Raw genomic sequence first — 116,435 nt, forward strand, 5'->3', positions numbered from 1 at the left:
TTGTAATAGTGCAGTTGTACAGCTATTCACACAGGTATAAATCCTACTGATCTCAGCAAGTCTTATTTCTTAGTAGAATTGCGTCACATTACAAGTCCCACCAAATGAAGTTAGATGGATTTCTAGTTGAACTACACAAAATCAAACATCCTAGTTAGATATTTCCACAGCCAAGAGAAACTGCAAGCCAGAGAGAGAGAGAGAGAGAGATCTTGAGGAAAGAAGTATAGAAAGTAACATGTCCATTCTGCTTAATATAATTTTAAACATACACCTTTTGAGTAGAACTCCACCTATTTAGTGATATCATAATACCACCAGATAGCCTCCTATAGCACTTCAGAATTTGTGGCCTCTGACTGCCAAAATTGTCTACCTGGTTATTGTTTATTTTATTCTACTTTCCTAGTATAAACAGAAGGTGGATAAAGGATCTCTTCCCTTCTCCAGGGCCCAGTCCAATTTATTTATTTTTTTGCAAATTAAAAAAGAATGAGAAATCCCCAAGCACAGTTTTAAAACATGCCATGTTTTTTGAGGTTCAAGTACAAATATATGTTTTTCCACATTGCTAGTTACAACTGTACCAGTAAGAATTACTTCAATAGTTGAGAAAAAATTTCCTGTGGCTCTGATTTTTTTTAAAGTACTTTCCTCCATAAATACTGGTAGTGCTTTTACATAAATGCAAGAAATGTGTTTCCAAGCTTCAATTTATAAATGCTATTAACTTTCTTTGGGTTATCCTTGTAAATTTCAGGAAGGCACAGTGATGGTGACCCCAGCACACAATACGTCAGCTGACTTCAATATCACCACCTCAGAGCTGAAAAATCTAATGCAATTTCGAAAGAAAGAAGCTGTGAACAAAATAAAAGAATTATACGGCGACATCTTTGAAATCTGTAAATATCTGAAAACATCTCCTACAAATGGAATATCTTCATCGGAAGTAGAGCTTAGGAAATCTGTGTTTGGACAGAACTTTATACCCCCTAAAAAGCCCCTAACATTTCTTGAACTGATATGGGAAGCACTGCAGGATATGACATTATGTATCTTGGAAGTTGCAGCCCTGGTATCATTGGGACTTTCATTTTATCATCCTTCAGGGGTAAATCTTGCAGTATGTCGTTTGGAAGAATTTGAAGGAGGAGAAGAAGAAGAAGGAAGCACCGAGTGGATTGAAGGTTCCGCTATTCTTCTATCAGTTGTTTGTGTGGTGCTTGTAACAGCTTTCAATGACTGGAGCAAGGAAAAACAGTTCAGAGGGCTGCAGAATCGCATTGACAAGGAGCAAAAAATTACTGTCATCAGGAGTGGGAATGTAACACAGATCCCAGTAGCTGACTTAGTGGTTGGGGATATCGTGCAAATCAGATACGGGGATCTTCTACCAGCTGATGGTCTGCTTCTCCAAGGCTATGATTTGAAACTAGATGAAAGCTCCCTTACAGGGGAATCTGATCAAGTCAAGAAGACTTTAAGACAGGACCCTATGCTGCTGTCAGGTACCCACGTGATGGAAGGCTCTGGAAAAATGGTTGTTACAGCTGTTGGCATTAACTCACAAACTGGCATTATCCTCACTTTACTTGGAGTTGGAGAACACGAGCAACCAAAAGAGACCAACAAGAATGGTTCCCCTAAGAACAAAGAAGGGAAGAAAGTTGAAGAGAAGAAAACAGAGGAAACTGAGGAAAGCCACCCAAAATCTACTGGGCACAAAAAAGAAAAATCTGTCCTCCAGGGAAAACTGACCAGATTAGCCGTGCAAATTGGCAAAGCTGGGCTGGCAATGTCTATAATCACCGTCACTGTTCTTATAGCCTCTTTTCTCATTCGAACATTTGTGGTTGAGAAGCGCATTTGGACTGTTGAATGTACGCCTGTGTATATACAATATATGGTGAAATTCTTTATCATTGGCGTGACGATTTTGGTTGTAGCCGTGCCTGAGGGCCTCCCACTTGCAGTAACCATCTCCCTCGCCTATTCTGTGAAGCAAATGATGAGAGATAATAATTTGGTCCGGCATCTGGATGCCTGTGAAACTATGGGCAACGCAACAGCCATTTGCTCAGATAAAACCGGGACTTTAACAATGAACAGAATGACAGTGGTTCAGATTTTTATTGGGGGTAAACATTATAAAATTGTCCCTGCCCCTGTTTTAATTCATCCAGCTTTGTTGGCTTATCTGCTGAAAGGTGTTTCTGTTAACTGTGCTTATACGTCCAAGATCCTGAATCCTGAAGTAGAAGGAGGACTGCCCCGTCATATTGGCAATAAAACTGAATGTGCCTTACTGGGCTTACTTATAGAATTAAATCTGGATTATGAGCTCATGAGGACTAAGATCCCAGAAGAAACATTGTATAAAGTGTATACCTTCAATTCTGACAGGAAATCTATGAGTACAGTTTTGAAAAATGCTGGTGGTGGTTATCAGCTCTTCAGCAAAGGTGCTTCTGAAATACTTCTTCAAAAATGCACCAAAATATTGAACTCTGCTGCAGAGCGTGAACCTTTTTCCAGAAAGGATAGGGAAAATGTGATTAAAAATGTGATTGCCCCGATGGCTTCTGAGGGACTCCGAACCATCTGTATTGCTTTCAAAGATTTTCCGGGTGGCCCTGATTCAGAAGAGCCAGTATGGGACGATGAGGACAATGTTATTAAGGATTTAACTTGCATTGCAATTGTGGGCATTGAAGATCCAGTAAGACCCGAAGTTCCAGACGCAATCAGGAAGTGTCAGAACGCTGGCATCGTTGTCCGTATGGTCACTGGCGACAATATTAACACAGCACGGGCAATCGCAGCCAAGTGTGGGATTCTGCACCCCGGGGAGACCTTTCTGTGTTTAGAGGGGATTGAGTTTAATCGATTAATTCGTAATCAGAATGGGGAGATCAAACAAGAATTGATAGACAGGATCTGGCCTACCCTAGCCGTGCTTGCAAGATCCTCCCCAGCTGATAAATATAACTTGGTGGAAGGGATCATTAACAGCAATATCACAGAGCAAAGACAAGTAGTAGCAGTCACTGGGGATGGTACTAATGACGGGCCAGCATTAAAAAAGGCTGATGTTGGCTTTGCCATGGGAATTGCTGGAACAGATGTAGCTAAGGAAGCTTCGGATATTATTCTTACCGATGACAATTTTTCGAGTATTGTAAAAGCAGTGATGTGGGGTAGAAACGTGTATGATAGCATTTCCAAATTTCTTCAGTTTCAACTTACAGTCAATGTAGTAGCTGTGATAGTTGCTTTTACGGGTGCTTGCATCACCCAGAATTCCCCTCTGAAGGCAGTTCAGATGCTGTGGGTTAATCTCATTATGGATACCTTTGCTTCACTTGCTTTAGCCACAGAAAAGCCAACTGAATCACTGCTGAAACGGAAGCCTTACGGTAGAAACAAACCACTCATCTCCCGTATAATGATGAAAAATATTTTCTTGCATGCCCTTTATCAGCTTGTAGTGGTCTTCTCACTATTGTTTGTAGGGGAACAATTATTTGATATTGAAAATGGACGAACCTCAACCCTGCAGTCCCCACCCACCCAACACTACACCATTATATTTAACACATTTGTAATGATGCAAATTTGTAATGAAATCAATGCGCGAAAAATTCACGGAGAACGGAATGTTTTTTCGGGAATATTCAGAAACAGCATTTTTTGCGGTGTCACTCTAGGAACCTTGATTGCACAAATTCTAATTGTTGAGTTTGGAGGGAAGCCCTTTAGTTGCACGGCGCTCACCCTAGAGCAGTGGCTGTGGTCCCTCTTTTTTGGCCTGGGGTCCTTGGTATGGGGACAAGTCATCATTAGTGTTCCTACCAGATATTTGTGGTTCCTGAAAGAAATTGGAGAGCAGCCGCTCAAAGAGGAGGAGATAACAGGACAAGAAGTAACTGAAGTGATTGACTTTGGCGAACAGGAACTGCGTCACAGCCAAATTTTGTGGTGCAGGGGCTTAAGCAGAATACAGGCTCAGTGCAGAGTAGTGAATGCCTTTCGCTATCCTGCATATAAAAGCCCACACTCAGCAATGAGCAGTAAAACTATCTGACCAGACACTAAAACAGATTCTGAAATGGTGGTTTTAATTCTTGGTGAATGTTGATTTCGAAGAGTAATGCGCACATTAGCTCCAGTAAGAAAGGGATGGGGAATGGGGCTTCACAGCAGTCGGTGAAGGAGACACGTTTTTGAAGCTATCTAGCAAAATAGAAGTTTCTGGTCTGAACTTAATTTCCAAGTCGATGGGAGAAAGCATAGGAAATCAATACAGCAATACAATTAACACTTTCTTCATGTAGGGGTCTAATCATTATGTTAGCAGACTTGTCCTGGATTTTGAGACATTAATTTCTTTTTGCAGAAAAGATGCCTTCAGAGAAAAGAGGAGTGATGAAGCCAAAAATCCATGTCTTTAATTTTTTTATATTTATATATTTATTAATTGAAAGGTGATATTCTTATGAATGATAGATGTTAAACAGTGCATATAACAGCATTTATCTTTGCTCCTGTTTATACCTATAAATTTGTATCAATTGACTGAGTCGCCCAAGGCCCTTAATCTGAGCCACTTTCCCAAGTACTTTCCTTCTTTCCTAAGGCCGCAGGCTGTGAATCTAAGGAAGCAGGATAAGATGTGGCTACAAGCAGGCTGAATGTACTTTTATTTTGTTGTTGGCAGTTTCTTATGAGCAAAAAGTATATGAACAATAATAAAAATGCTTCAAACTATTTTTTGCTTCGGTTGGTTAATTAACAGAATCAAAAAAAACCAAAATAGTCATTTATTGCAAGGAGAGTCCTATAATCTAGTGATGTAATCATCTTTGCGAACCTATGTATTATGGATAATTTTTCCTCTTATATCTTCCAGAAATATATAGATCAGAGGTGTCAAACTCAAGGCCCGAGGTGCCTCTGCCAGCAAAAACTGAGGTGGGGGGGGGCGCATGTGGCCTTCTGTTTTCACTCTGTTTTCACTGGCAGAGTGCTGCAGGAGGCCATTGTCGCCAAAAACGGGGCCCAGGGGAGCCGTGTGTTGCTATTTTCAATGGCATTCATTGGAAGCTATGACATCACAAATATCAAAACCTCGTCTTGTAGATGATACAATTATTAAAGGTAAAGGTTCCCCTTGCCACATACATGCTAGTTGTTTCCGGCTCTAGGGGGTGGTGCTCATCTCCGGTCCAAAGCTGAAGAGGCAGCGCTGTCCGAAGACGTCTCCGTGGTCATATGGCCGGCATGACTAAACGCCGAAGGTGCACAGAATGCTGTTACCTTCCCACCAAAGTAGTCCCTAGTTTTCTACCGTGTTTCTCCAACAATACGGCCTCCCCCAATAGGAAGTCCCAGCATGTTTTATAGGCATAAAATCAAATTAAGCCCCTCCCCCCAAATTAAGGCCTATATTAAACATGCAAAATGGTGGGGGGGGCTTGCCGTTAGGAAGTACTTTTGTTGCATATCCGGATATGGTGCTGCCTGTGTTGACTTCGGCGTTGGTGGGGCACTTTATATCGGGAGACCTTCCGCCACTGTTGCTTTCCCTTCTCCCCGTGCTGCCGCGGCGTTTAGAGCAATGCCATGGCGTTTGGCGCAGCCAGGGCTCCTCCCTGCAACCGGAGCCCGGCGGAGACACTCAGCTTCAGGCGCTCCTGTCGCCACCTTCCCTTTGCCTTTGAAGGCAAAGCCAATTCTTTTAAAAACGACGCATTGCTCTAAAAATGATGCGTTGCTCTAAACACCGTGGCAGCACGTGGAGAAGAGAAAGCAATGGTGGCGGAAGGTCTCCCAATACGAAGTGCCCCACCAACGTCGAGGTCAACATCCAAGCCGTCGCCGCCCACCCGTCCGAGGATGCAAGGGGGGGAATTAAGTCACCCCCGAAAAGACGACCTCATTGTTTTGGGGGGGGAGTCAAAAAAAAATAAGGCCCAGCCTTATTTTGTGAGAAACACGGTACTTGCCTTTTTACATGCTTTCGAACTGCTAGGTTAATTAGCATTGGTCATATCATGACACAAATGACAATTAGGAAATCGCACATATTTTGCACAATGACATCTTGATGCATATGATGGCATTCTTGTCCCCATAGACCCCACTGCTTGTTCAGAACATATATTATTCTGGCTTCTTCCCTAAGAATTGCAATGCATTGGTGTTGCACCCCAATGAACAAACCCAAAGACCATTCACTGCTTTCTCTCAATATTGTTTAAATGCTATTTCCTAAACTATGTCCTGTTTTAAACAACCCTACTAGGCCACCTGTCTCTGTAACCCCCATTTTGTCTATGGTAAATCAAGAAAGCAGTTGTCAAAATTGGAACAGTTTCCAATCTAAAAGAAAAGAAAAGAGTGACTAACTCAAAAAAAAATTCAATTAAGGCATCTTGGGAAGCAGGAGGGGGGAAAAGAGATGATTTAAAGATGCTTTTCAAATTTGGCAACAGTCAGAATATGGATTTAAGAAGCCAAGAGTATTTATTTATCTCCCTCATAGGGTGACGTGGTTAAAAAAAAACATCTAGATGGTAGCCATGATGCATTTTGATGTGTGGATGTGGAAGCCAAGAACTGGCTGGGGCATTCTGGGAGTTGAAGTCCACACATCTTAAAGTCACCAACTTTGAAAACTCCACTTTAATACAGACCTCAGCATCATCTTTATTTCCAAAGTATAAAATCTAGGAGTTTGCTTTGATGTGGGTACATCCGTTGCAAAAAGGAATCAAGAAAAGCTGGAATTTAGGGAAGATCATTCCCATCAATCAGAACAAAGTAAAGTTGTGTGAACAGTCAGGCATTTTATAGTAGTAATTTTGTTTATATAGAGAGACAGAGATCATTTTTATAAACCTTTTATCAAAATATAAAACACAAGTGAAAATAAAGATAGCGAGAAAGTAGGGGAGGGGAGAAAGGGAAAGCAAGAAGTATAGGGTAAAGCGGGGAAAAGGGAAAAAAAAAAAAAGCATTTGTTCCCAACTCTTTTCAGTATAGCGAAATAAAGGTAATAACATTACAGCCTCAATTTTTAAAATTTTGTACTAGCCCTGTCTACAAAAGCGTATTTAATCAGCAAATCCCAACATCAGAAATTCATTTTTTAAAACGTTTTCAAGTACAAAATTTTTGAGAAATCTCCCTGCAATTTTGACAAAGACCTCTTGATGGCACTGTGACACTGAATAATAACGGGCTTTTAAAATCCACCTCATTTCTGTCATACATTACCGGAAGAACACAATATGTAATGATCTCAATTATCATTTTATATCAAGTCCTTATACATCTTTAAAATTAATAGAATTACATGTTGATATAAGTGTTCTACTTGAAAGAAATAATAAAAATCGACAGGGAATTTTTTTAATTGTCTCCAAGCACAGCAGGGAGTTTAGTTTTACTTAAATGTAAAGTTTGTAGGTCGTGTAATGGTCACAAAATGTACTTTAGAACTTGTATTTGACTGATATTTTCCAAATTTAGAAGCTCAGCAAGATCAGATGTGGTTACTTTATCTCTAGCATTTTAAATCAGGGTTGTGTAATTATGGCAACTTTACGACCAGTGGACTTCAACTCCCAGAATTCTTGAACCAGCCATGTTGGCTCAGGAATTCTGGGAGTTGAAGTCCACAGGTCGTAAAGTTCTCCAAAGTTGCCCACCCTGTTCTAAATGGTGCAAGCTAAATGAGAAGGCAAAAAGGAGGCAGGGAGGCCATAATAAGCCTTCTTCTAGGGTTGGGACTTTGCATAATGTGTCCAAAGTACGATAGTTTGAGCTGGTCATTTGTGCCTCAAGTGACAACTCTGGGGATTGATTTGTTTGATTGATCCATAGGTTTTCTTGGCTGTCCATGGTATTTTTAGGAGTCTTCTCCAACATCAACGTTCAAAAATGTCAGTATTCTAACTTCAAAATCCAACTTTTATTTCATAGATGTCACAGGTAATACCATGGTTTAGAACAGTGGTTCCCAAAGTGGGCGGTACTGCCCCCTGGGGGGAGTGCTTTAGGGGGGCACTGAGAGGCAAGGGGGCCGGCAGGGGGGCGCTAAGAGGCAGCAGGGGGGGCACTGGAGGTGAGCGGCAGGGCACAATTCAGGGGTGAGAAAAAATGCCGCTGCCACCGCATTCAAGACAAGGCCCCGCAGGATCATCCCATTGACTTGCACACTCTGGTGCAAGGAGCTCCTCCCGAATGCAGCATTGGGAGTAGGAGAGCAAAGCCAGAGTGGTTTTGTTCTCCTTTTCAAATATCCTGCCACCGCTGTGTTCCACCCCATTGAGCCCCTTGAGGCACCTGCCCAAGTAAGTCCGAACGGAGCTGTGCATGAAGTCAATGGGGTGAGCCTGAGAGAGGGAAAGAGAGAGGAACGAGAGAGAGAGAGAGAAAGAGGGAAGGAAGAAGAGAAAGAGAAAAGGGAAAGAAAGAAAAAGGGAGAAAGAAAGGGGGATGGAAGGAAGGGACAGAAAGAAAAAGAAAGAAAGAAAAAGGGACAAGGAAAGAGGAGGGGATGGAAGGAAGGGACAAGAAAGAAAAAGAAACAGAAAGAAAAGAAAGAAGGAGGGAGGAGGGAGGGAGGAGAAAGATAAAGAGATATCTATTCTAGTCCAATCACCTGCTCCAGCAGGGTTAGAAGGGAGTGTGTGTGTGTGTGTGTGTTTTCAGTGTAATTTACCAGTACATTTTGATTTTGCCTTCTTCAGAATTGGCACTGTAATACATTGGGGAAAAGTAATTTTTTAGGGTGGAGATCTGGTCCAACTGATCCTGTTTAAAGCCTCAACAAAATGTGAGAGCTTCCTGATAGTCTTGGCCATGTTTCGTCCACAAAACCTTTGATTAATAGAAGCCAAAGATGTTTCAATGTGCTGGCAAAGATGTTTTGATGTGGAAAAGGGCCTCTAAACTAGGCCTCATTTCAATCTGATGCATCAGGTCTCTCTCTCTCCCTCTCTCTCTCCTCCCCCCTCCATCCCTCCATGTCCCCCCTTCTTTGTCCCTTTTTCTTTCTTTCCCTTTTCTCTTTCTTTTTTCCTTCTCTCTTTTATCTCTCTCTTTCCCTCTCCCAGGCTCACCCCATTGATTTGGTGCACCGCTCTGCTCGGACTTGTTTGGGCAGGTCCCTCCAGTGCACCGAGCTCAATGGGGTGGACCTGCAGGGCTGGCACCTCGAAAGCAGCAGTGCTGGCACGTTTGAAAAGTAGAGCAAAGGCAGAGGTCGGTAATTTTTGCTGCAAAGAATCACAAAAGCTTCTGGGTTGTGCACAAGAAGGGACACACATGTCAATGCAATTCAGCAACATAAAATAAAGAAATACAAATAAAACAAATCAACAAGAATCGGCAAAGCAGCTCCAGCAGGGTTGGAAGGGAGTATGTGTATATGTGTGTGCATGGCTGTCAAAACTCCAAAAACAGGTCAAGTAGTTCTGGGGAGGCCAGTCATAAATTAGAACACTTGCTAAGCAACCGGCCATTAAGTGAGGACCACTTGTATTTGGTTTGCCAGACAACAAACCACACTCACCCGGTCACGTGACCAGCAAGCCACGCCCACCCAGTCATGTGACCAGCAAGCCACACCACCAGTCACGTGACCAGAAAACCACACCCTCAAATTAGGCCATGCCCACAGAAATTTGAATCCCGCCCCTGGGTGGGGGGCATTGAGGATGAGTTTGTAGCACCAAGGGGGCGGTGGACTGAAAAAGGTTTGGGAACCACTGGTTTAGAAGATCACCCAATTAGATCCTACACAACTTCTGACAGATAGCAGTCCAGTCTCTTCTTGAAAGCTTCCAGTGATGAATCTCCACTGTCCTATACCATTCCAAGTAAGTGACTGTCCAGTCTCTTCTTAAAAACATCCAGTGTTGGAGCACCCACAATTTCTGAAGGCAAGCTGAATTGAAATTAAATTAAATATTGACTTTAAAAATCCCGTTTTACTACTGTACCTGATAGGGGAGGGGAGGGGACACCTTTTTTGTTGTTGTTATGAAACAGCCTGGAGGCAGACACACACACCAAAGACAGAAAAACCATGTCTTAATACCTCTGTTACATAATGCTTCTTAAATTTAGGTTCTTAGTAATATGGATAGAATTTATAGGTACTATTTTAGTGATCTCTGGCACTGTCCTTTTGGGGTGTATACTTTCCGCAAATGAAAAGGATTTAATTTAGTAAAGTGCAAGTGCTGTATATAAAGCCATCTCAGGTATATCCCAACACATTCCACAGTTACTCCAAAAGAACAGGATATGGGACTGATCTGAAGTAAGATTTAAGTACAAATACATGTTACAAAATCAACTTTAACTATGTTAAAAATTAACAGAAGACTCAGGATGTATAAATTAAACCTGAAAAGTTAGGAAGTCAGGGAAACATATACTACTAAACATCCAGCTCCAATGTATTCAAGTGTTTTTCAACACTTGGCAACTTTAAGAAATGTGTGGACTTCAACTCCCAGAATTCCCCAGCCTCAGTTTGTCTTTTGAGCAAAACAAGCATTATACGGGGGTCTTCAAACTTGACAGCTTTAAGACTTGTGGACTTCAACTCCCAGAATTCCTCCTCCAGTCATGTTAGCTCAGGAATTCCGGGAGTTGAAGTCCAAAGTCTTAAACTTGGGGCGTGCATAAGCGCACCAACGTGCCTACCGTCCCTGTCCTATTGTTTCTCTTATTCTTTTATTTTTCTTATATGTACCCATTTCATATATTCACAACTATGTATACACTTGTACTTATTATCTTGTAAACAATTGACAAATCAAATAAATAAATAAAAAAATAAATAAAAATAAATAAGTTTGAAGACCCTTCAGCTGGAATATACTCCCAGAGGCCGAAGTCCATTCCTTGATCCACCCCGCACTGTGCTGAGACCGCGACGGTGTTTTCCGGGTGGTGAGAAGACGCCGGACTCCCGATCCAGGCTGGAAAGAGAGTCCACACCAGGTTTTTCATCTGCGCCCAGAAACGCCGCTTGAACGGCAGCGGGATTCATTCATTCATTCATTCATTCATTCGTTCGTCCTGGCTACCTTCGCCGGTGTCGTCAGGGGCTGCCTTTAAGTCGACACACGCGTGACCTGCTCTCCGAACCAACCCCTTTCCTGGCTTCCCACACAATGCGAGCAATCCTAACTGAACCAAGTCGCCTACACTGCCCACGCGCAAATCTGTGGCCCCCTCGGAGACCACTTGCGTCCTGGATGGACGAGAATCTCCATTGACATGTTGAGACTGGAGTTTAGCACGCGCCAATCCCAAGCCGTGACTGGTTTTTTGTTTTTTGTTTTTTTTTTAAAAAAAACATGAACAGAGTTGGAAGGGACTTTGTAGGTCATCTAGTCCAACCCCCGCCCAAGCAGGAGACCCTACACCAGAGTTGTCCAAACTGGGCAAGTTTAAGACTTGTGGACTTCCACTCCCAGAATTCCTCCTCCACTCTTGTTAGTTCAGGAATTCTGGGAGTGGAAGTCCACAAGTCTTTAAAGTTGCCACGTCCAGCCTCTTTTTGAAAGCCTCCAGTGATGAAGCTCCCACAACTTCTGAAGGCAACTTCTGTCCCGTTGGTTGATCTCACTGTCAGAAAATTTCTCCTTATTGAATCTCCCCAGTTTCAGTTCAGTTTCCACCCATTCTTCCTTGTCTGGCCTTCGGGTGCCTTGGAAGATTTGACCCAGGTCGCCTTTTGGGGTCAAGACAGAGCATGGCTGGCTGCAGCTAAGATCTGGCCCTCTTGGGATGGGGGGGAAGGCTGTTGGGAAAGAAGCGAAACAGAAAGCGTCGCCTCAGGAGCGGGTGCATTTCGGGGGGGCTGTTTTCTTTACACACCCAGAGATATAACAGTCCTGCTTTTTGTTTTGTTTTTTGTTTTGTTTTTCCCCGAGGAACAATTCTGAGTGCAGAAGGAAGGAGGTGTTCCCTTTCTCAAGATAAAGGAATATTTAAGAATGCCCCATCTAGGACTGCCGTCTGTCAGAAATGGTGTTTGGGGGAGAGCGGGTTGGACTAGATGACCTACAAGGTCCCTTCCAACTCTGTTAATTCTGCAAATCAATTAATGATCTATTGCTTGCCTTCGTGTAATGCCTACTCCCACAGACACCTGCCTTCCAAGAGGCGGTTCGTCCACGGAAGAAGAAGGAGCGATTCTGCAGGGGAGGGGGGAACAAAACAAAAGGCGATGGCGGTAGGCGCAGGTTTCTAGGAAACCGCGTAGGTTGCGCGCACCTCCCTTTTTTAAAAAAAAACTTTAAATGCCGGCGCACAAGGGCAACGAAAGGAACGCTTGGAGCCGGAGCCGAGCGAAACGTTTGACTATTAAATGTATTTGGAATTTAGGGTGAATTGAAAACAAAAAGAAGCCCGCATACCGCAGCGAGCAGGGTTCGAACCTGCGCGGGGAGACCCCATTGGATTTCAAGTCCAACGCCTTAACCACTCGGCCATCGCTGCTGCACGGGAGCAGTTTCCTAGCAAAAGCATTTAGCGAGACCGGAAACAATATCCAATTTTTTTTTCTTTTTATCCGTCAATCATACCAGAACTGGCCAATCAAAAAAGCAGGTTGCCTCCGCCTGGCCAATCGAAACCCAAAGCAGGCTGGCCCTCAGGAAGGAAACTGCTCTTGTAATGTAAAGGGCTCCCCGGGGTCGCTCGGCTTCTTGCGTCGGAGCGGGAGGGGCTTTGTGGGGGGTTATTGTTTCTTCTGTAACCCGGCTGTTGCAAAGGAGCTGGTGGTTTCCTGTATTGCAGAAGAGTCTTCCAAAATGCATTGATTCAGCAAGCCAGCCCTTGTCAGCTCCCACTCTAAACTTACCCTAAAGTGCGCTTCCCCAAAGCAATCCTAGGTTGCAGAGCTGCTATGACAGGGTGTTTTGTTTTTTTTTTTGGAGGGGGGAGTCCCCTTTTGTGCTGGAGGCCTTGGACGTGATGCATTGGCACAAGGGTCCCCAAACTTGGCAACTTTAAGACTTGTGGACTTCAACTCCCAGAATTCCTCAGCCAGCTATGCTGGCTGAGGAATTCTGGGAGTTGAAGTCCACAAGTCTTAAAGTTGCCAAGTTTGGGGACCTCTGCATTAGCATGTTGCTGCAAAGCATGGCTTCCAAGGGGCACATCCAGGTCAATCTGTGCCCATCATCCTCATCAATCTTGTTTATAGGCTCAAATGAGGGATGAGGTAGCCTACCCAACACCTAGAGGAGGTAGTTGGGCAGTTGCCTTCACACACTGGTAATCTTTAACTTATGTCCAGAATTGGGGGCCAGGATTTCTGTTGCCAAACAAGGCTGTTGTTCAATGAGTTGTGCTCGATTTTACAACCTTTTATTTTTGCCATGGTCCTTAAACAAAGCACCTCAATTAAGTAAATCTGGTTCCCCCAAAATTGACTTTGCCTGTCAGAAACCCCCTGAGAAGGTTTGCAAATGGCAATCACATGGACGCTGCAACTAGCCTAAATACATGCTGATTGTCAAGAGTCTGAATTTTGATCAGTGACTATGGCAATGCCGTGACTGGACTGGATGTAAGTAATGATTTTTCAGTGCTGTTTAAACTTGAAAGGGTCCCTAGATGAATGCTTGCAAGTTGAGGATTCTCTGCAACACACTTTCCCAGGTCAGTTGCAGACCTGATGCTACTTTAGTTTACTTCATTGTCATTGCACCTTGTACAATGAAATCAACTACAAGCACTATCATGCTAAACTTGATCTAGTTTTTAGCATCCTATTTAAACCCATCTAGTTTATGATGCTGTACATTGTTAAAAAAAAATTAAAAGTTAATTCTTAGTTAAGCTTGTTGTATGAATAAACCCATAAACTAGTGGCATCTCATGTTGGTAATCTGAGTTCGTGTCATTTTTTCTCACTTAATATCCCTCTCAGACTGGGGAAACAACTTATTGAATCTGATGCCATAGTCAAGCTCTTTTTTGTTAAAATTATTTCACATTCCTTCAACATCCTTAAATTCTGTTCACAAATAGGCTCCATGTGTATCAATCATCTCTCTCAATCCAGAGATAGTATTAAATTGTTTCTTCATGTTTACATTATCTCTAGGCAGATACAGATACTATAGTCACAATTAACATCATTTAGATTTAGAAAGGGAAGCTTCACGAAGAGTATATGACAGGACTTCTGATGAGAAAAATAAAATCTATTAGATCACATACTAATCATGGGAATAATTTAAGTGGTCAAATGGCTTTGTAGGATTTCACTGCCTGAAAAAGATTAAAATTAAATGTAGTTACTTGGGGGGAAAATGAGGACAATGGTGTTTACAATCTGAGGAAACAGTGAAATATTCCTGTTAAAATGCTCATATTTCAAAGGACATTATATTAAAAATGTGTTTGACTCATCATTTTCAGTTTCTAGAAATAAAGCCCATTTCCTAGCATGGTAATTTTCTTGTGGGAAAATATTGACGTATTTGTATAACTCCTTTATTATACACTTTACCACTTAAAGGGTTTCTAATGTTTTAGGATGGAAAGGCATTTTTCCATTATAACAGCATATTTATTTTGCAACTATCCTGTTATTCCTTGCCAGATTTTAATTTACTAACTGGAAACATGAATGCTAGCTTTCAGTATGAGACCAACAATGCATTCAATCCCAGTTTCTCTTTTTAACAGTTCAGGGGAAAAGCATCCAAACAGGTGTTTATAGAAAAAAATCTGGAGAAATGGCAATAGTTGTTGATTGTAGAAGAGTATAGTAATGCTTTAAAAACTGTTGAAATAGAAGAAAAAGCATGTTTGGTAGCTTATGAGATCAGTACATGTTATATATTGGAAAAATGCTAAGCCATTATGAGTTATGGCCCAATGAACAAACTGACCAATGAGTTGGTCAGTTTGATCCAGAAGTCACTTTGCTTGCAACAGAAGCTCATAGCACATTTTCTTAGAAATCCATGCTCAGACTGGATTTCTAAAGTAGCATATTAATATGGATATATTTTGCCAATTCGGAACAAGCTTATTTACCCACAGAAAACTGAGGGTAGTATGAATCACATGGATTACCTACTGCATAGTTTGCATCTTTGTGCTGGACCTCTTCATAGTTTTTGACTTCCATTATTGGTATTATTCTGTTGGATTGCTACTAGCTAGGCTAAGACTTGGAGATGTCTACACATCTAGATCACAACTCTCATTTGTTGTTATCAGAGCTCAAATCTGTCCTGCTATATTGTAGTAAGGACTACAGACCTGGTTTGCAAATGTGGTCCATGAAGTCTAGCTAACATGATTTATTCAACAAACCATGCCTTAAAATCCTGATTTAGTATCATATTTGAAGACACAGTTGGATTTTTCTTAAATCAATTCAAGCTAACTCACGCTTTAGAAACTGTTAGAAGAGGAGTTAAATTACTAATAGTAGCTGCATTGCCCATGCAAATAAAACTATCTACAGAAGCAGTACCTTTATTTTGCATATAACAGTTGAATAATCCCAAGCATTTAAGTTGTAACTCTCCTAAAATACTGGTGACCTAATACAGATACTGTATTTCTCAAAGAAACAAGAATGGTTAGCTGAAATTACTGAGGCAAAAAGCTGATGGATTTACAGTCCATTAGAACAGAAAAGTAAATACGGATCTTTGGAAGCATCTGTTCCGGTGAAACTGCCAAACTTGATCTTTGATGAACACAAGACATTATTGCTGATGTGTGCTGGATAATTGAAAAAGTCAAAGAATATCCCCAAAAGCCCAGTGTGTGCTTGATTACAGAAAGATTGTGTTAATCTTGTCGAGCTGTGGAAAATGCTTAGAAAAATGGGAATCCCAGAAAATTTCATTGTTGTCCTGCTCCAGGCTGGCAAAGGAATGTGAGAAAGCTGTATACACTCTCCCCTGATTTATAGAACCCATATGCTGAATATATGTTAAAGAAAGCTTTAACATATATGGATTTGAAGTAGATGACCATGGTTTTAAAATTGGAAGAAGAAACATCAATAATCTGCCTTCCTCTTCTTCCCCTCCTCCTCCTCCTCCTTCAATTACAGGGTCTGCTTGCGCTGATGGTTACTCTGATAGCTAAAATGTGAAGGATCTGTAAGTAATAAAAATCAAGACAAGGAAAAAAAGACTAGGATTCAATCAAAACAGGTATAACTATATACGACTTCAGCAATAGAGTGGTCAATGTCTGGAATACTCTACCCGACTCTGTAGTTTCTTCCCCAAACCCCAAAAACTTTAACCTTAGACTGTTTACTATTGACCTCACCCCTTTCCTAAGAGGTCTGTAGGGGGCGTGCATAAGCGCACCAACGTGCCTACCGTCCCTGTCCTATTGTTTCTCTTATTCTTCTTTTATTTTTCTTATATGTACCCATTTCATGTATTCACAACTATGTATACACTTATACTTATTATCTTGTAAGCAATTGGCAAATCAAATAAATAAATAAATAAATAAACTAATGACAACAGATATAGCAACTGACAGTGAGGATATACTGAAATGATACTCCATCTTTTAAGTTCAACTATTGTCAGTAAAGGAGCATTTATTTATTTACTGCCTTTATTTTTTTATAAACAACTCAAGGCAGTGACTAGATCTAATACCACCTTCTTCCTCCTATTTTCTTCACAACAACCCTGTGAGGTGAATTGGCCTGAGAGGGAATGCTTGGCCCAAGTTCACCCAGCTGTTTTTCTTGACTGGGTAGCACTCACAGTTTCCTGGTATCTAGCCTGCTGCCTTAAACACCAGATCAAAATGGCTCTCGATATTATCTCAATGTAATATCTCAATATTAACATTTGCTACAGTAACTGTGAAAAGTTTGGGAAAATATTCAGACAGCATGGTGTGTCTACACCTACAAAGACGAGGATCTTCTAAACCAGTGGTTCCCAAACTTTTTCAGTCCACCACCCCCTTGGTACTACAAACTCATCCTCAATGCCCTCCACCCAGGGGCAGGATTCAAATTTCTGTGGGCATGGCCTAATTTGAGGGTGTGGTTTGCTGGTCACGTGATTGGGTAGGTGTGGCTTGCTGGTCACGTGACTGGGTGAGTGTGGTTTGTTGTCTGGCAAACCAAATACAAGTGGTCCTCACTTAATGGCCGGTTGCTTAGCAAGTGTTCTAATTTATGACTGGCCTCCCCAGAACTACTTGACCTGTTTTTGGAGTTTTGACAGCCATGTACACACATATACACATACTCCCTTCCAACCCTGCTGGAGCTGGTCATTGGACTAGAATCAGCAAAGCATCTCTGATTAGATTCTAGTAGTGAATAAAATCTAATCAGAGATGCTTTGCTGATTCTTGTTGATTTGTTTTATTTGTATTTCTTTATTTTATGTTGCTGAATTGCATTGACATGTGTGTCCCTTCTTGTGCACAACCCAGAAGCTTTTGTGATTCTTTGCAGCAAAAATTACCGACCTCTGCCTTTGCTCTACTTTTCAAACGTGCCGGCACTGCCGCATTCGAGGTGCCGGCCCCGCAAGTCCACCCCATTGAGCCCGCTGCACTGGAGGGACCTGCCCAAGCAAGTCCAAGCGGAGCGGTGCACCAAATCAATGGGGTGAGCCTGGGAGAGGGAAAGAGAGAGAGAGAAAAGAGAGAAAGAGAGAAGGAAGAAACGAAAGAGAAAAGGGAAAGAAAGAAAAAGGGACAAAGAAAGAGGGGACATGGAGGGGGAGGAGAGAGAGACACCTGATGCATCAGATTGAAATGAGGCCTAGTTTAGAGGCCCTTTTCCACATTGAAACAACTTTGCCAGCACATGAAATATCTTTGGCTTCTATTAATTAAAGGTTTTGTGGACGAAACATGGCCAAGACTATCAGGAAGCTCTCACATTTTGTTGAGGCTTAAACAGGATCCATTGGACCAGATCTCCACCCTAAAAAATTACTTTTCCCCAATGTATTACAGTGCCAATTCTGAAGAAGGCAAAACTAAAATGTACTGGTAAATTACACGGAGAACACACACACACACACACACTCCCTTCTAACCCTGCTGGAGCAGGTGATTGGACTAGAATAGATATCTCATTATCTTTCTCCTCCCTCCCTCCCTCTTTCTTTTTTTTTCTTTCTGTCCCTTCCTTCCATCCCCTTTGTCCCTTTCTTTGTCCCTTTTTCTTTTTCCCTTTTCTTTCTCTTCTTCCTTCCCTCTTTCTCTCTCTCTCTCTTTCCTCTCTCCTTCCCTCTCTCAGGCTCACCCCATTGACTTCGTGCACAGCTCCGTTCGGACTTACTTGGGCAGGTGCCTCCGGTGCAAGGGGCTCAATGGGGTGGAACGCAGCGGTGGCAGGATATTTGAAAAGGAGAACAAAACCACTCTGGCTTTGCTCTCCTATTCCCAATGCTGCGTTCGGGGCGGAGTTCCTTGCACCAGAGTGTGCAAGTCAATGGGATGATCCTGCGGGGCCTTGCCTCAAACGCAGCGGCGGCGGGATTTTTTCTCACCCCTGCTCACCTCCAGCGCCCCCCTGCTGGCCCCCTTGCCTCTCAGCGCACCCCTAAGGCATCCCACCGCCCCCCAGGGGGCGGTACCGCACACTTTGGGAACCACTAGACTAGATGATCTACAAGGTCCCTTCCCACTCTGTTAATCTGTGCAATGCATTCTTTTTCTTAATGAACACATGCTACTTCCCTCCAGATAGAATATATTCAAAGTATGGGAAGTTTGGTCCACTATAACTGGATAGCACCAGGTTGCAGAGAGCTGCATGATCGCAAGCAAAATGTCCATCTAGCTGAACATTTTATGGAAAGTATGGACACCTTCAAAATCTTCACAGGAAAGAGGAGCCAAGTATGTATCTTTTTTTCTCTGTTTAAGCGGTCCTGCCAGTGTAGTTATCAAAGGTGCCTTTGGGTTTCCTTCTGAGATAGTTTGCTTTATGGCATGGGTCTTCAAACTTGGCAAGTTTAAGACATGTGGACTTCAACTCCCAGAATTCCTGAACTAACATGACTGGAGGGGGAATTCTGGGAGTTGAAGTCCACAAGTCTTAAAGCTGTCAAGTTTGAAGGCCCCTGCTTTATAGCAAAGAGTATGCTTTCTTCTCAGTTGTATTTCTAGTCGTCTTTCTGCAGAAGAATGATAGAAAAGCTGTACCAGAAGAGTCCAAGCTAAGTGCTTTCCAGCTGTATTCCCCAATTCTGCTTCCTGACACTTACATGAGTTACATCAACACATCTGGAAGACATTTCATTGCCTAAGATTGGTTTGTTTAGTCCAAGATTTTGTTCCCACAATGACCAACCAACTATCAATAATATCTGTCATCTATAAATGCAGAAGTTCCATTCTATTTGCTTTCTTTTTCTGTTAATTTACTATAATAAAGGCTGTTTAATTTGTTTGTTTGAATTAATTGATTGGTATCTTTTCTGCTTCCTCAATTGCCAAGGTGACTTTCAACAATAAAAGAAAATAATATATAAATTAAAACAACAGTAACTGAAATTAAACATTGGAATTAACAACACTTGATGGGAAAGGTGTGGTTTTATAGTATCATTTTCCTAAAGTTTGGGTTATATATAAATTTCCAAGGGAGCACATTCCACCGCCTGGAAACTACACTAGGAAAGAGGCTTTCCCAGAGAATGGATAATTCAAGCTTTGGACAACAGGTAGCAGAGGCGGTGTCATTTAAGGTCCTTTCCTGCTAATCCAAGTAGTTAAACAGGTTCATTGCAGGGGATATCCAGGTTTCAAAATAGTGTAACCTTCTGTCTGGTGAATCTAATACTGAATCTAGGTGTCTTAGTAAGGTAAAGGTAAAGGTTCACCTCGCACATGTGCTAATCATTTCCGGCTCTAGGGGGCGGTGCTCATCTCTGTTACAAAGCCGAAGAAGCCATCACTGGCAACTTTAGGACTTGTGGACTTCAACTCCCAGAATTCCTCAGCCAGCTTTGCTTCTGGGACTTGAAGTCCACAAGTCTTAAAGTTGCCAAGGTTGGAGGCCCCTGATCCAGAGGGTTGTTGTTAGTAAGTGTAAATCAGACATAGGAGCCCTTCCTTTTGTGCCAACCAGCAGTCTACCTGCCCCTTTTTTGCCCAGATTGCACTTTCTGCAGAAAGCTGTTTGCATTGCAAAAAGCAAGGTTAACTGCAACCAAGGCATAATTAACTGTTGCTAAACTCAGGTAGTTCAGGAAGTGCCAGGGTTGGTTCACGATTCATAATTGAGGAAAGATATTCATTGTCATAGCTGTCACTTATAGATCCTGTGATAGCTGACAATTATAAAAAGGTGTCCCAAATGGGGTGTGTGCTTCTTTGGGAAAACACAAACCTCATCCAAAGCAAAACTCACCTTACGTCCTGCTTATTTGGAATTAATTGCAGTGTATATTACTTCATCCAGCCTAGTACTGAGATTAAAACAGCCCTGAGGTTCTACAAAGTAGCTTGCTTTCTTAAGAAAAATTAAACTTATTTCTCCCAAAAGTTTTTGATCAGTTGAAGTGCAGTTGTCTTCATCTGCATTGCTCTGGGCACCACCTTGACACACATCAGGTCTATGAAGCTTTAATGCATTTTCTTGTCTAGGTACATGTACAAGGCAATTCTTTTATTTAAATGATCCTTAAATTTAAACCAATTGCTCCCTATTGACAGCAATAAAGAAATTGCATAATTTTGGTGACATGGGTTCATTAGATGCTTACGTGCAGAACAGACCTATTTGTAAAAATATTTCATGGACTTTGTGGCACCATGGTTTAATTTAAAAGGCTTCCACATCATCAAAGCATGTGCTATTAATTTTAATGTTCCAAAACTGACATTTACTTAAACAACAGGTCATTACATCTTAATAAAAAACACAACAATATTCCATAGTTTTGATGCTTTCAGTTCTTTGTTTTGGAATTTTTACGAGCATTTAGTGTTTATGCAAGGAAATAATATTCCTCTTTTATTGTTTAAACTTTGGATAGTCCAGCAAAACCTGTACAACACGCAATGTCTGTATAGTAATTGCACAGCATATTCAATTGCATTATTCCTACAATATCACCCTATTTTTCATCTTCATGTACAGCAGAGGGGTGTCAAACTCACATTGTCACGGTGGCATCATGTCACATTTTGGGACTTTTTCCCCCTTCGCTAAACTTGGCATGGATGTGGCCAGCATGTGACACATCCGGCCCATGGGCTGGGAGTTTGACAGCCAGTGGTGGGATTCTAGTGGTTCGGACTAGTGTTATGATTCTGCGCAGTTCGGAGAACCGGCAAATCGTGCCCCTGGCTGACCACCCCTCTCTTTGCCCACCCCTCTCCTCCCCACCCAGGCAGTTGTTATCGCGCATGCGCAACATTGCACACATGCCCGACATCGCTGACTGTATTCTTCCCCGCCTAGTCACTCCTTAAGGTTTTTTTTCCCTTCTGACAATCAGCTGTTCCTATGATCAGCTGTGCCAGGATTCCCCTCGCTTACTTACTGCTTCACCCAGGAAGGTTCCCTGAGGCCCAGGAAGGCAAAAAATGGAGGGGGGTGCAGGACCCCCACCCCTTCCATTTTTTGCATTCCTGGCCCCCGGGGAAGCCTTCTGGGAGCAAAAACGCCCCCCAGGTGTCTCCCAAGAGGCCCAGAAGGCCCCAAAAACCAGAAGAGGGAGTTGCTACAAAAAAAAAAAAAAAGCCACACCCACCCAGTCACATAGCCACGTCCACTTAGCCACGCCCCCTAGCCACGCCCACCGAACCGGTTGTTACAAAATTTGAATCCCACCCCTGTTGACAGCCCTGATGTACAGGATTCCTTTGCTTTATGCAAGGATTATATTCCCCTCAAAACCCCACATAAAGTGAATTTACATCAAGTGAGACAATGAATCCGTAAAAAAAAAGATTTATGGGTTACAAAATTTGACGCAGTGGCGAAATATGGTGTCCAATTTTGTAACCCATAAATTTTAGAAGCTTATTCTTAAGTTCGACACTATTCAAACATATTTTACCTTAGCCTTGTGTACTCTGTGAAAGCAATTTTGCCATCTTTATACAACTAGATTGCTAACGGGTGCAATTATTGTGACAGACAGAGAGGTAGATTGCATTGGTGCATTTCAAAAGTTACGTAGCAGTCTTTGTGATGCTCCACGCAGTAGATACAGCCAGGTTAAAATACATTCCTCAAATGCATTCAAAATTTGTCAGACAGCCAGTTTGGTGTAGTACAGGGGTGTCAAATTCAAAGCCCGGTGGCCGGATTCAGCCCGTAGGGTGCTTAGATCTTGCCTGCAGAGAAACAGTGAAGGACTGGCCTGCCATGCCTCTGCCAGCGAAAATGGAGAACACAGCCCCTCCCGAGCTGTGGTTGCAGGAGGCTGTCCTGGCCGAAAACGGAGCTTGCGAGCCCGTTTTTGGTGGCAGAGTGTTCCGGCCACCACAGGTGCCCCCAACACAAGTGACGTCAAGCTGGCCACGCCCACCCTGGCCATGCCAACCCCCTGAGGTCAAACGCAACCCTGATGCGGCCCTCAATGAAATTGAGTTTGACACCCCTGGTATAGTAGCTAAAGCAACAGGCTAGGGAACAGAAGACTATGAATTCTACTCCTGTCTTAAGCACTAAACCAACCTGAGTCCCTCTGTCTCAACCCTAGAAAGAAAGCAGTGACAAACCACTTCTGAAAACTTGCCAAGAAAACTGAAGGGACTTTTCTGTGCATTCACCAGGAGTCAGCAATCACTCAAAGGCACAACAACAACATGTCACACTTTGCTTCTAGGGTTGGGTAAGGGGACTGGCTTAATACATTGGTATCCATTTTGAACCCTTGGTAGCAATAGGAGCTATTGCAAGTATGGAAGTAAGTGAGAGACCAGAAGCACAACTGGAACAATCACACAACACAATGGTAAATGAATGAAGCAAATAAAGTATACATAAATTATTATTATTATTAGTAGTAGTAGTAGTAATAGTATTAGTATTAGTAGTATTAGTATTATTAAATGAAAAGTAGGTTAAAAATAAATTAAATAAATAAAAAGGCAAATAAAGTAAATACGTAAATAAAGTAAATGAATGAGGAGCAGGATTAGAAGTCTTAAGGCTAAGTAGCAAGGCTGGCCTAAGGAGAGAAGCACAAATGTGCTCTTGGGGCATTGAGCAGCAATCCAGTTCTGCAGCAAAAGAACAATTCAACTCCATTTACAAGGGCAAAAAGAAAAGAAGGCACAACAAGGCAGGGGTGGGATTCTACCAGTTCGCACCTATTCGCTAGAACCAGTTGTTAACATTCTAAGCAGTTCGGAGAACCGGTTGTTAGAAGAAATTACTGGCCTAATCCTGTAAGGAAGGCAGGAAGGAAACATTCTGGTGTTGCTTACAGGAACTGCCTCTCCGTTAACCCTTATTACATTCTTGGCAGGACTAGACTTCCTGTCTCAGGAAGTTCTCTGGAGTTTTTTTTCCCCTCCTTTGCTGGTACTTTGCTTGTGTGGAGTGACCATTCAAAGTTACAATGGCACTGAAAAAGTGACTTATGACCATTTTTCACACTTATGACTGTTGCAGCGTCCCCACAGTCATGAAAGGCCAGGTGAGGAGATGCGTGCCTTGATGTGAGTGATGTTGAGTTGGCCACGCCCAGCCAGTCACGTGACCACCAAGCTACACCCACCAACTAAACCACGCCCACAGAACCGGTTGTTAAAAAAATTGAATCCCACCCCTGCAACAAGGCATGTTGTCTTTTATCATCAGGCCTTCTCTTTCCTGGACCACTACATTTTTTGGAGTTCAGTTACAAATAATGCACACTAATTCCACATGTCAGCCTTTCTCTGTCTCTCTACAAGCTCTCTTCCCTTGCCCAGGAATAACACCTTTTTAATCCAGCATTTGCAGCATGACAAATATACAGGCAACTGCTGAGGTAGCTGGAAGTGAAGAAAATTGAAGAACACAAAGTGACCACCCAAACATCAGTACCCCCCACCCCACCCTTTGACGTGCAGCCTCAGCAGCGTGTCTGATAGCAATAGATCAAGCAGATGCCAAGAAACTAATAACGCCAGCTGATGGATATCATAGGATCCGAATCTGAAAATATAAAATGCCTGCTATCGTGAAGGCAGATTTATCACTTGCTTTGCAATTACATCCGTTTATTACATTGCTTTCACTGGCAAGCACATCAAATCAAACTGTGCTGTCGCTCATTTCTTATGAATTTAGCCAAGGATGGAGACTAGCTCAGGAAATTAAAAAAAGAAAAGAAACTAATAATGTTATTCATCAACTTGACGAACGCAGATCCTATTGTCCTGTGTCTGGGAATAAAAGACAGCAACACTGTTTAGTCATAAGAGCAAGGTAAGCATTTTGAATGACAGCTTGATTGCCCTGTAAAAAATATTTCCATTTAAGACACTATGGATTATAGTTGGGATATGGGATACCATATTGGGTTGCCAAAATCTGGAAGGCTACAAATCCTTGAGAGTTTTGTTGTCCAGATAAGGCCTTGGGTCGTTTAATTTGGCATGTGGAATTACAATCTGTTCTTCAACTCAGATGAATTATAAACCTGGAGAAAGAACCAATCACAAAATGGCTTTCCAGAACTCCAGTGGCATGGTCCAATGATTAATTAGTTCTGTTACATCCACAAGAGCTTGGTTGGTTCCAGCTCAGTTCCACAGGAACTGCCAGGAAGCTACGAAGCAGATCATTTACATCCCCGAAGATGCTGGCAAAATATCAGGGTGCCAGGTAATTAGACCATGGCCTAATAACCTGGAAGATCATCACCACTGAATATAATCTCTTTGTTAATCCCATGGTAACATTAATAGAATTGCAGGCTTGAAACAGATTCAAAACCTGTTAAGGATCAGAGCACAGAATAGAATAATTAATATCTGAAAACATAAGGTTTTGCATTGTGTCAGGTCAGGGAATTGGTGTTGCCACAGCTCCCAAAAGATGGATACAAATGGATTTTGTGATCCACTACCTGAACTTTTGAAACAGTTGGTATCCATTAAATCTGGGACCTTCTATTTGTAGGTGACTGCAGGGCTGTCTTACAGTTTTATAGGGCCTGAATTAACAATGATGATCCAGTATGTGGCTGCTCTCTACAAGATCCCATGTATATATGGACTTGATGAACAAAATTGCAGAATTAGGAACGTTATCCACAGGAATTGGATTGGAGACCCTTGATTTGCATTAATTCAAGGCAAATTATCCCCATCAAGTCCATCAGGAGATGATGGGCATCACTAAAGTTGAGATGGCAGTCCATCTGGACTTTTTTGACTGACCTCCTGCTTCTATAGGTGCTTTGAATTTTGGACAGTTTTGCAACTCCAGTTTGTTTCTACATTGCAAAGTAGATTGTCATGCCTACAAGAATTGTCTTCCATGAGTTTCTTACTTCAATTGATGCTATGTGTGAACTCTAAATATTTTGGTACTGGGTTATTTGTTGGACCTACTTTTGATGAATGCCTGCCCACTGAATAGGATTTACATCTACTGCAATCAGAGCTGTGTTAGCTAAGATGGACGGAAAGGTAGACTCCCTTCTCTCCTCCCAAAAAAATCAAGATGACAACTAGACGGCATCAAAGATACAGATCTTTCTCTTTTCTACTATCTACGATAATCCTGATTTTTTTAGATCAGATCTGAAATTGAAATAGAGTCACAGGTTGGAATAGAACTTGGAGACCTTTTAGTCCAACTTCTGCCCAAGGCAAGAATCCTTATTTCATCCTAGACAAATGATCCGATCTTTTCTTGAAAACCTCTAGGGATGGAGCACCCACAAACTCCAGGAGGCAATTATCTGGTAGCTCTGGGGTAGGGTTTATACAATGCTAATTTGGGAAGGAAACACTAATGAAGAGCTTCTTATGAGTGTTTAATAACTCCCATAGGAAGCTCTTCCAAAGTTCCCAACTACGTAGAAAATGCTTTTATTTTGCCCACCAATTATTTTTCTTTGACTGGAAGAATGCTTTCATGAACTCTGGCTGGGATATTTTATGAGCATGCATGTTTCTTAGAAGCAATACAGAGGTCAACAGCCATTGTCTTCCAAAATATTTTTAAAATAATATTCCAAGTCAAGGTACTTGATTTCCCATTCAAATACTAACCACATCCAATCCGGCTTAGTTTCTGAGATGGGCAAAGTAGATGCTGCCACCTGTTAGGTAGAATTAAGCAAGGACCTTATTTTGATCAGTGATACTGAGAAATACTGGCAGGCATGAAGACTAAAGATGAAATGAGTTCTTATTCAGCTGCACATTATAGAAGTGTACTCAGTTTTTCATCAGATCATAGATTCGTATTTAAATACAGGTCTATCCCATTTGAGAACTTGTAGGACAAGCACCATCCACAGGAATGACACAGGCCTACAGTGATGTGTTCAGGGTGATTGCAGGGGTTAAATTCAAACCTTTCCCCTACCTGCTGTATGGGCATGGCTGTGGGCTGGCTTGGTATACTTGGTATAATAGTAATAGCAACCAGGGGTGAATTTTTAACGATTCAAATCGTCCCTACCACCTCTTCTGAGGTGGGCTGAGGTGGTTGAATTTCACCCCTGGGCGATTGCCAGTGATTGCAAGAGTCACAAAGTTGATTCAGTCTCCTCAGCAAGTAATGATATTCTTTTCCTCACTTAAAAGAAGATCTTCTATTACCCCTTCAAAACCCTGACATTTGCATTTCGCAAAAAGTGTAGCTTCTTCTTTCCCCATGTCATGGTTCTAAACTGATAAGATGTCCACCTTGCTGCCTCAATAATTTCAACAACCAGTTTATTGGAGACTGAACAATATACAACATGAACATCCATGGAAGAATAAAGTGCATTCAACTGAAACTTATATAAACTTCACCTAAAACTCAGAGTTGATTCTGTACAACATTAATAATTCTTCAGTTTCTGAAGTAGGATATACTTTTTTTTATATGATATTTATTTAGTGACATCCAAATACATAATATTTACAAGGTATCATTATTTTTTTAAAGGCAAGTCACATTCATAAATTATTTACTAAATGTTGGCACTGAGAGAACCAAGGGACAGAAGAAAGGAAAATGTCACATTACACAAAAATATGTTCAACAGCAAAGCTTTCAGCATTAATTCTCTTTTTATTAAAATCACCATGAGGAGCAGGAGATTCATTAGCCTCTTTGTCCATTTTCATTTCATTCCATTCATTTCCATTTTCAGAAGTTGTGGGTGCTCTATCACTGGAAGTTTTTAAGAAGAGATTGAAGAGCCATTTGTCTAAAATGGATAGGAAGTACTGCTTCAGCAGGAGATGGATTACAAAACCTCCTTTCCAACCTTATTATTCTGTATACTATAGTCAATGTGGCAAAGCCCTGATTAGCACTGGAGAACCTCAAGTTTGTAGCTATTTTTACGTGTAGTAAAAATATATGTAACTCTAACATGGTGTGTATTTTGACCCTGAATATTAAGAATAGCAAAATATACAATTTTGCTGGGGTGAAGGATGTAAAGAATTAGATGAAATGTTTCTTAGAAAAGGTGGAAATGGAGATAGTATTACCAATATAATTTGGAAGGTTTCGCAAGCAACAGGATATAGCAAGAAAAAGAAGAAGACATTATAAGTAGGCTTTTAGGAGATGGGAATGACACAGCTGAACGGCTACAATCTGTGAATTCATTTCCATAGCTGGAAATAGAAGTTAGAAATAAAGAATGTTACAAGTGACTGCAGATAAGTTTCTTAATGTTTCCACAGTTATAGGAAACAGATTTACTTACGGATACAGTTTTTGGAAACAGAACTAAATGCACCAACATATTATCCATGCAATGAATAAATCTAGTTCAGAAACTACAATGTTTTACATTATAATTTATATAAAAATAATATTACAAAATTTAAAACACTATACATAACTGCACAAGTGATACATATTTCTGAAGCCACACAAATTTCAAAAAGTGGTGCTTCAAACTTTGCATAAACACCTCTCTGATAGTCATTCCAGCAACCTGCTTTTTTTCCCTTCAGGCATACATCCAAAATGCCGCTGCTGCTTTAAGAATCCAATTCTAAATGCAAGTTTTAAAAGAGCTTTTCTCTAGTTCACCTGAAAAAAAGATGGACAGCTGCATGGTTTCCTTGCATACATTCTGAAGCATGTTCTGAAGCAGCTCTTTTGAACCATTTCACAAAGTAGGCACATCCCTAACATAAAATATATATACATGTCAGTAGCCACTCTATAATAAACATATGCAAAAATATGGAAACAATGAAAACCACATTCAACACGTTTCATCCTTCATACATATTTGATGTTCTGCTTCATATTTCATAATTTCTAAATTTCCGCAAAAGTTCAGATGGAGTGTCACCTGACCAACGGAAGCGCAGGTGCCAGCAATTTGGATCTGAAAATCATGTAATGAAAAGAAAAGTGAATTATTTATAAGACTAGAAATAGCGCTATAGTTAAGAGGATCTGTGCATACAATTATATTTTGTATGTGGTCTACATTGTAGAACGTGCAGATTTACCTGGTGAATCTGGGCTTTTTGGTGACATCGGTTTCCCATCAAAGATTTGAAAATCCTCCATTTCCTTCCTATCGTTGAATAAATCATCCCTCTTGATTTCTGTCTTCAGTGAAAAATTATCAGCCACCTTGTCATTACGATTTGAATCAGGGGCATCCAACATTGGCTCTTTTTTATCTCTGACAGCCCAATGCATTGACTAGAAGAAGAAAAAACATTTTTAAAATATAATTTAGTTGCCAAAATAAGGATCTAGCACAAAACAAGCACATTCATACACAGTGAATGAGCAGAAAAGTTTCAGGATACTATTGTAGATTAACTTAATGGTATTGTATCTGTTCATATCTCTGCCAGCACCTTAAATTTTAGTTATTCTTATAGCACTGTATGTAGATTTGACAATTAACACACTGGGATGGCTTTATGTATATTTGACAATTGACACATTAGGATGACTTTATTTTAGTGTTGAATGTATTTGTTGTTAGTCAATGATTAAAATAAATGATGATATTGATAATGATATTGGGTAATGATGATATTGGTAATTTCCAGTGGTACTTTGAGGAATGGATATTGTGCGTTTGTGTATGTTTGTAGATAAAGAACTATAAACAAATGCTCAAGAGAATCCTTAATAAATTATTTTATTTATTTGACCAAATCAATTCCTCATGGTAGAGATAGTGGTAGTGATAATGGTAATGATAGTGGTTGTCGCAATTTTCAAACAGAGCTTAACTAAGGAAAAGTTGTTCTTTGTTTTCACAGAGGGAAGAAATATTTTTACTATCACAGGACAGTTTTGCCTCAGGTTTGTCACAAAGTCAATGGACCCATTTTAAAATAAAATGTTGACCAGAGTGAGATACACTATAACTCCTCATATTGAAAATCATCCTGACCCAAAGGTCTCTAGATAAAGACAGCTCTAGGCCACCTTTCTAACACATCTGCAGGATCAGGGCCAACTGTATGTCAGAGAGAAGTTCCAAAAGGCAGGGGCCACCACCAAGAAGGCAGGACATTATGTCAAGGAGGGGACACAGAGCATGGTTCTTCTTGTTGGGCATATGGGACAGGCAGATACCCGTGGAAGCAAGTGTTTCCACAAATAACCTGATCCTATGCCAGGTAAGATATTAGGCGTGATAATCAGCTTCTCAAGTTGTACCAGGAAGACTAAGGGGATCGAGTGCAGTTCGCAGAGTAGAGAACAAAAAATATCCATAACGCTGCCACCTAGCTTTCCCGCCCACAAATGGATATAACGGTTCATTTCTCCGAGATATGTGGCTGCACAAGGAAAAACTAACTGTTTTCATTGAGTTGCTCAGGGCTTCCCACTGCTGGAATGGGATAGCAATTTTGCTCCTTCGCCAGTAGTCATAACGGGCTCGGCTGTCTTCATTAGAAAGAATCTCTTTTGCATGTTGCAACTTCTGAAAATTCTCCACTATAAACAGAAACAAAAGGACATTTTATGGAGGACAGCATTCATAACCTTTTCTAGCATATCGTTAGATTCATTTTTTGTAAGAGTCTCATTCAGGGGTGTCCAACCTTGGCAACTTTAAGACTTGTGGACTTCAATTCCCAGAATACCCCAGCCAGCATGAGAATTCTGGGAATTGAAATCCACAAATCTTAAAAGTTGCCAAGGTTGGACATCCCTGTTCTGATCAGCGGCATACTGCTTTTGACTTATTATATTATGCCCACCTACATGCACATAACAACAACAAAATGCCTTAGGTATGAAACCAGTTGGGTTTCTTTGGGCCAGTCACTTTCTCTCAGCCCAACCCACCTCACAGGGTTGTTGTTGTGGGGAAAATAGGAGGAGGAAATGTGTACTATTCACTGCCTTGCGTTATTCATAAAAATAATAAATGTGGGATAAAGTAAATATAAATAGATAAAATGAAATTTGCTTTCTCAATCTTCAATGTCTCTTCAACAGACAGAGTCAGGCGGGATACAAGTTTAATAAATTATTATTTTTTCAAAAGACAACAGATACTCAGTCCTGACTGAAATGCAAAGAACTCATGCTTATAAAGCTGTCACCAATGACATATTTGCAATTTAAAACAGAATTATTTGTCCTTCTGCGTATTATTTAGAAGAGTAAGAATATTTGGAAGATGCATTAGTGGTTACTTCTACTAGGGTATTCTCAAGGGGACCTTCAGCTCCAAGCAAAACTCACTCAACCCAGAAGTATTGGCTGCTCCATCACTGGAGGTTTTCAATAAGAGATTGGAATGGTATAGTATAGGATATCCTGCTTGAGCAGGGCATTGGACTAGAAGACCTCCAAGGTCCCTGTTATTCAGGTGGAGTCCTAACCTCATGCCTGCCCATTAGCCTAGAGCAGACCTGGTCCCCAGGGCCATATCTGACCCTTTGGATTGTCCCTGTTTGTCCCTCATGGATTACTTTTACTTTGAAGATGACTGCTTTTTCCCCCCAAGTTACATATGTGTGTCCATGCGTACACGCCTACACATCTTCACAACCCAACTGGTTCAGTCCTCTACAACAGTCCCAGCTTCTCATGTGGCTCACTGGAAAAATTAATTGCTCACCCCAGCCTAGAATCTTGCTGGGTATTCTTTTGCACCATCAGAGAAGATAAATCGTTCTCTTTTGGTTTCATAACACTTAAAGAGTTTCAGTCTGGTGTGTGGTGGTTCAGGTGATGGGCTAACAAGCAGGTGACTATGAATTCTAGGCCTCTCTTAGGTCCCAAAATCAGGCTGGGTAACTTTGGGCCAGTTACTATTTCTCAGCCCAGCTTCCTCACAGGGGTGTTCTTGTAGAGAAAATAGGCAGAAGGGGGTATTATATTCATTGCCTTGAGTTGTGTAAAAGAAAGATGGGATATAAATGTAATGCAGAATAAACTGTAGAAGGAGCCAAGTTCTTGTGTTATCTAAAATGCCCAGAAACACCAGGGGAAAGGAGGAGAGATTGGACGCCACCTTTGATAATGCCTTTAATCCAGCAATCTGTTCCTATCATTGCCAGGTAGTTTTCTCTGGAAAGTCAGTAAACAGATCAGGGAAATAACTGTTCTTTGTGATCCCTCATAATTAGCATACAGAGGTACAGAATCTCTGAACTGAATATACGTCAGCATTAGTAGCAGCTGCCAACAGTCATTTCCTCCATGAAGACTATGCATGTATACACATTCTTATCTAATGGTTATTTTTAGCAAAGGGATGTATCAAAACCAAGGTGTGTGTACCATACAGAAAGCAAGGTTGCCAGTCGTCTTTCTATTAATTTAAATGCAAGGCTTCTGAGCCTGCAGCAAAACTTTCTGCATGTTTATGATGAAATAAAACTCACTATACGAAGCATCTTAGCCCTAGTGCCAGGCCTAAGAGAACTCTTTGGAAAATAGTTTGCAACAAGATGTTGCAAGATTCTTGCCCAGGCAAGATCCACCCATGACAACTTTTCTGCCTGGGGTAAAGAAGAAAACAAAACCTCCCCTATGTCATATTTAACTAAACAGTTTCAGTGGAAATTTATTGTTTATTGCCCCAGCAAGGTGACAAGAGCCTTTACTCTCTCCGACAGACAGCGTGGACCACAGGTTTCTCCATTAACATCTTGTAGCCACTTTGAAGTAACCACTTCTAATAATAGACCTGTTTGAATAGAGATCAATGGAAAGCTTAGGTTGATTTATTTAAGAATGGTGGGAGCTACAAAGGGAAGTGCTCAGTGCAGATTCACAAACTCAGTCTCAAAAGTGCTTTTTCTTTAAAAGGCAACTGTTTTTTCTTTGAGGAAAAAGAAAACGTTTCGTTTCTCATTCAAGAAGCTTCATCAGTTCTGATGGGGGAGTGGAAATGGAATGATAGATAGATAGGTACTGACAGTTGAGGCTGGATGGTGGGGGGATGGGAGGATAGATTCAGGTGCCTTTTGAAGGAAGAAGCACCTTTGAGACAACTATGACCTGGATGACTGAGAATCTTCAGAGACTTCAAGACTACCTCAGATTTTCTCACCTGCTTGTGTGGTAAAAGCATGTAGGTGCGGGGAGGACCAAAATTCAGCATCCACATAATCAACATATTGCATGTCAAATCCCTCCATGCATTTATTATTTAAGAAAACAATGCCTGGACTTTGTTGTAATCCAAGCCACAAAAGCTCAATGGGGTAGACAGAATAGCTGAATTTCAAGATTTCAAAGGGCTAAAAAAAAAAAAACCCATCCCAAAAACAAAATCTCCAATGTTTGTGTCAGATTACAGAAGATAAAAAGTTAATTCCCACAGAAGCACCGGAACAGCTAAAGGGTCATCATATGATTCAATAGTCGTCTCCTATGCTTAGCTGGAGAACCTGCGGCCCCACCCACCTGGAGACGACCCAGATGTCCTCCTCTAGTACTTTAATGACATCTATTACACAGGTGTTTCTCAACCTTGACCTCTTGAAGATGGGTGGATTTCAATTCCCAGAATTTCCCAGCCAGCTTTGAAGTCCATCCATCTTCAAGAGGCCAAGGTCGAGTAACAAATTACCAATCTGCTGGTTTGCATTATGGGGGGAGCTCTTTGTATTTTCTCTCTCCTAGTCCTCCTCCTGATAACAGAAACAGCATCTCTAAAGATTATGAAAAAATATGTGTTTTAGCTATGAGTCACCTTTCTGTTCTGTGGCACCGACAACGATCTTCATTTATGCAGGTTTACTAAAATGGATATTTGTTTGGAAATACATGCAATTCAAATGCTAACAAGGGCTGACAAATACAAACATTGTAGAGATTGCTTTTCCAATTAAATTGCTTCTTATATTTTGCAGGCTGAAAGCTCTTGTACAGGAAGCAATGCAGACAAAAGAAATGTGGTAGCTTTTCTTTTTAGTGACGCAAATTTTGTGATATACACAGGAATCGTAAATTATTTAATGGGTTTTGTTTTTTTGGAAGAAGCACTCATTTTAATTAATATGCAGTGTTTTCCCTAGCTCTTATTTATCCACACATCCACAGTCCAGTTGCCTTTTTGAAGAAAAAAAGGACCTTTGAGACTATCTTGTGCAAGGCATTGATTTGTGTTAATGGAGAAACAATTATTTTTTTAAAAGAGAGGAATAGCTTTGAAAGAAATTGAGATTAATGAGAAGGATAGGCTGTTTATAGTGTTGCAGTGGACTTCCCCTGGGGGCTCAAGATGTGTGATTCACTTGGGATCAATTGACAGCAGGCATGTAATAGTTTCACTGCTGAAAATAGCCCCCTTCCTAAGCTTTTATGTCAATAAACAGGCAGGAAGAGGAACTCCTTTGCATATATCAGCAATTAGGCACTAGGTGATGCCAACAAAATCACACCAGTGTATCTCAAGTGCACTCCAGCCAGCCTTGAGTCAACTGAAAACTATACTAATAGGAAATGTGCTTTCTCTGTTGCTGATCTTGCCTCCGTTGGCTCTGTTTCTAACCACGGTAGTCCCCTAACCTCCCTCCTGTTCTGACCCGGGCTTTGTCAAACGTACTGAAACACAAACTTGCTTGAAAAGCAAAACTTATTTTAATGCAACACTGGGAATTACTTTCATCTCCAGCCAGAACTAATTATAAAGAGTTCCCCAAGATAAGCCCATGCTTGTCAGTGCTGGGGAATACTGCCAAAAACAGAAGTCTCCAAAGTAATTATAACAGAACCCACCCAAAGTATCAGAAAAAACCACCAGAGTACAAAGAGCTTGAAGAAGGACTCGGAATCTAATTGAACTGCTTTGCTTCCTGCAAAGCGTTCGTCATTGAGGTCTGACTTTTATCCCTTATGGGAGGGGCAATCACCTCCCAGCCTTACTCCTGAATCGCCCCTTCTGCTTCAGCTGCTCTCGCCTTCTCGCAGCTCTGCGCACACGTGCATTGGGAACAGGCTCCCCTAGGTCCTCTTCCTCGCTGCTGCCAGACTCCGAAGGCAGCACCCCACTCCCAGATGGTCCTGGCCCCATCTCTGTATCGAACACAGGACCTCGTCCAAGTCCTCTCCAGACTCCCTGACTATTTCCCTTTCTTCCTCACTGTCTGACTCCGCTGCCGTCTGCACCGGCTGCCAGCAAACCACAACACCTCCAAAGAAATGGGTGCATATGGCTGGGGTTGGACAAATTATATAATTAAGGAGTCACAGCCTCAGGATTAGATGAAAGCCACAAAACTAAGCTGCATTTGTGCTGTGGTTAAGTGCAAGCGGGAAAGGGCTCCTTTGCCTAATATTGGTAGCCTTGCATTAATCCAGATCCAAACAGTCATGTCCCTAGTCATCATGATTAGATATTCTACCCAGAACCTCAAGGAAGGGGATCAGATAAATAAATAGACTACGTCATAGCCTAGCAGGATCTAAGATTTGAACACTTGCAAAGCTGACCAACAAGGCGACTAATTTTATTTTAGACAGGGTACCCAAATTTGCATGATGAGGAAATTATACATTTGAATATCATTCCCTCTTTCTGATTCACTGGGCGCTACTGAGGATGCTTGCTTTGCCCAAGAGCATCCACTTTCACCTCAGGGTGGTTTACAGAAAGAAAAAGAGAAAGACATACCAGCCTGAGGGTTTCCAGGATGCTTGTCGGGATGACATTCAAGAGCTCTAACTTTAAACTCTGCAACAATTTGTTCAACCTATGCAAAAACAGCCAAAGCAATTCATGAAAGTTGAGTTCAACTTCTTTTTAATGTTTTTCTTTTTCTGAGCATCTTTTAAGAATCGCTCACATCCTCACCACATGCAAGGGAAGGGCTGAGAAAGTAAAATATTAGCATACCATTATATATGTGAAATTATGGACTTCTGTGACTACAGAAATTTATTTAAGATTATAAAATTATTTACAGGTAGTCCTCAATTTACAACCAATCACATAGTGACCGACGTTACAACAGCACTGAAAAAAGTAACTTAGGATTGGTCCTTGTACTTACGACAGTCGCAGCATCCTCACAATCCCCTGATCAAAATTCAGGTTATCAGCATTTGAATCTTCCCAGCCAGCTTCCAACAAGCAAAGTCATGACCATGTGATTCATTTAAAAACTGTAGTGACTTACTTAACAACCATGAATAGAATTTACAATTCTCAAAACCTCCACTCCCAACAGACTAGAGAGCATTAAGTTGAGGACTAAAAGAGTTATTTCTATGCTAAAAACTAGAGCTAAAATCTTCACTCCCTAGTAAAATATGGACATACTCTTCATTTTAACTCAAAGGTTTGAATGAAGATTAGAATTCCCAGTTAAAAAATGTGCTGCCTAAAATAAGTATGCAGTAGCAGTTCACCACTTAAATGTAATATTAAAAATGTGAACCCATACATTACATGTTATAATATTTCATTATACTGTAGTTGATTAGTTTTAATATGAATTTTAAATTGTCATACTGAAAATAACAAAAGTACATTGTATTAATTCTGTTTTCAGAAATTTTCCACATTTTCTTATCTTATAAAACCTGATTATACTCCTGTGCAAATTAATCTAGCTAAAATTAAATCTTTGATTAGCATCTGTATTTGTGGAAAGTAAGGTCATTCACACAGTTTCAGTTTAACATTCTTTGTGGCCAAATCAACTATTATATATATTTCCCCTGAAAAATAAATGAATTTAGAAAACATTTGAAATACTTTTCTATACTTATAAAAAACAAATCAGTACCTCATCAATTATTGATTCTTGATGCAAATTAAAAATGACCAGGTAAAAGCCAATAAAAGAAGCAATTTTTTGGCTACCCCTTTATCATAACAGGAAATCTAGAAACCTTAATTCAAAATCCATAGATGAGATCACATGTTTTTAAGAATCAAAATCTTTCATAACACCTAGCTGCTGTTTAAGTCAACTGAAAAATATTTTTACTAGAGTAACTAAAATTACATTCTTCTTAACCACTTTCATCAACAATATTGATTAAAGCTTCAGGGTTTTGCAGGATCATAAAATAAATAGTGGACAAAGTACAAGCAACACAACACAAGTGCTACTACGGGTTACTACACTCCCACTCCAAAAATCACATACTTTCACTACAAGAGATTACGCCATTCATTCAAGTAAACAGGTATTTCCATTTCCAGTAAGTGGCAACCTCAAAAAAGGGTCATTGCTCAGTAGTAGAATGCAGAATTCAAGAGCAACTTTTCCAACCGTATTATAGAAGATGGCTAAAAGACTGAACAGATTACTATAATAGGTACAGGTTTGAGAACATTATAGAAAAATGAAAAAAAAGTCAACACTCTTCTTATACACAGTTCAAATTCAACCAATTGACAAAGGTGGTAAGAGAATATATAAATTTAAAAATTATCTTACTGTAGATAATTCATCACATCCCAGCAAGCTATAATAATCTTCCATATCCTCCAGTCTGCAGCTGAATATTGCATCCATTTTTTACACACTCTGCTTTCTCAGTACTAAGAAACAGGGAGCCTAAAACAGCCAAGGTTTATTTAAAAGATTTACACGAGAATCCACAGATGTAACAATGATGCTAAAGCTCAACTACAGTTGGCTTTATACACAGAACAAATGACACCCGAGACTCTGGAGTTACACCCATGAATAAGCCTGCTTTTATTGGTGGAAACAAAGGACAAACTGCAGCTGCAAAGCTTCATGGGAGAGGTAGTTTTCCATGTCATGTTAAAAGTAATCCAGCTATTTCCAAGATCTTTCAGTGAGTGGAGGTGGGATTCTTCGGAGTTGATTTTATGTATATATGAATGATTATGTATTTTATGTGGCATATATGTAATTGAATAAAGTACTCTCTTCAATGATGCATTGCAATTAAAGTTACTAAAATAAATATACAAGGCATTTATTATTAAGACAATAAGAAATCGAACTTGTCCTTGATTTTCTTCAGTAATTCAGAATTCAGTAATTCACACTTGGTTGCAAAAGCTTCTGTAATTTAATATTTCTTATTTTCCAGGTAGGCTCTCTCCACTTTGACGTGTTTTTGACTGCGCTATTAGATATACAAGAATTGTTCCAAGAGATAATGACCTGGTTCACATAGAGCACCAGAGCACAGATTTGTGAACTGTAGCCTATCATTTAAGACACTGCGTGTGGCAGGGACCAAGCCTGTGGTGATTTATTCAATAAACTACAAGTAAAGGAACCATAACTCAGTATGAACCCCATTACTTGATTCCCATTTATGTAGCCTTTATAAATTCACCTAACATAAAGAGAGAACCCTGAGGCAGTCCAATTTAATCACCGTTAAGTCAATGAATAAATGGAATTAACTAATTGTGTAGGAGTTAAATGGGTACAAATAATTCAGATAATGAAAGGAGGAAGATAAATCAACGATAAAAAAAGACTCATTCATTGTGCATTCAATACATTTGATCATAAACTGGCCAGAGTGCATAAACTTTGTATTTTGCTCCACTCATATGAAACCAAAGTGGTCCATTAACACAATAATTGCTTGACATGCATAACATTCAGTGAGTTATGTAGTTGCACAAGCATGAAGCCGAAAGCACCAGCCTGAAGATGGCGAGTGGGACCTCGTTGAAACATTGCCATGATGCTCTCAATCTATTGCTTATATTATATGCTATGTCCTGGATAGAAGGAATTTTCAATAATGCAATAATTCTACTGTAATAATTATTATACTTAATAGATTGTTATTAGTATTAGTATTATTATTAAATATTTAGTGAGATTCCCAGCCTTTGGGGCTGGTTGGTAGCTCAACAGCTCAAGTCCTAACCAAGTCCTAACCAAGGACCTAGGAACTGTTAAGGTAGCATCGGAGGATATAATGTTCCAAGTAGGGTGGTTTTTTTGTAGAACCAGGGTATTAAAATCTGATAAATTCAGAATTTCCAAATAGCAAATTAGCCCTTTAGGTATTGGTCCAAGGGCTCTGATTACAATTGGGATAACACACGATTTCTTTTTCCAAAGTCGCTCAACTTCAATTTGTAAGTCCCAATACTTTGTGATTTTTTTCTTGCTGCGTGTCTTCAATTTGTGCATCACCAGGTATTGCAATGTCAGGTGTGCTGTGGGCCTAGTGCCTGTCAGTCTGATTTCTGAAGTCCCACAAGATCTTGACTTTTTCATTCTCCAGAACCTTCTCAACCTGATGTTCTCAATAGTTGTTACTATTACTATTACTACTACTACTACTACTACTACTACTACTACTACTATTATTATTATTATTATTTAGGAATTAGGAGATTTATTAGTTTTTAAAGAGCCCTTGGGAAGGCATAGCAGAGGGATGGGCTACTACCATAAAGGTGTGCTCTGAAGTACATGAGATGCCACTTGATGAAGATGAGCTTGAGTTGTAGAAAGTGGTGTTCCTCCAAATAATGTAGTCATCTTCGCAAATTCCATCATGTTCACCACTCATTCCTCCATTGTGGGCATTGCCGAACCTTTCTGCTTTCAAAATATAGTAGTATCACTGAAGTTATCATTTATAAAAAGAAAGCTCCTTGATTTTTGTCTAGTTGCTTAGCCATTGATGCCAAAAAAATCTCTGGTTTCAATTATATTTTAATCTTTAAAATCTTCTGAATTAATGTATGCATATGTATGATGACAGCATCCTAATTCTCCCCACCTTAAACTGAAAAAAAACCATGTTTATTTAATTGCCGATTCCAGATTCTGAACTAAACTATGCGTAAGTAAACAGTGTTTCTTGCAAAAATTAAATAAAATTCTGATTGTACCTTTGAGTGTGAAACATTATTACTGTTTATATAATGGATTTCACTGTAGTAGAAGCACAGGAAAACGCCTACATGAATGAATATTTATCCTATCGATTGTTCACATAGTTACAAATAATTACTTACAATTCTGTTTACCCAGCGGTTTTTGCAACTTTAGGGTACTAGTATTACGTGAGTGATGATGAAATCTGGTATTTGCAGTTCCACTTAGACATGGACATGTTTGCATCATGTTTGTTACAAAAAAAACCACCACCTGTTTAAAATTTATGCTCACAGAGCAGTATTTGCAAAGAAAGTGATACCAAGCAAACTAATTAAATAGAAGTCACAATGGACACATGTAATAGCATCTGTAAACAATCATTTCTTATTCTTAAATTAGAATAAGACACTAAAGCTTTGCTGGGTGTAATAGAATGCAATTTACTTCTGTCCCAACATAATGGAACTAGTTCAGCTGTCTTGCTGGGGTAGTGCAGTGTGTAACTACAGTAGCTGTGTAGTTGTATACTGATGGAAGCAGAGTAGAAATGTAAATATTTGCACTGAAAACTGGAGAGCCAGTTTGGTTTAGTGGTTAAGGTTCTGGCCTAGAAATCAGGACACTGTGAGTTCTTGTCCTGCTTTAGACAGGAAAACCTGGTTGGGTGTGAATCCACCTCACAGGATTGTTGTTGTGGGGAAAATAGGATGGAACATTAGGTATGTTTGCTGCCTTGAATTATGTATAAAATAATGAAGGTGGGATAACATAAACATCTAATAAGTTAAAATAAAAAATAAATAAGATGGGACACAGAAATCACTCCTATTGCAGTGGTTTAGTTAAAAAGTAACTCAAACAACCGTACCAGCACTGACTGACATGCTTGTGGAACTCCATGATGTGATCACTACCTGTTGCTTTTAATTCTGAGAAATCCCAAATGTGCTTTCCCAAAAGGCACCTGTTTTGTAGAGTTGTAATTGCAGGAATGTCTTTATCTGATGGCAAATCTCAGAGAAAAGAATGTTTCCAAGCAAATATAACTCAGGCAAACAAAGTTACTCATCTAAAGGAGGATTAGAGAGAGGAAGTAAACATATGTTGGACTTTGACTAGAGATCATTAATTGTGTTAGTTACTATGCTGAACAATAACGAAAGTCAAGCAGAAACCAAAGTTAACCAATGTTAGAGGATTACTAAAAATGTGTATAAATGCAAGACTAGATTCCAATAAAGTTCATCATGAATCAGTTGATCATGATCAAACACCTCGACTGCCTCGTCATTATAACAGACTTTGTTTTTTTTTTCCCTTGAAAACATTTTGTTTCTCATCCAAAAAGCTTTTTCAGAACTTTGGGGAAAGCACCTTTGGGATAACTATGACCTGTCCTAGATGATTTGAGAATTTCCATGGAAATTCTGAGAAATATTGACTTGAAAAATCAGTGCACAACCTGATGGCTAGAACAAATGAGGAAAGAATGAGACCAAAGGGTTGGGAGAGGAAAATGGAGGAGGGCAGGTGGTCAACTTACCAAAGCAAGTATGGTGGAACTGAGAGAGTATACAGGTAGTTCTCAACATATACCACAATGGAGTCTGGAATTTTGGTCATAAATTATTGTCATAAATCAAATCACCACATGACCTGATTCAATTTTACAACTGTTTTTATGATGGTTGTAAAGAGAGTCACCACCAAAATGTAATCACATGATTATGGAGGCAGGATGGCAGCTGTAACTTTGAGGACAGGTCATAAATAGGTTGTTGGTTTTTTTTGAAGTCCACTGTAATTTTGAGCTGGCGTTAAGAGACTAGTCACAGGTAAGGAAATACCTGTAAATTCCTCTAGCAGCCAGCTAACAGATCAGTAAGTGATGCTCTTAAGAGACCCATTGTCAAAATAGCTTTCCTCAAATGATCAGACCAAATAGGATTATAAATACCTATAAAACTGAAATATTCCAATGAAGGAGAAAAATGAATCTCCAAAACTCCTTTTTTCATAACATATATTAAAGTTTATTATCAAATAAAATAGAAATAGAAACAATAGTCAAGAAAGAGAAAAAAGGCAAAGAATGAAGAGAAAAAAGGTAGTGATGGCTGATTTTTTAAGTGCAGTAAAATACAAATAAAATTAAAACCTCAACCTTTTGCTTTACATTTCTAACTGATTCAAATATTTCTACAACACCATAGTTGATCTAGTTAATAAACCCCCAAATCAAATTTTAATTCCTCTACCTCCATTTTGAGCATAAATCTAGAAGCAGTTTCCAGGTAAAAACAAAAGTAGATAGATCTTGTCTTAAAAGTCAGTTTTGCCATCTCCACCACCTTCACCATCCATTCTTATTCCATTGTGGGAATTTATACATCTTCCCACCTTCTCAGCCAGCTCTTTCTTTGACTCAGTCTCATTTCTCTAGTTAATCTTTATGGCAGAGGTGGGCGACTATGGCCCCTTTACAACCTGGAGATTTCAACTCCCAGAATTCCTGAGCCGGTATGACTTGTAGTTAATTACAGGTTGTCCTCTTTCAGCAACCATAATTGGGATGGCAACTCAGTCCTTAAGCGAAGTGGTTACTAAGTGAAACTGTGGAAAGGAAACTTCATGAGGACAGTGGTGACACCCAAGCAGGAAAAGCCCAAAGGGAACATCAGGCCAGCCATAAAACAAACTTGCATAGAAAAAGAGATTTAATAAAAGGTATTGAAAGAAGCCCCCTAGACCAGTGGTCCCCAACCTTTTTGTACCAGGGACCAGTTTCAAGCACAAACACTTTTTCAAGGACCGGGGAGAATCGAGTTTGGTGGTTTGCTTGCAGACGTTTCATTACCTGACTAGGTAACATCTGATGTAGTTACCTAGTCGGGTAATAAAACATCTGCCAGCAAACCACCAAGTTCAGGGAGCGCCTCGGCCCTGCCTCCCTCAGCCCCATCCCTCAGGTGTCTCCCTCCCTCCCTCAGGTGTCTGCCTCGTTCCTCTCTCAGTCGCTCTCGCTGCTCCACCAGCCCAGGAAGAAACTGCTTCAAAGAAGCCGGGGGGGTGGCTTTTCCTGTCGCTGCAGCTCCTCCGAAGCGCCCGGTCACCCCCACCCCACCCGCCCGCGCGCGGTTCAATCCACAGTGCTCCGTTCTGCCTGCCTGCCTGCCTTCTTCGTTTCGGAGCAGCTTCGGCTGATAAAAAGAGGCGAATAGTTATTATTCTCAGCCGAAGCTGCTCCAAAACAAAGAAAGCAGGCAGGCAGGCAGAACGGGGCACCGAATTGAAGTGCGGGCGGGCGGGGTGGGGGTAAACCGGCGCTTCGGAGGAGCTGCGGTGACAGGAAAAGCCACCACCCCCCGGCTTCTTTGAAGCAGTTTCTTCCTGGGCTGGTGGAGCAGCGAGAGAGCGACTGAAAGAGGAACGAGGCGGGAGGAAACCGAAGCCGCTGAGCCAGAGAGCAGGACAGGCTTCGGTTGCTTCCTCCCTCCCCTTCTTTCATTTGTATCCTTGATCCCCGATCCCAACAGCATTCACCGAAAGCGAAGAAAGCCACCATTTTTTATTATTATTTTTTCTTTGCGGCCCTGTACAGAGTGCTCCACGGACCGGGACCGGTCCGCGGCCCGGTGGTTGAGGACCCCTGCCCTAGACAAAAGCCAAGTAATTAAGAAAGCTAGGGAAACAAGAAAAAGAAATCCCTTACAAACAACAGGTCATGCCAAATCAACAAAACAAATAGACCAAAGACACGAAATAAATTCCATAGGAAGACAGGAGATTGCCACAAGACGAGATTGCCACAAAACAAATGTGGCAATCAGGAGATTGCCACAAAACAAATATATAAAAGACTAGGATGAAACTGATAATCCAATCAAACCACCCTGCAGAGTTTACCCTCCGGCGGAAATGAAGACAACCCCTGACAGGATTTAAAACATTAAGAAATACAAACACAAGCACACACACACAAAAGGAGAAAAGGTATAAAAAATCAAGGGTTTATCATACAAAGCTAGCTAGCCCCAGGAACGCAGACTTCTTGCTATCTCTCGCCTTCCTGAAAAATAAAAAGAACCAGCTTTCAAGCAGTTGTCTGTATCCTTGCACCGGAGCTCTCCCAGCAGGAAAATCGAATCCTCAGAAGAAAGGCATTTTCCAAGCCTTTCAACAAAACCTCAACTGTTTTTACTCTTATTCAGCTTTCCTTCCCAGAATCACAAAGGTGGCAAATGTGAGCATCGGTCGCCAAGTTACTTTTTCATTGCCTTGGTCGCTGTCCAAGGAAGTTTGCAAAAGGAAGACTATTAAGTTCCCATAGTGATGCGTTGTGCCTCTGTGGCAGGGGTCTCCAACCTTGACAACTTTTAAGATTTGTGGGCTTCCAACTCCCAGAATTTCCCAGAAAGCTGGCTGAGGAATTTTGGAAGTTGAAGTCCACAAGTCTTATAAGTTGCCAAAGGCCGGAGACCCCAGATCTATGGCATTTCAGATTCCCTCAGCTCTAAAATCTCTTCCAAACCCTAAACGAATCCTTGTGTGGGGTTGATTTCCAAGAACGGGTAAAATGCACTTTTTTTTTTTTTTTACACAATGCACGGTCTGTGCCAAGGGTCTCCAATCTTGGCCACTTTAAGCCTGGAGGACTTCAACTCCCAGAATTCCCCAGCCAGCTGGCTGGGGAATTCTGGGAGTTGAAGTCCTCCAGGCTTAAAGTGGCCAAGATTGGAGACCCCTGGTTATCCCGCGCCCTTCTTTCCCCCTCGCTCTTGAACAGCCCCGTTAGGGGACCCGAATTAGGAAAAGCCACCCAAGGAAGGCTCTCAGGAGCAAAAAAAATAAAATTAAAAATAGAATGACGGGATTCAGCTACGAGCGCAGAGTGAGGGAGCGAGCGCGAGGCACCCCCGGCGCTGCCCGAATGCGCAACGACCAGCGCCGAACAGAAAAAAAAAGAGGCGACTCGGCAACATTCGAAGAGGGCGGCGTCACGTGACCGACGCCTCCGCAGCAAAAAAAAAAATAACAACAACCCACCTCTACTTCCTCCTGCGCCGCTGGCTTTTTTTTTTTTTAATTTCAAACCTCGCTTCGTCATGTGACCCGTTTGTTGTTGCGGTGCTACGCAGGGCTACCGCCCGCGTGGGCGTCGGCCGGGTCACGTGCTGCGTTTAAATCTCTCTCTCTCTCTCTCTCTCTGAGGTGGGGGCGGGGGCCGCTTCTATCTGCGGCGCCACTATGAGCGGCCGCCGCGACTGACGGCGGGGGGGAGGAGGGAGGGAGGGGGAAACAGGAGGAGGGGAGGGAGCAGTTGCTCCTGCTCCAAGATGGCCGACGAGGAGATGCCACTCCTCCATTCTCGGAGCGGCGGCTGCCGCGGCAACAACAACAACGGCGCCGTGGCGGCCGCTGACGCCGAGAGTCCCGAGCCCGCTCTCAAGCGTCAACGCCAGGCTTCGGCTGACCAGAGCTGCGCGGCCAAGGCGGGAGCCGGCGGAGAGGTAGACGCGGCGCCTCTCCCAGGAAGGGCTGTCGAAGAGGCCCTGAAGGGGGACAGGGCGGTCCCCGCCGCCTGTGTCAGCGGCGAAACGGGCGAGGTGGCCTCGCCGGCGGGGGCAGGAGAGGGCTGGGGCTGCGCGGAAAGCGGGGCCAGGTGGTGGGGCCTGGTCCGAGAGGAGCCGCCGCTGCCGTCGTCGTCGCCGCACCAACGGCAGCTGCCGCGGGGGCAGAGCCAAGGGGAGGGCGCGGAGGCGGTGCCCGCCGGAGAGCCAGCGGAGACGGCCATTGGCTGCGGGCCGGCGCAGTCTTCCAACGGCGCGGCTGAGGTGCAGAGGGCGCCGCAAACCGGTGAGAAGCCTCCGGGGACGGACGGAGGGAGGGAGGGAAGGAGGCCGGACCACCCGGAGTAGCGCTGAAGAGGCGGCCTGTCAGCCTTGACAGCGAGCTCGTTTAGGGGCTGCCCCCTCGTTGAAACTGGTCTCTTAGGGGGGAGTCTCAAAACCGTTCACTCAAAACCGGCTTGTCTGGGCTTTCAGGTCGCTGTTGGTAAAGCTCTTCGGTCTTTTTTAACTCTTGGTTTCTTGTTTATGGTACACGTGGTTGAAGAGGGAGTTTATTCTCATTAGTTTACTGCCATTGCACCTCGTACAACGAAATTAAATGCCGTCTTCGGTGTACCTTATATACAGGGCTCTCCAACCTTAGCAACTTTAAGACTAGCGGACTTCAACTCCCAGAGTTCCTCAGCCAGCAAAGCTGGCTGAGGAACTCTGGGAGTTGAAGTCCGCTAGTCTTAAAGTTGCCAAGGTTGGAGACCCCTGCCTTATAAGTTATATAGCCAAATAAAACACAAACACGCATCCTTCACATTCTATACAGTTGAATCGACAACCCGATGTATTGCATTAATAGTGCACTCATTCTTGCAATTCAACGATTTTTTTTTTTATTTGCGCCGGGTCCTTATGGCAGTGCCTCTTAATAATCTTCCTTGGATTCCCGAGAATTTACCTTATGACGGTAGGACTTGAAGATTGCAAAAGAAAACGTTAGCTTTTTTTTAGTGATGCGTGAAAAAAATACTAATCGTTGTAAAGCTATTAGTGCCGAATGTGTGAAGTTCTGCAGGGCAAGCGAGTTTATTCAAATTGGCATCACGTATTTGTACTAGACAAATTGATAATTTTCCCATTAACAAAATGGACATGCATAGACAGTAATTGTTTAAATTTTAGACTGCAATGCTGTATGGATTTGTCAGAATATTAAATCAGTTCAGTATCATTTTGTATGTGTATATGTATGTACACCCACACACACCAACAAGCATATAGGATAGAACAATTGCTTTGGTGTATCCTATAAATGTTTTCTTGAAAGCCATCCTATTACATAATTGGAATATGTTTTTAAGCAAATAACACAAGATTGCAACCTTATTTAGTTTAAATCTATGAATATATCTGAATAGTGAATGAAGTTGGAAGCAACTGATAAAGCTTCTTTTGAAATTAGGAAGAAAATGTTTTTCTGAAAGCAAAAATTGTTGTGGTCATGTAAAAGTTTGAAAATACATTGACACCTTAAGATCATATTTGACAATACATTGGATAGATATTATACATAGTATTATATTCATACAGTAGTGTAAAGTAGAAAACTTTCTAAACGAGTCTCGGGACTTATTTTTAACATTTGCAGTTTATGTTGCAGATATTAATAATTGCATAAGTGTATATATTGGAAATTTGTTTCTTTTTGTACATCTAATTGCAGAAATGTAAGCAGAAATATATCTTGCACACATTCTAAAAGTGTAGATTTTAAGAGTGCTCATAAAAATATTTTTAAAAGCATGCTTTTCTCAACCACACCTTTTCCATTAAAGATGTCAAAATTAAAACTAAATTTATCGTAGATTTGTTTCTGTACAGAATAAAACTTATGTTTACTGATTTTTACCTACCCAATACCATTACTTAAATCATACCTCAAGAGTATTTTTGCTTCCATATAGATGTGCAAAACAATATAGTATATTACAAATATGATGGCACTACTTTTGTACAATAACCTTATCATTGTTTTACAGATAATTTATTTTTTAGTGATGAAATTATTGCAAATGGCTTCCATTCTTGTGACAGTGATGAAGATGATAGAGCCTCTCATGCAAGTTCCAGTGATTGGACTCCAAGGCCACGGATAGGTAAAATTTAGTTGTTAATCTAAGGCAGTATTTCTCAGTTGTGACAGCTTTAAGATGTGTGGTGTTCAGTTCTCAAAATTTCCCAGCTAGCTTCTTCTGGACTAAAATCACCTCAGTTCTTCATTTATTTTCCTATCAACATTGGGGTACTTCCTTCCTTTTATACCAGGGATCGCCAACCTTTTGGACCTCAGGGACCATCAAACTCATAATTTTAAATCCCGGGGACCACTAATATGAATTCTGACTGATGGTGGCAGAGAGAGAGAGAGAGGAATCTGATCTAACCTCTCTCCTTCCCTCCCTCCGTTCCCCCCCCCCCACACACACACGCAGGGGTGGGATTCAAATTTCTTAACTGGTTCTGTGGGCGTGGCCTAATTTGTGGGTGTGGCTTGGTCATGTGACTGGCTGGGCATGGCTTGTATATAAATATTATAAATATTTATATAAGTATTGATTTTTTTAATAAAGAGCAACTTTTATCTAAAATAAGACAAAGCAGGCAGGCAGATTGAGTTGCTCACAGAATCACAGATTCATTCAGAGGTCTGTGAGATCGACTACCTGAGCCTGTCACATAAAATTTGCTTGCAAGCAAACTCACAAAATTAACTCACAACACACCATGTATGTAAACATTGAATTTTTTTATAAAAAAAGAGCAACTTTTACCCAAAATCAGGCAAAGCAGGCAGGCAGATTGAGTTGCTCACAGAATCTGATTCACTTAGAGATCTGTGTTTCTGTCATCGGCTAGCTGAGTCTGCACTGCTTCAGTCCTAAGGAAGGTTCAGCTCTGCTTAAAAGCAGAGCTGAAGATCTAAAGATTAACTAGAAAGCAAGAAATCCAATGATTTCCTGCTTTCTAGCTAATTTAAATCTCCCGACACAGCAGAACAGCTGATGGTCGGAGAAAGGAAAAATAGCAACTTAGCAGGCAAGTTTTCCAAGTAAGGAGTGAGTGGGCGGGGAGGGTTCCCGTGGGCCATGTGGGCGCCGCAGCCTTGTGTTCCTGTACAGCCTGGATTAATTGCTTTGGGGGGTGCTCTGGGGATGACATTTCTCTGCAGACCACCAAAATCCGCGGCCCACCAGTTGGCGACTGTTGTTTTATACAGTCTGCCACTTGCTGCTTCTAAAATGCCTGTGATTTCCATTCCCCTGAGTTTAATATCATTTAATCTTAAACTAACAGCTGAAGAGAAGAATGCTACTTCACAGAAGAATGGAACCTATAGTGTTCTCAGTGATTCTATAGCACTTTAAATTCATGATTAAAAGTTGTGGGCAGAAATGTATAATATAGTTCGATCTTTGATTCTTTTTATAAATGAAAAAGCTTCTCAAATTGTTTCCCTCATCTGCTTTTTGACATACGTATTTCCGTATGTGTGTGTGTGTGTGTGAGAGAGAGAGAGAGAGAGAGAGAGGGAGGGAGGGAGGGAGAAGAGGTCATACAGGTAGTCCTCAATTTATGACTGGTTGCTTAGTAACCATTCAGTGTTATGACCTACGTGAAGCAAGCAAGTTGACCTAGTTCTGAAATTGTGACAGTCCTCTCCCCTCAGGCAGTCACATTTTGGATGCTCAGCACATAGTTGCACATGGTTACATGATGCCTTTTACAGTAGTTTGGCAAAAAAATCATAATTTATTTTTGGCTATTGGCAAGAATAGTCATAGCAAACAACGCTTTGCTTGATATCTGTGGTACTCACTTAATGACTGCCACATAAAAAGATTGTAAAATAATGTCGGTCACATGACCAACCTGATTGTCACAGGATAACAACTATAATAGGCAAGCTTCATTATGGTTATATGTCAAGGACTACCTGTAAATGGCCCCATCTTTACAAAAAACACTTCTTTTTTAAAAACAAGTGTAAACATTACTAAGGCAATTTTGTGATATTTTATTAGGGCAAAAACATTTGATCTTGTGGAAGCAATGCAGGGGTGCTATAGATAAATTTGAGGAGAAATATACACACAAACACACAATATCAAAAGGACAACTGGGTGGGAGAAAATTGAAATCTTTCCAGAGCAAGAATGACAGGGCTTTGAATAAGGTGATTCTGGGTATTGCATGTTCTTTACTATACTGATAAGATTCCTGATGTTAGTAGGTGAAGAAGCTTTAGGGTTGTTGAAATGGAAGTTACTCATAATACCACTATCGCTGCTTTTTATGACATGAAGTGCAATGTGTTTTCCTATTCAAAATACAGCAGATGACAATTTTCTCATTTGTTTATTCTGTCAGAAATATCACAATTAAAATAAGTCATACTATATGATATAAAATTTAAAATACAAAATACAAGATTAAAATATGTAGAAGTTAAACGTTTCCCCAAAAATGTGTGCTGTTAACACATTTGAATGTCCCCTGGGCAATATCTTATAGTTGAATAATCCTTTCAATCCAGAAGCACCTGAAGTGTAGTGAGGTGCTCATTTTCTCATTTAATCTGTCTGTACTATCTTATACTCATAATTACTTCATTTTCCATAATAGGTCCATACACTTTTGTCCAACAACATCTCATGATAGGCACAGATCCACGTGCAATTTTGAAAGACCTATTACCAGAAACAATTCCTCCTCCTGAATTGGATAATATGACATTATGGCAAATTGTCGTTAATATTCTCTCAGAACCACCTAAAAGAAAAAAGAGAAAAGATATTAATACTATAGAGGATGCTGTGAAACTCCTGCAAGAATGCAAAAAAATAATAGTATTGACTGGAGCCGGGGTATGTATTCACAAATAGACTGTATCATATTTTGATGTTTTAATATGCTCATTGAATATAAATGCTATGTGAATAATTGTGCCATATAATTGTTACCCCTGAGCAAATAGTTGTGATTGCACATATGAAACAGTGTAGCTTATGGTGCAGTTCTCATTTTGTCATTTTGATAAAAGCATCAAATCCTGCAAATACTTAAGGTGCATATTTTACTTGCATGAACAATCTTATAAATTAAGTATTTCCCCTCTTCTAAAAGCAGTAAGGGTGAAGCCAAAGCTGTAATCATTTTTAGACAGGAAGAACTTTGGGCCCTTCAGATTTTTTTTAAATTTCTTACTGCTGGTTATACTGATTGCGCCAACTTCTGAAAATTGGTAATAGTTTCTGTAAGTTTTTGAAATAGCAGCAACCCTTAGTGTTGTGGTTCAAGTTATTTGCTGGTGACTCATAAATAAGTAAAAGTGTACCACTATGATCTGAAAATTGTACTGTATATACTCTCATATAAGCCATCTGTGGATATGCTTATCCCCAAATTTTAATGAAAATGCCATGAAAAATGTGTCATTTGTGGATGTCAACTCACATTTTTCACCGTTAGTTTGGATTAAAAAAATGATGGTCAAATTATTAGCAGATGGGCTTATTCACAAGTATATTAAGAAATACGGTACTTTAAAAAGTGTGTACCGTATATACTAATAAATAAGCCCATGGACAAATAATGCAAACCTATATGGGGGATTTATTTTGGCACCTGATATTCTCTGCTTATATGACTTTATACACAAATATTATTAGACTGAGTTTCAGGAAACATGGCAGAGCATCATGCTACTAATAGAATCAGGCTGCCTGTTTTCATTTTTGCTGAATGGTAATGACATCAATAAAATAAAACAAATATTATTACTTTACAAGTTTAACATGCTTGATTCTCTTAGGTGCTCTGACTACAGTTATATTAGCGTTTCCTCACATGGTAATTGTTTTCATGTACATGTAAAGAAATACACTTTCTTTTGCAGTTAGACTTTCCTCACATATAGTTTTTTTAAAGTGTATCAATGAGTATTTCACAGGTCATCCTTGATAAAAGAATTTTTGTTAATTGCAATAATATTAGCAACTGTCAGTTATACTATATTTTGTCATACATTTCAGGTATCTGTTTCTTGTGGTATTCCTGACTTCCGATCAAGAGATGGTATATATGCCCGCCTAGCAGTTGATTTCCCAGATCTTCCTGATCCTCAAGCAATGTTTGACATAGAATACTTCAGAAAAGATCCAAGGCCATTTTTCAAATTTGCAAAGGTGCTGATTGTCTCTTTGATTTTTTTAATCTTTGGAAGATAATCATTTAAAAACTTCCAACAGACTTCGTGCATCTAAATCTTTTTATTTGAACACCCCATTTAGGTCACATTGGGAAAAGATCCAGTGAAGTTGTCCTGGTGAAATACTGTAGATCCACCAGCAAAATCGATTTTTTCCCCTCATATATCTGCTTGCATCATAAATCTGCCCTGGATGAGGAGGGGATTTGGAACAAACTTGAGACATAGAGAGGAGACAAAGGAGAGATGTACTAATTTGATACTGCACCTATTTATGGAGTGTATCTTACTATTTTCACAAACCCATGTCTACCCAATCAACCTCAGCTTGAGGTTCAATGTGAATAAGGACAATGATAGACTAAATTACTTAGGTTTGGGAAACAGTGTAGGTTTTCTCCCCAGCATAATGCATGACTTAGAGGTCATCATTAAACTTAGGTGATAGACGATTTAGGATATAATTGTGGTAGCAAGCTATTTATGTCATTAAATTTATTATTGCCATCTCCTCAGGCGGACCTTGGACTGCTTACAAAGTATACTTTAAAAAAAACACAAAACAAATGGCCAGACTAAAAAAAGTCATTAAAGCAAAGCATGACAGCCCCCATCTCCAATATAATATTCCCTGGCCTGGTACCAAAGCTAGATTTTAAGGGCTTTGGTACTTTTAAGAGAAACCCTAGATGAGAGGCTGTAGTCTGTATCTGCAAGGATGCTGTAATGGCGATGGGAGGGGGTGTTATGACAGCAAAGACACATTTTCTAGATCCAGTATGTCATTTTGATGCAGATACTGCATTAACATATTTAGTGCTAATATAGATTGTGCTCTGGACTATGTTGCCTTTAACAAAGTAGACGCAATCATTTTCTGTCCTTCCCAATCAGCATTTGCAATTTGCAATGTTAAGGGCATGATTTTCTACAATTAAGTTGTATTGTTTAGTATATTTACAGGTCAGTAATATTTGATGGGAGAATTCTGTTGTCTTTCAGTAATATTTCAAATTTGTAACATTACTTAAATATTAATTGAAATTCTGAGGTTTGGATTATATATGTAGTATCCTATTTATATCTACTCCAAAATGAGCTCTATTAAATGTGCAGGATTGTTCTTTTAGTATTCTGTTCCCAATAACTATGGGAAGCTGCAGCAAGACATGATTTCCAAACTATGCTCTCCAACAATTCATTTCCCTTACCAAGTCGTAGATATGTAACAGCAAGCAAAAGTGCATTTGCTGCATTTTTCAATAGCAGTCTTTATTGTATGTTGAAATTGTATATGTGGTGCCATGTAATTGCAGAGATTATTGACAATTGCAGAGATTATTGACAAGATCTTGTTTGCGTTTCTTTTGCAGGAAATATATCCTGGACAGTTTCAGCCATCTCTTTGTCATAAATTTATTGCTTTAATGGATAAAGAAAGAAAACTCCTTCGCAATTATACTCAGAACATAGATACACTGGAACAAGTTGCAGGAATTCAAAGGATAATCCAGTGCCATGGTAAGTGAAATATACACTCTTTTCTATCTTAGATACAGAGTTATACAGTACTAAAGATGAGGAGAAAATGGTTACAACTAATCAAAGCCACACAGTCTAAAAATCATTCCCTGTTTTGGCATTCTATAACAAACTGTTCACGTAACAGTTGTACACATTCCATTGTAGCATCTCCTCAGATACCTGGATACCCTACTTCCAAGCCTTTTGTGATCTACATGCAAACACCTTTAGCATGTGTGATGGATATATCTTTATCTTCACCATCACAGTGGCCTCCAGTCACATGCAAGGAAGTCAGAACTCCCATTAATTAATATAAGTGTGATAGTTAAATTCATATTGGCAGGTCCCTGTATTAGCCTCATATATGAATCACACAGCCAAGATCCCAGAGGACTGGAAAGAAGCCATAATTGTTCCCTTGTATAAAAAGGGTGATAGAATTTAATTATAAATTAAATAATTTATAACTAATTATATGCCTATTGCATTACTATAGTTCTCACAACGGGTTACGTAGTGACTGTTCAAAGTTAGTATTGACTCCCTTCCCCCCAAAAGGTCTATTTCTGTTTCTGGGGAAAAAAACCTGCCCATTGTGAACAATGCATTCACTTAATGACCTGGCGCTTACCATACATTCGTTTAATGCCATAGTGTTATGCTTAGCAAAATGTCATAAAATTGGTGATGAAGCACTTAATGACCAACATAATTTACATCCATAATTTTGGGTATACTATAGTAAACTATAAGCCAGATACCTATTTAGCAAACTCCAAATGTGGGTAATAAAAAAGGAAATAATTAATTCTGAGCAAGTAGAGTTCCAACTGGGACAATCTACTACAGTCTAGTAGTGGTTCAACATCTGTCAGACAATATACCAACCACTCTTGATTTGAATCTATATGCAGCCCTTCATTGATTTTAAGTCAGTTTTTGATATCTCAAGGGTAAGATTTTGAGGCATTCTGAGCAGATCCTCTGTAGACAAAAAGTCCTGCTTTGACAGTCACAGGCGTTTCCCAACATGTTCCTAATCAATAAACTATACAATAAAATCCAGCCTTATATATAACCAGAGATCTTTCCAACATTATTCAAACTGGCAAGAGGGTGAAAACAGGGATGTCTTCTAGCACCATTTTAAAACATATATATCAATTAAATATATGTATCCCCAATCCCCAAACCCCAAAAACTTTAACCTTAGACTGTCTACTATTGACCTCACCCCTTTCCTAAGAGATCTGTAAGGGACGTGCATAAGCGCACCAACGTGCCTACTGTCCCTGTCCTATTGTTTCTTTTAATTTTATTTTTTATTTTTCTTATATGTATCCATTTCATGTATTCCTAACTATGTTATACTTATACTTATTATCTTGTAAGTGATTGACAAATCAAATAAATAAAAATAAATAAATAAATTCTCTAATTAAAACGTTTCAGATGTGCTCTCTTTCTAATCATCATCAAATTTGAGGGTCATATTCATCCGTCAAAGGCAACACTCCAACCATTACACTATCCAATCACTTGCTTGATTTCATATACTGCATCCAATGAATGTATTGAAAGTGCATGTATTATTGATAAAATCCCTGAGTGGGGAAAAAACCTTGACAACTGGTATGTTCCTTTATTGATATGTATATGTATTTCAGGTTCCTTTGCAACGGCTTCTTGCCTCATCTGTAAATACAAGGTTGATTGTGAAGTTGTACGAGGAGATATTTTTAATCAGGTAATTATTATTTTAGAATTAACTGGTGAAAAAGAACTATAAATTAGAAATGCTATTAAATACATTGAAAATATAATTGTAGGCATGCAATTTTTTTTGTTAAAACTGATCTCATACAACTTAAAATACAGCATTCTTTAAATCTAAATATGTGAATTGTAGCTATATATACAGTAATTATTGTGATTATTTTTCTTTACAAAGAACCAGTTGGGGGGTCCACAGTTGCATTATATATAATTATTTAATTATATTTGCATCTTATCAGTTCTCCATTTGAAAAAGAAAATGGGAGTTAAATGCAAAGACTAGTTCATTGCTTAATAGTGATACTGAGAAATGCCATCTAGTACAAAGCACTGCATTTTTAAAAGAATCAATTGAAATAATTTTGCAATTGCCCCTTAAAGATCATGTTCTGGTCAAACATACATTTAAGAAGGATTGAATAAAGTGTGTATGCTTGACCAGGATATGATAGCATTCTTTTGAAACCTAAAAGCACTGTCACCAATCCCTGAAATGACAGACGAGTACTCTTAAATTGAACATTAGTTTTTAATAAAGTCTGTGAAAGCTAAAGGCAACCTCTCCTTTAATAAAGGTTTTCAAGTAAGAGTGCTAGCAGTTGGATGATGGTGCTGTTACTCTTGATCTTCATGTATTAGATAGGGTTGGATTAGATGGCCTAGGGTACAATTGCAAATTGCATATTATTAAAAAACTTACCACATTGCAAATATAAAATTTGCTGAGTGTCAGAATTACATGTGCAAATTTCAGTTCTGGCTTTACACCACTGTATTTCTAGTAATCTATACGTTTCTGCACCTGATGGTGCTCAGGATTGTTCTAACTTAGAGCTTCAAGCTGAGACAGGTCTGACCCTGAATTTATAATAGCTCTGGTAATTATTACCATTGCTGTGCTAGAGTTCATTTTGATTTTTGGTAATATACTTATGATATGGAAATGAAAGAAGCTTACATCTGTCGTTTTCACTTAGGCTAGAATAAAAAGTCACAACCTCTCTCAGTAGAAACATTCTAGTGGTAGACTAATTGAACAAAGTACTAGAGTGCTGATGATTCTTACCTAGTTCGGTAATAAAATGTCTGCAAGCAAAAAACCCAAGTTCAGGGTGCACCAAAGACAATAGCAACCTTTTACAAGGACATAATCTGGGGGAGTATGTGATAATGTGACAATGTGAACTCACATACAGTATCCAAGCAAATAACAAAGCTAGAGTAAGAGAGAAGAATCTTGCAAAAGAAAGTTGAAAACAATGAGATGGCTCCCTGCCCTATAATCGGACATAACTGCTGTAATTTTAAAGTGCTACTTGTATAAAATGAACACTGCTAATGCAAATTCTTTAATCAGGTTGTTCCTAGATGTCCCAGGTGTTCACCTGATGAACCCCTTGCTATCATGAAGCCAGAAATAGTATTCTTTGGTGAAAATCTACCGGAGCAGTTTCACAGGGCCATGAAATATGACAAAGATGAAGTTGATCTTCTTATTGTTATTGGGTCTTCACTTAAAGTAAGACCAGTAGCATTGATTCCAAGTGAGTATTGATTATGTATGTGTTGAGAACAACAGAGAGTTCTTGTTTCAGTTTAAATTTAGTGATCATGATGAATGATGCCAGAAATCATAGAATGTAGAGAACTTCGTAGATGTGGGAAGCAGGTTAGGAAAAAAGAATTATGTGTATATTAATGTGCCTTAAATACCATAGAATTAGGCAGGATTCAGACATTTACATAGTTACTTATTTCCTAAAATTATCCAGTTGTTAATAGTTGACTTTATTTTTTTTTAAATATGTAGGTTCCATCCCACATGATGTGCCTCAGATTCTAATTAATAGGGAACCATTGCCTCATCTACACTTCGATGTCGAGCTTCTTGGTGACTGTGATGTTATTATCAATGAATTATGTCATAGATTGGGTGGAGAATATTCAAAACTTTGTAATAGTTCCATTCAGCTTTCAGAAATAACAGAGAAACCTCCACGGCCTTACAGAGAGTTTGAAAAACATTTAACAGAGTTACCACCCACTCCTTTAAACATTTCTGAATCTTCTAATTCATCTGACAGAATTCGATCACAAGATTCTCAAGTAATACATTTAGAGCATTCTGGTCAATATAAAGCAGGAAATTCTGATGTTGCTTTGGAATCAAAAGAAAACTCTATAGAAGAAAAACCACTAGAAGTCTATAACTCTTTAGAAAATTCAGAAAGTACTCATGGTCAGTTAGAAACTACAGAACATGTGAAGGAACCTGGATCTATTCCAGAAGAAAACAAAGAAAGAAGTGAAAAAATCTCTGTTGAAACAGTGAGAAAATGTTGCTTGAATAGATGTGCAAAAGAGCAAATTAGCAAGCGGCTTGATGGTAAGTGCTAAGTCTATTGTAAAAGCACTGTTTTGAATATTTTCATGTTATGCTTTAGAATAACTTCAGAGTATTCAAATATAATTTTGCATTGAATGCTTCAAGGTAACATCAGTCAAACATTGGTCAAAAAAACAAAGCCTACACTAGCCTACTACCATGTTTCTTAAATTGTTTTCCTCTCAGGACCCCTTCCCAATTTTAAATTTCTTTGTAGGTCTCCCAAATTTTGTAAAGGTTAAATTTATCAATATTTACCATGATAAAATTAATTCTGATCAATTTGCTGCCATTACTATTTCTCATAATAGTTTCATGGGTTCTAATATTATTCAATATGGGCTGGCAAAAAAATTAATTTTACAAAGTTTTGGGGACCCCCAGAGATCATTGGACCAATTACACTTTGAGAAACACTGATACAGGTCAGAAAATCTAAAATAAATAAATTATAGCCAAAGAGCTAATGAATTAGAAATGTTCATTTTTAAACTATTGTTAGAAAATATTAAAAACCTGGAATGAATTAACTATATTGTATATATAAAGTATTCTAGATAGAATTCCAAATTAATGGATTTTATTTTTAGTCAGTGTTGGTTTAGAGGAGTAGGAATCCCTGTAATCATTTATCTAGAAGTAGAAATCTTGAGATGGGAGGCTTTGGTTCTAGATGTATGGCTGAAGTGACCAGATTTCAGGTTTGCAAGTCTACTTCACCTCTTTCATATTCATCAACAAGTGCAGTAATATTCTTTATGATCATGGAATATGAGAATTAAGGCCCAAGATTCCTCTAAAAGCATCTTCAGGAATTAAGAAAAATCTCCTCCTTCAAACTTTTTTCTATCCTTGTAGCTCAATTTAAAAAGTGGGGAGGAGAAACAAATATTTTGCAGAATATTGAGTGATAAAAATGCTGCTTGGTTTTCACTATTTCAAGAGTTCACTATTTCACTAGTTCGAGAGATCCCATTCTGTTTCCTGCTGGCACAATCCCTATAATACTTGTAGAAAGCTAGGAATAGAAATGTCACTACTATGTTTGGTCTGGATAAATTTACATTTCATTGCAAACATCTCCCCAAAGAAAATTACCATTTTCTCACTTTTATAGAAGGATTTGAAATTGAGGCAGTGAAAGTTTTAGCTCATGTTGCCCTAATTTATTTACTTAAAACCTTGCTATAGTGTATTTATTTTGTTGCCCATCTCAAAGTTCAAAGTGACTCTAAATGGCTTACAAAATAAAACCCAAAAATTCAACAGTAATCAATATAAAAACTGATTAAAGTTACAAAATTAAAACAAACTAAAAAAACAAGGAGGGAAGAGGTGGGGGTGCCTTACTTTTTAGTGCACCAACCATCTCCAGCTAACTGCTTCTCCTTCAAGACCCTATGCCAGCTGGCACATCCAGGTTTTAAGACTTTCCCTGAAGGTTAAAAAAGAGGGGATGGATCTTATCTCCTGTGGCAAGATGTTCCAATGGGCAGGAGCTGTGTCAGAAATCTCAAGTTAAAAAAAAAAAAAAGAATCTCAGATCAATATGCATTCAATAAATGTAACCCTGCCCACAGGCTTACCATCTAAATGAATGAAAAACATTACCATCTTTAGAACAACTCTTGTAAGATAAATAGAAAAATAATTTGGAAGCAATCTTTTCTTTAGGCTTTAAATGTACCGTATTTTCCGGACTATAAGCCGCTACTTTTCCCCCCCGTGCTTTGAACCCTGTGGCTTGTACAACAATGCGGCTTAATCTATAGATTTTTTTTCGCTAACTGCCATCAGGGGGTGCAAAAACGTGACAGACGCAAGAGGTCAATGCAAAGAAGAAGACACCATCAGTAGTTTTTGGCGCGCTCGACGCAAGCAGCACGGCACGCACGAACGCAAAATATTTTTCACACCCTCATCATGGAAAGTACACGAAGAAAAGCATATGATGCAGCTTTTAAGTTGAGAGCAATCGATCTGTCTATCCACGAAGGAAATAGAGCTGCCGCATGTAAGCTTGGCGTTAATGAATCAATGGTGAGACGTTGGAGACGTCTGGCCGCATGCGAAGAGCATTCTTCTCTTTCTGTGTAAATATCTCATTTCACAACGTATATATCTGCGGCTTATAGTCTGGTGCGGTTAATATACGTACAAATATTTTTTTCTTTTAAAATTTAGTGGGTGCGGCTTATATTCTGATGCGCTCTATAGTCCGGTAAATACGGTAAGTGTATATTAGCCTATGTGAAAAAGTGAGTTGCATAGTATTTCTTGATACTATCAACTTTTTTCTACAACATCAGGTAGAAGTCGGCATGGTATTTCTACTTAGTGAACTGCTGTTGTTGCAGGCATATTATTCACAAGCTTTTGTTTTTGCCTACAAGATGTAATGTGGGAATGCATTTTGTATTTCTTACAATACCCATTTTGTTAATATTTTTATTTGTTTTGTTTTTTTCTTTCATTTCAGAATGTCAGTATACTAAAAATAAAATCCTGGGGTTTTTTTTAAAAAAAAAAAACTTTTAGTCATATCCCTTGCTTAGTTTGTGAGATAATATTTGTAGCACAAACCCTTTGTGGTAATCCTAGTCCTATTGCAGTCCGGTTGTACAGTCTGTGATGTTGGCTTTTAATAGATTTTTTTGAGGGTGAGCTCTGAAGCTTGGGGCCATATTTATTTACATCATTAGACTGGATTGACCTAATTCCTGATTTAGGAGAATCTTTTAGAGAAGAAGCTGATTTTAAGAAATAAAAAAGCAATTGGACTTAATCTGGATTTAAAACACATCTTGGCAATTAGAATGCAATTACATAAATTACATATGGTCTGCTTCCAAGTGCAATTCAAGGTATGCTTGTGACCTTTAAAGCCATTAATGTCATAGGTCCAGGCTATTTGATGAACCACTGTGTCCTGCTAGCCTGGCAGAAAGGGCCTACTTCAGATCCTGTCGGTCAAAGAATTCCGACTGGCGGGATCCAGAACCCTTCTCTGCTGCAGTAAGATCTGCCCCCAACCTCATATGCTTCCACAACAGCTTGAAGAAGACTTGGCTCGAGCGACTGGCCTGGGGACCAGATGGGGGAGTTCCACGCTGGAGGTGGCTGCTAGATTGATGGCAGACTCCACTTCTCCTCCTCCGTGCTCTCTGCTCTTCACCCCTCCATCTTTTGGGTTATCATACTGATGTATGATACATCGGTATACGGAGATGGGCAGCAAATAAATTTAACAAATATTTTTTTGTGTTTGCCTTGTTTTAAAAGTCTTAGAATCTGGCCTCCCATAAATAGAATAGGTCAAAGCCAGGGATGTAATGTACATGTTACTGTATAATGAAAAATTTGGACTGTTCTAATTAAAATTAATTCAGAGAGACTGAGCCCATTGCGTATAGCATTTGAAAGTGTGTTTCTGAAGCATTTGAAACTAAATTGCAATAAACATCAATATACTATTAAGTAGTTATGAAAGGCAAGAGGGAAAGCAGAGAGCGGGAGAAAAGCAAATTAATTTAGTGCTGCATTTGTAAGTTTTCCCTTAATCCTTTACATATATTGACACAAATAATTGTTTCCTTATAAAAATATAAGATATGGAGAACGCAGAACCTTAAGTGTGATGCATTTATGTATGATTGTATTCTAAATGATGATGCCTTCTTTTTTTCCTTTGTTGTTGATCAAACCTGTTTCAGGTACTCAATATTTGTTTTCACCACCAAATCGCTATATTTTCCATGGTGCTGAAGTTTATTCAGACTCTGAAGATGATGTCATCTCCTCCAGCTCTTGTGGAAGTAGCAGCGGTAGTGGATCATGTCGGAGCCCAAGCTTAGATGTAGAAGAGGAGAGTGAACTGGAAGACTATTACAATGGCATAGAAGAGGAGGAGGAGGAAGAGGAGGAGGAGGAGGCAGACAGTCCTGACAGAGAAGAGGAGAATGGATTTGAGGAAGATGGAACTGACCTTCCAGAATCTGTTGATGAATCAATTTCTATAAATCAGACAGTAGAATTTGACAGTTTATCAGACAAGTTGTAAGATAATTACTGATTTATTTCAGGAACTTTTCCACCAGCATTAGCAATTTGGGCATATTGGAATGAATGTGTACTGAATTCAGAACAAGGCAAACAACAATGTTTATAAACATTAGAGTAGATTTTCATGCATAGTTTTCTAACTTTTCCAATTGAATTCTATAAAGACACACTCAACACTAATCTTTATTGCATTTTAAGTTTTTTAGAAGGTACTAAGTATCTTTTACTGTCACTACATTCATTTTTATTAATATGTGTTGTGTGTGTGTGTCTGTGTATGTATTCACACATATACAATATTTTTGGCTTTATAAATTTCACCTTGTGTTATTTCTGAACCATTTAAAAAGCCATCATAATATTAATATATAAAGGGAACAGCTAATCTAGACCAAAGAATGGTATTGTTCATACCTCTCTTGTTTTGCATCCTTTCAGTTTATTTATGTCTCCTTAGTCTGCTGCTGCAAGAATATGTTGTTAAATATGAAGATTTTCCCCAAATGCCTATGGCAGCTGTTTTCTGAACTCTTCATGTTGGGTATATTTGCATGCAATCATATTAGAAGTTAATTAGACATCAGTGAGCTTCTGAAAATTCCTTAGATTACTAGAAAATAGCATTTTAAAAAACTATTTAAATAAATGAAAATGCTATTTTTAAAACAAAAGCTAAAATAAAGCAACTTTCTGTAGATACATAATAATGCTTATTGGCTTCCAAAATTACAGGAAGAAAGTATTAGATAAGAAATCATTAACCCTGTTAACATGAGTATTTAGTGCAGGAAGTTGGTATATAAAACAATGTATAAAATCTTTGTGTACACTGCCAAGATGTGAATATTTAAGTGTTGGAAGGTGTATATATATTCAGGATATAGATGGAATTTTTGCCCAAGAACAAAAGTGTTTCTATACTTTTCAGTACTTTTATACAAACATTTAATGAGAGCTACTCGTGCATCCAGTAAAACAGAAAATTCAATTTCACCTTAACTTTAAAGTATGCTGCTTAAAGGCTTCTGTTCAGAGAACCTCACCACTCCTTGATAGATTGATGTAGAAAAGGCAGCAACTGAAAGGAGTTCCAAAGCTGCTTCAAAACTGCCTCTTGAAATAGATGTGTCAAATGTTACCGCTGTAGATTGTCTCAATCCTTTGTGCTTCATTTGATCCTAGCTTTTTAATTTCTTCTTGAAACCACTTTTCAGCTGTATCCGTAGTTACACCAGTTGCCAATAATTCTTTTGCATTTCTTTAATATTCCATTTTGAAATATGTATAGAGCTGTTCTTTTCAGTCAGTACATCCAATTTGTAACACGGCATAATGAAGTGTTAAAAATGGCATTTTGTGTTCATTTGAAATGTTGGCATGTTTTCTTGTTGTCCAAGTTATAAATAGAACTTGAACAACTACACTTAAAGAATGCAATATGTTTAGCTTGGCATGCATGTCAAACTGTATTTGTGCTATAGGAGATATTTTAAATGGAAATATTTTGTTTTAAATTATTTTTACAGTGTGGATTATTTTCTGCTTTTATATTGTATATAGTGTCTTTTATGTAACCAACTGGCAGATGTTTTGTAGAAGATTGTTTAAATTGACATAGCTCTCTTCCTGCAACTTTTGAAATACAAAACCAGTGTTTTATACTCAGTCTGATTTAAATCTATTATATTATTAACTTTTGGAAGCTGTTAACAAATGTGTGCATGCAATGTTATTAAGTATGGAAAGTAATACAGTTGGTGAGAAGCAATATGCTGCTCCTCCCATATTGCTCCAGTCACTTTTAAAACTAGGAGCAAGATCTCTGATGCAATAAAGGCCAGGCCAAAAGCTTCGACCCTCAGGGTGGGGAGACATCTGGCAAGCAATGTCTGGCTGGTCTGTCTACCCAAATTACCATAGCAACTTGGAGGGAATTTGTAGTTATTTGTAGATTGAGCTTTTTTTTTTTTTTTACATTAAATACTCTTCCATGGACTTTTATGCCATTTTTTAAAATCATTACTGGGAATTTAATAATGGTATGCTTTCCTCACTGAATGGTCAGACTCTGACTGGTTCGAAGACATTTGAGCCTGTTGTGTATTGTACATATGCTGTTTACCAATGGTGGATATGGGCTTTCTGTCCCTCCAGTGGTTTGCTCCTATCTGATAACATCATGTACTTACCTTCAATGGGTATATACAGTCTTGATACTAGCAAAACAGGAAGTACTAGGAATGATGAGAGCAGACAACTTTCAAATTTTGGGTCCTATTGAAGTGAGGTACCTCTCCTACTGATGGTTTAGGGGTGGGGGTAAGGCTATGGTAGTATCTTGTCCTGAGGGAAGAGACAGATTGGATACGGTACGCTTGAGGTAAACCATAGTCTGTTGCTGATTTGCAAATATTAACAGGCTGCAGATTCTCTTCATCTTAGATATCTTACAATACCATTACCTCCTTTTTCTACTTCCAAATAGCTACTACCCTTGGGCTTTTTCCAAATGCCCTTTACATCCCCAGAAAAGACCTCAGAATACATATGCTTTGATCCAAACACAGATGAAACTAATATGGACATAAAAGATCACTCATGGAACCATTTTGCAATCAGGTCAGACAAAATAGTTTTTAGTCCTTGTGATATCCTGTAAAGCAGGGATCCCCAACTCTCAGGCTGCGGATCAGTACCTGTCTATGGCTTGGGCCTCACAACTGAGCGAAGCTTCATCTGTGCGTGCATGAAATCTAGGTAGCACATAAAACCATGATTTTTCCCCCTCACGGAACTGGTCCATGGTACCTAAAAGATTGGAAACCACTGTTCTGAAGTCAGAACTTGTATGATCCTCTCCAAAGAGAAACAATTTTATACTACCTGTTGTTAAATGCTTTAATTTTCCACAATTTATTGATTCTGATTAAATAAGAGAATGCCCCTCTGTCTATATGCTACACTGTTGATAATGAAACCAATTCAAGTTTATCATTTGGGTCCTATAACAGCAAAAAAAATTAAAAACACAAATTTAGCTGTAGTCAAATAAACCTAAGTTTTGTCACACACCAGGCTATCTTGTTTGGTGTTCTGTTGTAAAGCAGGAAGGCAAAGAACAAAACGTAAGCATGCACGTTTATGGGTTGAAGAACTCTCGTGTAGTTTTATGAAAAGGACTAGGGGGTGACATGATAGCAGTGTTTCAATATCTAAGGGGCTGCCACAAAGAGGAAATAACCTACTCTCCAAAGCACCTGAAGACAGGATAAGCAACTGATGGAAACTAATCAAGGAGAGAACTAAGGAGAAATCAACCAGTGCCTCCAGAAGTTGTGGATGCTCTGGAAGTTTTTAAAGAAGAGATTGGACAACCAGTTGCTAATGTTTGAGCAGGGCATTGGACTACAAGGCCACCAAGGTCCTTTTTAACTTCTTCCTTCCAGGCATTTCAAGATAGGTAATGCCTTTACACATTATTTCTGCAGACCTGAATTGAGTAAGTCTGACAAGATCCAAATAAAGTTTGAACACATGTTCATCTTAAAATAATTTGGACACATGACCTAAGCAAATTTTCTCCATAATGTTAAAAAAAAAATGAGACTTTTACATGTATACATTATTCAACATTTTCATTCAAATATTTTTATTTTAGGCTTGAATTGTTTCACTGCAGTTTATAAATCTAAAAAAAATAAATATTTATTTCACAGCTGAAAGTCACGTACTATTAATAACATGTAAACATTCAGGAACTTTACCCCCGCCCCTCTCCCAGTAATTGCACCTCCTTGGTTCAAAGTCATCACTTCCAATGACCAAAGTCCTTAAAAAGCTAAAAAAAAAAAAAAAAAGTCAGTAATTTAACCAGAATTTTAAAGCTACTCCAATAATTGAAAGTAAGAAAGATAAAATCTTAGTTCTGCCCAAGGGAAAAAAAGAACGTGTTGATAATTCTGAACTTATGCCAAACACCCGAGTTTTATTTGGATCACCACAAATCAAATCTCAAAATTTAAGAAACCGATTTTTCTTTCATAGTTTTAATTATCAAATGACAACTGCATGGACATGTGAAGGAACTGCCAATGAAAATAGCACTGACATCCTCTTGATTGCTTTCATTATAAAAGAAGCTAAACTAGTTGCAAGTTGAAATGTAAATAAATGTAAATGTAAAATGTACATAAATTTTCCTCGGTGTTATGGTAAATCAGTGTCTTCACCAAACCCATCTCCAAACGTGGATAAATACGTTGTACTTACTTTCTCTTCCTATTTATTTAACTTTGTTTATTTTAACAAAGCAGCCCCAATTCCATAAAGCAATAGATACTTTACTGCTGCTGGAGCATATTAAAAAAAAACTTAACAAAATGAAAATCTAATTTGACTTTCAGTGATTTGAAAAGAAAAGCACATCTTTCACACACACAGCAACATTTTTGCAATATGTGAAGTACTAAAATTTAGTTATGAAACTTGTGTTTATTCCAACATTGCATTTTTATTGTTAAGATGGCAAAATGCAATTCGCATCAAGACAATCATTAATATAAGGATTTTTGGCTCCTGTGAAAGAATCAGATCACTGAACATAGTTTATGAACAAGCTTCTTATAATCACCACCACTTGGGTATCACTCATTTACACTGCAAAGCAGATCTAAGCATTGGCTTAATGTTCCCAATTAAATGATTGGATGGTGCTGAGTTTTTACATTATACTAAATTGAAGCCTTCACAGTGATCGATTGCTTGGATCAACTTTGATCTGAGTATTTCTTTGTTGGTATATTTTGGAAGATCAAGGAGATTAAAACATGTATGAGATACTGGAAGATATTCATCTCCACCTCCGGTTGGTTGGATAATAAGACTAAGGCTCTTCATTCCAAGTATAGGAATACGATCGCTCCCTGTCAAAAACACTAAAAAGAAAGAAAATGGAATAATCTAAGTCACATATCAAAACTTTATCACAGAGTACCATTATGTGATATACAGGACTACTGTATAAATAATTTTTGTTAACGTATTATGTTAAAATACTTTTGGCTAAATACATAATTATTTACGTTTGTGGAATCTATCAGGAAATGGACAGACAAGCTATTTAAACCTTTAAGAATTTAGTATTCAAGGAGTGAATCCTATCGGGTTAATCACAGGGAAGATTTTATTATCATAGTGCTGCCACCCATCACCCCAATATTTAACATCAAATCCTCAAAACTCAGTGTTAGATCTAAAAAATAAGCTAAAGAAATACATCCCTCAGTTCAGGAGGAAAAAATGTTTGGACTTTTCATAAGAGTAAAAAAAGAATGTTGTATTTTTTGTCAATTAAAAGGAATGCTTAATAAAGTTATGTTTAATAAAATAAGAGAATATTAAGGATTCCTAGAAAACTTAAAATAATAGTCTATAGTATTTGTTTGAAATATTCACTGTGTACTTTCCCGCTTCTCAGCTTTTTAAATATATATTTACTTATGTTTCCCACAATATATTCTACATTTTATAGGAAACATTGGCTCAGATTTTAAGGCAGACCCATATGTACTACCATCACAATATTTGCTGTAAGCTTCAGGCTGGTATGTTCTCTAGTGTGAAGAGGTGAAAAAAAATCCCTTTCTACCCAAAGTTATCTCCAATATTCCTGGAATTGGGTTAAATAATTTAGAAGATTACCCTTTTTAGTTTGATAATACCAGCTCAGGATCACTGGAAAAACAGGGCTGCCAAGACTTTGAATAAAACATAAGATAGTCCTCAAAAATACATAACCAGACATCCAATTCTACAGTAAGATTACCCAACTCTCTTTACTTGCATATCTTATGCCAGGGACTGCTGAGGGAGAAAGAGTTTCTCTTATGTCCAAGAGCGGAAATGGCTTTCACAGGGGGGGATTTTTTTAAAAAAAAAACACCATTCAATTTATACAGCTGCCCACCTCACTTGCATGTGATTTTGGACAGAGTACACAGGACAGAAACAAAAAATTCAACCGTTAATTAAAAACCATTAAAAAGCAAAGTAAGCAAGTTGCCTGCCTTCTGGATTGTTAAAAGTAGAACCGAATAACTCTTGGGTGGCTCTTGCTTACGTTGGAAAGAAGAATAAGGACAGATTTAGCATTATGTACCAACTAGGACCCCAGCTAACAATGGTCAAGATGTACTCATTTTATGAAGATACTTACACAAAAACTGTTTCTTCTTTTCCAGTGATAACTCATGAAAAACTTCCCAGAACCATTTAATTGTTGGATGATCTGCCCAATATTCTCCTTTGTATTGAGTATTCTAAGGAGAGAGAAAAATCAAAACCATACTATTAAAGAATATTGCCTCTGGGATTCTTTCTTCCTTCTCCCCTGCAAATGGTAGACTATGTTAACCATCAAACAGATATTGAAGTGCAAACAAGGACACTGTAAAGAACTGTGCAATAGGCATGCTTAAATAAGCTATTTAAAAACTTTAGCTACAATCTTCTATTAATGTAAGTGATATTTATCATGAGATGCCTGGGGAAATATGCAAAGGACTGCAGTATACATAAATTTTCATTTCCACTATTTGAAAGTTTACCACCAATCATATTTAGTTTAATAAAGGTTCGGTGTCTATAGTGAGTTTAGAGGTATTTTTTTAAAAAATTTCTTTTTGTAACAAACATTATCTGTTACCAAAGGGCATAGGGAAGGACAAGAAATCTTGGAAAATAACCTTGGCAAACAGAAGGCTTAATTCCTGAACAGCAGTTAATTTCTGGCAGAGCCACATACCTTCTCTAGTTCTTTCCAGTCATAGTTTGTGTTCCCAATCACCATTGCTTGCAGTTCATTAGGTTCAAACAGCTGAAGAACTTTACCACCACACACTTTGTGAAAGCCTTCATGGAATGCATCGTAGAGAGAAGCCACAGATTTATTGAAGATGTAGTCCACGTAGGCATCCACAAACTCTTGCCTAAAATCGGATTAAAAGAAAAGCCCTTTAGAAAGACCCAGTACATAATCCATTTAGCAATGGTAATTATCCTCATTTTATGACCATTTCTTCTTCCGTCAACAAAATATTCTACAAAATAATCTGTCAGGCAAAGGCTTATGATTCAGCTAAATCATGGACAGATATAGTTATGGAAGTGCTGTTTCTCCTCCTGACTCTAGAGCAGGGGTGGGCAAACTTTTTGGCTCAGGGGCCGCATTCACTTTTAAAATTTGACAGACGGACCGGGTCAGCACCAAGATTTTTTGGGAATCGCCCCCCCTTCCCCCCTTCTTCTCCTTCCCCTCCCCTCGGAGGCCCCTGAGTCAGGAGTTGCTACTGCCGGCACGGCTCCACGTGGCTCCAGTCCCACGTTGCCTCGGGAAGGGAAAGGCAAAAAGGAAGAGTCGCGGCGGTGCTTTGCAAAAGCAGCAGCGGCACCGGAGGTTCAGGCTCAGCGGCTCCTGGTTTTGCCTTCCTTTCCCAAGGCAACGCGGGACTGGAGCCGCGCAGCTGCGCCGGGCGGTAGCAACTCCTGACAGCCCCAGCCGGACACCTGAGCAGAGCCCGGGCAGAACTGCCTGTTGCTGCTGCGGGCGCTGCTGCGGGTGTCTGGCTGCCCAAGTAAAGAACCGCACCAGCTCAGGGCAACTGTGAGGAGCAAGAGGGGAGAGGCAGAGAAGGAGGCAGAGAAGGAGGAGAGCACCTGGCCAGTTGGGGAGGCTTCTTGTGCTGCGAAAGAGGCGGCTAATGATCTCCGGCTCCACTCTGCTTCTCCAACATCCGGCGCTGCCCTGTTCTGTGCGCCGGCTGCTCGGACTTGCTGGGCCTGACACAGAACAGGGTGGCGCCGGATGTTGGAGAAGCAGAGCGGAGCCGGAGATCATTAGCCGCCTTTGCAGCACAAGAAGAACAGGGTGGTGCCGGACCATTGGAGAAGCGGAGCAAAGCCGGAGATTAGTAGCTGCCTCTTTCGGGCGCAGAAAGCTTCCCCCAACCAGCCGGCTGGTCTCTTCCTCCTCGGCCATACAAAACAAACAGACAGAGAAGGAGGAGAGCAGCTGGTCAGTTGGGGGAGGCTTCTTGTGCTGCGAAAGAGGCGGCAATGATCTCCGGCTCCGCTCTGCTTCTCCAACATACGGCACCGCCTGTTCTGTGCGCCTGCTGCTCGGACTTGCTGGGCCTGACACAGAACAGGGTGGCGCCGGATGTTGGAGAAGCAGAGCGGAGCCGAGATCATTAGCCGCCTCTTTCGCAGCACAAGAAGAACAGGGTGGTGCCGGACCATTGGAGAAGCGGAGCAAAGCCGGAGATTAGTAGCTGCCTCTTTCGGCGCAGAAAGCTTCCCCATCCAGCCGGCTGGATCTCCTCCTTCTCTGCCTGTTTGTTCTGTATGGCCGAGGAGGAGGAGACCAGCTGAGAAGCACGCTGCCAGGCGGGGGCCACGCGGTGCAGGGCAACACGCCACCGCCCAGCCCTGGCTTGGGAAAGCAGTGGGCGTTCCCGGGCGGTGGCCTTCGCTAGCAGGGAAGCAGCTGCCCAGCTCCGTGTTGTGTGTGCAATTTTTGCGCGCGCGGGTCTCTTTGGCCAGCCCCAATTTTTTTTTCAGAGGGGAATTTTTTTTTTTTCAGAGGCGGGCCGTATTAAAATGACCAACGGGCCGGATGTGTCCCGCGGGCCGTAGTTTGCCCACCCCTGCTCTAGAGCTTCATTTATAAAATACATTAAGCCTGAATATCCTGTTATGTCTGATTTAAAGTAGGTTAACTAAACATACCACTAGCTTCTTTAATGGCTTCATGCACATTACAGGATAGAGCACTGAATTAAGCACAGAAGGAAAACTTGGCCTGTGCTCATTCCCAGTTTCATAAGCCACAGTTTAAATGAAATATATACTATTAAAACCTACCTGTTCTGTTTGACAACAGGGATATCAGCACCATTTGGAATTAGCTCTTTAACTTCTGTGGCACCAAAGTTTTCAACTGTAATCTGTTTAGGAGAGAACATAGTATCTTATTGTTTGCTGCAGAAGATTTCAACATTGTTTTTGTAAAGAGGCTATGTTACTTTTATCCTTCTCATCCGTTCCACTACTTTCTCACTTGCATGTGATTTTGGTGTACACAGGACAGAAACAAAAAAATTAACCGATTAAAAACCTTAAAAAGCAAAGTAAGCAAGTTGCCTGCCTTCTGGATTGTTAAAAGTAGAACCGAATAACTCTTGGGTGGCTCTTGCTTACGTTGGAAAGAAGAATAAGGACAGATTTAGCATTATGTACCAACTAGGACCCCAGGTCAAGATGTACTCATTTTATGAAGATACTTACACAAAAACTGTTTCTTCTTTTCCAGTGATAACTCATGAAAAACTTCCCAGAACCATTTAATTGTTGGATGATCTGCCCAATATTCTCCTTTGTATTGAGTATTCTAAGGAGAGAGAAAATCAAAACCATACTATTAAAGAATATTGCCTCTGGGATTCTTTCTTCCTTTTCCCCTGCAAATGGTAGACTATGTTAACCATCAAACAGATATTGAAGTGCAAACAAGGACACTGTAAAGAACTGTGCAATAGGCATGCTTAAATAAGCTATTTAAAAACTTTAGCTACAATCTTCTATTAATGTAAGTGATATTTATCATGAGATGCCTGGGGAAATACGCAAAGGACTGCTGCATACATAAATTTTCATTTCCACTATTTGAAAGTTTACCACCAATCATATTTAGTTTAATAAAGGTTCGATGTCTATAATGAGTTTAGAGGTATTTTTTTAAAAATTTCTTTTTGTAACAAACATTCTCTGTTACCAAAGGGCATAGGGAAGGACAAGAAGTCTTGGAAAATAACCTTGGCAAACAGAAGGCTTAATTCCTGAACAGCAGTTAATTTCTGGCAGAGCCACATACCTTCTCTAGTTCTTTCCAGTCATAGTTTGTGTTCCCAATCACCATTGCTTGCAGTTCATTAGGTTCAAACAGCTGAAGAACTTTACCACCACACACTTTGTGAAAGCCTTCATGGAATGCATCGTAGAGAGAAGCCACAGATTTATTGAAGATGTAGTCCACGTAGGCATCCACAAACTCTTGCCTAAAATCGGATTAAAAGAAAAGCCCTTTAGAAAGACCCAGTACATAATCCATTTAGCAATGGTAATTATCCTCATTTTTATGACCATTTCTTCTTCCGTCAACAAAATATTCTACAAAATAATCTGTCAGGCAAAGGCTTATGATTCAGCTAAATCATGGACAGATATAGTTATGGAAGTGCTGTTTCTCCTCCTGACTCTAGAGCTTCATTTATAAAATACATTAAGCCTGAATATCCTGTTATGTCTGATTTAAAGTAGGTTAACTAAACATACCACTAGCTTCTTTAATGGCTTCATGCACATCACAGGGTAGAGCACTGAATTAAGCACAGAAGGAAAACTTGGCCTGTGCTCATTCCCAGCTTCATAAGCCACAGTTTAAATGAAATATATACTATTAAAACCTACCTGTTCTGTTTGACAACAGGGATATCAGCACCATTTGGAATTAGCTCTTTAACTTCTGTGGCACCAAAGTTTTCAACTGTAATCTGTTTAGGAGAGAACATAGTATCTTATTGTTTGCTGCAGAAGATTTCAACATTGTTTTTGTAAAGAGGCTATGTTACTTTTATCCTTCTCATCCGTTCCACTACTTTCTCTATTGGTATCGTTATTATGATTATCCTATGTTTTAATTACATATTGTTATGTTATTATGAACATTATTATTTTGCTGTTTTGGCATGTACACTGAGAACTTATGCACCAGAGACAAATTCACTTGATCAATAAAGTATTCTATTTGTAGATTAATATTCATTCTACTTAAAATGAACTGACATCTGTGCTAACATAGAATACTTACTGTAAAGTTGAGGCAGAAGGTATCTTCCACATCGTCTTCTGGATAATCTAGCAAGTGTTGCATACTCCTGGAAAATAAAATATTCTAATCTTTCATTTCAGCAACAGCAGGATTTAATTAGACTCTGCAAACTTGAAAGGTTTTGCTATCCTTCTACCAAAACTGAGAACAATGAATTACATCCACAAAACATTGCAATGCAGAATGGAAGCACTCAGCTCAGTTATCCAGCATTTGTTCTTCCTTGAGATTTTCAGCTCTAATAGTCCTTTTTTGATCTCTTCCCAACCTTTCATGCTCCCCACCTCCTGAAATATTTTCTGCTTTTGCAAACTTAGCTAGTTCCCCACAAGTGCATGCTGTTTTGATAATTAGATTGAAATCACTCCATATGTACACATTTCATTTACAGTACTACAACAGTGCCTATTCTAATTCCAGGCACCATTTTATAGAATGTGCCGGCATTTTTTCTAACATTCCAACATATGAATAATTCTCAACTATGCAAAAATTCATCTTGATGGCACTATCTTATGGCAAACCCTGTTACATTGCTTATTTTTATTTTGATGACCTTTATTCCAAAGTTTTAAAGGATGTGTTTTTAAATATGCACAAATAAAATTTCTCATTTTTTAAATGTTTTAACTTTAATTGAGTTATACTGTAATTCCAAATTAGGGGAAAGCAACGAAAATGCCAAGCAGATTTTATATGTTCATTCAGCATCTTATTCTGTCTTACAAAGTCTGTGCTTGACAACAGAGGAGAAAGTGTTTGCTCTTTCGTCTATAAGTGTCCTCCTTTTCTTCTACCCAGATTGCAGAAAAATTATGAAGCCAGAAAACAGGCTGGTCGGATGGGAATAAATGATCTCAAATCAAAACATGATAGCTGACTTCTTAGAATAGCCACCAAATGCTTCTCATCATCAGATTTGTGTTTTTAATCAAGAAAATTAAATCAAAATTGATTAAATCACAAATGTGTGTGTATTAACACTCTAAGCAGTACAAAGTAAGCAACATTTATACGTCATCTTCTGATTAACATTGCAGAACTTAATTCTTTTCACTAATGAAACAAGCCAAAGCACAGGTAATTTAATATCTATACAATATCAACTACAATTGTGTTCACCTGCCAACATCAGGCATTAACTCTTTGAGGTCTTCCAGGGTAGGTTTCTTGTTCAGAAGCTTCTTGTATAAAGCCAGTGGAAAGTGAAGTTCTACAATAGTAAAATTATATATTGCTAGTCCGCAAACTACACCAATCAGGTGAAACAAGTCACTGTCTTCAAAGGTCTGTGAACACAAACAAAAAGTAATTCAACAGAAAACAAAGCAAATAATGTTAGGATACATTGTTCCATATTATCTAAGTTCTACAAGTAATGTGTGTGTTCAATAAACGTTAAACCTCAAAGTAAAATGTGAACCTTTTAGAAAGCCAAAATACTAAAAATTAACTCATCTGTTTCAGACTAGAGTCCACGTTATTGAAGATTCTTCTAACCAGCTACTTTCCTTCAGAAAAAAAAGAACAATTGTCTACTTTAACAATCCTCCCAAACTGATATTGACCACTATGTGGGTAGGAGTCAAATGTTGCCTGGCACAACATGAGGTTGGTCAAAGAAAGAAGATGGAGAATGCGCTTTGATACCCCAGAGTACTTCAAAGAGTAAATGGGATCCCCTTATACCCAAAGTATCAAATTAGCAATTTAAGGCTCCCATTGTACCTGGCATCCTTAAGAAGTCAATACAACTCTGTGTACGATTCATCAGTTACACTGATATATCTTGCAACTTCTTCTATGCTGAAATACTTTGGCCATCATCCCTAGGCTCCAGTAACATCCTGTAAGTGTTACTGTAATCCAGAGCTGAGAAACCACTGGGCTCTGAAATTGCTGCTCAGGTTTTAAGGGTCACGCCTATACATAGATCATACACATATACAAGGGCCTGCACACATATGCTTATTAACACACACTCTCTCTCTAAGTACCACGCAGTTCTTAATTCAGGGATACAGTGCATTTCAGTCCTTTTTTCTACAAGATGGTCCCTTGCAGCCTACCTGGGAGTAGGCGAAAGGGAGACTAGGCAAGACTCGTATGGACTATGTAAATGGCTCCCAAAGGCCATACACAATCATTTCTTCAATTCTAAACATTTTCTGAAGCAGGACTGGGGGATTATGACTGGGGGAAGGACCTTTTCCACATTGCCCTTCCATTGCAAAATTATCTTTCTAGAAGCTCATGTGGTGCCAGTTTTGATTCAACTATTTGCTTTTTTTGAAAGCTCTACTTGTTCCACGATTGTTCTTGCTTATCCTACTGTTTTTCATATAATGCTATTAACTGTATGTTAACTTTAATGGAAAAACAGCACATACGTTTTCCTAGAATAAAACAAATCACAGCTTAGAAGTCTCATACCTAAGTACAAAACATAGATCCTCCTCCACCCCATTGCAAGAAAGTGCATAATCAGATATAGCTGCCAACCTAGAAAGGTGGGAAGATAACCCATCCAAGCTGAAGCTCAAAGCCAGATGCAGAAATCCCATCATGAACCACAAGAGAACAGTTGATGTGAACTGGTATAAATCTTTTTTTTAAAAAAAACCACACTTAGGGGCACTTTGCAAGGCAAACCAAAATCTATTCACTGCCACCAGACTAGCAAAAAAACAACAACCCTCATACAGACTACATACCTTATCTGAGAACCAGATCAGTCTTGAATCTTCATTGTATCTAAACATTCCATACTTGGGATCCAATAGTTCTCTCATAATAAGCAAAAAAAATTCTTTGCGGACTCCACCTGCATCAACAGCTTCTTCACCTACAAAAATAACCTAACATTGGCAATGAAGTTAGCATGCTAAGTTATAATTGTTACATTCAAGTATAGATTTGTTGCATGGATAACAGAATATATATATTTTTAAACAGCAAATTCGTCATGGATCTCAAATTGCTCCTAATAATTTTGATATTCAAATACATTAATGAAACTCCAGTTTTTTTAAAAAATAATAATAATTGTGATCGTATTTTTGAATGGCTGGGACTACTAGAATCCTTTATGGGCCAGCTGTTGTTCTGCTCAAAATTTTGGCATCCCAAAATGGGCATTCCCAAGATGAATCTTTAGAAGGGAAAGAGCAGAGGAGGGAGAATCACAATTGTAAGTTGATGTGTGTATCAAGAATTTTAAACATGCCAACATGACATACCTTGAGAGGTTTCTTGTAATCTAGGTTTTTTGTTTTCCTTAGAACTTCCATGGCATCCCCCACAATATTTTCTCTGCGCACAATTAAGATCAGACATGGATTGACAGATTCAAATACTGGGAGAAAAATAGATGAGAAATTCTGTCTGTGAGCCTGGTCAACAGCCATCTGGGAAAAACCAAGTAAAAGCCTTAGGAGCAGCAGTTATGGTAGTGAACATGGGACGAAGACAGAGTTGACATTTAAGAAATTTCACAAGTAGTAAAATTATATTAATGATGATTTCCAGCATTTGCCCCTTAGAGCAAAGTTTTTCTCCATTTTCTCTCCCCAGATGAACAAGCACATTGTTCCTAACCAAGAAATTTCTTGCTGCCTAAAGCTTACTCTGACCTCATCAATGATCCACAATAATGATGATGATGTTTCAGGGGTTGTTTGGCAACTGCAGTGACAGAAACAAAGGATGTCAGAGAACTCAGCCAGAAGCCCAAAGACTCAAGTCTTCATCAATGTGACACCCCATTTTTTTTTCATTAAACTGCAATGTTCAGTATGACTAAAGGAATACTGTGAGAAAAACCATACTGGCTGCATTTCATTAACTTATGTTTTATAAATTTAAACTGCACTATGTTGAGTGTGTTTCGGCACACTATATGTTTCTCCAAGCTGGTGGCATGAAGCCAACAACACTGACTTACAAAATACTCTTGTCGTTGAAGACTCTGATTGCACAGAAGAGCTTGAGAATGTTTGGAGTTATCCTGGTATCCTGTATACCATTTATATCTTACTAAAAATATTACATGGAAACTCAAGTGATTCAAACCATGATGAACAATGGAGCTCAGTGTTATGGACCTATCTGTTGGCAATTACAAGATATGGGATATTAGGATTGGAATGTAAAATGGGAAAGGGCATAAATCAATGAATGAAAGAAGGAATGAAACTAAATTAAAATGAAGAAATGAATAAAATACCTATGTATTTGTGAAACTCAGATAAACTAGCAAAGTAAAAATTAGAGAAAGGGGAAAAATATAAAAGATTGCATTGAAGGTGGACTGTTCTTGTGGAATTCATCTGATAAACTCATATAGAACATAAACGAATAGATGACATTGTGAATGAAATGTTTAAAATGTATAACAGAAAGTAGAAACTGGTGTCATTTAAGCTGCTCTGGATGCATAAAAATCTAGGGATTTATATCTGAGTGGATGGTAAATGGTGATAATGTAAGAACAAGATCAGATGACTTGGGGTGGGGGATTAGCCAGAGTTGGTCCTGGGTGAGGCTGACTGGGGTCGGGGGGAAGAGATCAAACCCACAGTCCTTTCTCTATAGTGTCCCTTAGGGCTTAGCACTCTCCCCAGACTACTTAACACCAACAAGAAGCATTTATATTTCCACTCCAGACTGACCAAGTGATGTTTCGGAGATTCTGTCTCAATGTCTGGAGGCCATACAGGGTTCAATGGGGAAGAACCCTGGCAAAACTGAGTGGCTGTGAATTTTAGGGCTCTCCGGATCTAAGGATTTTCCATCCAATGAATGGAATTAATGTGCAACTTGTGGTCCTCCTGGACTCAAATAGCAGATGGTAGTCAAAACCAGGAGGGTATTTGCACAACTTTGTGCACCAGCAGTGCCCCTTTATGGACTGGGACACACTGCTTTCCGTCACTCATACCTTAGTCACCTCCTGAATGGGTTACGTCAACATACTCTACATGCTGACAGTGATATTAGGAAGTGTTGTTGGGAATCTGAACAAGCTATACTTTTAAGGCAGATGATCCATGTAGTAGCTAAGAATCTTCATGATTTAAAGAATATGAGATTGTGCAGAGCAATTAGTGATTTAAATTGAAAATCAATGTATCAAAGATAGAGACAGTTGTGTTGGACAGGAAAATGAACTGAACAACTGAAAGTTACATATAAATGGTAAACTAGAACATCTGCATGCTGATAAAAAAAAATGTAGTGAATCAGAATCAGAATAGAGCTGGAAGGGACTTTGCATCTTCTAGTCCACCCCCCTACTCAAGCGGGAGACCCTATACCTGTGATGGCGAACCTATGGCACACGTGCCACAGGTGACACACAGAGCCATTTGTGCGGGCACACGAGCCCCAGCCAAAATTAACTGCACTGTGCATGTGCATGCCTCCAAGCTGATTTTCGGCCAATTTGAGGCCGTTTTCACCCTTCCGGAGGTTTGACGGAAGCCTCTGCAGTCTCAAAAACTGGCCTTCCGGAAATACTGGAAGTGCCGAAATGGGCCCGTTTTCAGCCTCCTGAGGCTCCCGAGACCTTCCTCAAGCCTCCGGGAGGGTGGAAATGGCCACTCCCGGGCTCCAGAGACCCTCCGGAGGTTGAAAACAGGAACTTCTGGTATTTCCGGAAGGCCCGTTTTTCGGCTTCCCTTGAGCCTCTGTTGAGTGAAAACGGCTTCAAATGGGCTGAAAATCAGCTGGGAGGTGCGTGCATGCGCAGTGCAGGTAAGGGGGTGCGTCAGGGGTGTTGCATGCACATGTGCAGGGCGCATTGCATTGTGAGGGCCGGCACGCATGTGCTTTCGGCACACCACAACAAAAAGGTTCGCCATCACTGCCCTACACCATTTCAGACAGTAATGGATAGTACACAATCTGCTGTAAGGAAGAGAATGACTGTCAAACATAGAATAGCTTTGCTATGCAAAACAGAGGGAAACATAAAAGAAAGTGGAATGCAGCAGAAACGGATTTTTTTGAAGGAACAGAAAGAGATGGGATCAAGAATGAATGAATGATGATTAATGTGGACTTGAGATGGTTTGGTCAGCAGGCATGATATTCCCCTCTGAAAAAAAATTGGGGCCGGCCAAAAGAGACCCCGCGCCGCGAGCCAAAAAATCGCACACACAACACCAACGCTACACACCCTTCCTTTCCAGCCGGTCACGTGTGGATCAGCTCCAGAGCTGGGCAGCCACTTCCCTGGGGGCGGGGCCGAGGCCGCCGCCCGGGAGCGCCCGCTGCTTTCCCTTGCCAGGGCCGGGCGGTGGCGTGTTGCACGGAGAGACGGATGGTCCGTGGCTGCCCAGCTCCCTTTCCTGCCGCTCAGCGGCCTCCGCCGCACCACCCAGGCTCCGCTCAGGTGTCCGGCTGGGCTGTCAGGAGTTGCTACCGCCGGCGCGCTCAATGCGACTCCAGTCCCGCGTTGCCTTGGGAAGGGAAAGGCAAAACGGGAGCTGCTGTTGCAGCCGGTGCCGCTCAAGTGCCGCGCGCTCTTCCTTTTGCCTTTCCCTTCCCGAGGCAACGTGGGACTGGAGTCGCGGCGGCGGTAGCAACTCCTGACTCAGGGGGCCTCCGAGGGGAGGGGAAGGAGGAGAAGATGGGGGGGGGAAGGGGGGGTGATTTCCAAAAAAATCAGAATTCCGATTTTAATCGGAAGAATATCATGTCTGGTCAGACAGATGGAATCCACATAAAGGATTAACTGCAAAGAAATACATGAAGGAGGAATGAATGTGCAAAGAAGAAGGCCCAAAAATCATGACTGCAGTTAATGAGATCCTCAGAAAGAGTGGTGAAAAGTTTATACAAAAAGGCAGTGTAAAAGCAGTTTACAGATTTTGTAGAAATAAACATATTGCAAGGATGGGAAGACATGGACGGATATAGTGCTGGTATAAACTAACGTTATCAATATTTCTTCCCCCACCCACCACCCCATATCTTGCCTTAATTTCTTTGGCTTATAATTTCTTACTTTTTTGGTATAATGTTCCTTATCCCAGAAAGGGAACAGTGTGATTGGTATGCATGAACTTACAACAATTGAATTAAATAATATTTAGCTTTGATTCTGACTACACTAATATCTTTTCCCATTCTGAAAAGTGATAGCCACAGCAAGCTACTCAATGCCAAGGGTGATCTTCAGCCAAAACCAGTGCCCAGAGTTTCCATTTTATAAGGAATGGGATTATAAAGCATCTTTCAAGTAATGAAGATGCAGGAAAAGTTAACTTATTCTGAATAGGCAAAGCACACATTTTTAAGTCAAATTAATCAAGGAATAATCATACTTGCTTTGCACATTATTTTAAAAATAGTAAAGCCGTATTAATTTACCTGCATCTGCAGGACTGCATCTGTTTGCAAGAGTGTTGTCTTTGCCTGGGCATCAAATACGAAGGGATAGGTGCAAATTGTAACTGGTCCATCTGACACCTAAAAAAAGAAAGTGGGGGGAGAATTACTTGAAAAAAACTGAAAAAAATATTGTTTAATTTACGAACTAAAAGTTGACTACAACAAGAAGTTAAATTTAAATGTTCAAGTCAACAGATGCAGTTGAGCAATCTTTATTATTTATACATTAATTATATGCAGTTTCTTCTTTGATAATCCAGATCTGACCAGATAAGTTTCCAAGTGGGTATTATCAGTGTAATTCTCAAAGTCTATGAATAAGCCCAAGAAATTAATTTTGTTGTGTCTGGTTCCTAAACTGTTATTCTGACAATTAATCACTTACCTCATTTAACCCATGGCTTATATCCTATGCACAATGCACAAAAGGCAGCAGTAATTAAGAGGAAAAGATAAGAGTTAGTTTGAACATGTGAATTTCCACTTTCTTATAGTGCCAAACCCCAAGAATAAGTACTTTCGGTCTATTTGTTTCTCTAAAATACCCACTGTTCTATGCTTACAGGGAATGGAGCTGATGAGCCAACAATGAACAAAGACTAAGGTAAGCATATCGCCTCCATGCCAGCCCACCATCTCCAGTATATCACTATGCCTCCTCCCAATGGAATTGCTCTCCCTGTGAGATTGCTAGCGGGAGTGATATGACATAGTCTCCTTTCTTGTGCCCTATTTATGGTTTTTTGGCCACTCCAGGCTCTCAATACTAAAGTTCTAGTGTTTTTACCTATGAAAGTGCTGAGCATGCAGAAAATCATTAAGTTAAAAGATAAGGGAGAAACAGAAAGGCAAGTTCTAACAAGATCATGTCAACCAATAAACCAGTTTGCTGTTGAAAAATAGGGACCTCCAGTATCAGCCACTTGGAACAATTATTCCCAATAATCTCCTCAATCATTCTTAGAGGCTTTGACAAAATAACACTCTTAACGGGAAAATTAAACAGAGCTTTCCATTTCTTGAGTTATTAACAGCAGAAGCAGATTTCTCAATCAATATTTTTGTTCCGTTTATTCTAAATTGCCCCTTGGCTTACACTTCAAAATAATTCCAAAAATATTTCAGACTTGAGATACCAAAAAGAAAGAAAGAAAGAAAGAAAGAAAGAAAGAAAGAGAGAGAGAGAGAGAGAGAGAGAGAGAGAGAGAGAGAGAGAGAGAGAGAGAGAGAGAGAGAGAGAGAGAGAGAATATTTCTGATCTAAAAATACAATCATATAGTATAACGGGATGGCCGCGGTAATTTCAGAGCCTGCTTTTGATGAACTGAAGAAGTGGAGAAACAACAGATGTCATGACTCCCTCTCTGAAACTGTGAAGTCAAACAAGGATACCCTACACAACATATCTGAGTAGATCATGGGGAGACTTAAGGGCAGAAAGGCTTCTCAGCAAGGTCCTAGCATTTTGATTAAAGTCATTTAGTGATGCAAAAGTATTGTAGTTCCAAAACATTTACTTCAGGGGTCCCCAAACTTGGCAACTTTTAAGACTTGTGGACTTCAACTCTCAGAATTCTCCAGCCAGCATAGAATTCTGGGAGTTGAAGTCCACAAGTCTTAAAAGTTGCCAAGTTTGGAGACCTCCTGATTTAGTACAACTTTCAGTATAAACTAAGAAACCACGTTCTGATCTTGGCTTTAGCTCAATTAGTGCTCGAGAGCTCAAAACAAGAAACACACCAGACACTTGAGATAAACAATTCTGAGCAAGAGACACTTGACAACCTGGGGAATCTGTCACATTTCCAACACAAATATATCACTTTCCCCCCATATTATAAGTACCTTCATATTCAAGTTTGTACTTGACATTTTTAATACAATATGCATGTAACACTAATTAATACCTGTCAAGTTTTCTAAGGGACCGGAAAGATAGATTTTCTTAATACAGAAAACAAAGTTAGATATGAAACGTGAAGATAAAGAAATGCCTGAACAAAATTTGTTTTGTTAGTCTGACATCAGGGCAGCCGCTCATTTAAAAAAGCTACATGACATTTTTCTCCTTCCCCGCCCCACGTAGAAGGGGGAAGGGGAATGTTCTTTATATTTTTTCTACAAATGCTTGCAGGAGATTGTGTTCTCTGTTCAGAAAGCTCAGTGTCAACAAAATCAGAATTTCACTAGTAATCAAATGGAAAATCATCATGGAATTCCAGGGCAGCAGAAATGTGTAAGAAGAACATCCTAGAAGAATGCAAACTATTTTTGTGCTGCTGTTGCTGCTAATTTCCTAATTATAGCTTAATTCAAGGACTTAACTTTTTAAACCTGGAATAAATGGGCTTTAAAAAATTATTTAATTGGCTATTATCATCTGCAATGCAGCTCAAACACTTTAAATAGCCCAAAGGGGTCACCGGATACAATCTTACTTTGCAATTTCAAGTGACTGAACAATTTCAAGTTTTGTATCTTATCTTTGTCTTCTAACTGCCGATTATGTCACTTCCTTTACTCTTCTGCCTAAACTCAGCACCGCATACTTGATACAGACAGTTCCCGTTTAATGACCTCTTATTCAGTGACTGCTTAAAATTAGGATGGCATTGAATGGAGACTTCCAACTGGTCTCATAGTTGTGGCTGTTACAACATCCCCATAATCACGGTTGTGATTCGGGCGCTTGGCAACCAACTCCCAATTATAACACTATAGCATCCCTGTGGTTGCTATTTGCCACCTTCATTTCCTGTTTCCAACAAGCAAAATCAAGGAGAAAGCCAGCACAAGATTGCAAATGGTGATCACAGGACATTGTGACTGTGTGCAATTTGCTTAATAATGGCAACGGAGACTGCAAGAACTCTTGTCTTGAGTTGGCCAAGTAACATGACAATGTGTGCTTTACCACCATGTTGCTTATTATCAAAGGTAGCAAGGACTGCCTGAAACTACTTTGAAAGCATATGTCAGCTTCTCCAGTGCTGATAAAAACATATAGATATATGAGACACAGACATTCTGTCAGATAACAGAAATAACAGGAAAACTGAGAAGCATTCTAGATAGCTTTATTCCAACATAAATCCGTTTTAGACATACTTTGCCACAGGGGAAAAAAATCCCTACAAGAAAACACAGCCCAAAAATGACATATGTTTCTCACCAGAGCCTAATTTTGTATGGCCAAAATCATGCAATATGCTTTCTAATGGTTGGAAATAATAAAAATGAAGAACTGCATTATCTATGTGGTCATGTAACACAGGGGGGGGGGGGGGGGGGGGGGGGGGGGTGGGGGGCCCCGGGTGGGTTTGCGCCCCGCGCCGGGGGTTGGGCGCTTTAAAGATACAGTGGGAGCAAAAATTAAGACATTTACCATTCCATATGCCTGCTGCTGGATCCAGTTGAAGTAGTCATTTCTTATATCGATCAAATCCTGTATTTCATGTATGTAGAATCTATCATACTGTATTATCTGCCCACCTCTTTCATTCACCTGTTTAAAAAAACACAAGAGAATCTATCACTAAAAGTATTTCATATTTCACTTCTAAACTACTATGTTTCTAGATGAAATGTTAACTATCTTTATAAATAAAAACAGAAAAGTCAGAAAATACTTGTTTTCAGACATAAACAATGTCCTTTTCCATGGTATAACAATATAAAACTATTTCTGACTAATAAAATGATTGAACAATTGCTGATAATTTAACTGATGTTAATTTTCTGTATGCAGCTATAGCAAAATATCACAATTTTTAGAACTTTTTATAACCAGAAGCAGAAGCATAGTGATTATTGCCATTCCGCATTTTGAATCCTTTTATTTATCTCAATAACAGACAGCCTTTGCTATTCATTCTCAATAGAATTTTTGAGATCTATTTAAGCAATACTATTAAAAAGGACATGGGGAAAAAGATGATTTTTTCCCAATAAATATTAATAGGGGTTTTTAAATTTTTGCCATACAGTGATACTTCGGTATTTGACTGCTTCAAAACTCACTGAATTTGATACCCAACACATTTTGATGTGAAAACATCCCTGTACTCATTTGTTTGGTAGTTGAAGCACAGTGATAGGAAAAGGGTGATGGCCATGGAGAGACAAGAAGTCAGCCATACTGGGAAGATAGTGGCAAAAGGAAGAGGACAGCCAAGAGAGTGGACAGGAAGTCAACCATGCTGCGCAATTGCTGACATAGGAAAAGGGACAGACAGGAAGTTCTTCCCAACAGAAACAAAGGGTCACGTGGTAAGTCACATTATTTGTTTGGTACTCATTGTTTTTAGCACTCATCGTGCCTCCTGGAACCAATTAATGATGAGTACTGAAGTACCACCGTAATTATGGAATATATATATATATATATATATATATATATATATTTTTTGCTAAATCACAGAAAACTGGTTATAGAATGCAACTGTGGTAAAATTCTGTTTGAATTTTTGTAATAGTAGTGGCGTTGCAGTGGATTTAAAAAGTGGTATTCACTAATTTGAATTAATATCAAAATTGAACATCTGTAAGTATGATTAGAACTGTACTTTGACCGCTTCAGCTTTAGCTTGGCATATTGTTTTTTAAAATTGGGTTAAATATTAATTTCTACTGAACTTGTGAAATTGATATTAGTTCATTTGCTTAGATTTACAGTTCAGATGCTTTATTAAAGCATTTCTCTTCCAGTTGTCTACAAAATATGAAGGCACTCTAAAAGAACCTAGACCTATAAATTAATATTTATATCAATTACATGGAAGATAGATATAATTTGAATCTTAACTTGAAAATAAGAATACAGATTTCCAAGACATACCCTATGTAATATTTCCAAAACTTTGAGTGAAGCATGTAGGCAGCTTGCAAAAATTCTTTGCTCTGAAGCAGGGATACCCAACTTGTACAGTTTCAGAAGGTGGACTACAACATCTTTGTAAAGTTCCACTATTCTGAGGAACAATGGAGGTTCCAATATAGACCACCAGTTTTCTACAAACAGGCAAGAAGGTGACAGTTACTGAAGCATTCTGCAGCTTGCTGAATTAGTTTTTATTTAACATTCTCTATGATGTCATTTCACCAACTGTTTAACTCTACATCAAACAAAACATCCATTTACTATATTATGTTTTAACTAAAAGCTTTTTAGTTTGCTTCTGAATCATGAAAAGCTTCTATGATATGATGAGATATAAAGCAAGCAAACATACTTAACCAATTAAAACAGGAGACAAACCCATGTTTAAAAACAGTGAGCAGAAATAACAGAATTTATAAAATTGCAGGTAGAAACTGGAAGCTTCAAAAACTAAAGAATCAATAAAAGCTCCCTAGAAATTTCTCAACTGGGTTTCTTAGAAAAAAGTTCCTGTCAAGGTTTCAGGACCAGCAAAACAGAACAGTGGCCCCCCAACTTTTTAGTGACAGAAAAGTTTGGATCTTCCAAAAGCAATAATAAATTCTGAAAGTGCTCTCAAAATATAATCTTAGCCCTTTGGTCAAAGCACAATCTCACCTGAAACAAATCGTACTTCCACTTCCAGATGGGATTATTAGATTCCTACCATTATATCTTATCTAAGAAGTTGTTAGTCTACATGACATCTATTATTATGTCTAAACATTATGTAGAGAACGAGCTGAAAAACAGAAAGGTAGATATTGTCCGCATCATCCTTAAAAATAAATGGGATAAAACTGACCCTTAGGAACACAATGGCTAATAAAATCCCCCTGCATTAACTCGAGTGCTCAACCAACTGAACTAGCACCAATGCAAAAGAGTTCTCACAATCCTGTAATGGACAAAAAGGACACTGTAATGGTTGGAGGGGTATAAACCAGTGGTGGGATTCAAATTTTTTAACCACCGGTTCTGTGGGCGTGGCTTGGTGGGCGTGGCAGGGGAAGGATAGTGTAAAATCTCCAGTCAGAGGTGGGATTTGCTGGTTCTCTGAACTATTCAAAATTTCCGCTACCGGTTCTCCAGAACTGGTCAGAACCTGCTGAATACCACCTCTGGTATAAGCTATCAGTGATAGAATGCATCATCAATTTCTTCTGATCTACGTAGTTCTTAACATATATCCTTCACTAGCAACTCTCCTTAACAATGTAGTCCAACTCTTCATATGGGAAATCCAAAAATAAATTCTATTTTACAGTTTTATTACCAATAACCATCACAACTTTGCTAATTATGTATCAGATGTATGAAAATGAACTTATAACAATACTTCTCTTCAATAGTTTAAGAATCAAAAAAAGCCCCAGGTACTGCAGAACATACACATCTATTTTGAATTTTGCAATGTACTCATTCTTTGCAGCAGAGTAAGACCTACATAGTTATAATTGACATTAAGCAAACCAACCTTACCAAGTACTTTCAATGGAGCTTTTTCTAGATTCACAATAGCAGTTGCAAATGGAATAGCCAAAGTCATGTAATTGTTTGCTTCATTCATTAAGGGGCATTCTGGCAGTGTTAGAAATAGTCTTAATGCTTCCACATCAGGCAAGGAGCCCGTCAGTTTAGGAATAAGGTTCTTCTCCAAGCTGGCTGCCACCTGGGAATGTTGTGTAAGTCAGAATCTAGTTTTAAATTAAAAACCTGTTCTGGGAGAATAAGCCAGTAAGAATAATACAAAGAGACACATGTTCTTCTTCTTGCAATTTTAAAAACTCATTTTTAATTTTTTTAAAGAAAGCTAGCATAATTGTGCCATTTATTTCTGTTCCAAACATTAGTAAATGGGGCTAGAAATCAGGAGATTTTAGCCCCACTTTAGGCATGAAAAAGAAAAAATGGCCCAGTCACTTCTCAGCCAAAGTCACCTCATGGGATTGTTGTTGTGGGGAAAACAGGAGGAGGAAGGAGTATTAAATATGTCCATTTAAAAAACAGCAAAGATAGGATAAAAAGTAAAAAAGGCAAGATGGCATCATCGGAGCAATAAAAGCTCTGTCTGGTTTTGTGTGTTGCTTTGTTGAGGCCACTCTCTTGCCTTTTTTCATCATACCCTTTGGACATCCCTAGTATTTGTTACATCCAAATATAAAATTAAAAACCACATATTTGAAGAAAATTGCATTTTGCTTCACCTTTTATTTGTTTGCTGCTCTCTGTCCACCACCACCACCCCCGCCGCTTTGCAAATTCTTTACTGTGATCCCCAAGACTTTGCAAAGCAAATAATAACAGCAAATAAGTCTTCACTTTGTTAAAATGGGACAAAGAATCATAGTTCGTTACACAAGCCTGAATAAAAAGTACAAACAAACCAGATTTCTACTACATTATATGTCATTTCTTCTTCCGGTGTAAAGCACCTAATGAAATTCATATATTTTGACAATTTAGAAATATTAAATTAAAATATATTCACAATTCAAATTTCCCCATGCATGGCACAACAAAAAGAATACGATGCAGACAGAATAGCATACAATGGAATTGAAATGAACTTTTAAAGATTTTTAAGGCCAACCTGCTGAGATACGTGTGGGTGTTCGGGCTGTATAAGTTTGTGAAATAAAAGCCTGGCGGCGTTCATATCCACCCCTGAGAACCTGGCACTAGTTCTGTAGTGATCATCATTGCTACAGAAAGAAGAAAGATAAATGTTACTTTGTACAGATTTTTCTATATTTTAAATAAACAAATGTTAACGATTTCATTCAATTATGGATTCATTATCCACTGACCTGACAGCTAAAAAGCTTCCATTTAGGCAGCCAGAAGAAGAAAACATTCCATCTATTTCACTATTACAAAAAAAGGAAAAAGGAAAAACATACATGTTAGTTGAGTGCGACTGACACACACCCTTTTCTTCTTTGTGTGTGTACCCATCTAGGTTTGTTGTATCTGACATGTTAGTTCCTTTTTGTTTTGTTTTTAAATGTGTTTAACAATGTGTAAAAAGCCATTAAATCAGCTTCAACATTTAATAAATTACAAGTAGTCCTTGACTTATGACCGATTGCTTAGCAACCATTCAAAGTTCTTTTTTTTAAAACAAGTTTTAATCAGTTTTCACATTTTAACATCTCTTTTTAGTGAACAGCATGATTACAGGTTTCACATATACATACAAATATGACCATAGTTACATATTCAATTTTTTTGTGTTCAATTTCTTATCTTAACAATGCTTTTATACGTTTTCTGTTTTATTATATTATTCCAAATGCTTACCTCATTATTTAATTCACTTATGTTAGCTTCATAATTATTACACTTTAGTACTTTTAACTGTCACATTTGTATATTTCATCTTAAATTCTAATTAAAAACACTCCTTCTATAAATTGGTTTCCCCCTAAAATATCAGTTTAAGGGCACCACCTCTAAGTTACATATTCATTATCTCCTCTTAAATCCCATTAAACGTTTAACATTTTATTACCTAGAACATTAACATTAATAATCCCTTTAAAACTACATAACATATATAAATCAGATTCTGCATGGTTTTCCCCCTTTTTAATTTCATAAGATTTATTTACAATTTCAAAAAAAGGACATATTAATCTACTCATTTAATCCTGATGTTACCATATATACTAGAGTATAAGCCGAGTTTTTCAGCCCATTTTTTGTGCTGAAAAAATCCCCCTCGGCTTATACTCGAGTCAGATTCCCCTCTGAAAAAAAAAATGGTGTGGAGTCGCTGCCGCCGGAGCGGCCCCAGTCCCGCCGCCTCGGGAAGGGAAAAGCAAAGCGCTTTTTGCCTTTCCCTTCCCGGCTGGGGCTGTTGGGAGTCGCTGCCGCCTGCCTTTTCCTTCCCGGCTGGGGCTGTTGGGAGTCGCTGCCGCCGGAGCGGCCCCAGTCCCGCCGCCCGGGAAGGGAAAGGCAAAGCGCTTTTTGCCTTTCCCTTCCCGGCTGGGGCTGTTGGGAGTCGCTGCCGCCGGCGCGGCCCCAGTCCCGCGTCGCCTCGGGAAAGGAAAGGCCACGGCTTGGAAGGCCGCCGCTGGAGTGAAGCTGCGCGCAGTCGCTGCGCTAGCATCGGATCGGGCGCGCCGGACGGTTCCGACCGAGCCCCGAGCGTCGTCTTTGGCGCCCGCCCATCGCGCGGAGCTCCCTGTACCGGGAGAAGGGGAAGACACACCTCCCGGGCGGGGCAGGGAGAGGAGCTTCTCCTGCCCGCCCCTCTTTCCGCGCCCCCGGTGTCCCGCAGGGACGACCCCCGCCCGCAGTCGCCGCCGCTTGAAAGAGACGGGCCGGGGTGGGTAGAAAGGCGCCGGGCGCCCTTGGAGGAGAAGGTCCCATGTTCGCCTGTCTGCCCGCGGATGTCAGCGGAGCTTTGCCGCTGCTTCGTCCGGGGTCTCTGGGCAAACACGTCCACCCGAGCGGGGCTTGTCGCCTCCGGCACGCAACGAGCGCTGCCCTCGGATTCCCTGTCCGGTTGCCCCCCTTTTGAGGGCGATGGCAGTAAACTGTTCCCGTAGCAGCGGCTGCTCCTCTTTCCCGGCTGGGCTGGTGAATGAGGCCTTCCAAGCCGTGGCCTTTCCCTTCCCGAGGCGACGCGGGACTGGGGCCGCTCCGGCGGCAGCAACTCCCAACAGCCCCAGCCGGGAAGGGAAAGGCAAAGCGCTTTGCCTTTCCTTCCCGAGGCGGGACTGGCGCGCGGCAGCGACTCCCAACAGCCCCAGCCGGGAAAGCAGGCGGCGGCGGCAGCGACTCCCAACAGCCCCAGCCGGGAAGGGAAAGGCAGGCGGCGGCGACTCCCAACAGCCCCAGCCGGGAAGGGAAAGGCAGGCGGCGGCGACTCCCAACAGCCCCAGCCGGAAGGGAAAGGCAGGCGGCGGCGACTCCCAACAGCCCCAGCCGGGAAGGGAAAGGCAGGCGGCGGCGACTCCCAACAGCCCCAGCCGGAAGGAAAGGCAGGCGGCGCAGGCCGGGAAGGGAAAGGCAGGGCGGCGACTCCCAACAGCCCCAGCCGGGAAGGGAAAGGCAGGCGGCGGCGAGCCCCAGCCGGGAAGGGAAAGGCAGGCGGCGGCGACTCCCAACAGCCCCAGCCGGGAAGGGAAAGGCAGGCAGCGGCGACTCCCAACAGCCCCAGCCGGGAAGGGAAAGGCGGCGGCGACTCCCAAGCCGGGAAGGAAAGCTTGCCTTTCCCTTCCCGAGGCGACGTGAGATAGTGAGATCGTTTCCCAAATTAATTATTTTTATTTTTGAAATTTACCAGTAGCTGCTGCATTTCCCACCCTCGGCTTATACTCGAGTCAATAAGTTTTCCCAGTTTTTTTGTGTAAAATTAGGTGCCTCGGCTTATATTCGGGTCGACTTATACTCGAGTATATGCGGTAACTCCATTTCAGCTCTCCTCCTATATCATGTCATTTATTTCAATATATTTAATACACGTATTCCATTAATTATTCCATTCATATTTAAACAAAAAAGCCTGCATTCCAGTCTTAGAAATATTACAATTATCTCTATGCATAAAGGAAAAGAGCATTAGATTCCATTATCAAGAAATAACAGTTGTTTTCCATCTTATCAATCTATATGTCCCTATTTGATAACTATAAATTTATTTATGTTACCCCCCCAGCACCTTGCAGAATGCCCTCTCTAAATATTAATCAACCATTATCTCTATGTCTAATTAAATAATTTTTCCCATTTTTTTTTTACAATTCCCATGTTTCTTTGTTCCCAAATCCTGTTTTTTCCTTTTTATTCTTTCACTCCAGTTTTTATCCCCTCTCTCTATATAGCTTCCTTCCACCCTTCGAATTTCTGCTGATTCTTTTTCCCTTTTTTAATTTTCTGGATATTCCCTTCTTTTTTAACTTCTTAAATCTCCTATATTTATTTCCAACTCTTTCCCTCTTTCTTTCAAGAGTTCTTTGTTCTCAATGGTAATTAAAAATGGCCCCTCCTATGATTTGCTCCATCTCCTCTTCTGTCTTTTCTCTTTGTTGTTCATATTCTGCAATCGCACTTTCATAAATTCTAAAGCAAAGCCCAACGATTCACCTCACTCTTGTGATATTTCTTTCATGCTTCTAAGTTCCATATTTAATTCCAGAAGAGATATTGCCATTTTACAACTTTCTAGTTAGAAATTTAATCCAAATAGTGTCTTTGAAGTTAATTTCCAACAGTCAGCTTTTATTTTCTTCCTCTCAAGTTTTATTCCTCAGCTAATCCAATGCCAAATCCTTGCCGGAATCAACAATTAGTCCAAGGGCAGAATCTTCCTGTTTCTTTCTTTGTTTCAATTTTTCAAAGTTCTTGTTTTATTGTATCAATTTTCCTTACAGTTTTTAAGAAACAGAGTTTTTTAAAAGAAGAACAAGTTAGATTTAAATTAGATGGCACACTTTGTTATAACAGATCTTCACCTCTTCTTTTCTTTTTTTCCCCAATTATTCAGAGCTTTTTAAACCATAGTCTTCCAAACAAAAAGATCAAATCCAATTGATATTAAATTTTCTCTTTAACAATCTATAGTTCAGCTTTATCAGTGCCTATATAGAATGAGAATATACTTATCCAAATTGATTAGATGATTCCTTCTTCCAGCTTCTACCTTTCTTGGTTCAAAGTCCTGCAGCGGTCAAAAGCAATTCGCACCTTTTTTTCCCTCTCTTTCTCTTCATCGCTTTAAATCCTTTCTTAAAAATTCTTTGAAATGTTAATCCTGGGGGTACCTTCCATTTAATTATATTGTCCTGTTCCTCCTGCTGTTCACTTCTTTTTCTCTCCTGCACAATCTTATTCCAGCCTAATCTTCCCCTTCAGGGTGGCCATTTTAGACCACCGCTTCAGGTGTCTTCGGGAAGGAGCAATTGCCAAGCCGGGGAGGGGATTTGTAACTCCCCTCTACTTGGCTGATGGTCTCCCCTTCCTCCGCCACCCCTATGAGGCAGCTTCTGCCGCAAATCTAATCGTTCAGGCCTCTCTAATGCCGAAGCACGGACCAAAGCCGCGCACAATCGCGGTCAGAGGTCCGTCTTCAGGGAAGTTCAAAACTGGAAGCCCCAACCGTTCAAAGTTCTGAGGGACTGACCTAGGGGGTACTTATGACCCATATTCAATGTTCAAATGATCCTCCCTCCCCCTCAGTCACATGATTTGTGGCGTTAATACCCCAGTTTTCTCTCTAAACAATGAAATCACCAGTAACATTTTTGCATCTCCTGGGTTGATAACACTCAAATTAACCGCCTTGAGGAGTGCATTTAGGAATTCATTTCCAGAGTTTTTATTTTATGGCTCCAGATAATTTTATTCCAATGTAAGAATTGATTTATGTAATATCAGATTAAAGCACACAGCTTTATTATTGGCTGGGGAATTCTGGGAGTTAGTCCACACATCTTAAAGTGACCAAGGTTGGGAAAGACTGATTTAAAAGATTTAACAAAAAGTAAGAATAATTCTTACTTTGCTATCTCCACAGGAAGCCTCCCTGCACCTGAAGACGTACAGTTTATTAATTTCTGAATGAAAGCTTCATTCACAGTCCAGATTTGTTTTGAAGTATTCGGATATCTGAAGTCATCTGCTGGTATCAAATCCTGCATTTAAGTGGTAAATGATGTTATCACAAGAAATTGTTTCATAAATTTCAAATCCCTACACTCAGAGCTGAAAAAAATTCATTCATTGTTTTATTTATACCTACATTAAAGCCAGCCATTTTTTACAATACAGCACTAAATAATAAAATCATTAATACCATGAAAACAATTTACAATAATGAGCAACAATCAAACCATGCACAATCTCTTTTTTAAGTTGTCCTATTATAATCTTTATAATAGGTTTTTATAACTTGTCCTGTTTTTATTTTTAAGTCACTTCACTCTTGGCTGTTTTTTATATGTTCACGTATTTGACAAAACATAGGTAAAATCTGCTGAATTATTTTTTGAGATTGTTTTAAAAGTAACATATAGACTATTATCTGCTTATGTTCAATTCAGGCAAGGTGACTTGTACAAACATGAAATTGGTAGTGTCAGATTAATCCATCTAGTTTCAAAGCAAATAGTTATGTAATAATTACACAATAATAATTCAAGTTCAAATTATCTTACATTGGAAACATTATGGCACCGTTCCCTAGAGAAAACTCTAATGCTGGAAAAGATGGAAAGGAAGTAGAGAATAGGATGACCAGCAGCAACATGGATGGAATCAGTTAGAGTGGCAATGTTGCACCCAAAGGACCAGACTGGGAAGAAAATCTATCTTTATGGACTCAAAAACAGCTTGATGGCATATAATCAAATTCAATAATTACACAGATATTAAGCAACAAATCATACAATTATCTAATAGTTTAAATTCTATGAAAATCTTTTTGGAAAAAAGATTAAGCAAGCTAATATACAACAGATATACCAATTATGCCCCTGAAATGGAAAAAAACCCACTAGAATCTGTTTCTATTTTCAAACTGAGGCATTAAGTTTAGTGAAACAGAAGCAAGCTTATCAATCAAAATAAATAACGTACCTGTGGAGTAACATAATGTGAAAAGCTTTGGTCTCCACCAGAAAAAATCCTCTTTACACAATAATAATCTTCACCATCTATAATTAAAATAAAAGTATCTTCAATGGACTAGCTACTTTAGTTATAAGTGAAATTAATTTAAGAAATGTAACTTCTGTAATTCTGACACATTTACTAACTTAACATACTTCAATTAACATGTTTTATTTCAGGGTTTAACAACAAGAACAGTTTCTATTCTGTATTATATTTACAATTATTTTTATAATCTTATAGAATAAATTGGTTTTATTCTATATGGAAGTTTTCTTGTATAGATTTTTCTTGTATGGAAATGATTTAAAACTTGTGTTGCAATGTATTGTTACTACTATATGCTTAATAAAGATTTTTTTCATGAGATGTAAGTTATACCACCAAGAACTAAATTTATCACAATGGCACATCTTGAACGTACCACCAAGTCATGGTCTAGTCAAAGTTTGTTCACTAAACTGCAACTGAGTGTGCACACCACACAACACATAAACCATGGCTTATTGTAAATGCAAAAGATTAAAGCAAGAAATAATCACGATACTGTAGAATAATGCATGAACCCAGCCAGTATCTCCAATAGTACTTCAGTCCAACAACACTTCAAACAAATAAAGAATAGAGATAATCACCTAAATTCAGTGGAATTTGGCCACTGTATGGAAGCCAATTTCCTTTTACTGGAAAGGGACTTTTCCTATTACTGGTTGTTCCCATGCCTAACTGTCCATTTCCTCCAAGACCAAAAGAGTAAATTCTTCCAGTTGACGGAACAAATGCAGATGTGTGCTGCCTGCAACAGAGGAAAGAAACATCTATGAAGTAAGAAAGGAGGAAATTCCAGACTCTTTTCTAAAATGACATTCAAAATATAAATTATTTATTTATTGCAGCTTAGCTAACCCAAGAGTTCCCAATTTCAGCTACTACAGGTAGTCCTTGACTTACAACCACAATCGAGCCCAAAATTTCTGTTGCTAAGTGAGACATTTGTTAAGTGAGTTTGTCCCATTTTATGACACATTTGTTAAGTGAATCACTGCAGTTGTTAAATCCGTAACATGGGTGTTAAGAGAATCTGATTTCCTCACTGACTCTGCATGATAGAAGGTTACAAAAGATGTTCATGTTACCCTGGGACACTGCAACCATCATACATGTGAGTCAGTTGCCAAGCATCTGAATTTTTATCACATGACCTGGGGATGCTGCAATGGTCATAAGGGTGAAAAATGGTCATGAGTTACTTTTTTCAATCCTGTTGTAACTTAGAACGGTCACTAAATGAACTTTGTAAGTCAATAACTACCTGTAATATACACTTGAACACTAAATGTTTGGATTCAGCTGCTCCACCTTGGCTAGGAAAAGATGCCCCAAAAAGGACAAAGCTTGCAATCCAGTGAACAGAAGTTTATTATGCTTATGGAACAATATTGTGCCAGGGCAATTAACTCATCCCTTGGGCCTTATGAATTATTGCATTGTCTAAATCATAGCAGCCTTTTCTCTGTAACAGCATATCGCTGGAACCCCCAACAAGATTTCACAATGAGAGCAAGTGGTTATTAATTTATTATGCCTGTTAGAAGAGTGCTTCAAAAAGCATATCTGGATCCTTTAGAAGTCAGTTTAATCTGACATAATTTAATTTACTTCAAACGAAAGTTGTAACCATCCCTCTTAAAAATATCTTCCTAGACTATAATTTGTATGTTACATTGTATTTCCTGCTAAGTCATTTTGAAGCCATCTTGATAGTTCCAACAACCCTACATCTTTGTTTTGTAACCTCCTAGTGCTTGATGGGGACCACCTTATAAAGGCACAGAGAGATGAGAACCAACAATGTAGAGTAGAATGTCGAAAGTCCTAGGCAGAGCATTCTTGCCTAATATAGTTTAATCTCTGTATCTATATTCACTTCATGGCTCTCGATGGAAAAAGTGCAATTGCCAAATGACTTTATTCTGAATTATGATCAGAATCACAGTAAATATACTGAATAAACAATTGCACATTCTAATTAAAACATTTAAAGTAAACTTAAACCAGTTTCAATTGACTATCAAATAAATCCTTTATTAAACGAAGGAAAAATTAGTAATCTCTTTCTTTATGGACTTTAACTTAGAACAGGATGCTCTGACTGCTTTTCAAGAATAATGTTGAATATTAAAGCTTTTTAAAAAGCTCCTGAAGTAATTAATATTTCAGCTGGGCCAGATCAGCTCACTTTGAAAAAAAAAAAGTTAAAAAACAGTTCCATTCTAATAACACACTTACCTTCCACAGGCAATTTGTGCGACAATGTTCCCCATAAGTTCAAAAACTTTTCTGGGGTTTATTTCATGCGCAGTAGAGTTATGACCTAATTGCCCATAGCCTCCAGCTCCAAAAGTAAACACTCCACCTTCCTAAAAGATATTTCAAATTGGGATGTAATCTGTCAATGTCTTCACTATTTTTTACATATACAAATACTTGCCCAAGATGTATAAAGGAACAATAAAATTGCCTAAAAGGGAATATAATCATAAATATATATCTCAGATTCTAAACAATTGAGGCATATAATATAAATTAAAAAGGAATAAAATGGTTGCATTGCTTTAAACTTTAGATTCTGAGTAATTTGCAGATCAAACAGTTCTGATCAAATATAAATCAAAGGTGCAAACTGCAAAAATGCAGCTTAAGCAGAGTTCTTCACTATAAATTACCAACATAGAGACTGGATTGTCCCCAAGCTAATTATATAGGTAGTCCTTGCTTAATGACCCTAATTGGGATAGTAACTCTGCCACTAAGCCATCACCAAGTAGGAAATCACGTGATCAAGGCTGTGCTTTCTGGCTAGAAAGAGATAAGACTACTATTCAATTTTACACCTTCTGCATTTCTTTGCTTCATAATCACTCCCCCACCTTTTGGGATTCTGAAGTGCCCACTTACTATCTTGTATTCATCAAAAGCAATGTGATTGTATTGCAGCCCTGGAGATGGGAGACATCCGGCACACAATGGAAACAGCTTACTCTCTTGAAATTCCTTTGTCTTCAATCCCTCTGCTCTGCAAAGGGGTTGGGAGGAGCAAATGATTTCTCTAGTCAAATCTCTCCTTTGCTTGATCTTTTTCCCACTGTCAGTGTGTTCACGCTGCTTTCAATGTGTAGAAGAACAATTAGCTTATTCTCTTCAAATCTCTTCCTCTCCAATTTCTCTACTGGATGGGGGAGGCCAATGAGCGATTGTCTACAAAAATTGCTTGCTTCCTCCTGAAGACCAAATATGCCCCATATTTTTAGGCTCATGCCTCGGCATGTATATTTTCCAATGAGACAAACTGAGACAGGAATATTGTTTTATTACAATTTATCAGAATATTCAGACAAAAGGGACCCAACCTCAAAGCAGAGAGATTGGAGAGAAAAATATTTCAAGATGGTAATGTATTTGCCCATTTACACATCAAGAGCAGTGTCATCATGCCAGCAGTCCAGGCCTGAAGTTGCAAGTGCATATACTAATAGCTTACACACTAGTCTTTTCCTCTCCAATTTCTCAGCTCTGCATGTGGTAGGGGAGGAAAAAAGCAAGCAATTTATGTGTGCACTCTTTCCTTTGCCTGCCCTTTGCCTGCTGCCTATGCAATTGATTTTTTTCTCAAGTTATAGAAGTGCAAACTGTTTACTCTTTGGAAATCCCTCTCCATACTCTCTGCCCTGAAAATTGGGAGGGTGGAATAGTCAGGCAAAGGAAAAATTGCCTAAAGAAGCCACTTGCTTTTTGTCTCTCTCCCAGACCCCTATGCAGAGTGGAGGACTGAGGGGAGATTCAAAATGGTACTTTAAGCTGTTTGCATTGGATACCTGTGGTTCCCAGCCTGCTGCTGGTGGAGTCACATTGCTTTCAATGTGCAAAAGAGCTTACTCTCTTGCAAACCCTCCTCCCCAATCTCTCTGCTTTGCAAGGGGAGACAAAGAAAAAAATAGGTCAAGAAAAGGACAACACATACTGATTGTAATGGCAATCACATGACTGAGGGACACTGCAAAGATCATAAATGTAAAGTTATTTTTCAGAACTGTCATAATTTTCAACGGTCACTGAACAAATGGTCAGTAAATATGGACTAGCTGTTTATTAAATTCTTTTGCAGCAAGTTAAACTAATAATAAACAAATAGAAGGGGTGCCCATGACTCTATCTTATGCCCTGGCTATGGAATTAGAAAATGCAGAACAACTCTGGTAGCACAATGCCTTAAGTATAGTTCCCATGGTAATTAAAAGGTAACCATTTTCTAGCATCAGAGTATCAGGAACAGGCTTAATAGATTTCAAGGGCAGACATGGTATTTCTGGCTACATTATTGGTGCAACCCAATTATATGGGATAAGGCCACCAAGAACTATTAAGTCTTTTACGTCACATTTCAATTCAAATCTGGAACCAAAGACAGACTGAACACACCTTTGTAAGAGCTGCAGTATGATCTTCTCCACAGGAGATATAAACAATTTTTTGGGATCTTAGTGACTTCAGAAGATTGGGGACGTATCTATCTAAAAATTATAATAATTTCATAAATTATAAATGGTGGCAAATTACACAAGCACAAAAATACAAAAATGATCTCATCTGACAGATCACTGCCTCCAACAGGAACTTTGACACAACTTAAAAAGTTCATAATTTCACAGATTGTATTGCCATCAAGCAATGCAAGGCATCAGGAGGCAACATTTCAGAATGATATTTGACACAATTTATCCATTGTTTTGAAAGTGCTATTGTTCTAACAATTAAGGAATGCAGTCATGTAGTTTAAATAAGAGTCACAACCAATTTCAGCAAGGTTTTGTAATTCAGAGAGCTCCTGCCTATAACACAAACAATTTGAGCACTGAGCAAACAGAATCATTTCTATCATAAAAGTTCATTTTATAATCTGCAATGCAGAACTTACCATTTTCATCATTAAGACCGAGTTGTCCAAATTTGTTCCGGCCCCATCCAAAGACTGCTCCAGAAAGAGTAAGTACAAAGCTATGGGCACCGCCTGCTGTTATTTGGGCAAAAGGGATCCCTAATAAAGATTTGATTACTTGTGGAGATGTTTGCTTTTTATATTCAAAACCTAATCCTAATTGTCCATACTTGTTCTGACCCCAGGAAAAAACTTCACTTCCTGTTGAAAAGAAACAAAGATAAACAGTGGTTAAAAATCACTGCAAGAATCAAATTAAAGAATCAGATTATTTCTTTCAGGGCAAAATTCAAGCAAAACAGAGAGGATTCAATAGAAAGAGAAGCCCATTTAAAATTATCTAAAAAAGAAGACTGAAATCAAAACGGATTGGGCCACTTGGGATCAGAATCTTCCACAAGCCCCTTCTCAAACAGATCATAGTTCAAAGAACTTATTTTTAAATCTGGAATATGGAATATTGCACCGGCCAATAAAACATGGGCTGGAAGTGATACTTTAGCAGTGATCCCCAACCTTTTTTATGGCGCAGCCCAGTACCGGCATTAGCTGGGCGCCGCCATCTTTTTTTGATGAAAAAGTGCTTCCGGTGAGCTTTCTACCCGGAAAAGCTCACCGGAAGCACTTTTTCATCAAAAAAAGATGGCGGCGCCCAGCAAACCAGCGGCCCGGTAGGACTTGCTCCACGGACCAGTACCAGTCCGCGGACCGGTGGTTGGGGACCCCTGCTTTAGAGAGAGAGAGAAAAAAAGAAGCATGGAAGACAGTCAGTGTATTTGAGCATAATAAATAAATGCTCTTTAATATATTTCTTTTCCCTAACACAGTATTCCTCGGCCCCAGCAACCTTACGCTGTATGGACTCCAACTCCCAGAATTCCCATTAAAGTTAAAGTTGCTGAGGTTAACAAACCCTTCCCTAGCAAATGACCAGATCTTACTATACAAAAAACTTTTGTGATCTTAGTGGCAGTGAAAATATTTTTAAATTAAACAGACAGATACAAATGCAGCTAAGAATATGGTTTACCTTTAGAAAGTGCAAGGGAATGGCAGTAGCCACAGGCCACTTGTACAATTTGAATGTCTGATAAGCTTTTAATGTTCCTTTGAGAAAATAAGAAAATATTAAATGAATAGCATTTAAAAAACACAGAAGAGTTAAAAATACTTTAAATACTCAAAAAGAGCAATCACAGAACATGAGTTCTCAATATACAAATAAGAGCTATGACAAATTTCTAGTTCTGAAGCTACTGTAAATTAACGTTTTCTATTCCTACAATACCCCAATTTGAACAGCCAAAGTTTGTTCAGGCTAGAGAAGAAACTAGAGTAAGAAAACACGCTTTGACTTCATTTTATTTTAAATAACTAGAATTTACATAAATACCACCAGAGTACATTTGGACAGAGCATGAGATTTAAAATCTAAAGTGAAGGCTGATCTCTTTCTATTAAATGTAAAATAACAGGGAAGGTCAGGTTCTATATTTAGTACATACAGACATCTAAATACAGAACCTAAAATTTACCACACTTGTACATATCTATAAGACTAAAACCAGTTTAAATATGGAAGAAAACACTTTATTTTCAGATTAAAGTAGCACTACTCTTATAACTTTTCAAACGGTGGGTTAAGATCTAATGTAAACAAATATTCACAATCATCCAAAGTATTTTGATTCAAGCAGTTACAAATTAGTATATTTGAATCAGACTGGTCTTCCCTCTTTTTGCAGCCCCAGCATAGCTTTCTAGTCCAGTTATATAGACTGTGAATGGTGTTGAACCTGCTCCAAGTTTAAAACACAGGACATAATGCAGCAATGTTGCTAAACTAAGGAGAGCTAAAGCTCTATTAACTACTGGAAATTACCTATCATTCTAGACAGCAGTTACCAACTGCAATACAGAAATCTTTGTGCTCTGGATACTGGATACCAGCCAACCTTTTTTAGCTCCTGCAGGTCAAAACAGTAAATCCTCACACTTTTTATTTTTTAATTGGCCCTAATTCTTAGAAAGAGAGGGAACTTTTAAGAAAGCGTGATGGATATTAACGCAAATATACTATAATTGTTCTAAGCGTGCAGATCTTATATTGGGGCTTCAAATTATTCAAAAATAATTTTGATATCACTAAGGGCATATAAATATTTATAAATAAATGAATGTTAAGTTCCATAGCAAATCTACAATATTCAGAATTAAAATGCTGCATGAGTGTTAAGGCTATGTGTTGAAAAAAATATGCTATTTAAACAGTTTAAGGATGACACCTTTATAAATAAAAATATATTGCCAAATGTTCTGCAAAATCATTAAAGCCTCAGAAATATCCACATGCTTTTATGCAACTGCTAAAATGAAACTGACTTCATAATGTTATCTTATTCTCATACTTAACATAAAAAGTGCATACACCAATAATAAAAACAAGCCAGTTTTAGCAAAAGTACAGTATATCTTGGATATCACTTATAGAAACCTTCCAAGAACCATAGCTAAATCTGAATGTGACCAAGGAGGGAAATCTTTAAATAAACAAAATATTATCAGCATTTAATTTAATTTAATAACAGTGAGAACAATCAACCAATGGAACAGAAGTTGCCCTCGGAAATTGTGGGAGTGTCATTACATGAGGCTTTCAAGAAGAGATTGGACTGCCATTTGTCAGAAATGGTGTAGGGTCTTCCACTTGGGTGGGGGGTTGGACTAGATGACCTATAAGGTCCCTTCCGACTCTGATTGTCTGTTATCAGTTAACTTAATTAAATCAAATATGCATTGCATCTTGGTCCTGTCCACATACATGAATAAATTATCATGCTACTTAACTTACATTAAATTCCCAATTAGAATCTCATAAAGAATATCAGTATTATAAATATTGTTATTTGCTTATTACAAAAAATGGTTTGCTGTCTATTCGAGCATATAGCTAACTCGGTTTCTTAGCGGAGGGAGCCAGCATTATCTGAAGACACTTCCATGCTCATGTGGCCAGCATGACTATACGCCCAGGCACATGGAACGCTATTCCCTTCCCACCAAAGTGGTACCTATTTATCTGCTCACATATAGCATGCTTTTGAACTACTAGGTGCGGAGGAGCTGGAGCAAGCAACAAGAGCTCACCCCATGGCAGGACACTTGCGTTTTGAAGCTTAGTGTCTTTAACTGCTGAAATATCATGCCCCAAATGTACATAGATAAAGCAATTAAAATAATCCAAAAGTAAGCATTTTCCTAAGGAATTTTTGAAACGTTATTTGATTATTTTGTTTTACCTGGGAACTCTGGTATAGTCCTCAGTGCCAGGTAAGCCCAGCTGCCCATCCGCAGCAAAACCCCAGGCGTAGACCTGACCCTTGTCATTTAATGCTAATGTGTGGGCTTCTCCGCAAGAAACAGTGACAATGTTTTGAGCATCCAAGGCACCAACTTGCTCTGTAATTATAAAGTGGCTTTTATTAAGCAGCAGAAAGAGCAAAACATGTGTCTTTACAAACAAATCAAGTCAATTTTATACTATTTCTGGCCTAAGATACATCACAGACTGAGAACCTAAGTCTACTTATTAATAACTAGCCAATAACCCAGCATTGCCCGGGTATTTATGTATCCCAATCCTGTATTAGACAGGAAAATCCAGTAGTTGGGACTCACACTGTTGTGCTGTCTCTCGCACAGCATTGCAAGTCTTCTATTCCTCTCCTCAAGAGTTCCTTGTCTATGCTGGTGTTTCATTTTTGTAGCATTTAATTGCACTTGGCCAATCGCCTGACATTTCCTTGGAGGGCTGAGAGGGAGCCCCTTGTGGAGTTCTCTGAAACTGTTACCATGGCAAGTCCACCATGCTGTACAGTAGAAGCCATTTTAAGGCACACACACCCTGAGAGGTGTTAGGGGTGTCTTACTCCCACAGTATTTGTTTCCAGAGAGTAAGGCATCTGTGTACCAAGTTTGATTGAAATTGGTATAGAATAAGAATAAGAATAAGAATAAGAATAAGAATAAGAAGAAGAAGAAGAAGAAGAAGAAGAAGAAGAAGAAGAAGAAGAAGAAGAATGCACCCAGCAAAGTCTGCCCAAGGGACACGTTTCAGAACCCTAAATACTTTCACAGATGCTAGAAACTACAGTTTGGATTAATTAGGAGAACACTGAAGCTATTACTAATTAAAAAATAGACACCCTAAATCAGGCTTGTCCAACCCGCGGCCCACGGGCCGCATGCGGCCCAGGTCACCTCGTAATGCGGCTCAGTGCCCACCCCAACCTTCTGTCAAGAGCCAGCAAGGAGGAGGAGGAGAGGCAGGCGCGAGGCGGGGCGAGGCGAGCGCCATGCCAAGCAGCAACAGAAAAGGCGGGTGCCGCCTTTGCTGCTTCTGCCCCTGCCGCCGCCGCTTCTGCCCCGCCGCCGCCCGCCCCCCCGCCGCCGCCGCTTCTGCCCCGCCGCCACCACCGCTTCTGCCGCCGCCACCGCCACCCCACCCCCACCCCGCCGCCACCCTCCCACCCCGCAAAATTTGGCCAGAAAATTAATAAAAATAAATAATTTTTAATAAATAATAAATAATAAAAATAATTTATAATTTATAATTTATTATATAATTTTATAATATAATTATTTTATAATAATTTATTATATGTGCGGCCCAAACCAAATTTTCATCTTCTAATGTGGCCCAGGGAAGGTGAAAGGTTGGACACCCCTGCCCTAAATACTGATCTTTTTGAATTTATCCAGTGTCCTGTTTCAGTCCACAAACACGACACGCACAAAGGTCTTAAGAGCTTTAGTTAAAGTCAAAGCTCCTAATGTGAATCCCCAAGACCCCACTTGGACCCACTATAAAGTCCTAGGAAGTCCAACACTGCTCCATCAAGGTACAAGGCTACCAAATCCAAAGGCAAAAGCAAATTCAAAGCCCACAGTCCACAGATTCCAAGTCCAGTCTGAAATCCAAGACTAAGGTCCAAAATCCACAAACAAATCCAAGGTCCAAACACACGGTCAATCCTAACACAACCCAGAGCTGAGAAAACCAAGAGCATGAGTGTGAAGGTGCACACAGCAAGAGATGGCCAGCTGTTTCCAGCAACCCAACCTCCATTCATTCAATAGGTGCTTGCCTGTGTAGCTCATCAGGAGAGGTGAGGCTGCCGCCTCGCAAGTAGCTCTGCCAATCTCCATTATGCCTTCTTCTCTCAGCCCTATGCATCTGCGAATCAAGTGAGAAGGCAATTCCTCCTCATCCCCACTGGCCAGCCAGCTGGCCATTCATCTGGTTGCCTCTCCAGCAACCTCTCTGATGTACCTGGCCTCTCCACTCCTGGTCGGAACCCTTAGCAACTTCCCGACATTCCTCCACACCCTCCTCCAGAGTCCCCAGAACTCCTCGGCATCCTCTTCTGGAATCCATAAAGCCAGCTCTTCCTCATTGTCTGAGCTAGCATCCAGGGAAGCCATCACATCTAACTATACCTAGAACTAATTTTCACAGTCGAAAGCCAAGGTCTGAGTTGCTTCTAGAGACTACAATTTCTGCACTAAAACCTATATAAAATAGTCCATAGACTATATTGAAATAGCTAATAGGATCAGTGAATATCACACTCCTATTCCCACATAGTCCTCAACTTAAATGACCACAATTGGAACTATAATCTCAGTTGCTGCATGAAATGGTCATTAAACAAGGCACTCGTGTAACTGCTTTGCCCAATGAATGCCATCCCAGCACTCCTACTTGCAGTCATTAAGCATATTAAGCAGATGGAATCCCAGGTAAGAAGCTCAAGGTGCCTAGGGGAGGGGGAGGCCATAGGAGGGTCCACTGGTGTGGGTGCGTCTAATCTTTCATTGGGCTGCAGGAACGGAGTTCAAATCCTGAAGATTTTAGTTCCATTTCTGTAGCCCAACAAAAGATTTCCTCTCCCATTCCCCCTCCACAGGGAAGAAATCCTTCACTGGTCTGCAGGAACAGTGTTAAAATCCTCTGGCCCTGCAGCCCAATGAAGGATTTCCCCTCCCTTCCATCCACTGGGAAGCGGGGAATCCTTCATTCAGCTGCAAGACTGGATGTCATGCCCCCCACCCACCCACCCGTCGGAGCCTGGGTCCGAGGAGGAGGAGACAGAGATGGGGCCGACCCCAGAGGAGGGACCAAGGGAGGATGAGACAGTCCCAGGTCCCTCAGGCCTTGAAGGGGTGGCCAGAGACGGAGAGAGGGCGCAGGACAACCAAGTGAGGAAGAAGAGGGAAAGAGTAGGCAGCGGAGCAATGGAGCTCTGGGGGAGGAGTGATTGCTTCCCCTGACCGATCCTTGAGCATGGAAAGGAGGTGCGTTCAGTGCAGGGAGAACCTGATGGCTCAAGGGGAGGACGCCCACCCCTCGTCACAAGGCTCACCTGGGGAATAAGATTTAAAGAGACGCCATGGGGAGGGGTGCTGTTAGGAAACAAGCGTTGTCTTTTTCCAGCCTCACGTACAGTTTGTCGACATCTTGCCACCTTGTCTTACTGTGCTTAGCCTTGCTTTGCCTGGGGCCGACTTGCCTTGCTTTTCTTAGCCTGGTCGTGGGCAAGTACTCAGTGACACAACTCTGCCTTCAGGTTGTGCTGCAGCCCCATCAACCCCTCTGAGCGACAAAACGTCCGTGCAACCAAGTTTCCTGAACTCTGTCTGTTCTCAGAGCTGGCTGCTTCTTTGCACTCACAGCAGCCAGGAACTAGTGGAGGGGTGTGTGTGTGTGTGTGTGTGTGTGTGTGTGTGTTTGGAGGGCTGCTCTTGGACTTATAGTGAACTGTGGGAACTTTGGGAGGGAAAGTTGGAGCAATAAAAGGGAGTTAAGCCTTCACTCCGGCTGTGCTGCTTTTGTGCCTAGCCCCAGGTCATCACACTGCAGCTTAAAATATTCAGGAAATCCCAGCAGGCAGCCCTTCCAACCAGTGCCACAAAGACAAGAGAGCATCCTTTCAGGAGGTGGCAGAAGCATGCAGACTTATTGCAGGGTGCTTGGCAACCAACTGCACCCTTTTTAACAACCAATTCCAAGTCAAAGACTACCTGAAATACACATCAGGATTTAAGAATGAAAACTATACCTGCTTACCCTTCCTAGAAAGCAAAACTGAATAGAAGATTCATCCTTCCAAAATGTTCCAAGCTATAATAAAGCATTTTGTCATTTCTATAATTTTCCTCAAATAGAGTATGATACTAAGATTTCACTCAAGAGACCCTGATATAAAGGTTTTTTAAAAAAGGATCTATTAAGGATCTATTATGCAGATTAGCTATTAAAGTTTCTAGAACTATTACTTCCCTAGAAAATAATTCTGTGGAAGCTGATGGATTATTTTTATAGGGTAAAGCCATGCAAACTTTATTTTATCACTACCACTGATATAGGGGATCTTCCAAAGCATCTAGGTGCTTGCTGTTTTATCAAATTTTCAACTTCTAAACTTAAATTTGCTGAATTTAATTCAAGTATAGTAAACAAAAAAGAGTGTTTTTTTTTTCCTTTTAAAATACATGTGGATACTGAACTGGGAAGGACATATACAAAAATGTCACGTAGAGAAGGATCTTTTACATCAAGCATTTCACAAAAGGAAACTGTATCAGCCCCATCCACCTTAAATTATATACCTTTCCTGGTACAAATCATCAATTTTCAAAATGATGTCCAGGATGAAAAAATACCACCATGAAAAATTTAAACATAAGATTAGTTGGAGATAAGGTTCTTCAAATATAGTATTTTCAAAATCCTAACGTCCCTACATAATCATTCATTTAAAAAAACGTGGTGAAGCTGATTAAATATGAATTATTTTGATGTTACAAATTAATTACATGGTTTCATGTGTGCAAATATGGTACCAAAATTTAGAGTCAAAACCGTATAGGATCCAACCAACATTATTTTTTATCTTACCTGGTCGTTTTCTAGATTTTTCATGGCCTAACTGTCCTAAATCATTACATCCACAGGTATACACAGTCCCATCATCCAATACAAACACAGTATGCCTCAGTCCACAGCCGACATCTTGAACTTTTTTGTTTACAAAGAAGCTGCACATTCTGGGTTCCAGGACAATTTCTTCGTCAATACCGCCCAATCCAAGTTGTCCAAAAGATGCATTTCCCCAACATAACATGTTGCAAGTCCTTTCAATAGTCTGCCAATTTCAATCTGCAAAAGCGTTCCACCAGCATTACTGTCACAGAAGAAAAAGGTAAGCCAAGAAGGTTAGCATTTATATCAAAGTACACTATTTTCACCCCTCAATTTTTACGACTGACCCAAATAAAAACACTGCAAGAATTTTTGAATTTATATCTTCAGAATGATAGCAAAATATGTAACTTTAAATATGACTGTATGTATCTGGTTAAGGTAGCTGGCTAGAAGGTAGAATGAGCACAAAACCACCTTGGTGCCTTCGGCCAATCACAACAGGGATAGTGGATAGGAGTTAACAATGACTTAATGGAGCCAAAAAAGTGTTTAACTATTTCAAATAATTATGTGAATTTAAAAAAATTGCTCTCACAATTATCCTAAGTGTGTGGTTGCTATGTTATTGCTAAAGTAAATTGGTTTTTTAGAGGATATGTCAGAAAACTTAGGCAAGACTAAGCCAAAGGGTAATTTGTTTAACTGCATTCTACCTTTCACAAACTGAGTATGTTTAGTGTGACTTCTAGAACAATAAAGCATTAATTTTTCTACTTCAAAAACAAACAAAAAAACACCCAGAGAATTCAAACGTATCACAGGAAACCACAAACAGAACACTAATTAAGATATTTAACAATGAGCCTAAACCAGTTTAATAATTCATAAAGTTAGATCCTACAACTTTTAATTATATACGTATATTAACTAAACACAAGAAAAAAGAATATAACATAAAAATATAGGGCAATCATCACAAATTAAGTTAAACCAGAGCTTGAATAATGCTTTTCAAGGATTTTCAAATTATGTAATCCAATTTGGGGGGACTGGTGTTAAAGCTCTGAAAATAATTGTGTAGGGAAATGCCTATACTGGATAATTGTTCCGAATAGCCAAATGTTTTCCATTATTAACTTTTAAAGCCATAAACAGCTTAGAACTGATTATAAGAGGGATCACCTCTGCCATAATGAAACCGCTTTGGCACTAATCTCCAGATGAAGCCTTCTAAAGTTCCTCTATTCCAAAGCTTATTTATCTAGCCTGGTCAAGAAAGCCCTTTTCTGCATTGATTCCAATCTGGGAAATGTACTTTCTCAGAAGCTATGCTTGACATTCAGTCTTCTTTAGGAACAGCTGGACTTTAAATTGCAATTGTTTGTGATTTAATCTATGTTTATGTATGTGTATATATGACTACACACACCACACATACACATGGATATATTTGTTTGCATTGTTTTAATTACAAGTTGCCTTGAATGTTCTTTCAGACAGAAAGGAAAAATACAAATCAAATACTTGTATAATATTAAACACCCATAAAAACTTTTTCCCTAACTTAACTATATACACAACTGAACATTCATAAAGGAGTCCACCTAACTGCCAAGCAGTATTTGGGAAACACAGAACAACTTTTGAAGTGTTCTTGGATATGCTCTGGGCACGAAATAGGAAACTGGTGCTATGGACTAGTTTTCCTAAATTTAAAACTGCGTATAGAAGGAATTCTGCTGCAGTGATTGTTTAGGCACTTTCAAAAATTAAAAATAAAGCCTGAATCAAAACTGGTTATAGCAACTAACTATAGTTCATGGGATATTCTCACCTAAAAAACTTCCAAGAGTTCCTCATCTCTCAAACAGATTATAATTCAAAGAACTTTATCAATTTTTTTTTACATTTTAAATCTGAAATGCTGTATATTGTACAGGTTAATAAAAAATGGACTATAGTTTACAGTTTAGAATCAGAAACTGGTATGAGAACATGCCAGAAATAACAAGATATTTTGGAGACATGGAAATATTATCCTATAACTCATATGGCCTATAACTCCAATCTGAGTTATATCCTATAACTCCAATCAATCTGAGCCAATTTCTGCTCAAACCTAGAATCTTACATATTTATTCCTAGCTAAATATGATTCAAGTATTGCTTTAGATTGAAACACAGAAAGTAATTAACTCAATCCTACCACATTTAGGAGACATTTAAAATGATGTTGCCTTGAGGAGTGCATAGCAGTATTTATGCATTCATATCAACAACTGCACGTACAATTTGAATCTGTTGCAAAAAAATTAAACAGATACACATTAATGGAATTCAAATTTGTCCAACTCTCAGTAAATAATCTGCAAATTAACTTTTTGATTAATAGAGAATTTTTAAAAAGATTTCCTCAATGAAAAGAAATTATAAATTTATGACCTCCATTTAATTAGCAAGAAATTTATTAGAAAAGATATAATACAAACTTAAAAAAAACAAGCACTATTCTGTACTGCAATGGATAAAGTTTCTCCCTCTCTATAATACTACTGTATCACAGCTCCAGGAAATAATAATCAAAGCAGTAAAAAAAACCAATTTTGCAACTCGTAGCATGGTTATTATTGTTAAAAACTCATCTCTCTCAAACAACTTAGCAAAGAGTAATTTTGCAATATGATGACTAGATCAGTGGTCACCAACCAGTGGGCCGGGGACCACTGGTGGTCCGTGAGAAAATTTTGTGGTCCGCAGAGAAATGTCACCCCCAAAGCACCCCCCAATTAATCCAGGCTGCATGGGAACACAAGGCTGCACCACCCACATGGCCCGTGGGAACACAAGGCTTGCGTCACTTGCATTGTGAACAACACAAGGTAGTGAGGGGAGGGGGGGAAAGGGTGAAGGGGGGGAACTTGCCCCACACCTGGCCTGGCCACTGGGCTGCTTCTTTCTGCTTCTTTGTTCTTCTGCTTTTGGCTGCACGCAAGGAAAGCAGCAGAAGTCTTTCTTTCTCTCCCCCAAACTCCACCAGAAATGAGCCTTTGGGACCCTGCAAGGCATTCTGCTCCAAGAGGCTGCACCGGTGCAACAAGTCTCACAAAGACTCATTTCTGGTGGAGTTTGGGGGAGAGAAAGAAAGACTTCTGCTGCTTCTGCTGCTTTCCTTGCATGAAGCCAAAAGTCAGTCAGTCTCCCTCTCTCTCCTCTCCCGCACCCCCGAGAATGGAGCTGGAGATGGTATCTTGCCATCTCAAATAATGATTGATCGGTAGGAAAACGGAGTGGGGAATTTTCCTGCAGACTTTTTTGGGGATTTTTCCAGGGTCTCTACTGCTTTCTTCAGAGACCCCGGGAAAAAATCACCAAGCCACCGTCAGTCAAAATTCATATTAGTAGTCTGTGGGATTTAAAATTATGAGTTCGTTGGTCCCTGAGGTCCAAAAGGTTGGCGAGCCCTGGACTATATAAAAGTACAAAGTTCATGTAAGAAGCAATAGCAAACGCATGTAAAAACAAAAAAGTGATAAGATAAAGTCCTGTTGAAAAATAATATATGGATTCTTGAAAAAGAGAAGTTTTAGGTAAATTGGGATTTACATATAATTATCCAAAATTCTACACATCATAACACCTATAAAAATCTATTCCTATATTTTAAAATATCTTACAAAACATTTCTAAACATTTCTATCAATACCACTGGTCCCTTACAGATTAAGAAAGGGTTCTAATATAGCATGGTGTAAACATTTTTTAATCTTAGTCATTTTAAACTGTGTAGATTTTAACTTCCAGGATTCTGGGAATTGAAGGCAACACATCTTAAAACTGCTGAAGTTGAGAAACAGTGCTGTAGCAAACAGTCGCTTTTTTAAAAAAAGAAATCATTTCTGCCAGAGAGAATACTATATGCCCTCGTAAGAAGTTTTGAACAGTTAAACTCCCTTAGGATATGCAGTATAAAATGCTGAAAACAAGTGCCCTCACTGAATTAACTTTTATAAATGCTCTGTAAATATTTGTTTGCCTTTGCTAAACATTTACAAAAATCTCTTAGCATACAAAATAATAAGTAGAATAAATCTGGTAACAGTTCTGTTCCATTTCTAGGGATTACAGATTTTATTCATATACCTAAGAATTCTGAAAAGATCTTCTGCATAAACCTAGAGCTTTCCAGAAGCATACAGTGTATGATGAATCATTATTGCAACATCACTTACATTGCACAACTTTATTAAGGATGAATTATCTCCATTCATTATGTAAGATCAAAACTGAAATGAGCAACACCTTCATTCTATCACCTTTTAAAAATATATGTATTGATATTTTAAGTTTATTATTACATAAAATTTTTACACATTTTATTTCTTTTTTAAAGCATTAATATAATCTTGGTAACTAGAGGCAATTTGGGAAGCAAAAATATTCATAAGAGAGTCAACAAATAACTGCCAACTTCGGGATAAACCCAGCAAAAAGAGAGATTCTGAAATGTCTACTTTAAGTCAAAATGTTGTTTATTTTAAAATTACTGCTCCTTGTTCCTAAATCTCTCATGTCTACCGCAAATATCCCTCAATTTCAGTTTGACATTCCCAAGTCTTAGCTCGGCATATTTCACCAATTAACACTGCTCTTACATGAGTAATAGTTCTCATTACTTGTGTAAATGTGTCATTGTGCTATATAACGGATCATCCATATAAGTATGGGTAGTATCATATATTAGTGTTCTTGACTCAGAAAAATAGGAGTATCTACTGAAGAAAACAGGGAGTGTTGATGTGACTATTAGGTGCAACTGCAGACATGGATTTAATGGTAGCAGCTTTGGGTTTCATTTCCACAGAATCAGAAAAATATTATAGTCAGAATATATATAGTCTATATATATAGTCTCTCTCTCTCTCTCATATATATATATGTTTGATTAAGTTTTCGCGGGTACTTACATGTATGGTATTCAGCTTTGTCCGGGTATTTTCCCACGTCATTATAGTTTAAAAGCACAACTATAATGACATGGGAAAATAACCGAACAAAGCTGAATACCATACATACATACATACATACATACATACATACATACATACATACATACACATACATACATAGACAGACAGACAGACAGACAGACATAGATATAATTTTTTTTGAATTGAATTCTACGTTCTGGAATTAAACAGTGAATACGAAGAATAGTCAAGACCTAGAGCACAATTGATCTTCCTATCTGAATTTACAGGTCCCAACCCTATCCCAAACTCATTTCTGTTTTAACTTAATGTTGGTAGCTGAGAATTAAAAAGCCATTCTGAACAATATACTAATATTTAATATATTAAACACCTGTGTAGAAAGAAAAAGGAGAAATACTTTGATGGGATATTTCTGTGATTTCAATTATTACATATTAATGGGAAGGTCTGTCATAAAAAGAGCATTAGATTAGTGAAATCTGAGATTATACAACTACACACTTTTGTGCAAGTACGTTTTCAAGCATAATGGGACTCGGGGATGGGAATAATCTGAAGTAATATGATATACAAAACAGTTCTGTATACTTTGGAAGAATGCCAGTGCCAGAAGAAATATTAGACAACACCTTTCTTATATTTCATAACCCAGGTCCCAAGCAAAAGTTTCAGGTGCTGTAGCTGAGACTAATGAAAAGAAGCAAAGATTGAACTGCAACTGAGTGTTCCCTTACTTAAAAACAACCTTTGCTAAAAGCAATTGTGACCTACTTCTAAATTAAAAAGTTGGGCTAACATGATTTATCAAACAACAGCCTTTCACATCACTATGGGATTCTGCCACCCCCTTACCCTTTTTCTTCAGCTTTCACTTTTCATTCCCCAAAAGAACCCTCTGCAGCCATTTTACTTGTGGAAGGAAAACAAAAAAGCATTGCAGGCATTTGCCCATAAATAAAGCAAGCCTGGATTTTTGGCCCATTGGGAGGAAGACAATCACAAGCAGGACAGTTTCCAATGAAAGGAAAGGCGCGTCCATCCCAACGCTTCCCAGTAGCCAAACAGAAGCCTGTGGGGGGAAAACATGTCCAAGAAGATAAACGCGATGAGCCTATGCCCCCTTCGCCTTCTCCAGCCATTGGAGGCTGCTAGTTTTGAATCTAGGATGCCCTTAATAACATGGCTAGGAGTAACCCACAGCTTTCTCCTCTAATTTTAACTGGAGGGAGCGGGGAGCCGAGCTTGAACCTTTTCTGGCTCCCTTCTTCGCCCACAGTCCTGCTATATCCGCGATCTGCGGGTCCAACGGGGCCTGCAAAATTTTAGGAAAGGGGTCCTTTCCTTCTTTTAAATAAAAGAGGGAAAGGAGTCGAGCTGCCTGAAGTCCTGGCTCGGCCTGTCCTCTGCCCAGAAGGCCTCGCCGCCGGGGCGGAAAGAAGGGGAGCAGCCGGCGATGAGCTCTCTCCCCCGGATTGCCCCTCCGAGCGCCCTAGAAGGAGGAGAGACGCCCCGCCGAGCCGTCCTCCCAAACCGCCTCTCCGGCCAGACAGGGCTCCACCTGCGCCTTCCCTCGCAGCCCGCGGCCTCCTCTCCTCTCCGCGCCAGGAAACACCCCGCCAGGGCTGGACTCACCGTGGTTGCTACGCGTCCCTCCCTTTCTCGGGAGTGGACCGCGGCGAGGCTGCCTGCCGGCCGGGGCTTACAAACGCGGCAGGGTGAGCGGGCGGGAAATAGGCCCAGAAGCGCCGGCTTGGCGCGTTTAACGCGCAAGCGCCCTTTCCAGTTCGCGGAGGGCCCCGATAGGACGGGAGGCGCTGCACGGGGTAGGCCGGCCTTCCTAGTTCGCCCGAGGGAGAGGCGGCAGAGGGCGGCACGGGGCACCGTTTCCTCCCGCTTCTGCTGGGGGCAATTCTCGCCGACTCTGGCCGCGGGGCTCGCTCGGCATGGATCTCGGGCGCTGGCCGGGTTCTGCTGAGGGCCGGGGCAGCACCTGCGAGCCCCAAGCCGGCCTGGCTCTGCTGCGGGGCCGGCGAGCGCCTAACCGGGCTGCCCTGCGAATCCCCTCCCCCCCGATGCCACTCCAGGGAAGCAGGCAGGCAGGTGGCTCTTCGCTGCCCTCTAGTCTTTATCCGGTTCGTGGCCATGCGCCGGATTTTACCGGATGGGTCCCAGTGGGTACGAGCTGTAATGCGGTTCCCTGGTCTCGGCCCACTACGGAGGTGGCTTGTGCAAGGAAGCCCCGGGCCTCCAAGCGGTTCTGTGGCCTCGGTTGGGACGGACTGCTGAGCAAATTTGGCCTGGCACTCCCAAGTTTCCCACTGGAGTTGAACATGAGGAATTCTGCAGGAGACACTGGCACACAAAACGCAACCAATGATGGTAGTGTCGCAGTTAGGATTCATTCATTTATTTTATTAAATAAGTTATTTTTTATTTTAAATATGATTTTACATTGTGTAAGCCGTCTCGAGTCTCCATGGGCGAATAGGCAGCAATATAAATTAAATAAATAAATCAAATAAATCTTAATTTGTTTATTTCATAACTACAAGTGTTAGCCTATCCATTTCTGCACATTCTAATATTTATAATCAAGGAAAAGAAGGAAAAAACTGAATACTTTTTGAGTTGGGATTTATTTTATCAATGGCTAGCTGAAAAAAACAGGAGCTATAGATACAGGGAAATAGTTGGATAGGATCAGTGATTTAAGAAAGGCATATTGGATTAGTTAAGTAAATAATATTATTGGTACTACTATAATTAACATCAATATAATATGAATATTGTTGTAAACATCTTTATTATATCTTAAAAATATTGTACCTGGACAACACACTGTTTGATTGAAATTGGAATTTTTTATATGCTATATAAAACAAAATGAATTTTTAGAACAATTTTTTTTATTTCATTCTTCTAGGATCCTGCATAGGATTAAAAGTTCATTTGGAAGTCAATCTCATTTTGAAGGAGATATGATTGATTCCAGGGTGATTGCAAGCAAATGATAGACATCTCAACATAATGATGTGTTAAAGTGTTTCTCAAATTTGGCCATCTAAGCTGTGTGGACTTCAACTCCCAGAATTCTCCAGGCAGCCAATTTAAGGTGGCCAAGTTTGAGAAATGATCAGGGGTGTCAAACTAGCGGCTCATGGGCCAGATGCATCATGTGCTGGCCATGTTCCCACGCAGTTTAGCCAAGGGGAAAAAACTCCTGATACGTCATGTAACGATGCTGTGACGACGCAAGTTTGACACCCCTGCATTAGATGGAAACAATTTTGCAAGCATAAGTTATAAGCTAAAAGCCTGATTTTGAAGAGATGTTCCCTTCTAATGATCAACCTATCTGTTGTAATCCTACTCCTGTGTATTGGATATGGGAGCTCACCAGAGGGCATCATAATAGTAAGGACAACTTTGCTTCTCATTGACCGTAATCTTCAGATCTCTTAAACTGGGTGGGAATCATTAGGACCAGCATAAAGCATCCTAAAGTCTCCTCTTTTTTGACTGTGCATCAGGGAACATATTTGGGTAAAAGTCAATGCACTTAATACCATTTGCCAATTGAGTTCGTTCCCTGGCTTAATACAACTTTTCTTGCCACAGTTGTTAAGCAAATCACTGCAGTTCTTAAGTTACTAACATGGTTGTTAAATGAATCTGACCTCTCCATTGACTTTTCTCATCAGAAGGTTGCAAACAATGATCACATGGCTCCAGGACACTGCAACAGTCATAAATATGAGTCATTTGCCAAGCGTCTGAATTTTGTTCATGTGACCATAGGGATGCTACAATGATTGCAAGTGTGAAAAACGATCATGGCACTTTTTTCAGTGTTATTGTAACTTTGAACCAACACTAAATGAACTGCTGTAAATCGAGGATTACATGGAGTAAAATGTTATATATTCTTATTCCCAAATATAGGCAGTATATAGCCCAAATCTGCAAAGATGAAGTCAGGCTCAGAATGAAGTAAGACTTGCAACAAATGTTAAAAATAATAATAATAAAAGTTTCTTTCAACCTATAAAAGATAAAAAAAAGAACCAATCAGTTCACTAATGGGGGAAGATGGCAAGGAGTTGACAGGCAGCAGGGAGAAAGCAGAGCTGCTTAATTCTTTCTTTGCATCTGTCTTCACGCATATACACACACAAAAATAGTTCAACCTACCAAAAACAGACCCATAGAAGACTAGGAATTCAAATTAAAATAGAAAAGGGTATGGTAAGAGAACACCTGTCCACTCTAGATGAATTCAGATCACCAGGACTTGATGGATTACATCCCAGGGTTCTGAAGGAGGTGGCAGGCGTGGTCGCGGAACTATTGACTCATATATCTTTCAAAGATCCTGGAGCACTGGGCAACTACCAGAGGACTGGAAAAGAACTGATATGGTTCCCGTCTCACATATGGTGGGAGTGGGGGAACTGATCCAGGCAACTACAGACCAATCAGTCTGACATCAATACCTTGGAAGATGCTGGAAAAGATCTGCAAACACCCAGAAACAAGCAAAGTTATAACCAGAAGCTAAATATATCAAAAATAGATGATGCCAAACAAATCTTATTTCATTCTTTGATAATGTGACTAAATTAGTGGACCAGCAAAATGCAGGAGACATAGTATACTTGGATTTCAGTAAGGCATTTGACAAAGTAGATTATAACCTATTTATTAAGCTAGAAAAATGTGGGATAAACAGCATCAAAATTAGATGGATTTTAACTGGCTGACAAATCAGCATTCAACGTGTAGTCCTTAAGGGAACTACTATCTACATGGAGGGAAGTAAGCAGTTAGGTATCCCAAAGTTCTGTTTTAGGCCCAGTACTCTTCAATTGAGGACCTGTATACTGCACGAGTCAAAAAGAGGGCTGTGAAAATATTTACAGATCCCTCACATCCCGGACATAAACTGTTTCAACTTCTTCCCTCAAAACGACTCTATAGAGCACTGCACACCAGAACAACTCGACACAAGAACAGTTTTTCCCCAAAAGCCATCACTCTGCTAAACAAATAATTCCTTCAACACTGTTCAACTATTTATAAAGTGTACACTACTATTACTGTTAATCTTCTCATCACTCCTTATCACCCATCCCCTCCCACTTGTGATTGTAGGACTGTAACTTTGTCGCTTGTATTCTTACGATTTATATTGACTGTTTCCTAGTATGATTTGATTGTTGATTGTACCCTATGACTCTCATTAAGTGTTGTACGTTATGATTCTTGATTCTTAACGAATGTACCTTTTCTTTATGTATACTGAGAGTATTTAAACCAAGACAAATTCCTTGTGTGTCCAATCACACTTGGCCAATAAAGTATTCTATTCTATTCTATTCTATATCTTCATAAACAGATGAGGGAATAGAAGGAGAACTCATCAAGTGTGCAGATAGCACCAAGCTGACAGAAATAGCCAATACTCCAGAATATAGGCTCAAGATTCAGATGGATCTTGCCAGAGTTGAATACTGGGCCCTATCTAATGAGAAAAAAAAATAAAGTTTTACATATATGC

At 39.6% G+C, this 116,435-nt stretch overlaps 3 protein-coding genes, 1 non-coding gene and 1 pseudogene across 7 annotated transcripts; 2 read left to right on the plus strand and 3 right to left on the minus strand.

Moving 5' to 3' along the window:
* The first annotated feature begins 772 nt into the window (after positions 1-772).
* Positions 773-4,087, plus strand: LOC113415370 (plasma membrane calcium-transporting ATPase 1 pseudogene; annotated as a pseudogene).
* An 8,362-nt stretch (positions 4,088-12,449) lies between these two features.
* TRNAS-UGA (transfer RNA serine (anticodon UGA)) lies at positions 12,450-12,531 on the minus strand. The gene has a single exon. It is a non-coding gene; the product is annotated as a tRNA-Ser (tRNA).
* Positions 12,532-27,057: 14,526 nt separating this feature from the next.
* On the minus strand, positions 27,058-37,278 carry DNAJC12 (DnaJ heat shock protein family (Hsp40) member C12). Its single transcript, XM_026672791.2, has 5 exons — positions 37,051-37,278; positions 35,274-35,352; positions 29,991-30,130; positions 28,672-28,870; positions 27,058-28,544 (listed from the first exon to the last, which is right to left on the minus strand). Exons 1-5 carry the CDS (start codon positions 37,126-37,128, stop codon positions 28,459-28,461), a joined length of 582 nt encoding a protein of 193 aa, XP_026528576.1. The 5' UTR covers positions 37,129-37,278; the 3' UTR covers positions 27,058-28,458.
* A 7,274-nt stretch (positions 37,279-44,552) lies between these two features.
* On the plus strand, positions 44,553-62,692 carry SIRT1 (sirtuin 1). The gene is made up of 9 exons (XM_087964047.1): positions 44,553-45,303; positions 47,048-47,164; positions 49,692-49,933; positions 51,101-51,253; positions 52,650-52,797; positions 54,471-54,550; positions 55,937-56,123; positions 56,390-56,965; positions 60,679-62,692. The coding sequence occupies exons 1-9, from the start codon at positions 44,784-44,786 to the stop codon at positions 61,023-61,025; spliced, it is 2,370 nt and encodes a 789-aa protein (XP_087820173.1). The 5' UTR covers positions 44,553-44,783; the 3' UTR covers positions 61,026-62,692.
* Positions 62,693-65,517: 2,825 nt separating this feature from the next.
* Positions 65,518-112,966, minus strand: HERC4 (HECT and RLD domain containing E3 ubiquitin protein ligase 4). Of its 4 annotated transcripts, XM_087964046.1 has the most exons (26): positions 112,511-112,638; positions 108,094-108,185; positions 105,861-106,146; positions 101,200-101,359; positions 98,931-99,007; positions 97,880-98,101; positions 97,384-97,475; positions 95,194-95,324; positions 93,540-93,700; positions 92,872-92,948; positions 91,795-91,928; positions 87,096-87,155; positions 86,879-86,990; positions 85,768-85,957; positions 84,205-84,377; positions 82,753-82,872; positions 79,753-79,776; positions 79,347-79,445; positions 75,212-75,379; positions 74,687-74,830; positions 73,095-73,261; positions 71,952-72,018; positions 71,552-71,634; positions 70,956-71,139; positions 70,370-70,472; positions 65,518-65,961 (listed from the first exon to the last, which is right to left on the minus strand). In XM_087964046.1, exons 3-26 carry the CDS (start codon positions 106,084-106,086, stop codon positions 65,753-65,755), a joined length of 3,183 nt encoding a protein of 1,060 aa, XP_087820172.1. In that variant the 5' UTR covers positions 106,087-106,146; positions 108,094-108,185; positions 112,511-112,638; the 3' UTR covers positions 65,518-65,752. The 4 variants fall into 4 exon arrangements, with proteins under 4 accessions (XP_087820172.1, XP_026528577.1, XP_087820170.1 ...); XM_026672792.2 differs by lacking the exon at positions 79,753-79,776 and having other exon boundaries at positions 112,511-112,644; XM_087964044.1 differs by lacking the exons at positions 65,518-65,961; positions 108,094-108,185 and having other exon boundaries at positions 70,322-70,472; positions 112,511-112,966.
* Positions 112,967-116,435: the final 3,469 nt, after the last annotated feature.

This window comes from Notechis scutatus, chromosome 4 (assembly GCF_049901735.1).
Source record: "Notechis scutatus isolate UNSWTSFEM ecotype Mainland chromosome 4, rNotScu1.2, whole genome shotgun sequence".
Classification (NCBI taxonomy): domain Eukaryota; kingdom Metazoa; phylum Chordata; class Lepidosauria; order Squamata; family Elapidae; genus Notechis; species Notechis scutatus.

Coding starts and splice junctions, on each gene's coding strand:
- DNAJC12 (XM_026672791.2), bottom strand. CDS start 37,128: ATGGATGCAATATTCAGCTGCAGACTGGAGGATATGGAAGATTATTAT. Junction 35,353..37,050: donor GATGTGATGAATTATCTACA/GTAAGATAATTT, acceptor GTTTTTGCATAG/GTTGAACAAATTGTTGCAGA. Junction 30,131..35,273: donor TCCTGGAAACCCTCAGGCTG/GTATGTCTTTCT, acceptor TTCTGTTTATAG/TGGAGAATTTTCAGAAGTTG.
- SIRT1 (XM_087964047.1), top strand. CDS start 44,784: ATGGCCGACGAGGAGATGCCACTCCTCCATTCTCGGAGCGGCGGCTGC. Junction 45,304..47,047: donor GCAGAGGGCGCCGCAAACCG/GTGAGAAGCCTC, acceptor ATTGTTTTACAG/ATAATTTATTTTTTAGTGAT. Junction 47,165..49,691: donor GACTCCAAGGCCACGGATAG/GTAAAATTTAGT, acceptor TTTCCATAATAG/GTCCATACACTTTTGTCCAA.
- HERC4 (XM_087964046.1), bottom strand. CDS start 106,086: ATGTTATGTTGGGGAAATGCATCTTTTGGACAACTTGGATTGGGCGGT. Junction 75,380..79,346: donor ATGCAGTCCTGCAGATGCAG/GTAAATTAATAC, acceptor GGTTTTTCCCAG/ATGGCTGTTGACCAGGCTCA. Junction 72,019..73,094: donor TTAATGCCTGATGTTGGCAG/GTGAACACAATT, acceptor TTTATTTTCCAG/GAGTATGCAACACTTGCTAG.